At 40.2% G+C, this 136,502-nt stretch overlaps 1 protein-coding gene across 1 annotated transcript; it reads left to right on the top strand.

Moving 5' to 3' along the window:
- The first annotated feature begins 16,855 nt into the window (after positions 1-16,855).
- On the top strand, positions 16,856-114,015 carry PHEX (phosphate regulating endopeptidase X-linked). The gene is made up of 22 exons (XM_068999320.1): positions 16,856-17,334; positions 21,539-21,607; positions 22,762-22,923; positions 39,029-39,115; positions 40,158-40,384; positions 43,536-43,604; positions 44,166-44,282; positions 47,782-47,865; positions 48,176-48,321; positions 55,000-55,093; positions 59,892-60,020; positions 63,557-63,658; positions 79,810-79,887; positions 81,467-81,570; positions 88,937-88,995; positions 100,180-100,234; positions 103,328-103,395; positions 105,185-105,315; positions 108,307-108,372; positions 108,479-108,583; positions 110,354-110,430; positions 113,683-114,015. The coding sequence occupies exons 1-22, from the start codon at positions 17,223-17,225 to the stop codon at positions 113,783-113,785; spliced, it is 2,244 nt and encodes a 747-aa protein (XP_068855421.1). The 5' UTR covers positions 16,856-17,222; the 3' UTR covers positions 113,786-114,015.
- The last annotated feature ends 22,487 nt before the right edge of the window (positions 114,016-136,502 follow it).

Here is a 136,502-nt window from a genome sequence, read left to right as displayed (position 1 = left end):
AAAATCAGTAGAAGCTGGGGTGCATTGGGATTCTGCTCTGGAAGAAGATGCATTTTTCTTTAGCAGTTTCTCATGTTGTCAAAAGTTATATTTTTGTAAGAGTTAGCTATGTGTTGACTAGGGTATTTGTGTTTAAAAATACCACTTGAGGTAGGAAGGATATCATTATGTGCATTTTTTACTTTTCCAAGATAGTGCATTTTTTATTCTATTTCCCTAAACACTCTAATCCTGAACAGTAATGATGTTTCATTCAACACGCAGTATTCACATTTTCTTAGTTTTATTGGAGAGAGTTCATTTGCCCCCCCCCAAGATACTGTTAACAAAAGCAAACCAAACAAAAGCTGTCCTTTATATTCTTAAACCACTCATAAGGAGTAATTTTAGTGCATCCCACATATATAAACTGTTCATGGAATCTGAGTAGCCTGTGTGGAATTCCAGACTGATACTAGAAAACTTGCAAAAATTTGCTGTTTCTTCAGTCCATATTTGGTCTAAAATTGTTAAAATGTTTTCAGTTTGGAGAGCCAACAGAAGCATTTTTCAGTCTTACTATTTTAAATTACCACAGTTAATGTTAATTCTTGAATATACACAGGTCATAGTTCTTCCATGGCCTACAGCTTGTGAACCACTAAATACTTCCAAAGAACAGAGCTTCCCTCTAAATAGAATAGTTTTCTGCATTTCCCTGAGTGTTTTAGCTCTGCTGTAGACATCCCAGAAAAGATGTTGATATTGTAACCTATAATATAGTAGAGACTCTTCATTTATGGTCCAGGACTGCAGTCAGTTTGTCTAGCTGCAGATGAATGCAGATACCCTGTAAACAGGTGTATCCATAACTTTGCAAGCATGAATATTTCCATTGATTCTTAGTGTGATTGCTCATGTAGGTGAAATAAAGCACACAGGGACGCAGAGTTCAGAGCATCTGTGTTCCTGGGTGAGCTTGGCAGATGTAGAAATCAGTCACAACAAGTGGGGGTGGTTTGGTTTTTAGCAAGGAAACTTGTGAACTGGAAGATGATTTAATGTGCTCACTGTACCAGGGCTTGTACTTCCCTTTAGCATTACTGCACAGGGAGCTGCTGGGTGTGCAGGGATGTTCTGTAAAGATTCCCAGAATGACCAGGGGACCTGAATTGCATATTAATAGCTGAGAGGCAGCAGTGCTTGCAAGCTTTTCAACTAATAGGGTATGAAGAGAGTTGGAAGAATTATTTTTTTTCTTTAACTTTTTTTAAATGTACTGTTTTGAAGTGATAGATGCAGTATAAAGCAATTCAGCAAACACTGAACATTATATTTTTTTAAGTTGCTGAATTGATTCTGAGCAAATACATACACAGTCTTTATTTATTTGTTGCTGTAGTGTAGATTTTTTTAAAAGAAAAACAAGTCTCTGTGTTAGAATTTCCAAATGTAAACTGCTGTAGCTGATCAGTTTTCCATGTTTAAGGCCAGTTGGGAAGCAGCTGTAATAGCTGCACCATGTATGCAAACAGTTCCCAAGATAGGATTAACATTAGAAGTTTCTTAATTATTCTTTGCACTAAATGCTGCTTCCACCTAGAAGTTATTGACTGATAGTAGTTTGTGCAAGGAGAAACTGCTGGCGTTGTATCGACTGCATCAGTGCAGTGCACGTGTTAAAATAAAGGTACGCTATCATTACTTGTGTGTTCGAAGTGTTAAATCCATTGTGGATTCAGTGTTCAAATGACAGAATTGATGGGTATGATGCTTACCATTGTGCCTCCTTTTTCTTTGTCACATAAAGGTTCTTCATGGTCTTTTTATTGAGTATCTTTTCTGTCTCAGATTAATTCTGTTACTTTCCATGTAATAAATGCTCAGATAAGATACTGTGTAGTATGGAACAGCACACGGATATTTGTAATGGGGGGACTCACTTGAAGCTTCAGAGGTATTTGCCTAGAAAGAGTTGCTTTTCTGTACAGTGTTTTAGATGTGAATTCTTTGGAGGTCTCTAAGTGGAAATGTGAGTTTTTCTGCTAAAGTGGTAAGTAGGCTTTGGGTGACAGTGTGACTCATTGTGTGGAACAGAGAAAAGACAGGCTTAGGAGAAGTTAGTATGACATTGAGAATGATGGAAACTGGCACAGAAATTTAGGGAACAGGGTGAGGGGCATGAACAGGATGGGTACATCAAAGGAGTTATTAACCTTTCTGAATCACACCCCAGAGTAATGTCATACAATGGAAGAAAAACATGACTTCCAGAAAATATAGAGAGATTTACATGAATTCCACATAACTGGAAGGGAGAAGTATTTAGGTCTGCATTAAGTACAGTGATAGCAGAAGGCTTGATAGTTCAGAAAAAGAAAGGGGAAGCCTTAACTTTGAGGGGAAAAAAGTCTCACATATAGACTGAGGATAGAATAAGGAGTAATTTTGGAGTGCTTACATGCATGACAGGGAAGAAAGGTATCTTCCTTTATTATTTTTGCTGTTTGAGAATTTGAGGTGTTGACAGCTTGCTGGAGGGAACAAGGCAAGGGGATGAGTGAGAGGAAGATTACCCACAGGCATCATCTGCAGTCTCCTATACCTCAATTAAAATAAGAAATTGAGTTATCTGAGAAGGCTGACAAACTTTGCCCACAGAGAGAAGAATAGTTGGTCATTAGAGATGCTGAGGGAGCAAGTGAGAGAAGTAGCAAAGTAAGCAAGTGCTGCAGTGATTAATAATAGCACTGAGCAACTTAGAAGTGCCTTTTTGAAATGTGGAATGCTTTAGGAAGCAAGGAATGAGAAATGTGGCATGGGAACTGGGGGATGTGAAGTTCATACGGTGGTTGTACATTGCAGTGAACTTGAGCTTCAGAGGTAGGAGTGGAGAAGTTAGAGGGAAAAGAAAAATGTGAAATGAACTTCATAATTGAAAGTGTGATGAGAAGTATTCCTGTGCAGTGACAAGAGCAGTAAGGATGTAGGGGCAAGAGGCATTAAGATGGAAAGGAACTGGGGAAATAAGCTGGGAGGAGGAGCCAAGAAACAGGACAGCACAACAGAAGTGGTGTGGGGATTGGGGAACACATCTGGATATGGAAAAGAGTGCCAGTCACACTGCCCAGCCTGTCCTCTGATGCTATTGGACAGAGAAGTTAGAGAAATTGGAAACATTTGGGTTTGTTTTGTTGGGGTTTTTTTTAACTGAGTAATGAATACAAGATGCTTTCTAAGTATTTTAGAAGGAAAAGAGTTTAGCTGCTGGAAATTAAATGAAGACTAAAAGGAAACTTCAGATTAGGGAGTGCTTAAGGGTAGACTGATTACTGAAGCAAATAAATACAAAATTCATGAAGCCCAAAGGAAAGGCAGCTGTGGGATTTAATGGTCATGGATTGTCAGTGAGCATGGAAGGGTGGAAGGCAGAAGGATACCAGGGGTGTCTCTGCTGTCTTCAGCTCATGGAACTGGAAATACTGATCAGAACTGGCAAATGTACATTAATAATGATTAAAAAGCACTGCTACAGCCATCTGACTTCAGCATGCCATGACAACTTTGTGTGTTGCTCAAGAGGATGTTTCATCACTCAATGGAGAATGCACAGCACAGTGTGCCACATTGCCTGGGTAGCCCAAATACCTAAGTATTTATTGGTGTATAATGGAAACATTTCTGTGCAGCTGTTCTTTGTATAGGCACAGAAATGCACCAGTGGACTAAAACAATAGTTTTAGTAGATGGGAATAACAAAGATGAGTGTATACAGCTCTGTGATGCTTTTTGTTGTTTTGGTAGCTGCTAATGTTATTTAACACTTTCCCATTTAACTTCAGTTAATTATGAAACCTGATGGTTTTTATTTTAAAGATTATTTTCTTTTATTTCATGCTTTGTCCTTATTCTGCTCCTAAGGTCCACACTGGGACCTCCTGTGAAGTTACTTCCTAATGGTTAGCATGTCTTGTAACACTTAAGTGTTTTCAATGATATTTTATAACCACTGGTTCATTATTTGGGGTGGAAGGATGACAGGTTTTTTTCAGGAAACAAATTTTTGACAACTCATTGTTTAAAATCCCAATGAAGACTGACAGAATAATTATAGGAATGTTCATTAACGTTTCTTTTTAGAAATTTAGGATTTTTTAGGAATTTAGTTAGGACTTTTTACCTGTGTCTTGAAGTAAAATGTTCCTACTACCATTGTAAAATTCTTACTGTATATATAACAGTTAAATACTAAGGAAAGGGAAGCTATCTGCTGGCATTTTCTGGAGCTGATTTGCAGACAGCCATGTGTCTTAAGTTATAGTCAAGATGCACTTAATACAATCATGAAGATAATCATCCATTAACCTAACACTGCCAACACTAAACCATGTCCCCAAGTACCATATCTACTCCAGGGATGGTGACGTGACTCTTCCCTGGACAGCCTGTTCCAGTGCTTCACAACACTTTCAGTGAGGAAATTTTTTCTTAATAGCCAGTGTAAACTGCCAGTGGTGCTAACTGAGGCCATTTGCTCTTGTCCTGATGTTTGTTACTTGGGAGAAAAGAGTGACCCCCACCTCACTACAACCTCCTTTCCAGTAGTTACAGAGAGCAATAACGTCTCCCAAGTCTCTTCTCAAGGCTAGAGCAACCCTCTTGCCTCAGCTGCTCCTCCTAAAGTTTGTGCTCTAGGGTCCCACAAAGTGAACCCCCAAAGGCCTGTAGAGGCCACTCAGTTACTGTTTCTGACTGTCAGATCTTCACCCACAGCTGGATCCTCACCCACATCTGGATGCAGTTCGATGGCTGCTGGGAGATGGCCTTGTGTGCACAGACTTCTGGTTTTCACTTTTCTTCCTGCACTGCTCCAAAGTAGAAGTATGGCCTGTGTCTCCCAGGCAGCTGGGAAGGTCATTCATGGTGCAGGTAAATGGGTGTCTCTGGGCCTGGCAGTGGTGAAGTGGCAAAATGCTGCATAGTGGAGTTGGGAACACCCTTGTGAGCAGCAAGGTCAGAGGAAAAGGGCAGAAAGCACTGCAGGCGCCAGAGGAGAGATTCCCCTGCTGCCCTGGGTAGGACTCCAATGGAGCAGGGACTGTCCTGCAGCCCTTGGAGGGGACTAGGCCAGAGTAGGGATCCACACTGGTCTTTACAGGACCTGCACTGGGGCATGTGGGTATTTCCTGCAAAAACTGCAGCCCCTCTGGCAGCAGATTTATCCTGGAGGACTGTGGCTCTTGGGAGGGATCCCACTCTGGAACAGGGGAAAAGTGTGTGGAAGATGGAGCAGCAGGGTGGAGTTGGTAGTGACTGAGCACAGTCCCTGGTGCCTTGCACCCCTCAGGGGAGTGGGGTGAGGAAGGGGCAGGAGTGAATTTGAGCCCAAGAAAAAAATCTTGGGGTGTGAGAGATGTTTAATCTTTGTTGTTCACTTCCCTGCATTTTTAACTGGCAACACATTGAACCAATTTGGTAATGGGTAAAATGATGACTGGAATGGAAGCTCAGCTGGAAGGAACATCTAGAGCAAAAAGAAATACCTAGTCCAACTTCCTGACCACTTCAAAGTGACCAAAAGTTAGAGCATGTTGTTAAAGAGCATTGCCCAAATGCCTCTTAAATGCTGACAGGCTTGAGGCATTCATCACCTCTCCAGGAGGCCTGTCAGATGGACATTTTTCTTAGGCCTCCTTTGATAATGCATTTATGCATTCACATCTCCGGGAGCCCTGATGATCTTAGTACAGATGTGGCAGATTGTATTTTCTTTATGCATGTTTTTTTGTTGTCCCAGACACTGGGGTGTGAGCTATGAACTGCTGAATGTACCTCAGAAGCAGAAGGCTGACCAAGCTAGCCCAAAACATTTCAGTGCAAGGGAGGTGGAGCTGGCAGGTATGGGACACAGATACAAAACCACTTACTCATCACATTCGTGGACTTCTGAATCAAAACTGCAAATGCCTAATAGTGCAAAACATCAGATGATGGTGTCATATTCTAACACCCACCTTGATGATCTATACCAATTCTGACAAAAATTAGCTTGCCTTAACAGAAAGGTTGCCTTCCAGTTGGTGTAGAGTTCAGACCATACATGAGCTGTGGAGATGTTGCTTCTGAGTACAATCCAAGGGCATCAGCATGTGGAATGGGAAGTGACTGGGCTTGTCTATCCTGCCCTGTGTGCCCACAGTTAGGCCCTTTCCCTGTGTTGTGTGGTCAGGTTGCTGTGGGTGCTGTTTGCACCTTGGCACAAAGGATAGAACAGGCCAGGAACACTGGATATATTAGGCCAACTCAGATGTGAGGTGTAGTGCTTGCCCAGAGCTTCCTTTTTGGAAGTGCCAGACACAGGAGACAGAGCTGCAGGACAGAGAGAGGGACAAAACAGACTGGTGGCTGTGGGTACACCACTGTCCTCACCACAAGGGAAGTCTGCAGCCCACAGCCTGTCTATGGGGGCCCTGCTGATAGTGGGTGGGTGAGGCAGTAGACACTGCTCACCTGGATTCCTCTGGAGGACCATATGCAAGCTGCAGGAAGAGCTCCCTGGAACACCTTCAACCTTTAAAAAAAAATGTGATACATTAGGTGTGACTGGGAAAACAAACAAGATAAGAGAGAAATTTAGTACTCTTCTAGGTAAGTAGGGCAAGAGACAGCCTCATTAAAACTGAAGGGTCCAAACCATTTTCAAGTTGCTGACTACTTAGCCTGGAGGAATGAAAATATTAACAACTTTTGGAACTTCTGGAACAATGAAAGAGGTTGTTCTCTTGAGCTAAATCTAAAGAGTCAAACTACTGCCAGAACCTTTCTATTGTAGTGAGTGTTTTCAGCCTAGGGGTTGTGCTAGAACTATTTTAAGAGCTTGTTCCCAATACAGACCTAACCCTTGGGTTTGGTGAGACTAGAAGGTGTAGTCCCTCTTGTCCCCTGCCTCTCTAAACTTCTATTTCCAGAAGTGCTGCAAGCACATATGAGGTATATGGAAATTTAATTAGCTGTAACTTCTCAAAGATAAATATTTCAGACTTTCTTGACTGGAGTGTTTTCTAAGGTCTATTTAACCTAGTTCCTTCAACACTACAGCTTATGGGAGGGGGTTGCTGTGAAGTCATTTATTCCAGTAGCTGTGCCATGTGAATGGTCCCAGCTATCTCTATTCTCACTGCTTTGGCCTCACCCTATGTTGTCCCCTCTGCCATGAGAGTTGCAGGGAGCTCTCCCATGGCCGTGTGACAAAACAAGTGGGTTAAAAACAAACAAGGAGAGACATTAAAGGGGAGTGGGAAACTGATGTCACTCAGCTACACTGCTGAAATGAATGGATGAGAAAGCAGTCTGTGTTTAAAATGGGTCTGGCTTGTCATGTGCTGGCAACCTCAGTGATGAGCAGGAATGGGAACTGGTGGTGGGATGGGGGAGCAAGTCATGCCAGGTGTAGGATATGGGAAAAATGTTAATGCAGAGCATCATGGTTTATAGCTGCTTTAGAAATACAGAGGAGAGTTGTTAGGGACATTACCTCTTGGTTTTTTCTTGTCTTTTTCTGATCCTATCTACTGAATCACTTAGGGGTCACTTCCAGCTAGAGAGATTCTATGGTAATATGATTTCAGTCAGCCAGAAGTTTCACATAATTTGAACTTTTGAGAGCATGTGAAAGGTGATCCAGTAACTTTGATCTAGTGGGAATTAAGAGCTTTATCTGTGTCAGTACTCTGCTGTTGGTGTAGATTTGTAGGGGGATGTGTTGTTTTTCAGTTATTTGTTGCCATTCATACCTTCAAAACTTTTAAATAAAATTTCATTTATGTCAGCAGTTTGGCTCTCCCAGTTGATTTTGGTTACATGGGCTGATTTTGTTCTCTTCTGAGGTTAGATTAAAAATACGATAATGCTACTCAAGTTTTAGATACATTTTCTCACAAGGAATTTGTTTTAAAGAATGTGGGGACAGCACCCATTTTGTGCAACAAGGGCTTCCTAGCTCTTGATAATCTTTGAAATGTGAGGCCCTTTATTTAATTTCATTTTTACTACAAGCAAAATGGCAATGTGGTTTTAGATACCTTTGCTGAAGGAGTGCTGTTATATGCTATCACAAAGGTAAGCCCCTGCTCAGTGACTTACAGGGGCAGGGTACCTATGTGGGCCACTGAGGCAGCTGTGTGGGGTCTGTAGCTCAGACCCAGGAAACTGTAACCGGTCTGGAGAGATGGTCCCGCGAGGAACCGTCTTCCTGGGGTCCATGTAGTTTTCCCTTAGCTGCCAGAGTGCCTTTGCAGAGAGGCTAACAGCTCTTTAGTGATTGTCAGCTCGTGATTTCAGCTTTTTGGTCTGCAGGGCAATCTCCAGGCCAGACCAGGAGGAGAGAGACGAGAGGCCCGTGTAGCAGTTCCGCATGAGGCAGCTTTATTAGCCCGCACCCTGCAAAGGGAGGCTAGGGACAAGCTCTCTGGTCTCACAGGGGCAGAGGACTAGATCTTGGAGGTACAGGGGTGGGTGTGAGAGGGTAAAAGCCAATGGGTTACAAAGGATCTGCATAGGGTCTCCAAGAGGATCATGGGTCTGTGTCCTCTCTCGCCATAACTGAAGGTGGCTGCCTTTTCCAGGGGGATTCTGCTGGGAGGTTGTGCAATCTCCTTATCTCAGCAGGCCTCCCTCCAGGGCAGAGGCTGGGCATACCCTACAGGCCATAGTGATTTCCTTCATCCAGTAGACATGCTTTTCTGTACTGAGCATGTATTACTTGGGAGAGCAGAACGACATGGTCCAGGTCTGGATCATGCTTATGACCTGGCTTTCCCAGCACCTGTTTGGCTGTCTGGTGGCAGTGAGTGAATCATTTTTCCAGTGAGCAGCAGAAATTTGGCCATTCTTGAGCATTTAATTGTGAGCAAATGATACTCAGATGTATCTTAACTTCAAACACACTAAAATACATTTTATGTCATGCTGATCAAAATATATTTGAATAGCTTTAAATATTTTATAGTGCATCCAGATTCATGCAACAGTGCATGATTTTCATTCAGTATTTTATTCAACTTAAAATTGTGTTTTATAGTTGCTTTTATGTCCAGATACAGGGACGAAAAATATGTGGTTAAAATAAAAGCAGCAAGCCTTAAACGTTTTTATGAAATGAGGTTGAAAACACTCAATACCTATTCAGTACATGTCTTCCAAAGGCAAAGGGTGCAATGCCCCAAGAAAATGTAGTCATGGCATCACACTATGAAAGCCTGGACAGGAGTGTGAGTTTATCTGGTTGACTCAGAGTGAAATGAGCTGCATTTGCATCATTCCTGGTAACGTTTTCTGGTGCTCTGAAAAGTGTGAGTAGTGACTGCAAAGGGAATGAATTAATTTCAGCAATGGTCAGCACCTTGGTGAAAATCAGGAACATGGCACTGCATTTTTTCAGGCTGCTTTTCCAGGGAAAGTCTTGGAACCAGAGAAAGTTAGGACAGGCCTGCGTAAGAGAAGCAGGTCTTAGCCTTTAGGAAGTGTAACAAAGACCTGTGAGGAAATGGAGGTCTTTCACTTAAATGGAGGTCTTTCACTTGATAACCTGGGCCTTGTGACTACATCCTGGCTGGCTACAGCACAGCCTGGATCCTGATCTCTCTGATGCCCTTGGCACATGGAAATTCTCATCAAGTTCTTACCAGTGTTCTTCTATCGCCGGCTGCCCTGAACATGCTGAGGGCTGTACCCAGATGCAGAGTCAAGTCAGGTTTGGGAAGGCAGTAGGAAATTCTCTCGTGTCATAGTCCAGATGTAGTCTGACTGCTAGTGCTTTCTCTCTAGTTTGGGGAGGTGGTATATGCCTCTTCAGGCTCTTATTTTTTCTCATTAATTGCTGCTTCAAAAGCCATGATACTCCTAGTTTTTTTTAGAAACTTACTGCCAGCCTGCAGACTTTTGCTGAGGTAAAGCAGGTGGTGTGAGTAAGTTTTGGCCAATTTAATTTCTGTTGGTAGGCCAAATTGCAAGGCACTTTTCACATCTATCACTTTTTTTATTAAAAGCACAATCTTCATGAAAGTTCTACGTGATTGTTGTAAAGCTGGATAATGAATGTCCTATTTCAGTCAACCAGTTCAACCAAGGAAGAGGCTGATCATGTTTGCAGTAATTTCAAAGAACTAGCAACAGAAATAGCATTAAATTATTAAAGACCTATGAATTTATCACTGTCTCTTAGTAGACTAAGATTCTGTCATTTTCTTGGGAAGTGCATATTGAAGAAGCTAAAGGAACTTTCTCAGAAGAATGTGATCCTTTCTGCAAGTTATAGAAAAGGATTTAGCTTTGGTCAGCATAATTTTCCTTCCCTGTAAGCAAGCTTGGTCATGACTATTTTTGTCGTTGTTATTAACTTTGCTAACAGTATTGCTAATTTCTTCGCATGGTTATTTAAATATCTAAGAGTAGCTAGTTAGAGTCATACTGAGGCCCTTTCATCAGTTTCCCTAATCGAGCTACTTGTTCTTAGGTTAGTGAAAATTTTTGGGGAGCAATACCACATAATGTTCCAGCTTTGATCTCTAACAAGTAGTTCCGGTATGTTTGACAGTACAGAAATCCTTATTCTGTTCTTTAGCCTTGTGTTAATAGTAAAGAAGACAACAAAGCTTTATTTGAAATAGAGATGTTGGAAACTTCAGGGAAGGGCTGTCAGAGATGTAGCAATTTGACTTGTAAAGATAATTACCTAACTGATTTTTGAGGATTTCTGCAACTTCAGGAAAGCAAATGTTTAGTCTCGATGATCCTGTCCCATGGGGCCTCATGCTGTGGTTTCAACCTGATCTGACTCTGGTCTCCCCTTTCCAGAGAACTTGCTGACTAAATACATTTAAACTCTGCTGAGGTGCTTCTGTTCATCATTATTAGATATGTACATAGTTACAGGAGTTGCACCAAGATGAGGACAAGAACAGAGAGTATCTGAAAATACCTCCACTGAATTAATACACACAAAATCTCACGTTGTTAAGGGGCGTTTTATTTAGGGCATCATATTTGATGTGTGATTTTTCTGGCTTTTAGCTGTGTGCAAAGTCAATTTTAATCTCATTTTGAGATGAGGAAGAAGAAGAACTCAGTGGAATAAAATGTTTTGAAATAAAACTACCTTCAGGAAGACCCTGAGCCAGTTGTAACAGCACCCTGGAAGAGTAGGATTCACTTTTCCAGGTTTGTGGGTGGGGGTTTTTTGTTGTTTTTGTTTTTTTTTTTTTTTTGGGGGGGGTTTTTTGCACAGCTGTTTTCTTCTGAAAACGGGCTATGCAGTTTTGCTTTCCTGTCTCTGTGCCCCTTCTCTCCCACCCAGCCTTGCTAAGTAATGTTAGACCTTGTCAGCCAACTTCAGTCAAATGTGACAGAGGGAATTTGGGTTCAAAGATATTAATTCTGCCAAGTTTTTGCCTAGGTGAAAAGGTCTCTTGTTTCTGCTACAAGCTCTGGTTAGGTGCATTTGTTGTGCAGAGGGATGTGATGCAACAGCCCCTGTGCAAGAAGAGCTTTCATCAGAGCTCATGCCTGATGGGACTGCTGAGCTCTATTGCCTTGGGGTTAAAACACTTGGAGGAGCTTTTGCTCCACTTTTTCTGATTTCCTACAAAAGTTAGAACAAGCGAGTGAGTAGATAGGAGTGACAGAGTGCCTGTTTCCTGTTCAGTGGCACCTCTGTGGAGTGATTGCTCTGCTCCTGGCTGCAGCTGTCTCCGAGCTCTGCTGCTGCCAAAGACAGATTTGTGCTGCTGGAGATCCAAGTGGGAGAGCAGGCAGGAGCCATCGCTTTTGCAGGGGCAGTCGTGCTTCTCCGAGAGACAGGAGGTCACAGTGGAGGATCTCTTTGGCAGAAGCTGAAAGCAGTCACGTGCAGGGCAGTGGCTCTCCTCTTTTAATTTAAAATGCCAGTGAGTGCATGTCTCATTGCACACCTGAAAATTCATCCATAGGACACAAACTCCTTGGTAAGCAGGCTTCTTGCTTCCACTCATATAAATAGACTTTGACAGCTGTGAGTGAACATTTGGACAAAGCAAAATAAGTGGGTAAAGCTCTGGTGGAATTATGCAATATTTTAAGGAAACAACAGACATTTATTTGTGTTCTATCTACCTCCCTGCATCTAGAGCTGTGGCCATTGGAAAACTGACATTTCCCAGCAATGTCTTTTTCAGTGTCTTTACAGCCTATGTACGTAGTTTGATTATATGAAAAAACCAAAAATTTGCTCTGAGTTATGCCAGGGTCTCTTGTATGTTTCTTAATCCCCAACTGAGATGCCTTTCTACAGCCCATGTCAGCATGCACCCTTGTTTAATCTCTACGGTGGGATGACAGATGGAAGGATGCCCATGTGATGGCTCTGTGTAAACACTCTCTGATTGTAGTGCGAATGTGGTCTTTAGGAGAAGTAGTGTTTGCTTTAGCTAGAATTTAATGTGCTTCTTGAAGAAAAATTGCCGGAAGACCTAAAGCAGTTCGTTCTGCTTGAGAACATATGCATTGCTTCATTAAAGTGCTTTTTCAAAAGCAGCAAATAAAAAGCTTGCAAACTTGAGTGGCTTAACTTTAATCATCCCAGATGTTGAGTTTCATAGTCAGTTGCTGTTTGGGGTTAGATATAAACACCTTTTGGTCAGAGAATGCAATGTTTCCTGCAGCAGGGAAAAGTTTTTCTTGGAGTAATGAGAATAGCTAAGTCTACTTGGAATCGAAAAAAAAAAGAAAATTGATTTGGGGTATTAGATGCTGGAGAACAAAGTTTTCTGCTTTTCAGGGTGTTCTCCTCACAGCTGCAGTTATAGTTAGTGGAAAAGCTTGCCACCAGCAGTGTTTGGAGCCCTGCAAATCCTGTTGGCTCAGTATTGACTCCTAATTAATGACCCACTTCTCACAGATGTGCTGAGGCCTTCTGTGATGTGGCTGTACCAGTGGAAAACAATGGAGTAATTTGTTTCCAGCTGTATCTGTCCCATGAATAAAGGACATGAAGTAGTGCCAGAGTGTGGTTTCTGTTTGCTGCAGCACAGAAATTTGGCAGTTTTTGTATCCAAGGGAGTGTAATTTATAAAATTCAGAGATCTGATCAAGCTGTCTTCAAATGCAACATGTTGGGCTTTTCTCAAGCATGCTTTGTGTACGTAAAGCCTGGTTCTGGCTACAACAGCTGCATAGTTTGAAAAAACAGTTCAAGGCCCAGGGTGGAACCCTTGAAATGGAATGGAATACAGCCTTTACTCTGACCCACACTAATTAATCTCTTTCAATGAAGCCAACGTTACACCTCTACTTCTATGAGGAAGCCAGTCAAGCTGTATCTGGTTTCCCTGCTTCCATCAGTGTGATGGTGGCTGTGTTTTCCTTTTACCATGAACTAGAAATGCTCAATAGTACATCACCAAAGCTGTGGTGCTGTGATTGTGGACTGCTTCTGCTAAGCTGTGCATCAGGCACTTCCCAGATAGTGCAAGTCTTTAATGTGCACCATGAGGTCAGTGTGCTCTGAGACAATGTCTGTAACTCGTGTTGGTGTAACCTAGTATGTTTTACATGTGTTATATTGGGTTTTACATCTAGAACTGACCTGGGATTTTTTTCTTTCTGTATAAAAAGTATCAGTGATTGTTTTAATATGTTTTGAAGTTATCTAAATGCCAGAAAGATTAAATATTTTACAGTACTCAGGCTCATTGCAAGCAGGTTCTTTAAGCAAGCTTGGTCAGCTTGGGCTGACTGTGTGCTGACCTCAGGCTGTTTTGTTATTCCACACATTCAGCAACACCTATGCAACTTGTTTTGACTGTTCCAGTGAAAACTGGGCAATATGTGTGATTTTGTTTATCAATTGAGTAATCAAACCTCAAGAAATGGGAACTTCCTGGAGACAAGATGTATGAGGAGATGCTGACATGGTCCTATTGATTTTAGTTAGCTCTGATCAAGTGCTCTTCTCTGACATAATGGGTGGAAGAGAGAATTGTCTCTGCTTGTGGAAGAGCAGAATAAAACGTGTGTGTGTTTGTGGGTGTACATTCACATGCATACACACACACACACTTATATTCACAGACAGACCTTTTCTAGAAGCTGGGACACTTGCTGTGCTTCAGTCCAGAGCATGTTCCAGAAGGTTTGCCAGCTCTGGCATATGACCATGGATGGAATTGTTTGTGCATTGTCCTGGCTTTGTTGTAAGCGCCAGAGTGATCCCATTGTTTGAGTGGGATCTTGGTCAGATGGAATTCTGGGAGAATGAAATGTGGTTTGGAGCATGTAGCATTTAGTTATTGCTTTTTTGCCCCCTATGTCTGTTCAATGTTCCATGAATGTTTAGCAGAGTCTTTGCACAGCCTCACTAAGTGCCTTATTTGGCTGCAATGGCCAGAGGTGCTGTTAGCAGTTCCAGCAGGAAGTGTGGCCATGTATCCTGTACCTGCCAAGGAACTGCTGGACTCAGGATGAGCAAGCAACCAAATCCTAGAATGCTCATCAAAAACATGCATTAAATTCCTCAGGCATCTGTCACAGATCATCATTATCAGGAACTTACTCACGTGTGCTCCATGCACCTTTTCAAACTCTGCCGGAAATGGACCTTTGCCTACAGCTGTTTATGGTTTAGCCTTAATTTCATAGTTCTGTGCATGCCGAAGAAACCAAGATGGGTTATTGACTATAGCCAGGCTCTTCAGTCAAAGGGAAGGACACTTCATACTATGCCACAGTGTAAATAAGCCCACAAACCCAAACATGGAAAAGTAATTCTGTTGCTGACAGCTGATTTGTGATTTTTCTTGCTACAAGGATTATGTGCTGCTTGGAGCTGACTCTCCAGAGGACTCCTGTAGTTGGAGCTTGCTGGATTTGATTGGGGTAGCTCCATGTTCCCATAGTCCTCACCTTCTGGTGTTTGGGAGAAGGGAGTGAATTGTCCAGCCTCTCCCTGCTCCTTCCCTATCTCTCCTTTCCCTCTTCCCCTGATGCAGATTTCCAAAGAGAAATAACTGGTTGCTGCTTTGTCTGTTGAAAGCTGCTCTTGGTTTCTGCCTTGATGTTGTCCTAGAAAGAGATAGATGAAAGCAAAATCCTGCTAGTGAAACACTGATAGAGCATGATGTGCCATAGATACTAGTAGTTCTCAAGGAGACAGAACTTAAAATTTAGAAATTATGGGGCAATTGACTAAGCATATGGTAATTCAGCATTGGTCGAGGGGATATAAAGCTGATAGTATGAATAGGTCTAATAGCTCAGCATTTGTAATGTCAGGGTTCAGTAGGAAAACCATCAGGTAACCAACAGCAAATACTTGTCAAAAGGTCCTGTTAAGGTTTACTCAGCTTTGGGATCATGGACACAGTGGATTAAGTATTGAGATCACACTGTGTCCATGCCTTTTCTGTTCCAGTACCCTGCCCTTTTGGCAGCGCCTTTGAGATCATAGTGATTTCTGATATGAAGACTCAATTGCACCAACATCACATAAATACCTTCTCAAACCTGTGCTGGTAACAGTCTTGGGCTGAGTATTGCTTATAACCAGAGATCTGCTCACACCCATGGAGTCATTCATGCATGAGCAGGAGTTTTTGTACTGGGAGGCATGGGATCCTCCTGGTTCTGTGGGATCATTTCCCTCCCCTGCCTCAGCTGATGGATGTCAAAATCATGGGTTATATGTGGGACAAGTAAGCAGGTGAAAAGGAGCAAATGCTTTTTTCCTGTTCTGCACCAAGCAGAGATGAGAACGTCCTCTTGGAGTTTCCTGGTGAAGAGGGATAGGGATAAGAACTGAGGGCACTTTGTTTGCAAGACCCCAGTGAGGCTGTAGAGGGGGTTGAGGAGTGAGGATTTCAGGACCTTCAAAGTCTTCCATAGATGGGCTTTCCCTTTATGTCCATGTGACATCCAGGATAACTTGGTTGGAGGTGTTCACATGGAAAAAGCATTCAGTCTCCAAACTGATAACTGCCATCACACACGTTTTGTGACATATGTATGTCTTTCTTGTCTCTACTTGTGCAGCTTTTTATGAGTGTGGTTGGGGGCTGAGATAAGTGCCCATAAAAGTAAGTAACTCAGGCACCTAAACTGTTGTTGAGAGCATGAGCATGGTGCTGCCACTCCCTGCATCCTTTTGTTTTGTATGAGAGTCCAACTCTGGAGAAAGCAAGGGCTCCTCAGAGGGTGGAATGTCACACTCAGCTCAGAGAATTCACCCTGAAATGACTAATTTTGTTACTTAACAAATGGGGAAAGTTTGGTACATGGAGAGAGGACTATCAAGTTTACTCCACTGAGAAATTCATCTAAATAAGACTTTTTTTTTAATTCCCCACCATCTTAAAGTGCCAAATAGATACTTTTCCACTAAGCTTATAGGAGTACTTGACTTGGAAGAATAGGATCATCTCTTAAAATGTATTTTGGATCAGCAAGGACTGAAATATCTTGCCTGGAAAAAAGCAGACCTAGCTTTTAGAGCAGGACTATTCTGTAGGTTGTGCTGATTATTGCTTTGTGCTGCTTGACTGTGATTTTTGGCACACAGTGTCACATACCAAATTCTCAAAATAAAATGCTACATGATATTCTAAGAGTTCTTAGGAAGCTTTAAAAAGGGATTTGTCTGCTGAGTGGGTACCTCTTCTGGTGAAGCCAAATGATGCAGCAGCAATGGTTTAAAAGGAGAAAACTTTAGTCAGCAGATAATTAGTCTTTTTAAATAAGTGCAAGGAGAAAAAAAGAAAACCTTCCATCAGACTTGTGTTTGTAGAAGTTGTCAGCAATCCTGCTTTGATTGGAAAGGGTTTGCAGCTCCTTGAATAGTTAAAACATCTGTTCAGCCACATTGTGAAATGCTCGCGTTCAGAACCCCTGATAAGGGGGACTGCTGAGTGATTGGCTCATAGAGGCTCTACAGGCAGCAAGGGCTGCACGAACTGTGGCCACCGCTTGCCTTTCCTCCTCCTGGGCAGAGGAAAACGTAGGAGACAGCTACTATTTTACATGTGATTTTGCTTTGAGAGGGAGAGAGCAGGAAGTGCCTAGGAAATGGTTCATGACAGAAACCTGGAGTTTTAAATAGGAGAGAGGAGGAGGAGGAGGAGAGCTCATGGGCACAGTTTGTGAACAGTTGAAACACTGACACGACAGCAGCAGGGGAAAACCATACTTCTGCGAGAGCAAGCACATCCCAAGCTATCCCGATGGAAGGAGAGACAGTCCCCGAGGCCAGGGGAGCAGCCAGCAAAGCCACTCGGATCGCCCTCGGTGTCTTTGTGAGTGGCACTGTTGTTCTTGGCACCGCGCTTTTCTTGGGTAAGTGAAAGCATTGACACTAACCTGAACACAGCCCTCTCCAGCCTGTCTGCTGGGTGCCGGTGTTTGTGCTTCACGACATCTTTTGGTGAAAACCTCAGTCTCTTTTCTTTCCCCCCATTTTATATTTATCCTGAAAGGGATATGTGTCAGTAAAGGAGTTCTTGTTGCGGGAATGCTAGAGCTGGGAGATGCAGTATGATCTCATGTAACTTTCTGAATGCTGAATTTAAATTTGGATATTCAGTTGAATGTGTTCTGACCAGAACTGGGTTCTTTCACAGGACGGAGAGAAACAGGTGAGATTATGCTGATTCACAGGTTGTGACCGATGTGGAGTAATATTTTCTGTTCCCTGAAAATAAATCTGTGTAGTGCACGCATTTTATGGAATCTTTTGGGTTTTCCTTCATTTGGTTTTCATTTAGGGCTTGACTAAAATTCCTGTAGAAACTTCAATAGTGCATATGTATGCACATTTTTTAGATCTTTTTGTTCTTCTATGATGAATTGCAAAGTTGCCTTTGCAAAAGTCATAAAGAGTGCATTTAGGATGAAATTGAAATATTTTGATCAGGTATATAAGCTGTAACTAGATCCAACAGAGAAGGAATTTTGTTTTTCTTCCCCACACTTGAAATTACCTGTAGATTAGTTTTGTTAGAATATCACTTGAAAGCATATGCCTACACTTCTGAAATGATGTGTAGAAGTAGAAATATGCCCGGAAACTCCAAGTAAAGAGGAAGATGTGTTGTATCCTGTAAGAACTTTGCAGAGTTGGATCCTCTTTTGGAATAATTCAGCCCAACTTTTCATTTCTTTAGACCAACACAGATTTCTCTAGATTGGTGGAAACTTTGCCTCTAAGCATATCTTTGCTTTCCTCCAATCCTTTATGATCTTGTTTGAAAGGTCTGCTTTGTTTATAGTCACAACTAAGAAAACAATGTCAGGTTTTCTATAGAATATTTAAAGCACCAGACTCACTCTTAGTTAGACTTTTTCTGCTCTAGAGCAAATTCTGCAACATTTGTGGGCAAATAACTTCTGTGTTAGTGATCCCATTCAAGTCAACAAAACTTTTTCTAACCATGAGCAAGTTTGAATCTTCAAATTTCTAGATTAAAAAAAAAAGTTTTTCGCTTAAATAATGCAGTATAAACACCGGGGAGTAATAATGGAGAGACCTTATTTCTTTTTGCCTGCGCTAGATTTGTTTATTTGTTTGTTTATTGCTTAGAGCAATAAAAGCAATAGATATTTACCACCACAGCTTCTCAGAGACAGAACTGCTTTATCCATAGGCCAGGTGTGAAAATTCAAGCGAATATATTAATTCTTGCAGATACTTTTCTGTTACAGCTGGTGGTGGCTGGGCATATCCCACACTTTTCCAAGTGTGCCTATGGCACGTTCTGTAGCCAGGGACTCAGTGTCAAAATTTTCATTGGCATAACTGCTAAGAAAATAAAAATGCTGGCCTTGGGTCAACCAAAATGCTTTTAGGATTTGTTTGAAAATTGTCTGAATTTTTCAACGTAAAGAACAAAGGAAAAAAAAGTTAAACTGTTTTGGTTTAACATTTTTTCAACTAGATGTTTCCATGTTTCATTGTGATATTGTTTTGTTTGTAAGTTTGAGCTTAACTACTTTTTAGTTTTATTAAACTGTAGAAATGGACATTATTATTTCTGTCCATGTAAAACATTTCAGGCACCTCAAGATGTTCTTTTTTTATTCAGTTTTCATTTACTCTGCAAAACTTGCTGTTTCTGGTACACCTGAAATCAATTTTCCAGCCTGAGGAGTGAAATGCAGCCTTCTCCTGCTTTCTTCTTCTCGTAGTTCCTACAAAGTCTAATGAGGATGTGGGAGAATCGGGTATTGTTATTTACTGTTCCTTGCTCATGCTGGCTGTGACCACACTGTGACTCCAGTGGGGAGCTACCAGGGCAGTGGCTCGGCCTTGCTGGAGTCCTGCCTGTGATGCTCTGGTCGGAGTGGGGGCTGTGACAGGGCAGGAGCCACCTCCTCCTTGGAGGAAGCAGATTGCTGTCCAGTTTCCTTGGGTGAGAAGTCAGGCAGCTTTGAATCTCAATCTGAGAGCCTCCCCTCCTGATTTGGTAGTCCTTTGGGCTTCTTACATCACAGGAATCTTCACATTACTTGCATCTCTACATTTGTATGCTTTTTCCCTTACAGATTTATTTTTTAAAGACTTAATTGTGGTGTGTATTTGCTTAATAATCTGGAAACAGGCTTATAAAGGAAGAAGTAGGACACTGAGGGTTATAACCATGACTAAGTAATAATGTAATGATTAGTTCTCTTAACAATAAAAAGGCAAGAGAACAAAACTATGCAAAGTTTTTTTTCTGTCAAAATTAGCTGTTACTTAAAAGGGAAATGTTAACTGCCAAAGATTTTTAAAAAAATTTGTTCTAATGATAAAGTTGTAATTTTCCCAGTTGAAATGGTATTTTGCTTTTGTTTATAAGTATCAAATACACAAGGGCTACTTCAGATAAAGAATGAAATTATGTCTGGGTTTTTCCCTCCTGTCTCTGCTTTATTAAGAAAAAAAGTCCAGCAAGCATCCAAGACCTGGATGGATTCTAAAAGGCTAAATTCTAATCAGGGAAAAAGGTGAGCTGGGAGGGGTGCAACACTTAATTAAAAGGAACATTATCCATTATTTGTAGTTCCTATTTGTAGTGGCTCAAAATCATATTCTGGAGATCTCCACTTCTCTACATTATACTGTTCTTCAATATTTCAATTACAATCTTTGTATACTTCAAAATCTTATGTATTTCTTGGCTTATTTACAAAGGTGGTTGAGGTGTTGTGTTTCACTGAGCCAATGCAAGCTTTGGAAAAGCTGTCCAGAAATAGTTTCACATTCCCATTTTCTGAGAACCTTTGATTGAAATCCAGCTACTTCTGTCATTAATTGTCATTAAAACTGTGAGGTTGGAAGAGATGAAACAGCTTTATATTCAATTCTAGTTTAGGACTTCGTATAAAAAAAATTTCCGGGGCTGAAGTGCCATTTTGCATTTTTCTATCACTCTTGAACAATATATAACTATGGCAGAAATTGCTTTATAACTATCAGCACAGTTAAAGCTATGGTACCATAATATATTCCATCACTGGTTTTTTTTGTTCAGTGTTATTTGCTTTTTTAATTTTTGCTATGGACTGTTTTAAGATAATGGATATAATGAGACATTTTTTATGCCTACTGAACACATCTAGTGAGTCCTATTTCACCTACCCCTTGGGATTCTCCCTCCCTAGTCCCAAGTATCAATTATCTGCATATTTGCTGCCTGAGAGCAGTGTCTGAAATTAGCAATTCCTGTGCTTAAATTTCAGTGGCGGTTGTAATACACATTTTTAAAAGCTGAGCAAAATTAACTGACAATTTCATAGTTCTTCTCAGCAAAGTTTTTGGAAGCAAATGCAATTACAATACTTTTGGGAGACAGTTCAGACAGAAACTGGGTTGTGCCTTATAAAGCACAGCTATCCTTGTGCCCATTACAATCTGCTTTATTCCAGGCTGGAATAAGGAGACCCTGGAAGCGTCCTGTTGGTGCTGGGTTCTGCTGGGCAGTGCAGTGCTGCTGCAGAGCAGTGTGAGCCTCACAGCTCAGGGGAGCTGTGGAAACCCTGTAGAGGGTGGTGAGATTGCTCCGTGTTGCATTTCCAACCATGGTCTAGTGTAAGGTCCCTGCCCATGGCAGAGCACTGGAATTACAGGATCTTTAAGGTCCCTTCTGACCCAAGCCATTCTATTCCCCTGTGTTTCCAAGCTCTGGAAGATGTGGAACAATTCAACAGTGCTGAATTGTTTGCATTATGGTGGTGTTCACTGTCAGTGAGTAGGGCTGAAGTGATGCTACTCCAGGCACTGTGCAGAGACAGCCCTTGCTTTGTGCTGCCTGTGAGCAAAGAGGGGGGAAGGAGAAAGCAGGATCAGGAGGGGAAAATTATTTGTACAAGCTGCAGTATTTATTTAATATACATTCTAAATATTTACTTAATGTACATTCTAAGTGCTCTAAATCAATGCAGTCAGAGAGGCACTGGGACCAGAGGCTGCACTGATATTGGAATGATCACAAACACAACATTTGGCTGCAGTTGTCAAAATTCATTGCAAATTATCTCATTATGGTTTTCCATTTTGCAGTTAGCCAAGGTCTTATAAAGTTTCATCCGAAGCAACAGTACTGTTTGACTGCAGAATGCATTGAAGCTGGTAAGCAGCAATTTTATCCTCTCAATCATATCATGATTATAGTATGTTAATGAGATATTTATACCCTTTAATTTTTTCCCATTATACATTTTACTCTGAAAGCTTAATTAATGATGGAGAAAGAACAACAACTCCAAACTTTTTAAAAAGTCACTGTTCAAGTTGCTTCTGTTTTGTTTATTTTGTACAATTAAAATTCATGTTTTAATTTGGTCTAGCTAGTCTAACTAGGTTGATTCAAAGTTTCCCATAGGAGTTTTCTTTTTTTTTTAATAGGAAAAAAAAGTTGAGTGACTGGACCTTCAGGTATATTTTGTTGCTTCCTTTCCAGTAATCAGACAACTAGCAAGTGAATTGTTCAGCACAGATATGCTTTTGTACCAGATCTGGCACAGACTTTATATGGTTTTAAGTTGAAAGAGGGTAGATTCAGACTAGTTACATAGAAGAAAATTTTTATGGTGAGGGTGGTAAAACACTGGCATAGGTCACCCAGAGAAGTTGTGGATGCCCCATTCTGGAGGTGTTCAAGGTCAGGCTGGATGGGACTCTGAGCAACCTGGTCTAGTTGAAGATGTCCCTGATTATTGCAGAACATTGGACTAGGTGACCTCTAAGGAGTCCTTCCAACCCAAACTATTCTATGATTTTATCATTAGGTACTCAAAGCTACTGACTCTTGGGCTTGTCAGGCTGATGTCTTTCTTACTGCCTCTCTTTCACCTGCAATAGTAACTGGTAGGGAAGCAGTCACGAAATGGAGCAGAAAATACTACAGTTATCTTTTCCAATGAATGGTAGATCAGAATTTGATTTGTTTTCTTATGCAGTATTCAGCTAGAGGTAAGCAGTTCATAGTTACTGAAATGTTAATCACAATCTACTTAATTGTATTGCTACTAAATTCCTCAGGCAATTAATTCTATGATGGCAACAATGGAGAGCCTGTCTTCAGGTGTCTCGCTCTAGCAGTTCATGTTCATGTACTGCTAAGTTCAGCCATCATTGCTGTATGGCACTCAAGAAGATTCACTGCAGATATTTTGTCTTTTTTGTTTGTTTCTCATTAATCATCATTTCTGGACTGTAGCCTTGTGTAATTTTCTGTTTAGAAAAAAGTGTTCCACAAAATCTATGTGGTGTCTTTTTTACAGCTGCTGGCATCCTGAGCAAGATAAATCAATCCATAGATCCGTGTGAGAACTTCTATCGATTTGCATGTGATGGCTGGATATATCAAAACCCTATTCCTGAAGATATGTCCAACTATGGTGTTTATCCCTGGCTGCGACACAATGTGGACCTCAAACTAAAGGGTAAATATATCATTTTGAAAAGTATTTGGTTGGCTTGTCACTGTAGCTTGTCAATTGGCTGGGCTTGAAATGACCAGAGGTCTCCACAGTTCTGATCACTGGATAACATCCAACAGCCCGACTTGATGTTCTCTTTTAAAAGTATATTTTTCTTGTTTTTATTGAAAATCACATTGAGAGATACTGAATTTAACATAAAGAGAATTTGGGAGGAAGAATAGAACTGCTGGAAATTCTATCAGTTAGGAATGGAGGGATGATGAAATGATCCTGTTAATAACAAAAAGAAAAAGATGAGGGGATTTAACTCTTTCCCTCTTGCAGATGATGGCTAGACCAGAGTGCAGGAGCAGAGCACACACATGTAAGAATGTCCCAAAATCAGACACTCATCAGTCCAGTGCAGCAGGCTGTCTCTAACAGTCAGCCAACAGCATGAAAGAATGTAATAAAGTCAAACCAGAGTGATATTTTCCAGTACAGTCACCTAGCCCTTGGCAGAGGCAATTCACAAGCTTCCAGAGTTGGAGGTTTGTTTGGGTAGTGGGTTTCCTTCCCACTGCTGTTCAGGCTGCCACTGAAGTACCTGATCTATCATCAGTGAAACAGAAAGTTGCTTAAAAATGTGTTTCTGGAGGAAAAAATAGCCCCAGGGCGGAAATGTGTAGGAAGAGGGGTATTTTAATGTGCATGTGACTTGACTTAGGGCTATACTCTGCAGCGTGGCCACCTCACCAGGAAGCCCTGCAGACCAGCTGGGGAGAAAGGGTGATGATTATTGTTAGGTAGGAAAATCCTGCCAGATTCTTACAGTCTTGGCTAGAAGTGAGTTTATTCAAAAAAAGGGAGACATGCAAGATTTAATATTGGTGGTGGTGTGCTTGAGCTTTGCCCACCTTGAGCACATAATTGGCATAATAATTGACGTAAGAGCCTGGTTTGAGCTCACCACAGAACAGAGGTTAGTTTTAGGATTTAATGCTTAAATATAGCACTTATTTTTCTTCAGATTTTGTGTAGGTACCAAAGCCCTTCTCCACTTACTTTCTTCAGTCTTATTGTATTAAATTTTCACATAATTAGGTACTTTAAAAGCTGCATTTGGGCTCAGAATATGAGTTTTGATTTTCAACATAGGATATGATCTCAAGACGTCTGTTTAAAGTCTGCTGAAGATGCCACAATGAAAGGAAAAAAAAGTATTTCCAGAGCCTGTTTTAAGTTATGCTTTGCATTCTAATTGTTCTGCTGCCAGAATTGGGCTGTATTAGATAACTGCACATCCTGAATGAACCACAGCCACAAAGAGGCTAATCCTAATTGAGTATAGAGTAGCAAGCTGTCACTGCCATCCTTAATTTCCTCTTTTTACAGGTCCTAATCAAGGACATCATGCTAAGCCAGGTTTTTATTTGATTTTCTTTCTGCAGTCCCTTTAGAATTTGCTAATCCATAGCTAGAAAAACACAAGACAAAGAAAGAAACATCCAAGTGAGAAGTATTTGCTTAATGGAAACTCCATATCAAATAAAGGAAATTTATACAAAATTATTTTTAATAGGAGGCCCTTGGCATGGACAGGGACAAAGATGTGAAATGCTGGTTGGTGTACAGAAGTGTTTTTAATATAACATTTGCCATCTCCTCCTTAACTTTTTACTTAATACCTTAACTTTTTACTTAATAAACTTTCCAAAATATATTCTTCGTAATTTAAAAAAGGAAAAAGGAAAGTGTTGGTAGCTGAAATAACAAGCATAACTTCAGCCTCTAGGTATATTTGTGTTTTCTCTTGAGTTATTTCAGTAAATTAGCTTAACACTGAGTTATTAATTTGTGTATGACCACAACTTTGCTAGCAGAAGTTTTAGCAAGAGGAAGAACTCCTGCATAGAGAAACAATTATAGGGCTGAATAGACCTTGGAAGCAAATTTAATCTCTCCTTCCTCAAGAACTCTTGGTAGAACTTTGTACCACATGGTAAATGTCCCTGTTTGACATTTGGTAGATTAAAAAGGCCTCTGTCTTTAGAGACCTGGATATGTTCTGAAATGCTTATCATGTTAAAGAAAACTATTAAAGTGATAAGATGGCTTGGCCAGAAAGACATATTTTTCATATTTGATTTTCTTTGATGGTGTAATATAGATGGAAACGTTTATTCAGGATATATATTAAAAAATTATGTTACTGAAAATAAACTATTTGAACATCTAATCTATCTTCTGGTCCCTGAATGTTCCTGAGCCTGCTCCTGTTTCTGAGAAAGGGATTTTGGGCAAAGACGTATTACACAGGTTGCACAAGTGTATCTTCAATATTCTGGAAGCTTAATTTTTTTGTTCAGCAGCAACTGCTGCAGAAGAAAATCTTCCAGTAGATAATGGGTAATAAGTGTAAGAATTAATTTTGCCTTACCAAAGAGAGGTAGTTGTAGCTGTGTAACGTACTGAGCCCTGCATTAGGTATCAGTGGGTTTGAGAACAAAGCTTTTTTTTTCTGTTTCTTTTGTGTTTGGTATTTTGGCTTGTTTGTGGGTTGTTTGGTGGGGTTTTTTTTGTTTGGTTTGGTTTTTGTTTTTGTGTGTGTGTGTTGTGCGTGTTTTTGGGTTTCATATAATTTTCTTTTTTTGTGTTTGGTTTTTTGTGTGTGTGTGTGTGTCTTTGGGGGTTTTTTGAGGTTACAGACTCACAAGAACAAACGACTTTGCAGGTGTAAGCTTCAAAAAAGCATAGAACATTTTCTGTATTGGTGAAGGTTTTGGTGCATTAATAGGGAATTCCAAAGAGAGGAAATGGTAGTAGGTCAGTGGAAAATAGCTAAGAACTACTGGGTGGTAGATTTTTTTTGTCTGTGTGTCTCTGGTTGATTGAAGGATCAGGATTAGAAACATTAATTTTGGGGTTCTTCTAGATCTGCAAAACATAATGTGATCATTAAAAATACTTTTTATTTTAAGATTTGGGTTTATAATGGGGTAGGAGTATATATATAATGCTCCCATGGGTTTCTCTAGCTGTCTTAAGATGCTAATCATATCATCATTTCCCCTTTAATTTCTTTTCCATATGTTGTTTGAGGGTCACTTGGGTTTATTTTTCTGCACTCAGAGGAATCCACAAACCACATATGTAACTCATTTTGATCTCCTGGCTATACAAAATAAATAAAGTTCTAGCCTAGAAAAAGTAGGGGTAGTTCTTTCCTTGGATGTGACCTGCAGCAGGATTTCAGGCATCATGGAGGAATGTAAAGAAGATAATTGTAGAGAGACAAAAATATCTCAAAAGCAGAGGTTTGTGGTTTGGATTGTGACCTAAATCCAGGTAAGGGACATGTAATATTTAGGTTAAAATTTCTTATAGAACTGCTCCTTATAGAACTGTCTTGAAGAGGACTGAGGTACAACTACTTCCTGTTAACCATTCCTGGCTGGACCAGACTGTCCCTGCCTTGAAGCCAGCCTTTCCTTTTCAGCTACACCACAGGCATGTTAAAAAGTACCTCATGTTGGTTAAGAACAAACACTCCCAGTGCCCAATAGGCCTCTGATGAGGAAGCTCTCGGAGTCCTTCAAAATGGAAAGAATCATTTGGCTGTGGCCTGTGTAGTATGAGTAAAAGCTATTTCAAACTGCAACAGCTTCAGCCTTTTGTCAGGTCAAGACTACAGTGACTCTATGAGTTACTAAATGTTTTTCCACTTACCATAATATTTCCTGCAAAGCTATTTGTGTTCCTGATGAATGTTTCCATTCTGATTTGATGACCTCCATTAAGGTTTTAGGAGCGCTTTTGTCTTACCACTGGAAAGCAAGTGGCTTTTTGTGAACAGTTCAGAGCTGGAAGTCTGAGGCACCTAATTCAGTGCTTATTACCTGTGGTGAATGTTGGTTGTGAACCCAGAAGCTTCTTTTCCTTTCTCTGAAGTACAATGGTGTACAGCTGGCTTATTTTTTTCTTTCTCTGAGTGACCATGCAGGAAGCAATAAATTAAAATAAAAACAACAAAACAAAACTCCACAAACATTCCTAAATCTCAGCACTGCAAAGGAGCCGATTTAAATTATGCGAATCATTTGTGAACATGTCTTCCAGGCCTTTTAAATTTAATTTATGACTGTGGAAACCAGTTTACAAATGAAGTCTCCCTACTGTTCCTGGCCCAGTGAGACACCTACTTCAGGCTGATTTACTGTGCTAAGCTTTGTAGCGTGGCTGTTTTCTGGATGTCACTCAGTTTAAAATGAGGAATTTCCAATGCGGTAAACAGACAGAAATGGAGGCCTTTTAGGAGGATATGGTGTGTGGGTTTCTAAAGAACATGAGACAGACAGCAAACAAAGTATCTTGCAAGCATAGGCAACTTTTCCCAAGACAATCTGCAATGATTTCCTTTGGAAAATAAATTCTTTATAAGTAAAACTAGTAAGTAAAAATATCTCTTTGGAAATTTATACTGTTTGACTATAGGATAGCCTTTCAGACTGATCCCAGGAGTTGGAGCAGTTGTTGTTGCTGTTGAGTGGTTGCTGTCCTGCACAGAAGACCCTGTGCCACAGGGCTATTTTAAGGCACCATTCAACTGGTGCTCCGTTGGGACCACTGGGATAGTTTGGATGTGTTCCATGAAATCTGTAATGCAGCTGCTGACACTCATCCCCAGGTGTCTCTATTAGCTGACCTGTCTCTTGTGATTTGTTTCCCTCAAAGGTATTTGAGCTATTTGAGAGCTGTCCCAAGTAAGAGGGAGAATACCAGCAATAATTAAAATAAAAGAGGATATTTATGTTTTTGCCTCCAATATATTGCTGGATAGCTGTTCTTGAATAACAAGAAAGCAGAAAAAAGCAATAGCGCTTAATGCTGTTTTGCTTGGTCTTCTCTGCAATAAATGGATCTCTTTTCAATTGTAAAGACATTGTTTTTGAGTGGTCCAGATCTTTCCTATAGTGGCTTATTTATCTGAATGTAAGAAAAAACATAAGTGGCACAAGTCAGGTAAATCTCTCTGGGCAAGAATTTAATAGTTTTTTGGTAAAATGAAATATATAAGTCAAAAGTGGAGAAGCCAGGACTTTTTCCAGGCTTTGTGGCTGCTCAGAATGAAAGTTGTGTTTGTAATGAGTGATTTTGGAAAACCATGAGTACTGAGAGGAGATAATTTTGGTTCCTAAATGAGGTTTAAAGGCAGCACAGTAACTGAGCCACAGGATTCCCACAGCATCTCCCTGGTTTGGAGATTAGAATGGCATCCTCCTCTGAGCCCTCAGCTGGAACCAAAGTGGGGCATCCTTCTTGCTTCTGTTCCACATGTGGCACATATTTCCCCTAAATTTACAGTGAATCTGGGGTTTGTATGATCCATACTTGCAGATACTGAACTTAAAAATGTTTGATTGCTGTGTTTGGGTGGGTAGTTTTACAGAATGAGGATTCATACTTTGGAAGGCACAGCAATCCATGATATCTGATTCCTTTTTTTGGAAAAAAAAATATTCCACAAGTACAAGTTAAAAGTATTATTGTATTGAAGTCAATGTAGTGCTGCCATTTAGAGTAGAGTGTAGACCGCCACCTATATTGTAACGATTGGGAAATTTGCAATCTTCTGGTTTAAATGTGGTTTAAACTCTTCTGCCTAACATTAAAATGACATGTGTTATCCCCTACAGCATAATACTGGGAGGCCAGAGGGGCAGGGCAGGGATGAGGGCAATTCTACTCAAAAGAGTAAGATTTATTATTGAAATTAATTTTATCAGCACAGGCTCTCATATCCTCTTAAAATGATTTTTGGTTTGGTCACAGTTTGTGTACAGTTATGTCGACTTTTTGGAGGAACTCACATGATGGGCTTATCTTTTGATATACAAACTCAGAGAATTTACAAAATGCTGAAACTGTAAACAAACAATATTTCTGTTTAGGAAATGTGCTGTGTATTAGGGCACTGGACAGCATTAGGAACCATTTATGTAAGCACAACTTTGTGAATGCTTTTTCCATGAGAAATTCCACATTGCTAGAATGGATATTCAAGGAAAGAATTGAGGAATTTCTTTTCAAGTGGCAAGGGGGAACCCTAGAATGTCAGTATATTAGTTTAGTTTATTTTTCTAAATACAGCAACCTTTAATGAAGTTGGTATTTGGGAATATTTGCTTGATTTACTTGATTTAAACTCCTTGGGAACTAGAACTTATATGAATTGATTAATTACTAGATCTTCATGAATTCCTGTGGAAATACATATTAATTACATCCTCGTGAGTGCAAAATTAATTTATAATGATTTAAACATTCTGTTGGAATATCAGAAGAATTAATAATATGGTGCTGTTATTTTCAAGAGTCACCGTTCCATCCATGGTGACATGAATGCTGCCATCAAGAAATTGGTTGATGGACATTAATTTTATCAAATACAAAACACAGTTTCCTGAATTGATAACTGGTGTCTTGATCATGATTAAATACCTTAAAAAAACCACAGAACCAAATTCTGCCCCACTGAACCAACCAACTACTAATCCATCCTCTCCCCCCAGCTGACAAAATAAAACAAGGGGAGGAGTGAGACACAGTTTTTCAAAACAAGGTAGGCCTAAATTAAGGCATCAGCTCCACAAGGACCATTCTGAGGAATGAACTCATGGAGCTGCAGAATACACTGGTGGTTTTATTAAAAAAAAACCAACAAAACAGACAAAACCAACAAGTTGCTGGTTTGAAAATATGGAAACTATTATATTTCATATCTAAGGCATATCTGAGGCCATGTAAGCCAACACAAGTCCTTCCAAAAGTGACTAATGGCCCTGTCCATTGACATTCTGCGTGGTTGTGCCTTCCAAAGAAGTGGGAACATACAACACAGCAGGTGTAGGGCAATCTGAGAGGAGTCCAGTGCTCTGCATTATGTCATATTCCTGTGTGAACAAGGAGTTTGCCATTATGAAAGCTGCTTGGAGTGATTATTTCAAGCACTTCTGTACTCCAGTAAGATGATTCTGCTGACCTGATTATTGGCGATGGGGAGCTGCAAGAAAAAAGGTAAGAAAGCAGTAGAAGGCTGGTTAAGAAGAGAATGCAAAATACATGAAAGTGGAAATAAAATACGCTTTGAAATAATTTAAAAGGTGCGTTATAAGCACCAGAAAAGTGTATTGGTTTGCTGTTTTATTTTGCTTTAGACACTCAGAGCAAAAAGCTTTAATTAGGCAAGAATAGTTTTAAGCATATAGAAAAATATTTTTTGCAAGCCTTTGATGCTAGTTTGATTTCCCATATATATATATATATATATTTAACAAACAGTAGAGAAATCTGGACTATAATTCATCAGAAACACAAAATAGGTATTTATAAAATACAGTGACATATATTTTGCACTGCATTAGGCGTGGACTGCTTCCCTTCCTGTGCTCTGAAATTGAGAATTGTTTACAGCCACCAAGGGACAAAGAAAATGAAGAAGAGCCTTAATGTCAGTAACAATTTAAAAATTATTTATTTATGGTGGTGAGAAAATGTTTCATTTCTTTTTTTTTTGTTTATTTGTGAGGGAGTAAAAATGTTATCTTTTAGACTGTGTATTTTCTTATTTTGGATGTCTAGAAAAAAAAAATTTATTTAAAAACCAATAATTTGCAGTTCACTTCTAATAGTGTCTGGTAGGGAAGAGGACTCCAGACTGCACATGTCAGATTGTTCATAAGATACCTGAACTAGCAAGAAGCACTGCAGAGAAATTAGCAGAACTGGTAGTTTACAAAAAATAAATAAATTTAGGTTAGCTCATATTTTAGGGAAGCCTCAGAAACCAAATATTGCTATCAATTTCTAATAGAGGAAAGAAGTTGTTTTGTACACTAAAGTTGCATATCAGGAGACATTCTCAGCAGAACTTGTGTTTTAAAGGCATAAAGGAATTTAATGAGGCCTTGAAATAATGAATTTGAGATTGGGTTGCACTGGTTTCAGAAGAGAACTGTAAGCAGGCATCTGCACATCCACTGAGGTTTGTCTCTGTGGTATTTTCCAGGCAGGTGAGATCTTGCTTTGCTCTTCTTCCCAGGCTTCCAGATACAAAACAATTCTGAAATGGAAGCTGGGCAGGTGCATTCATGTGGGAGTTTGACCTGTGCTATTAACCTGCTAAGAGGGATAAAGCTGTACTGAGCTACTATATGTTGTGTCCTACAGCAGATGTCCATGTCTTTTGCAGAAAAGTGCTCTGAGAGAACAGATTTAACTCTAAGAATAATCCTGGCTTCATACTTGTCTTGTTCCCAAGAAATATGTTCAGCGTGAAATGTCAGTCAAGTCTGTCACTTCCTTTTAGAACACACACACACACACACACACACACACACACACATGTATATATAATATATTCTTCACTCTCCTCTCTATACTCCATTCCAGCTATAAGAGTCAGGTTTCCAAACAGATGAGAAGAAAAATAAATGTTTCAGATTTTCTTCTTTGACTATTTTGTGACCTGGAATGTTGCAGTCTAAATAAATTCTTACTTTCATGTATCAAGACAGGAATGTTACCATTGATCGAGTGATCTCAGCAGTCTTGTGTATAATTTTGTAGGCTGTGGCCAGTGTTTTTATTTTGGGGTAGAACACTGTGGCCCTTGTAGGCACAATGAAACTTACCACTGCCAGCTCTCCTTCACTTTGGGCTCTGAAAAAAAGGAATTGGAAAGCAGATACTCTAAATGAATGTCAGCTGGTCCCAAACCATTCTGAAATGATCACTCTTGGAACATGTAAGCTTGCATTAATTAAGACTGTACATTTGTCTAGCTGTGATTTCTGTAACAGCACTGTGGTTCTAAAGTTTTTTTGTGTGCTGTTTGGCACCCTGGCCAAATCTTTGCTCTGTGAACCATACTGACCTTGACTTCTTAAATCCAGTGTGCTGAGAGTTTGAAGAGAGGGCAATGCCTTCATGACATAGTTGAAGTGCTAAGACAAACCCAGTGGCACAAGTGCAGTTGGATACTTGGGTTTTAGAGGTTACTTTTCAGGAACTCTTTTGCCATAGCTCTTAAGTGTGAAGAAAATATGGGAATTAAGGGTTAGAAATTCTTAAGGAGGACTAGATAAATCATAATTATCTTACAGTTCAGGGACATCAGGGAATGACATTCTGCACACATGTGTTGTGTGTTTGGTTTGATTGCTAAACTCCAACCAAGGCTTGAGAAGGTTTTTCTCTACATTTCAGTGGTAATTCTTCACAGAACATCCTTAACCTGTTGCTGGCATCAATGGATCTTCTGCAAATTTCCAAAACATAACTTGGGTTTTGTCCCTTCACAGAGGTAGCACATAATAGTGCTAAGTTAGGAAGGAAACAAAGCTTGTCACTGATAGCTGGAGATGGGAACAGCTCTTTTAATTAATCTTCTCATTAGTTTAGAAACTCAGTCCTTATAGCTGTAGTGCACAGTGAGGGGAGGGTGACAAGCAGAGTCTTTATTGCTCAAGTATTGAAAGAGAAATTCTCTGTCATCAGGTATTTGCAAATAAACCTGCTGAATGTGTAGGCCCTTGGACTGCTTTCTGAGTCTGATCCCCCAAAAAATGCATTACAAGCTGCTTTCAGTTTAGTGCTGAGCATCATGTGGGCAATGCCAAGCAACTCCTACTGTCTCTGAAATTAAAGGGACTGAGGGGCATTCGCTGTCTCCAAAGGATCAAGCTCTTTGAGTGTGCAGATCAAGTTCAACAAGCTTTATACTCATAAAGGAGCATTATTCCAACCAGTAGGACTCTGACATGAATTAGATAAGGAGCAATCTGTGGCTCACTTTCTTTATCTGCAGCAATGGATAATGGCTGTGTCTCCTTGGTCTGTCATGTCTAAGAGTGCTTTGAGATCTGTATTCTAAATGTATAGAGTGCAATTCCAGGAGTAACCATTAGATTATTTCCTATGGCCTTTTTTGTGTCACAGACAATTATATTACCCATTTAATGCAGCTCAGTAGCTTGCACTGGGATAAAACATAATTGACTTTGGGCTAAAGTTTATCTCCCAAAAAAACATGAAGTCTTGAAAATATTAAGGGGCAGAAAAGCCACTATCTCCTCTGGTTGCTGGTTCCAGTGGTTGATCACTGTCACTGCTGAATTTGTCTTCATCATTCAACAGTTGGCTTTCTTTGTGCCTTTTTTCAATAGACTAAAGACCTCTCTGGCACCAAGCATTTTCTCAAGGTGCTTTGATACTGTGATCCCATCACCCTTTCACATCTCTTGTGAGAAAAGTTATGTTCCCTCATTGCATGCTTTTTTGTCCCTGCCTTCTATTTCTCGAGCAACACCCTCCAAAGGAAAAAAACCCAATTATTTTGCTATTTTTCTACCCTCTGTCCAACTGTCCAACATTGTTTTTACAATGAAGAAAGCTGAAGGGCAGGCCATGTTCCAGTCTGTCTCACCAGCCTGTGTACACACTAAGATCATCTCCCCACTTCGATACTTCTCTGGTTTTGCAGTCCAAGACTGCTGTCTGTTCTAGCATTGCCCTGGGAGTTCAGGCTGAATTATTTGTCTGCTTCTAGTTTTTCACTCCTCCACGGTTACAGCTTTCCAGGAAATGGGATGTCTCTTGGGATTCTTGTATAATTTTTGTTTTGTTTACAGTCCAAGCATATTCCCTGGGGGATATTTGCACATGGAGTTGTTTTTCTTCAGGACAGAAAGCATTATAATATATTTGAGATCGTTGTCAGATATCACCATGCAAACACTTGAGCTTGCATTTTCCACATAGAGCAAATGTTTGTAAAAGGATAAGGACAAAAACTAGTGGAAAAAATGCTACCGTCTTTACTAGCACAATATATTCTCCATATATAGGGTTTTAAAGTGCACTCAGGAGTTCAACACAAATATAAATATATATATATATATATAGATATATACACACCTGTCTGATAGGGTACAGTATGCATACAACCTGATCAGGACACCGATAAATCGAATCAATATTTCTAATCTGAATAAATGGTGTGCATGTTTCTTTTCCCTGCAAATCCTGCTTTACAATCCTTTTTCATGCACTCCAAGTCAGAAGAAGGAAAGGTACAGGATTTCTTGGTGCCATAAATAAAATATGGTGGTTGAAAACCAAAGTGAAGCTGTGCAAGACAGTCGGCTGGAAAATCAACAAGGGCTGGAAATGGAAAGTAAGATTAAAGGTAACACTTAGCCACAAGACTATCCTTAGCAGCTTCAGAATAGTATGCAGTTAAATAAACATGCATGCAAAGCTTCCTTTGTAATGTGCCTTGCTCTCACTTTTAACAGCAGATGATTGCTATTTACTTGAGGGTAGTGAACCACAGGAAGCTGGCCTTTTTTAGCCCTCTCGCCCTGAAAAAGAACTATGTGAAGGCAACTCAATATAAACTCTCTTCCTTCCCTTCCCAGCTCCCCACCCCCAGCTGTGGCCTTTTTTCCTTGACTGTATATCTGAGCATCTCCAGTTCAGGCAAGTGAAGATCACTCCCAGCTATGGAGTGGTTTTTTTTGCTGGTGATGCCAAGTCTTCGTGTTTTATATGAGAGTAAGGGCGTGCAATGATGCAAACGTGCCTGACCTGGGGTGACAGAAGTCCAAGAACTTTGACTGCAGTGGGAACCTCTGCACTCTCAGCTCCTTGGTAGAAGAAAGTGAATGATGAAGCCGTTTGCAGCCTCAGGAAGTTGAGGATATCGTGAACACCTTTTGACAGTTTCTGACTGTGCAAGTGGTGGCTGCTTAATGAGATGGGTTATGTTACTACAGCACTGTGGAGTGGAACTGCCAGTGGGTTTTGACACTTGCCATCACTAAGTTTTATGTGAAGGGAAACATAAATCTTGCATCTGGGCATCCTGTGCATATGGCAAAATGAACAATGAGGTGCTGAGGTTAGTGATAGAGGCCAAGATCTTTTTTTAACCCAAAGAGAATGACTTTGGAAATAATTTCAAAGTGAAGAAAGTGAAAAATGTAACTGAAAAAGAGCTATTTTGCTAAAAAAACCATTCAGATGTGTACTTGATATTTGGCTAAGGAAATGGGATCCAAACTGTATATTCAGCTGGCTTAAGCTATGCTGGTTCACTTTGCTTGTCCTGGTGATTTTTGGTTATGATATTCTGCTTTGCAGGCAGGCCAGTGGTATAACTCAGTAGCAGCAATAAATTGTTAAATTTTGGTTAACGTTAATAACAATTCTATGCTTTTTTAGATGGCTGGAAAGCAGCTTAGATTGTGGGGGTTTTTTAACCTTTGCAGCCAGATTGCTATTCTATGTCTAGTGCTGTATCATTTAATTGAGAGCTGAAAAATGAGCTATTAATTTAAGGGTACTTCTTCCAATATTGTTGGAGTGATGTGTATTTCCTAATCTGATCAAAACTATTTATTCCTAAAAATTCTTCTGTAGAGGTAAATATTTGGTGTCCTAAAATGGAAGATTGCTTTACGGAATTAGAACTTTTAATTTGAAACAAGAAAACTGAGTTTAAAAAAAAAAAAAAGGAAGGAAGAAAGAAAGCAAGCTCCAAGAACAGGCTCAGTGTCCTTCTCAGTGCTAAGTGAGCTGTTTTAGTTAAAATGTTGGTAGCCCCAATCTGCCTAACTACGTCAAAGTTCAAGGAGACTGTGCTTAAGGAAAGCCTATTAGACTGAACTTCTCAGTGGATTTGTATGAATACACACAATCCCTTAGTGAGGTGTGAGAGTTGGAGCTTGGAAAGACAAAGTAAGGAACTAAACAGCAAATCTGTGGTATCTTATGAGGCTCAACATTAACTGAACTTTGGTGGTCTTTCTCTTCCTATCCCTTGAAAGACCACATAGATTTTGCTTACATTTTGGTGTCAAAAGAGAAAATATCTGAAGCTATTACAGTTTTTCAAGATGGAAAGACAGTCTTCCCAGACAGCTATAGTTCAGGTGAATTTTTTCAGAGGGGCTGAATTTGCTTTCTGTATGTCACTGGCTGGCATAGCTCTGCTGTAGATGAGAGCCTGAAATCCATGTCATGTGTGAGGAGATTAAGCACTGTTCAGAGAGTGTGGGATGGCCCTGGGGCAAGTTTGTTCAGCTTGCAGAGACTGAGGTGCTGCCCTCCCAAAAGCAGCCCTGTAGAGAGCAGTGTGCATCGACCCACACAAACAGATATGCTCTGTGCAGCCTGGGTTTGTCAGAGCCTGCAGCTGCGGCCAGGCTACTCACAGGACCCAATATTGCTTATTTAAAGAGAGCTTGGTGGGCCTACATTGATTTCAATCACAGTAGTGACTTTCTTTCCATGAATAAGCAACCTCTAGACAGACCAATTGATTACATATATCTTTGATCAGCATGCTGTGCTTCTTGCCTTTTGTTGCTATTCTTGCCTTTTCTTGCTGTTTGTCTTTAAGAATTTAGATACTCAAGGACATGTAAAATCCATATGTATTTGTGAGCTAAATAAGAAGCAAATTTCTAAATCTTGTATTTGGATTTTATACTAGCTAATGTATAAATCATGTGGATGTGAGCAGTGCTCCAGGTTTGAGCTTCTAAATCTTTCTGAAAACTTGAGGTTAAGGCTGAGAAGCCTCCATAGCCTAAAGAGCATCCATGGATTGCATCCCCTATTTCAGTGTCCACAGGATTCAGCCATCTTACTAAGTCTTTCATGTTTGATCACTGGATTTTATGTTATCAGAACCAAGAATTGCCTTCTTAAAAGAATTCTGAGCAAGTTGGCAACATCTACCCCACCTCACTCTCTGCAATAGTGAAGGGAGTGTTACATCTTCATTCTGTCACAAAATGAGATGGTTTGATGGGAAAACACCAGGTCTGATTTTAACATAGTTTGATGCAGGTGTATCTCTAGGGTTGATTTTATTGGCTCTTATCATCTGTTTCTCTCTTGAGCTTTAGCCACTGGATTTTATTAGCTTCAATTTCATGGTTGTACAGCTCACTGGCAAAGACAGAAATTATTGTAATGACTTTAATGGGAGGGTAGGTTTTCATCCTTAGTTTTATGGAGGCATCATTTATAATTTCTTTTAAAATGCCATTTAGAATATGTGAACAGGTCTGATTATGATGCTAAGAATTGTGCACACTGAACATATACGTTGATGGTTGGCATTATATTGTATTTAACAAATTGGGGAAAATTTGAGGATTTGAAATGAAAGCTATCCTCTCCAGAAGTATTTTAAGGGAAAAATCTTATTCATAATTAAATGGGAATGATCTCATTAAATCTCTTAAGGGTGTAAGCAAAAGAATTGGGCAATGGGTGGGGGGTTTTTTTTGTTTATTTTTTTGTTTAAGGAGAAAAGGGATTGGAGGGAGAGAACAAGTGGCATTTGCTTATCACTATGGTACTCCTTGAGTAGTAAACAGTTTGAGGTCTGCATTATGGTCCCGAGTGCTCACATGAGCTCAGGTGGGGAATATCTAAAAGGCTGGTTCCTCAGGGTGCTCTGGAAATTTTGGGAAATAAATGCCTTAAAATTCTGCCTCAAGCAGTGAGCTCCTAATACTGAGAGAAGCTGTGCAAACCCAGGCTGTTCTCAGCTGTAGAACTGAGCAGCCCCATCCAGCTTTTGCCTCCCAGGAGAGGAGGCACTGTGGGGTGGACTCCAGAAAGCTGCTGGATAGAGCAGGGCTGGAGAGTGAGCAGCTGCCACCCGTTTGCAGGAGGGTGCTGCTTTTGGATGGCAGTACCACCACCTCTTCAGCACTCTGCATGTCCCCAGCCAGTCCTGGCAGAGGAATAATGTTGCATTGACCCTGATCCAGCTCTGTGTGGGAACTGTTTGGTCTTGCCATGGCTGGTGTTATGAAGTCTCAGTGGTTCTCTGCAGGCCTCTGGGACTCTTGTGTTCCTCTTTGTTCCCCCTTTTGTGTGGGGAATGCTTATTAGCACACTTGCACTGTGCTGCCTTTGCTCATTTGAAACCCAGAGCACTGGGTGGTACTATGGTACGGAGAAGGGTGTCTTGAATTTTTCAAGGCTTTTTAGCCCTGGCTGAGCACACAACAGGAGGGACTTGATACCAGCAAAGCCACTCTTTCCAGTGGTCCCTTAACAATAAGGTAGTGCTGTGTAGGATCGGCTTGGGTTTTGCAAAACCAAATGAGGTCCACTAGAGCTTGCCAGCCCTGTCCCTGTGCTGTGCTCAAGAGCTATCCTGCTTCTCTTGGCTGTGGAAGTGCTCGTGCTGTGCAGCACCTGAGCTGACACATCTCTCTGAAACTCAGCTGCCTCTGCATTTAACCACAGTACTTTGTATTTGCAGCTGCATCATGCCTGATTTACAGCTTGGATAGAACAGTTCGAGGCAGCTGGGAGGGGACTGCTGAGATTCAGATGCACTTTGCATGCTATTTCCTTTCCATAACATAATGTGAGGAATGCAAGGAATGTAGAGAGATGACAGCTTAGAAAGGTTAATCTGGCTTTCAGGCACCAAGGACGTTTACACTTATAGTGTGAAGTGAGGATGAGTGTGTGTACAGAGTGCAGCTTTACAAACAGTAGTTGGACACTTGGCTTTCTGTGTCGCTAACAAGGCTGAGATACTGTGTGTGTTTGACTGACAATGGGGCAGTTCTCTGCTGCTTTCTTTCAGCAGCACCAGAGCTGGCAAAAGTGAACACCAGTGGTCTTGCTCCTGAGATCCTGTAACCTTCTCCGTTAGGTCCCGTTTTCATAATGTACCAGCACCAGAAGCCGAGCCACTTGAAAAAATTCCTGGCTCCCTGCCCTGTGTGCTGGTTGCCACCCTCACCCCATGACTGCCTGTCCCCTCAGTTTGCTGAGGGTAGCTGGTTGTGAGCACAAGTAATAAGCTGCATCTGTCATATGGCTTTAAGTTAGTTCTCTGAAAAAAATAAAAAATCCTTCTCTGTTGGGGATTGAAAAAGGTGCAGGTATGTCTGTGCTACTGCTTAAGAAAATACACATGGAGCCTCATACTTAATTAAACAAGCGCTATGATTAAACCAAATGCTGAAACATGCAAACAGTGTCTACATTTTCCAAAGTATTGAAAAAAAAATTGTTTTTTCAGCCTTGCTAGAGAAACCCATCAGCAAAAGACGAGACAGTGAAGCTGTACAGAAGGCCAAGATCCTTTACGCATCCTGCATGAATGAGAGTAAGTGGATTGATTTGAGAAGGACATAGATGCATTCCCTGCATTTCTAAAGGCAGGCTTTTTATCTCTGTGCAGAGCTCTGTGAAGCTCTGTGCAGATGCTTGGATTTTGCTGATATGGATTCAACTGAATGCAGAGGGTCTTTTACACATTTCTAAAGCTGGCTATTGAGACTGAGGTACACCCAGGCAAAAGAAATCAGTTTTAGAGAAACCTCTGCTTGTCAGAACTGTGAAGAGATATTTATCTGTGCAAAAGGATGTTAAACTGTGCCCCAGGGTTGTGGGGTTAGTGCCTGGGGTTAATAATTCAGAGGAACCCTCTGATGGAATTCTCATGCTGATACTTTCAAGAGTTGCTCATCACCTTCTACATTTCTCTAAATCTATTTAATCAAAACACTATGCCAGGGCTGGGTATAGTCAGTCCTGGACTCTAGCTTAGGTATCTTCATGTCAAGCATGTTAGCCACATTTGCAGAGTGCTTTTCCTTAGCTTGTAAATGCTGCTGTAAGGCAAAGTACACTAGTTTGGGACACATCACTACCCTTAGGTAGCTGCACAGGTGAAAGAAGTATTGGAAGTCCCCTTGTCCTTCTGACTCTTTCAGGCTTTATTTCCTGCATAGTTTTCTTCCAACATGGCCCAAGTCTGACTGCCAGCAATTGAGACAGCCTGCTCCTCAGCCTTGGTGGCCAGATGCTGCCACTCTAGCTTTGATTATGAAAAATAACCCCCCTCCCCCCAAACAGTGAAGTTTCTATGCTAGTTCCTAATCAAGGAGTGGGTTTTTAAAATTTACTTAATTCCAGCCTTTGCCTTTTTTGAAAGGCACTGACTTGCCTCTCTTATTCTTGATACAGATAAACAGAGTTGGGCTTCTATGCTGCTGTGCTCACAGGCAGAGCAGAGGCTTTGGGTTTCAACTATTGTGATTGCCTTGCCTGGAAATCAATCGATGCCAATAAATCTTTGTCTTATGTAGCTGCTGCTGGGCTTGAATTGTCTGGAATGTAATTGTTGTCACACTTTGACATTTCAGATAAAATAGAAAAAGCTGATGTGAAACCTCTGTTAAGTATACTGAAGCATTCACCTTTCCGCTGGCCTGTGTTGGAATCCAATATTGGACCTGAAGGGCTGTGGTCAGAAAGGAGGTTCAGCTTAGTCCAAGCCTTGGCAACTCTTCGTGGCCAATACAGTAGCTCTGTCTTCATCCGTTTGTATGTGGCTGCTGACGACAAAATCTCCAACCGCTATATCCTGAAGGTACAGTATAGCATAGCTAATAGGTATTTGATGGTCTCTTTCTTTAAAACATGTTTACATGCCAAATGTTTACACTTGATTGTTGCTGTTATTATCTGCTGGCTTACAGTTGTACGTAGGGGCCAATTTATGGGAATGTAGAAGCCACTAGAAACCACATGCTATTGAAAAGTATTTCTGTACAGGTTGTTTTCTTCTTTCAGATGGAAATAAACCCCATAAAAATGGTCCCATTATACCAATAGCCAGGGTCTATGTGCGTGAGAATAAGAGGTCAATATCTAATTCTGTGTGCTGTTTATGACTCACCGGTTGCATGAAGAATGCTTTTTGTCTGTGAGGATGAAAAATGGTCCATCGGTAGCAGATATTTTGAACTTGAGCTCTTTTTCTTGAGATAGAAACACTTAATCTGGTGCTTATACAGCACCTTACCACACAGATTTTTCCCAAGTGCTTTTAAACATGAAATAGAGAATTTACCTTTTTCCTGAAATGCTGTTGCTTTTACACCAAAACATTACCAATTTGTTAACAGCGCATGGCATTACACAACAGTTTAGTAAGAAAAAGACCCAAGGAACGTTGTCTCCCTGTAGTCTGACAAAACTCCAGATGAAATTGTATAACTGTGCAAGACTGACTGCCTGGGACAAATGCACTGTTGTTTAAGAACTTCAGATGAGTAGCCAGAGCAGACCCTCCCTCCACGGCTACAAGGAAATAGTTTATGAACGCAAGAGATAAGGAACAAAGAAGAAAGTTATGCTGGCATTCATCACAGCAAAATAGGGTTTATGATCCTTATTTTGCTAGCATCTTGGCTAGCTGTAGGAATGTAGACAAGAATACATTGTATTTAGGGACTGTGGTGGTACTGGAGTGGATGTCAGTTCTAAGTTGATTCTTCCATATTTCTTTTCAGTGTGGCATTTAACTGGTATAAAGTTGAAGGGTAACTTTTCCCCATCTCTAGGACATTTTCCTGGATGGTCAACAGCAGATCAACAGTTTGCTGTATCAAAGATGTCATTCTGCTAAGATGCTGTTCAGATCCTGTCACATTTTTTTCAGCTGGAGACTCACTTAAAAGAACTGAAGCAGTAGAATCAGAGAGGTGTTTAGTTAGGTATCTCCTGTCACAATATTTCAGTTCAAGCCACCTGCCAGCAAATGGCTGGACAGGGACACCCTCACTGCTGCTCTCTTGGAAATGATTTATGACCAGCATTACCTTCACTTGCTATGCTTAGCAGCACCTAAGAATTAAGTATCTAAATAACTGAAGCACTACATGTTATGAATAACATATTGTTCCGTAGGGTGTTCTGATGTTAATTTGATTAGGACCTTGATCTGCAGAATGCATCAGCCAGTGCCCTACTTTGTCCATGTTTTAACGAATTCCCAGGGGTGTAGATGTACCACAGAGTATTTCAATCTACTTGTGAAAATGGCTTTATTGCAAAATTCTTTTTGTTCAGCATTGCAAAATCACCAGTGGGTCATAAAAGAGGTGGAAACTCCAAATAAAACTTTGTTCAGCATTCAACACTATATTTTTTTCCATGAGTGCTGAAGCAGTTGGTTAACTTTTTTGTTTATTTCTCATATTTCTGCTCTTTTGGTTTAATGTGTTGTCAACTTTAATTCTTAAGACATGGGAATTTAGAGGAACATTTAATGTAACAGTCACAGAATTGAAATTCATCAAATAATCTGAATTCACCTATTGCAAAGACATATGTAGAAAAAGCATAAGAGTACATTCTTTTTGCATCATTGTGCTGAGAAAAGAAAGTGATACTGTTTTTCAAAGAATGAGAGTTGTACTGAGCATCACAATTACTCCTTTTTGAAGATGGTTTGTTTTATTTGTTTGTGGTATATTTTAAAGGTTGTGAACATCAACTAGTAGAGAGAAAGATTTTATTTATTCATTCACTTTAAGTTTTATTCATTTGTTACATTTTTATAAATGTAGAAAATGTGAAATATAAATCACTTAACCTAAAGGATTTAGATCAGAAAGGACTTATGTGAAATTGTATGAATAAATACAGTCTCTCTTCAGTAGATTTATCTTTAGAAACAATTGCAGCATCAAACCAAAAATGTTACAACATCAAAGCAGTTGTTTCTGCTCCAATCAGTGTCTTATTCAGAATTTGGAAGCTGGTTAAATGAAGTTTTCAGCTTTGTCTTCCATACCCTAACCTAACATGATCACATTGAGAAGTTCTGGGAAATCTCAATTCCCAGTAATTATTATAAAATATATGCTGTGTAGTGAGTTCTTCCTGGTTAGGAATTTGAAACAGCATGCAAATATTCCCATGTAGATGTTTCACTCAAAACTCTTGATGCAGATCTCAAATTTTCAGGCCTAATTCCAATATTAGAGTGACTGTAGATTGGCAAATCTGATCCATGTTTAAATGGAAAAGATAAGCAAAGGTCAAAGATCCACCTGGACTACCAGACACCTTTAGCTAAAGTACTGGAGATATAACAATATCCTGTGCAAGCAATCCTGGCTGGTATCCAGTTCAGTTTCAGTTCATCTGCTCAAAAGACTGAATACAGCACACAGTGCTGGTCTAGGGTGGAGCTCAAAAGTGTAACTTCAGTTTCAGTCAAGAAAACCTAACGATGCCTCCCAGACAGAGAGCAGCTCACATGCTCCAGCACCTCAGGGGCATTTGGTGCATCCACTAGGCTGGGGCGGTCCCAAGCTGACTCTTAGGCCTCTGAAATAGGCATAGGATGGATACATGGTCATCAGCACCAAGGGCTTGATCCTGTAGACCCAGTCCTTTTGTGTTTCCTACTTGCTGATGTAGCTGTTTTAACCATATAAATCACACCTGTGATTCTTTTCTTAGGTGGCTTAGATATTGCAGGGGGCATCTGTGGCTCCCCAGATCACAGTAATGTGATTTAGTTACTACCTGTCAGCACAGCATAACATTTTTCTGTTGTTTTGAAATCCTGTGCAACTCAGACTGGTGCCGTGTTTTATGTATCAGGTATTTGCACACATCTACCATAATTGCCAGAAAAACATGAACCCTTCCAAAGTTACTTATCAGTTTACCTTTGAATCTGATGAATTTAGCTGTTAAATGTTACTTCTTGTTTTTTTTAACAGCTTGACCAAGCAAGTCTCTCTCTGGCATCTCGAGAGGATTATCTAGAAAATACCACAGAAGCCAAATCTGTAAGTATCATCAGCTGGAAAATAGAGCGACCATTTTCCCCCTGATCTTTTTTCATTGTTGTTTTGTTTTGTTGAGCTCCAGACTGAGAATGGGTTGTGCTTTGTTTGGATTTGGGTTTTGCAGGGTATCTATTAGAAAACACCACTTCTATCACAAACACTCTTGCAAAGTTCCCTAAATGAAGCTTGCACTTGTATACAAGTACATCTGTCCCATGGTGGTTACTGTATTAGTTGGTCTAAAATTCAGGTGTACATTCATACACATTGTCTAATCCATTTGTAAGAGCTGAAAGTTGTCAGTCTAATCCAGAACAGCCTTTTGCATTTCCTGAGATTTGTGCTCCCTGAACCACAGCAGGTATCTCTGCCTGTCACACACTGTATTTTTACAGTGTTATTTCTCCTTTTTAACTTGCTTGGCACTCTGAGGAAAGTACAACCTTGGTTCCTAAGGTGTGAAGGTATTATACTCCTAGAGCTGGGCATTTCTGGCCTACTGCTACAACTCTGCTCAAGAGCAACTCCTGTTTTCATTTCACTCTTTCTGTTTCTTTACAGTACCGAGATGCCTTTTTGCAGTTCATGGTTGATACAGCAGTGCTTCTGGGTGCAAACGCCTCCCGAGCTGAATCGGATATGAAATCAGTTCTAAGACTGGAAGTTAAAATAGCAGAGGTTGGTAATCTAATATAACCTTTTCTCAAAACAGAAAGCCATTATATCAACAACATTAGCAATAGGGATTTTAAAAGCAGAAGGAGAGGAACAGATCCTGATGAGGAAAGGATGAATAATATTTCTCCCTTAGTTAATTGTTAAACTGTAAATTTTATTCCCAGGGGAAAACCTTAGCCAAATACCCTTGGTGTTTTAAATTTGTCTCGGTTTTGGAGACAAAACTTCAGGAGAAAACACTCCGGAGTGTCTCCTCTGAAGGGAAAAGGGCCTCCCCCTTTCCTCCACCAATAAGCCAAGTGGGTCACAGCAAGTGGAAGTGGAAAAAAAACAAACTGTTTATTAGCACCAAACAAAAACAGGGTAGAACAGGATAAAAAAAAACCCCTCAAAATACAACAAATTCCCGGAGAGGGAACAGACACGCGGGCTTGGACCAGCCAGGGCCACCCCACGGGCCCTCCGGGGCTGCCCCACAGGCTCCCCGGACTGGCGAGGAGGGAAGGGAGGCAGTGAGGCAAGGGGAGGGGAAGGGAAAAAAGAGCAAGACAAACCAACAGAACCTTTTTCCTGCTAGCGGAACACAAAGAACCCCAAAGAGCAGCACAGCGCTCCCTCCCGAGCCCCCCCCCGGGTCCACCTTAAAGGCACAGCGCCCTTGGGCATTGAGCGGATGGTTTCATAACATCACCCCCGGACAAAGTTGTAATGTCAGCCAGGCTCACCAGTGGCAAGCCTGGGGGTGCCAGGGCAATGTTTAAGGGATGGTGTATTAGCGAGGTCCTTTGGTCTCCCATCTCAGTGGAGGTGAGGGATGGAGATCCATATGGCAGCAGAGATACAGGGATTGTTGATATGTTAGAAACTGTGGAAGCACCTGAGAAGGGTCCCATAGGAGTTAGGGCTTCTCCTCCTGAAAAGGTGATGAGGTCAATATCCCAGCTGAAGTGCATCTACACCAATTCACTGGTACCCACTTGGCAGCTGAAAAAATATTAGATAGCTCAAGACCTTACACGTATTTTCCAATCTAAGTGATTCTATAATTTTGAAGCTGTGTGGAATCTGAGCTCCTGCTGCGCACCTGTGTTGAGGATATATTACTCTGTTGTTTAACAGCAGACTGGGCTGATTCTCTGTGGAACGGTCTAAAAGCAATGCAAGACTGAGGTGCGATATTGGAGCTTGGTGGTGAGGGAGTGGTGTTTACAGTAGCACCACCCTTAGCTCCTGAAGTGTTTTCGTGGTGTAGTCTGGGAGAGTGGATGAAAAACTCATGAGTTTTAATTTAGAGGATCAGCTGAATTTAGTAAAGCTAAGCATATTTAAATCTGGTACTTGGTTCTGACATTTACTTGGTGACATTTTTGCTCCCTTGTGTTTAATTTATGCCTTGGGATTATTGCAGATTGAAGGAGTGGTTTTGCTTCTCTGTATCCCTGTTTCAGTATGGCTACTACAGGAATCCCACTCGTGGGGATTCATTTCAACCTCTACTAAAACTAGGGAGAAGGGTTGGCCTCAGTGTTGGGAAACCACCAAAAGTAAGGGTACAGGCTTGATGCTGGTTTGCAGAACTGCCAGCTGTGATGAGTATTCCTTCATATTTGCAAGGAAAGAAGCTATCCCTGTGAAATGCTGGTCTCTGTTAGCAGAGAAGCCTGTTGTATTGCACAGGACAGGCAATGCAGTAGATGACTTTTATCTGGGTTCTGCTGTTGCAGTCTAAAGGATGCTTCTTAATGGCATGTTTGTGCATAAGCGAGGGCCACCCACAACAGAAGCCAATCAATGTTTCCATCTCTGCTGAAAGGGATGAAATTTTGTCAAACATCTAAGCAAAGTCCAATATTAATTTTTAGTTACTTAGCATGGATGGACTAATGCGCAAATACTGCCTTGTGACCTGGTAGGCTTGAAAAACAGTAAATATTTCTTCTGTTTGTCAGTGATGGCATGAGAAGATGCATCCTTAGCTCTAGTAGCTCTAATGCTTTGCCTAACAGGTGTCTTACAGAGCATTAATCCACAAAGTATGTAAGTGAAGCTGCCATGTAAGATGACATATCATGTAACAACTCTCAGGATCTGTAATGCACATCGTTATGCAAAAAACCATGCTTGCTTATGGTTTCTTTTAGTAAGAATAATCCTCCTAATATCTGTTCAGATATTAGGCATGAGTCAATGGACATGCATTGTTGCATAAAAAATAATGAACCTAATGATTATGTATATAAACATTTTACCATGATGGAGGTAGTCCTGTTTGTCACTGGAGGTTTTATTGTATCCTGTGTTCCTCTGCAATTTTTTAAGTAAGTGTATGTAATGGAGAACTTCTGTGCTCAGGAGGAGGCAGCAAGAATACTTTGGCTATAGGAAGGAGTGGCATGCTTTGAGAGAGGTTGTTGTGTACAAGGAAGATTTTTATTAGGTTTGAATCACTGGAGAAAGAAAGTTTTGAGAGAAAGGGAGTAAATGGGTTCAAGAAGAGTTTAAAGATTTGTCAGATAAATGAAATTTGCAGAAAGGGAGAAGAAAGTATTTTTTTTTCCTGTGTGGCTTGAGCAATAGTAAAACCACAGACACTTACTGGAGAATTTTGGTTGGAGAAGTTCCAGCTGTCTGGTTAGTCTGGCATCAATCCCTGTCCTTTAGACTGCATAGCATACAGACAGTGGTACAGGATTACCTAGAGCAGGGCTGGAATTGCCACTGGGAATTCTTGTTTCTCTTGAACACTGAGAAAATTTTGAGCTGTACCTTGTACTTGGTTTGTTTTTCTATATGAACAATAGGGTCATCTTGGAGTCTGGGTGTCCTTCTCACCAGTTATAAAAGGACTTGCTTCATATTTAGGGTTTCTTTTGCTGTATCCTTGGACACTGCAGAGGAACTTGAGATCCAGCTTCTCTGGTCACCCAGATGAAAGGCCTGGTTGTGGAATGCTTTAATTCATGCCTGGCCTATATACTCAGTTTTCATGCTATGGAAATCAGAGTGAAGGGGTGAAATGAGGAGTGTGTATCTGGCTCTTCCCCCAGGTGGAATAAGACCATAGCAAGAACATGTTCAAATCCAAGACATGAGATGCAGTTCCAGTTATGAAGATGCACCTATCTCAGATTTGATGTATTAAACCTGAAGGTGGCTTCTACTTGATAGGAAGGGACGAATAGGTATTAATTGTCAATGTGTACTTTTATCTCTTATGAATTAACGTGTCTTTCCTTAGCATGATCAGAGCTAAATCATCTGATATGTCCAAATAAGACATGCAGCTCATTAAATTTTCCAGTAATGAGTTAAAAAGAACTATCTTGCATTTCTTCCAGTTTAATGCAATCCTCAGAAAGGGAGGTTAATGCCATAAATGCTTGGAAAACAGGTGGTGAGATATTTCTGCACAGGGATTATGAAGGATGGTAATGACGTAAGAGTCCCTGCAAGATAAACCTTGTTTTGATGGTTTTGTGGTTTTTTTTCTCTTCACCAGATCATGATTCCATATGAAAATCGAACAAGTGAGGTGATGTACAATAAAATGAACATATCGGAGCTTAGTGCCATGATTCCACAGGTTGGTTGGAGATAACTGAAAAATTATTCTTTTAATATCTGATCTGTGTAATTAAACCTGTCTTTAGTGTTCAGAGCAGCATGTTAAAGGAGTATCATCAGGAATGTGTGTGCTCATTTACAGTATATGTTCTTTTAAATACAGTTCCAACTTTAATGAGGATTGAAAACATATGTAATGACAAAGTGCAATGATTTCTAAGTTCATAATAAGTAAAGCTTTGAAACCATTAGTTTTAAAGGTACAACTTAGTTCATAAATCATCTCTCTTCATAATCTGCTTTAACCAGCCTTCTCTTTGTCATTGCAGTTTGACTGGCTGGGATACATCAAGAAGGTGATTGACACCAAACTCTATCCTGAGCTTAAAGATATAGGTCCTTCAGAAAATGTGATTGTCCGTGTTCCCCAGTACTTCAAAGATTTATTCAGGATACTAGAAAATGAAAGGAAAAAGTAAGGATCCTATGATGGTTTCACCCACACTTAAAAGTGATGCCATGAAGATTTTTTGCCTTTTCTTTTATACCCCTTTTATACCTTTTTACAGCTTCTGTATTCTTAGTGCTTTTTGCCTACATTCTTGGACTTGTTTGTCAAGCTGGGAGACTAAGCATTTTAGAAGCTTTGTAGGTAGAGGATAGTGTGCCCCAGACCCCAAGGTCCTCTCCAGAACACATTCTGTAACCTAAGATAGAACCATCCAGGGGAAGGTTCCTTGGGGAGGGGGGCTCACTCAAGCCTCTCATTGGGGAATCTTTGATAGATATGCTAATTAATGAGACCTATAATATTATACCAGATCTTTTGGGGGTGTGCATTGCAGTGGGCATTGAGGTGCATTCAACCTGGACGAAGTGCACCTAAGGATCCTTAAAATAAATACCAAGGTAAAATCCCTTTTTCCCTTCTAGAGTGTTTGACTCTTGATTTTAAGACCAGGAAAAGGCATCGTAAGGGTACATCAAATGCTGGGCTTTTTCTATTTTTTTTTTTTTTAATGAGTTTCAGCTATTCTTGGAATCAAGTCTCTGGGCAAACAGTCTGTTTGGTTTTGCCTGAATGAGGATTTAGATATTACCTTGTGCACAGCAGGAGAATTTTCAGTTTCAACACCTGTGTTCTATGGATAACACAGGTTGCAGTAAAGCTGCCCTTTCCAGATGCATTCAGCATCTCTAACTTGTATAGGGTCTTGTATCTTGTGAAATCCTTTACACCTGCAGGACATAGTTGTAAAATGCAGGTAGCTCTGATTAAACATGGTAGATGTGCTTTGCACAGGGAAGCAAGAGAGTTTTGGGCAGTGATGAAAAAGTGACATCCCATTTGAAACATCCTTACTGATGACATCTAAGGGATTTCTGTGATAATTTGTTCTCTGAGGCATGTTGCTGAAATTTAAAATATTGTTAAGCTGTTGTCTCCAAATAGCAATCTTTGCTGATTGTACAGTATGGCCACAACCAAATGTATTTCAGGAAAAAAAAAGTCAAAGATTATTCTTATATTGTCGCTCTGTGTCTCTAGTGATGGAATGCTTACATTAATTCATAGTACCTGTAAAAATAGCACACAAATCAAACAATAAGAAAAAAGAAAATTTACTGATTTGCTTACAGATCATCAAATATCCTTTCCTTGTAAAATTCAGATAAATAGCATTAGTGCCACCAATTTTAATCTACTGAAGAAAGACTTTAAAATTATTTGAGCTGTTCATGCTTAAAGTTAGTTACATCAGTGGGGATAAATGTAGGATTTAGAGGTTGCATATCTAGCAAGATGACAGGGAATTAGTTATTCCCTGCCTACAAATACACTTACATGCAAATATATTATGTAACTATAGAGTAAATACCTGGAGACTTTTTCCATCAGTTTCTTATTCAGGGAAAATCTAAATATTCAAGAGAAGTTAAGCCAGCCTGTGTGTCATGGCAGAAGGAGGCTGGAGTAATGACCAGAAATAATTGCAATGCCTGTCTTTAGCAAAGCTCAAGACCAGGTTTCCGGCCTCACAGGCTGGGGGGAGAGGGTGAGCAAAAGCAGTTCCAGTATATTCACACTGCATATGTTAGAGGTGCTAATGGCTTAGGCATTTTCTGCCTGGTCTTATCCTAAGAAAATTGCATCATAAAATGTTAGAAATGGCAAATAGTGCTAAACTGAACCCAAGCAGGCTTCAAATTCTTGTGTGTAAAATGTATCCAAACAGCCCAGGCATGATAACCAAGATCATGTTTATCTCTTAGGTGATTATGTTCATTATTTAAAATGTCAGAGTCTGCTCCAGAGGTAACCTTGCTATCTGGCCTGAGAAAATTAGGAGATCGTCTTAGTGTGAATTCCTAACAATGAGGTCTTAATATTCCCTTGTAGGGTGAACCCTGAAAACTTAACAAGGATATTTTCTTTTAGATAATCTCATTTGTCATTCTCCATATGATATTTTAAAGGTTTAGTTAATGTAAACAACATGAATTTGATTTGTTACTGTAAATATCTAGACCAATCAAATTCCTAGAAAAGCATTTCAAAATTTTAGATTTGCTTCAGTGTTCATAATGTGAATTGTCTTCTCACCATTTCAAGAGATGGAGTGTCATAAGGAAAAGCAGATACTTTCACCAAGTCCATATTCTTTTCAGTTACAAGGCTATCCCTAAATTATACTTTAATTCCAGTGCCTTGTGTGTCCTCTTCCTCAATGAGTACCCTGCTAGCCTGGGTACTGTTCAAAATGTCACAAAAAGATGGCTCATGCCCCAGTATTTCACCCAGTGATCAGGTAAAGTATTTAATGAAGTTTGTTTGAGGTGGAGAAAAGAATGGAGTGAAAATAAAGTCTGGCTACAGAAGCAGCTCTCTTTGTTGGAGGTGGCAAGTTGTACAGACTCACAATCCTTGTGTTGAAAATTTCTCCCTCAGAGAACCTGCTGAGCAATCTTGAATTGTGAAATCATTTACAGGGCAATATTACTAGAAAAGGGCACATTGACATGTGTAGCGTGAATTTAGCAGAATTTTACTTAACTGCATGTAATCAAGTTACTGTGTGGTGCTTGCAGTAGGTGCAGCAGTGTGGTTCAGAGGTTGGTCTGAAGTCCCCAGGCCAGGGCACTGCTGTGACTCCAACCCAGGAGCTGGGCTCTCCACAGGGAGCTGCCCAAGAAGCTCAGCAACCAGCCTGCAGGATTTTCCATCAGCTCTGGGATGGCTAGCCTAAGTCATGTCAGGTGCTGAAGTAAGTCAAACCTTCATAACAGGTCTTCAGGGATTCCTTCAGCTTTTTGGTGTACCAATCAATTTTTAATGGGGTTTATTGCTATTACAGGAAAAAGAGGTGTATGTATGTAGCTGTGATGTAAACGAGCAATGGCAGAGCTCCAGTACAGCTGTGCCATGTGAGGGGGCAGAGAGAACTGTGCTGGCACCAATTATCATATATTTTTTATATATATCCCTTATATATATATCCCTTCCCTCTTACCTGTGTGCTGGTGCTTTATGTGAGCCATAAATAGGATACCCTAAATTGCATCTTTTCTGGAGATCTTTGCAGCTGTTGAAAGAAGCAGCTTTATCATTCTCATAGATCTCTGAATGGATAGTTAGTTTCATAGAACCATAGAATGGTTTGGATTGGAAGGGATGCTATAGATTATTTAGTTTCAACACCCTTCCCGCAGGCAGGGACACCTTGCACTAGACCAAGTTGCTCAGAGCCCCATTGTGATGATCCATCCTTAAGGGCAAGGCCAGCCTGGCCTTGAGCACTTTTAGGGATGGGGCATCCACAGCTTTTCTGGACAACCTGTTCAGTGCCTCATCTCCCTCACAGTAAAGAATTTTCTCCTAACAGCTGATAAATCTATCCTTTTTCAGTCTAAAGCCAGTCTCCTTGTCCTATCACTATATGTTCTTGTAAAATGTCCCTCTCCAACTTTCTTGTAGGCCCCTTTTCCTTTGTCTTACCTTCCCATATCTGTGCAGTATGGGACTATTAATTGAGAAGAACTGTAATTCATATAGCACATGAAGAATTTTCTTTAGAGATGGATGGAGGCACTAGATCCCTTTTCTGGTCTTACTCTGACTCTGAAAAATTAGAGAAGTTACAATAATTTGTCTTGAACTAGTGCCTCTAGCAATAGAGGCAAAAGTTTTTCTGTACTTTTAATTTGATTCGTGACTCAATTCTGAATACAATTTTCAAACAGATCTAAAATTTGTGAAAGAGATCTTTTGCTTAGAATGTCAATTAATTTGTCCACCTATCTCATATTAAATCTGTCCTCTTTAATTGCTACCATGTCTGTTGATTAAAATATTGCAAGCTCACAGAATTTTACATGAGCAACCTACTTTATTCTCAGACAGGGCAGAAAGTACTTTAGTAAATATTCATAAGCACTGGTATAATTTTAACTGTCCCAGCAAACAAGCTCTCTATCACTTCCTTTGGGAATGTGTGTCACAATAAGGGTCATACTGGTTAAAAGTGAGCCTACACTTTCTGTAACAGGCATTTGGAAGTTAAAATAGAGTGTACTCCTCTGAAAGGTTACAACAACAAATACTCTGGTCTCATCAAAAGAGCAGAGAGGATTTTTAGGTTTTATTTGTGTGCTGGATTTTGCTCCATGTGTAGAGATTAACTTCTCTGAGCCTCAGTGAACTTTTTTGTGAAACTGCAAGGAAAATCATCCCAAGACCTGCACTGTAGTAACTTTATAGGCAAAAAGTGACAGTTTTTAAGCGAAGTGAAGATCACCAAATGATTTGAAGTTTGCATAGTTAGCCCAAAATGTAAAATAATCATCCCCCAAATAGGTAAACGAATTCAGATAAATTTCTATTTTATTTTGTTTCAAAAAACAAACTAAAACACACTGCCCTTCAAACATGCAACAACAAACCCCCTCAACCTCTCCACTTGTTGCCCACCCCCCATTAAAAAACATTCAAGGGGAACCTCCCTTTTGTTTAATGCTGTGTGGATTCTGTTGTGGTTACAATCTGGAATTATTACTGTCTCATCAGACAGCTTGGTTTTAGCGTGTGTCAGCCTTTTCCTTCCCAAATTAAAACAATCCTCAATTAATTATGAGATATTTCCTGCAACTGTCGTCTGCCTTCATTACTTATACCTGACACAAACATTTCTGAATTCTTGTTGATATTATTGTCTTTCAATAAGTCACCTTTTTGAGACACAGCCTTTAGAAATTACAGTCTTTCATTCACTACCAGTTTGAGAGAGTTTCCCCAACTCAAATGTAAGAACAAACATCGCTGTGTGAGAACAAGAAGTACAAATTGTAATGCACAATTGGTGTGAGATGGTGATCTATTTAGCTAAGGCTTTTTACCTAAGGCTTTTGATTGAAATAAAATCTTTAACCTTTTAATCTGTGAGATTTGCATAAATGATGCAGAAGTTGCTACAGCTGGATACTCTTCAGCTCTGCTGAAATATCTGAGGCAGATTGTTGTGAGGTTTCTGGAGTTTGAGTCATTTACCAAAACAATGAGAGTTGAGTGCTTTTAGGGTGCTCCACTGGCCATTGAGTGAGAAAATTCCACATTGTCAAAAACTTATTAAGGGAAAAATCTGAACTTTCTGGCATTTCTTAGGTTGAAATGAATTTTTAATGATCCTAAACATTATCTTAAAATGGTGTGGTTATCTAAGCAGAGCTAACTATTTTGGCTTTTGTAACATGTACTGTCTTATAAATGTACATTATTCATGCTAAAAAAGCTTTTTCAGATATGTTTTATGATTATTGTGGGCATTTAGGTACACTATAGAATATATCTGTGTACTAAAAGAGGGAAATACACCCAGTGTGAGAGATGCAGCAATGCATCTTGAGCTGAAGGCTTTGTGTGGGTGGGCTTGGTTAGAGGCAAAACTGAAGTTATGTCTCAAGCAAATGCTGCTGTCAAGACAGTGTGCCCACGAAGTGTGTTTCCAAGCTGTTATGATTCAGAAGAGGGAACTGTGTCTCTGAGTGAAGCTAATGGAGTGACACCGTAGCAACAGCTGCATTGCCCCACACTTATGGCAATGGGAGATTGCAGAAATGGGATTGTTAGAGATGGGGGAGTTGTTGGATAGTCCATAACAGCATCTTCGGTTGCAAAGAAGCAATTTTCCTAACTATGGAGAAGTCTGTGGCCTGCCAAAAATGTTATCTATATCCCAGTGGGGAGCAAATAACATTTGAATATCCATAGCTTTGAAGCAATGACTATCCTTGAAAAATATGTCATGTATAAAAGAAGATGAGAATAATATGTTTAGGCCATTTTTGGACTTGTTTTGCGACTGCTGGAAGTTGCATTGCATATTTCAGAATGCACCTTTAGCTCATACAGCCACTGTTGAACATGGAGAGAGATCAATCTAGGCTGGATAAATCCTTCAGTCAGGTGCCCAGAGTTTTAGAAAAGGGGCATGGATGTCCTGGGAATTTTAAACAATCTCTTCCCGGATCTCTCAGACTCAATTCTTATAAGATTTTTGTTACTGAGACTTCACTTTTGGTATTTCAATTATCCATCTGACAAAATAGGAACAGTAATACTTTAATAATTTTGTGAGTAGTAGAAGTTTTCAAAGCATATTGATAACTTCTAATGAAATATACAAATATGAGATAATGAGAGTGTATATGGGATGGACTGTTACCTATTCTGTTACCATTTATGTGCCCTACTAATGAGGGGAGATAACATTCACTTTGATCTACAAAAGAAAAACCAGTTAATCTCTGGATAGAGCTTTGATGCAACTATTATTATAACACAGTTCTTGCCACTTCTAAGGAAAATGAAAGCTGCCTTTTGGAAAAAAAACATTACCTAAAAATGACATACTAGATGATGAACCTGTTATAAGTAATCCCTAGAAGATGGTTATCATGGGGCAAATATATATTAAGTGGCTGCAATCATACAGATTCTCCTGTGTGATTGGGATTTATCAATTTGGCCATCACTCATTAATTTTTAAGGTGAAATTTCTGCCATTCAGGTAAAATGTTTGTAGAGATATTTCTGTGAGTGCTTTGTGGTACATCATATGTGTTTACATGTCTGATAAAAATATGCCTGATTTAACAGGACTCTTGCCAACTACCTTGTGTGGAGGATGGTTTATTCAAGGTTATTCAACCTCAGTAGACGTTTTCAGTATCGGTGGCTGGAATTTTCTCGGGTAAGTTATGCTTCCATAGCATTTACAATGGTCGTAGTGTTGACACTATTGGTTTCCTTTATAGTTGCTTATACCTTTGCAAAACACAAAATGTTTTCCATGCTGGATGAATTTTCTAAATAAACTTTTTTCTTATTAAAGACTCCCTCTAAAACAATAGACATACATATTTTTGTATGTGACACTAAGACATTTATATGACACTAAGAAAAAAAAAGTCTTTTAGGTGATGTTAAAGAGGTTTTGAAATCTCCCCTTTAAAAACCTTGGTCTTCTTTTGCAGCAACTTGAAAGTTGGAATGTTTTTGAATTAGGTTATGTGGGCTGTGACCTGCAGGCCAAATCCTTTTGGCCAAAATCTAAACTTTTTGAGAAAACCTACTGCTTGCTCTTGTGTGAATACAGCTCTAGTAAAACAGAAGTCTAGGATTTCACTTTTTAAAAGCTTGCTCAAAGCTCTCCCATGCTCTGATGCCAGCATTACATGAGCTCTAGCACATCAATACACCAGCCATTTCCACAGAGAAGATGATCAGGTACCTTCCAGCTTGGCATTACAGAAGAACCAGGAAACCGCTTCAAGCTGTGAGAGCAGAACTAAATTATCTGCAGAGTACTATGGGCATTTAGATAAAACATACATTTGATTAGGTGAACCCTGAATAGAAAGCCACCTTGGTAATCCTGGAGGCAGTGTGAGGGCTCCTTAAATAAAGGGTTAAACTGAAATTGAATGGTGCTTTGTCTTGTGTCTAAGCCACTTTGGATGGTGAACTTTATTTGCTATTATGAAAACTGGCTGACAGCAGGAGGCTGGCATGGTGCTGGGAGTGATGGGGTGCAGGAGGTGTGTGTGTTCTGTGCTCCCTGGTGAGGCATGCAGGTGACTAATTATAGAACCTATACTGTTTTTCCTTGAGTAATCCTAGCATAGTTCTGAGTTGATCACATACCTAAAAATAAACTCCAGTAGCTTGATGGAAACTACACAGGAAAGGCAGCTTCTTATACTTCTGAGATCATATTCAAAATAGTCTTGTTAAAGATGCTGTTATCTTCATGTAAAATATGAGAAACTGGCTGTAAGAACCACAGTGACAAGTTTGTAGGTATCCCCTTCTGGGACATTCCATGTAGTTAGGTAAAATGATGTTGGCTATCAGCCAGCCTGCAGCATGATACTGAGTTACATTGAGTTATATAATGGCCAGAAAAAATCCTGAAAGGAAATATTAAGCTTTGGATAGTGTGCATTTTAAGATGGTAATGGACTACTGTCACTTCTCTGGGACACAGAAGCTTAGGGAGAAATCTAACTCAAAGTGATTCAGTGCTTATTAATAATCTCATCAAGGCTGTCACAGAATTACAGAATGGGTCTGGTTGGAAGGGACCAAAGTGTGGTTATCTGGTTCAACCTCCCTGCTCAAGCAGGGCCATCCCCAGAGCACATGGCAGCGGATTGCTTCATCCTTGTTTCCCTCCACTGGATCTGCTCCGGGAACTCAGTGTACTTCTTCTCCTGAGGAGCCCAGAACTGAACACAGCACTCCAAACACACCTCATTGGGGCTGAGTAGCAGGGCAGGATCCCCTCCCTGACCTGCTGGCAATGCTGTTCCTAATGCACCCCAGGATTCATTGGTGTTCCTGGCCCCCAGGGCACTGCTGGCTCGTGGACAGCTCGTTGTCCACCAGGAGCCCCAGGTCCCTCTCCTCAGAGCTGCTTTCCAGCAGGTCGGCCCCCAGCCTGTGCTGGTGCCTGGGGTTGTTCTTGCCCAGGTGCAGGACCCTGCATTTGCCCCGGCTGAGTTTCAGAGCGTTCCTCTGCCCATCTCTCCAGCCTGTCAAGGCCCTTCTGAAGGGCTGCACAGCTCTCGGGGGTATCGGCCACTCCTCCCAGCTTTGTGCCATCAGTGAACTTGCTGAGGAGGCCTCTGCCCCTTCCTCCAAGTCATTGATGAATAAGTTAAACGATACTGGCCATGTAAATGGCTGTGAAAGCTTACAGCACAGTAAAAGCAGTGAATCAGCAACTCATTCCTATTATCTGCCCCTGGGACCTGGAGATGGAGAGTTAGTTAAGTGAAGTAAACAGCAGTTGCTAATAGTTAATAGGTAAAGTTAAGTGAAGTAAACAGCTCAGTGGAACAGATTTCACAGGTCAATAGAAAGGACATGAGGAATGGTGTCCAAGGCACTGGACTATTCTGTTGTTGAATAGATTTGTCCAGTCAGAGGATGGAGAACTAGAGGCACTTCAGTATCATAAAAAGGACTCACCAACCCCTTGCCAGATAAGCAAATAAAGCATTGAATTCCTGATAAAGAGATATGACTGTGAGATAAATCAGTGACACTTTAAGGAAAGAATGTATTTTATACAGTCATTGTTTCATTAATTCAGTCAGCCTCAACCATCATAAACACAGTATTTTTTTTACCAGGTTCTCATTTTCTTTTGGTAGCTTTTATACCTTATATGTAGAAATCTTGGCATCAGGGCCGCAAAATCTTTGCACAGAGAAGGAAAAATACATGATGAAGCTGTAAAAAAACTTCAGGTTTAGAAATAGGACAAACCTGCTGACTCTAAAGAAAGTGCTTTGAGTACCACATCAGCAACTATCAGCAGCTCCTCTGCAGTGGCACTTTGAGACCTTGTAAATTTGCAGTGGCACCTGGGGAAGAGGTCGGTTAATTGTGTCGTGAAGTTCTGAATTGACTGGGAGGGCTTGAAACCTGCTATTTATAGTCACTGTTACTACCTGAAGTACTGTGTTTTAGAGTGGTACATTAATATTAGGAGGACCATTTGAGGGAGTTCTTGTTGGCTGTTGTAACATAAATATCAATAAACCAGCTGTGAGATATAATCTATTCCTCTCAGCTCTATTTTTATTGGTCTCACAGCCTGTGCTGCCTTTATATCCTCCTTACAGTCAAGCCTCCCTCAAAATAATGATAATTATTATGTTGTAGTAATAGTATGTCACAGTCTAAAAGCCAGCTCTGTCTCCTGACTATTTCTATGGCTGATGCATACTCAGAGCTTTTGGAAGGAATTTCAAGCTCTGATGACTAATGCCATAACTCCCCTTCTTCCCCCTGCATCAGGAAAAAGATCCATTGCAGATTTACTCTGACCCCAGAGAGAAATTTTCTTCTCTTTTTTTCTTATCTTTTTTTTGAGTGCTGTGTTTTGTATAAAGGTTGAAGAATTTGGAAAAGGAGTTGATTGTCAAATTTGCCTCTGTTTAGAAAAAATATCACCTTATTATGTATTGGTTTGACTAATAGGGTTTTCTTATAGAAGCAGTGTACTCTCTGCCATCGAAAATCTATTACTGCACATACAGTATTAATAAAAAACATTTGGAAATGCAATTCGCTGGTGTATTTAAGTGTGAGTCATTGATTATGCTTAATTACAGACAATATGATAGGGAAAATCAATCTTTGAATGACCAAAATATCTCACCTTCAATAGCTGAGGGTTAAGCTGCTCTGGAATTTTCCTATTGGAAAAAGACAAATCCAAACCCTTCAGTTTTGCTGGATATTTAATCTTGTGCTCAAAGGAAGAGAATAATGGGGAAAAGAAGGGGTTCAGAAACTGCAAAATTGGTGCTTAAGAGGCTTGTATAATCTGTGAGAGGCCAAAATCCCTATCCCACCTGATCTGGTCTGATGCTGACTATCCTCTGCCTTTACACAGCTGACAGGTGTTAACTGTTAGACTGGGATTGTGTTTGTTCTCTGTGGAAAAGCTTAAGAAGTTCCTTAAGTGGCAAGAGAACACTTTGAACCTTGAAAATAAGTTTCTTAGGTCAGCACTGCTTATGGCTCACATGGACCCATCTTGTATCTTGTTGTGTGTAGGGTTTTTTTAGATGAACTACATCTTGATGAGCAATGTAATGTTAGCTGGGTAAGCACCCACAGTAACAGCATTCTTCCTGTGAGAAACAGAAACCAAGAAAGCAAATGCTCTTGAGTTCTGTTTTGCCTTATTCCTTGGTGTGTTGACCATTCTTGACTGTTTCTTTTGAAGCTCATTTATGGTGACATCGTCAGAGCCTTTTTAGTCTTTAGTAAATCTTTAGTAAAATACATCAGTTGTTCTACCAACGTCTTTCTACTGCAACATAGAATGATTTTTTTAATTTTTGGGGGGGTGGGGGGACAAACATATTCAGTGTTCTTGATGATTCAAACCTCTTTTCTCCTGAAAATGCTCTGTTTGGGAAAGGAACTGAAAGCAACTATTTGACACAAACTATGGTAAAAGTAGCTGGACAAGTAAATGACAAGAAGGTGTGGACATATCCCTACCTGTGTAAGATGTCATTAGTTTGTGGCAATGGAGGGCTCTGTGGGAGGTGTTTCATAAGGACTAACCCAATTTTCATGAGGACAATCTCCCTAGGCCTCTCACCCTGTCAGAGGAGAGGCAAATGTTTTCAGGAGCTATCTCACAGCAGGGTTTTTTAGAGGAAATTATCTCTCTACTTAACACAGAAAGAACACCAAGAGTAGTCCAAAGTTAGCACTGACCCTCTAAGCCTAGTCTCTCTAAGTCACTGTTACCATTGTACTGTTCTTAAGTTTAAAATCTTACAGCTATTTTGTGGTGTTCAAAGTACTTGTCATAGCATTGGATGAAAATAGAAATAGCTGTAGAGTATCATTATTGTTTCCTTTGGTGGCTATTTGACAAATATGCTTTGGCCTATACTGAATGTGGGTTCTTCTTCAAGAGTATGATGTTATGGCCTAAGACCTGTCCCTGTCAACAGGTGATCCATGGGACTACAACTTTGCTGCCTCAGTGGGATAAATGTGTGGACCTTGTAGAAAATGCCCTCCCCTACGTTGTGGGTAAGATGTTTGTGAAAGCCCATTTTCAAGAAGACAAGAAAGAGATGGTGAGTCCTCTTTAGTCTCTGTCTGGAAGTTTCCTCCTCACAAATTGCCTCTGATGTTAGAAAATGTTTAGAAAGAGATAAGATTCTTAAAAATGTTTTAATTGAATAAACAAACAAAAAACCCAAACCAAAACAAAAAAGAAAAACAAACACACAAGGAGAAAATTGAATGAATTTAAAGAATTGTTACCTTTCTGCCCATTTGGGCATTGCCCCTTCTTTCTATCTGCAGTCCTTCAGATAAATAAGCGGCCAGTTCAAAACCAAGTTGAATGCTGTTAATTAATATATGAAAATAGTGACAGGCAGGCTGTGCAGGAACAGAGTGAGGGGTATTGATGAGAAATGGTGCAGTATAGCTAGTATAATTCATGATAGTAAAGTTTTTACTGACTAGTCAAAAAATTGGTTGAGATTTCTCTGCTTTAGGACTACTCTTTGAAAGCTGTGACTCCTACACCTGTAATCTAAGCAAGAAACATGTAACTGATGTCTGACCCAAATTAAGGGAAGCTTAGAGCCGCATAGCGAGAGTTTATATCTGTGTTTCAAATCTTTTCTGCTGAACAGTGAAAGGAAATATTTTTCCATACCATTCAGTCCAGAGAGATGTTAATCCTCATTCTAAAATTTCAACAATAGCTATGTTATCACTTCTCTCAAAAACATATACAAATAATTAATTACCCTTCACAATAATTTATGACTTAGTTTCAGTTCATGTTTTTCTTATAAGGTTTTCCAATATCTGCTTTTACAGCCATTGATTTTTCCAACAATAATCAGTTTTAAATTAACTCACTTAGTCATTGAACTTAGCACTCCATGCAGGAAGGGCACAACTGTTTAGGAAATATGAAATAGCACCCTGTGCTGGGAGCAAGAGCTCTGTGAAAGCCCTGCAATGCCCTGGCTCAGTAGCCTGAGTTTCTCTGTTTTATTTTATCTACTTTGACTGCTTTCTCAGGGAAAGATTCCATTTTAGAAAGCACACACTTATTTGGCTTGTCCAAATCTTTGTAGTCTCTTTCCCTCTTAGGTTCTGCATTTCTTTTCTGCCTTCACCTAGAGTTTCCTCTCTGAGATCCAGCATTTCAATCCCCTTCTTCTTGATCCAGTTTGTAATGTGCTATTTGGCCATTTTGTGGCAAAAATATGCCAGGCATATGCAGTGTGTTATCCTGCACAGGATAAGTGGGAAGAGTAGGAGTATAAGAAGTGTACACTTTATGGAGGGGATGGACATATTTTCATATTTGTATATTTGAGGAAAAATTATGAGAAGCAGATAGAGCAGAGAATGGTTTCTATTGAAATGTGACCTAATTAGAATGTTTCTTAGTGTGCACGTTCCTTGTAGACCAAAGCTTTGGAAAATTATCAAGTCTGAATTCACAGTAGCATCCATAGTAAGAAATGCATATAAAATTCATAGTGTAGGTCACAACATTCAGTCTTAAAAAATGAACAGCCCATGGAGATAAAATTACATACAGGTGAAATTCATTGCATTTCATTTAGAAGTGTGCTTTTCAAGTTAATAGTTTGTGGTGTTATCATTTTCATTCCACTGGTTTTCAGTTCTATTTCTCTTTTTTAAACAGTAAGAAAGCATGTGAGTAAAGCACTCTTATTTGTACAGGTTTTTTTTTTTTTCCTTTTTTTTTTTTTAGCTTATGGCATATATCTGTCTATGATAAGCAAATCCTGAGTTACGGATAATATGGATTCTTTCCCCCCCATGTTTTGTGATTGATGTTTCATACCTTAGATACTTCTCTTCTTTTATCAAGAAAGACATTATTTGTGTCTAAATATAGCACTGCTTCTCACTCAGAGTGCCTGCAGTGTTTCTTACAGATACGCCTGAGCAGTTTCAGTAATAACTTTGATAGCAGGAATAGGTTTCTCCCCCTGCCCCCTGCAGCCACAGCTGCTGCATGAAGCCTAAGTATACACCAGGGCCCAGCTGCAGAGCTTGTGTTTGAACTTGTAACCTCCAAATACAGGGAGTTCACCTCATTAGTGCACAAAGTTAATTGAGTCAGTGCTCTGTCATCAATATCTTTAAGTTACCCTATTTCCTGGGATGCAGTTTACTGTGAATGTTCACTCTTTAGTCATATTTAATGCTAGACCTGCTCTAGTTGACCCAGGAGCCTCTAAAAATAAGAAAATGTTTTTTGAAAAGGGTAGGAAAAAATTAATAATCCAGGGAACTTTGCTACGTTTTTTCTGACTGCACCACAAATAAAGGACAATTCCAGATTAAAATACAGATCTGATACATTAATGACAATTTACCTAAAAGTAATGTTAGTTTTGAGAGTTTAGTCCCCACTTTTAATGACATTTCAGATCTACTAAATTTATAGAATAAGATTATATAAATCTCTGCTTCTTGACATTTTCATTATTTTTAAATGTAACATAATTGATAGCACAAAGTTCCAATAAGTCTTCATCTAATGGGTATCTGTCATGTCTTGTGCTGTCTTAACTCTTGTTTGTGCTAAAAGACTCAGGCAATGGCTGGATCCCCCTCATTACCTCACTCTCACAGTATTCCCCATGGCTATCTGTCATGGGGCTCATCTGCTGGTGCAAATAGTGGCAGCTGGTTGCGTACGCCTTTCTGGGCTGCCAGACAGATCCATAGGAATGAGGGCTCTTTAGACTCATATAATCCACATCTTAGCCATTAGATTTCTTATTTTCTGTAATTTCAGGATTTTCTTACTGTGCATACTCACTGAGCAGTCTATTTTTTTTTTTTTTTTTTTTTGCTTGAGATGTGGTCTTGGCTTTGCAGAGGTGTCTGAAGAAGCAGCCAAGCTGAAGTGGTTGTGGGTTTTCCCAGTTTTGCACAGATCCCAGCTGTCACTGGTGGTCCAGGACCACAGAAGCAGTTAAGGCTGCTCAGTGGTGTGAGCCAGGGCCTCCACCCCTGCAGTAAAGGGTAGCAATGCTTCACAAATGCAGCTAAATACAGGCTAAATATTTGGATACTGCTTTGTATTTGGATCATGGTGCTGTCAGCCCAAATTCAGTTCTTTGGCAGTATTAATAAGGCATGTCTCAGTCTCATATAAACCAAACCAGGCCACAGACTGTCTCTCTGCAGAAAAGGCTTTATTTGTGCAAATGCCTTTTGGCTGGCTCCTTCTGCATGGGCCAGTGATCTAGAACTGGAGGGTCAGAAATCTCCCCAAAGGACTGCAAATCTCTCAGTGATTTATGATTTACGATTTCAAGATGGGTATTCTCACAAATATGGCATGAAATGATCAGCAGTGAACAGGGTCTGTGCTACACCAGAAGGGAAAGAAGATGGAAAGAAACTTACCCTCAGAAGAAGTGTCTCAGTATCAGAGAAAGCAGAAATTAGCCTTCAAGAAAGGACAGCTGATACCACCTGATTTGAAATCATTCGTGGTCTAACCAAGTCTATCACTCCTATGTACACCAAATCTTTTCTTACAATGATTCTGCTATGATATATCTTACTGGGGAGGGATTTACTAAATGTTTTGCAGATGGAGGAGTTGATTGAAGGAATTCGCTGGGCTTTTATTGACATGCTAGAAAAGGAAAATGACTGGATGGACTCTGAAACAAAAAGAAAAGCTCATGAGAAGGTAATAAATATAAATGTTGAATGAGTAAAATCCTGTTAAAATAAAATTTGACTTGAGTGGTAACAGTATGTCATGGACTTCACTTGCAGTTCCAGCTACCTACTCATCATTTTGTTAGAGAAGGGACACATGCCACATTTGTTTTTCTGGAAGCCGAGCCATCTGAGCTCCTGCTTCTTTGCAGAAGTTATTTTTATTACCTTGTTCTTCTTCACTTCTCTCCACCTTTCCCTATCTAGCTCTGGCTGATGTAGACTATGAGCTTATTTCATATTTGGCTTTTCTTGACAAAGTTTTCACCTTGACTAGGATCTCAGGGACCCACGAATCTACAGACAGAAAACAGTGTCTAAAACACCTGTGACAGCTCTGGGTGTTTGCTGTGAAGATGGAGGATCCAGCTAGAAGGGAATGTGAGAATAATTCAGGTTTCATAGTTTTTCCAGTGTTGTGGTGGGAGGCCTAACTTGAGAGCTGTCTTTTGAGAGTGTAATGGTGATCCCAGCTGAACATCCATTTCCTGACAGAATAATGCCAGTTATGAAGTGTGATAATCAAAGATGGCATTACTGGTCCTGATTGTTCTTAGATAAAGTCACGATAAAGGGCAAGAGGTAAAGGTGAAGGCAGGAGGATGTACTCAAAGCCTTTCCACTCTATTCCCATTTTTACAGCATGTGGTGAGTGGAAAGGAAGGCTGTCCAGATGCAGAGCTCTGTCCCCAGAGCAGCAATTGGAGGGGGCATATAAAAAGACAAGTGGAGAGTGTTGTGTAGGTCTGTGTGCTTATTTGTTGAGGCAATTGGGTATCAGTGAATCAGTAAGCACCCTCTTTGAATAAACTGACAGGCAAGTGCAGCTGAACTGTTCCTGCTCTCTGTGCTTGAATAAAAATAGCAGTGTTTTGATTTAAAAGCAAATATGGCCTTCAAAGTTTTTTAGTAATTCTAATGAAAAAGCTGTTGAGCTATTTTGTCATTGGAAAGATTTAAATTCCATGTGCAGTCCATTTACATTTTATACAGCAGTGCTCTTCATATATGCAGAAATGAAATAGAGCTGCATAAATGCACCAATAAACTCTATAGCAAGAGAACAGTAGTAAAATGACATTTATTTCCTGCTAACCTGATGGTAAAATGGGCTGCAGTTATTACTTCTTATTGGCTGTTACACTTTTTTTTTTCCTAGAAATACCATTAGAAATATAATTATCTGTAATTTAGATATTTGTTAAAATTGATGCAAAATAAGAGCAGGAAGATTTTCTAATGATTTCCTTAATAAAGATATTTCTATATAACAACCTGCTTAGTGATTTTGTTCAGAATTTGCTACCTGCCTTTCAGCAGGGAAACAATACAAACATTGCCAAAATTCCCTAAAAAAGCTCTCCCTTTCCTGTTTTAAGGAGGGTTTTCATCAGAAGGTAGGCTGTTTCCCTCTGTTGACACATTTTGGAAGCATATGCCACTTTGCTCCCAATTTAGACATGTAATTGAAGGTTCTGAAATTAGTGAGGTGAGTCTGGGCTGAACAATGCATGACAAACTAAATTCCATAAGTACAACAAAAATAATGCTACAAGCCATAGTACTATCAAATGAATAGCCAGTGGTTTAAAATCATTCTCACTGAACTGAAAAACCATTTCATAGTTTGCTGACATAGGAACCAGGTCAAACTTGTAGGAGACAAGTGTTATGTAATGCCTTAGATACTGCAGCAACAATTATGTGATAGGACTTATGACTACAAGTTTAAGTTCAGATTCACAGAAATAGCTACTTGGCTGGAAGGAAAGAGTCTAGAAAGACATTTGGTAGATTTCCAGACATGGAGTGTATGCATATTTACTAAATATTATTTATTGTTAATGATATTCAATTTGTCCTGGAACTCTTGGATGAGCATGTTTTTAGTTCAAGAAACAGATTCATTACATATAGGGTCAGAAAATTCACTGGGGAAATAGAAGGTTTATAATACAACAGAACCTTCAAAATCTGTTACTCTGTTCAATTAAATCTCATGAGCCTAGCACTTTCTGCTGTTACTTTTTCAATACTTAGGCTTTAATAAAGCAGCACAGACAGCATGAATTCTATAAGGGAGATTGAAAACCCCCTAGTATTAGTTTATTATAGAAATTGGTAGAAGTTGCATTCCTTTGTCAATAAATGTCATCCACATGCTGGACTCTTCACCCAGGATGGAAAAACACCAGGAACCAAGTATAAATTGGAAGAGAGAGGGTGCAGGGCAGCTGTGTTCAGCGTTGGTGTGGCCTCACCTGGAGTGCTGTGTGTTGTTCTGGGCCCCTACACTTAAAAAGAATCTGGAGATCCCTTAAGGCATCCAAGGGAGGGCAACAAGACCGGTGAAAGGGCTGGAAGGAGTGTCCTGTGAGGAACAGCTAGGGACTTTGAGGCTGTCTGGAGAAAATGAGGCTGAGGGGCCACCTCTACAGCTTCCTAAAGTGGGGAAGTGGAGAGGGACGTGCTGATCTCATCTCCCTGGATCCAGTGACAGCATATGTGGGAGCAGTTAAAAGCTACTTCATCAGGGGAGGTTGGACTGGACATTAGGAAGCATTTCCTTACTGAGTGGGTGGTCAAACACTGGAACAGGCTTCCTGGAGAGGTGGTCAATGGCCCAAACTTGTGTTTAAGAGGCACTTGGACAATGCCCTTAACAATGTGCTTTAACTTTTGGTCACTCTGAGGTCATCTGGCCATTGGATAAAATACTCCTTGTAGGTCCCTTCCAACCAAAATGTTCTAATTCTATTCTATCAATTAAGTAAAGAAAGGAAGCTATTAGTTAGGTAAAGGATGTTTTGGTCTTCTATGTTTTCATCAGTAACTGCCGCATTGTCCCTTATAGTAGTGCAGATTGGAGCTTCTGCCCTAAGTTCCATGGCAGAACTGTATCCTACATGGAAATGACTGTGATTCAGCTATCTTGCTCTTCCTCTGTTTTTTTAATTGCATCGCATTCTTGAAATGTTCAGATGCTCTGAAAAGAAATTAATTGCAGAAACCTGATGGTGGTTTTGTTTTCTGGGCCTGCTCCATGTGATCCATTTAATTTGCCTTTAGTTTTCCTTTAATTGCAGGCATATTTGGGTCATTAACAAATTTTTTACTCATTTCCTGAAGGAAGAATAGGGTCAGTGTGGGATCTGGGTGTCTGGACAATGAGCATAGAGAGCCTTGTGGTGATTGTATCTTTAGATGACAACATTGTAATGTAAAGAACACGGCAGGTTTGAAAGAGAATTAATGGCAAATCCTCTCTCTGATTCAGGTACTCACTGTTTGGTGTGTTTTCTGTTTCATGTTTTCTGACTGATGCCCACCTTTCTTTTGTGCTTGGCTGAGCCCAAATTTGTATACCTTGCTGTCAGCCTGATGCTTTGCAATCAAAGGAACCATTGACCTCCAAAGGACTTACAAAAGACCCTCTGGTAGAAACTATTCTTGAATTTTGCTTTAGGCAGCTTGTCAGCTTTATCTAATCACTGTGTCTGTGACTCTTTGTGTCTGTCAGAAGGGACACTTCTAATTTGATGTTTAAAGGATCAAATCTACTACTCCATGTGACACAGGGAACAATTGTCTTGCAGCCTTGAAATGAGAATAATCTCTTTAGCCCTTGTATACTTTGGAGTTAAGCTTTGACACTCTTTTTGTAACAAAAGAATATAATGAGATAACATCTAATAATTTACCTCTCTCCTCCCTCCATTTCTTTCTTTCTGGGATCGAAAGATTAATTTAAACCAGACCATCTGAAAGCCAATCTTACCAAAAAAGTTTCTAACAGGGTTAGGTGACTCTGCCTTCACGTGCAGTTCTCACCTGGCTCTCTGGATGGAGCTCACGCAGCTTCCAAAGGAGCTCTGAGTCCGAGAGAAGCGCTCGGCTCTGTGCTGTGAGGTTTTTTTCTCTTGTCCTTGCTCCTCTGCTCTATTCAAGCCCTTCTTTATTGTACCGTATTTGACTATCATCTCAAATTTGCTTCAAGTATGTCTGCTAGCCCCCGAATTTTCAATGGGGTGCTCTGATAAACAAACAAACAAACACCTCAAAAAGGTTTCGGTTCTTGCCCTTTTAGTCTCTTTTTTGTAAGGGTCATTACATTTTGCCCTCATTTACAGAACAGAGAAATTATTCAACTGAGAGCAGCTCCAAGGGTGTGTCTGGCAACATTCTTCAAGTGCGTGTTCTGTGAGTTACCCATGGCCACATCACAACTTCTGAGCAGAACTGCAGGGGTGGGGGGAGAGAAGTGAGAGCCTTTTATTTCCCTTACAGCGAAGGCACAGATTGCAGCCAGCAATGGCAGCCAGACGGTATTGACAGCTGTGTTTTGGCATGGTGGGCCACAGGGGAAGGGGAGAACCCACAACTGAAACTTCACTGACATAACTTGTGTGATGAGGGCTCACTTCTTTAAAATGGTAATTTATTGCTTCTGCTCTTCAAAGGATTATTCAGTGGAATATCATCACTGACATGTTAAATTATTCCCACTCCTGGACAGGAACCATTATTTTATTAATCACTATTTTTCCTTCCTAAAATGCCCTTTGTGCTTGGGTTTAGCTGGAGGTTTGAAAAAAGATGTTTTTCTTAAAGTTTGCAATTCTCTTATAAAATATCCTGTTAGGCTATGGCAAAAGAATAACTTCCTATTTGGAAGTTGGGTTTTTTATTGGGGTTTTTTTGGGTTGTTTTTTTTTTTTGCTTTGCAGTACTATTTTTAAAGCATGGATGATAAGCCAAAAAAGAGCTTGTTTTTCCTCTAGTAAGATTTTTCTGTAACATTATTAACCTCCTTAAGTCATGGAGCACAAATCCCAAGGTCACTGTGCAATCATTTGGCTCCTGAACTTGCCTGCTGCTTTCCTTTATTTCTAAGGAAGTTGTATACGCAACTTTTGTTTTCTCCACATCTCTCTGAGTCTGAAGACTGAGTCAAGAGGAGCACAGGAAAATATCAGGACTGTGCCTAGCTATAGGTGGCTCTCTTGGGCAGTGTTAGGTACCTTTGTTTAGCCTACAGGGCTTATTCTGCTGCTTCAGAGAGCTCCAGCAAACCTCCCTAGGAAACACAGTGTAATTTGGGCCAATAGCCCTTAGGAAATCAAGAGCCATCTGTACAAACCCTGATTTAACAAAGTATAGGTACTTTAAAGGAGGTAGGTGTTCATGGGTTATCTTACTGTAGCCATTCACTTCCCAGCTGGAACTTGCTGGCCCTATCCAGCCCTGCAGTCAATTATCTGAGCCCCTGCCCCCTTTCCCAGTTCTCCATGGTCTCCCTCTCTTCCACATTTGGGGGATTTCACTACAGCCATGACAGCTGCACTGCTCAGAGCAGAGTCCAGTGTCTGCTTCGGACAGTGGCCAAACAGTAGCAGATGTTTAGAGATGAACCTAAGGACAGGGTAAGCATAAAGGGACACATTCCCACTATCCTTTCCTGGCTTCTACAAACTGCAGCTCGCTTGCTTCCTGAGCCAGAAGTGGTGTCTTTGTAGTTAGGCATATTTTCCTGCAGTGAGTTTGTCTAATGACTTTTTGAACCCATGACAATTTTTATCATCCCACAACTTCCCAAGAAATGAGTCCCACTGCCTCACTGTGCTCTGTGGATAAAAAGAATGTATTTTTGCTTGTCTGAAAAATGTCATCTTCTCCTATGTTAGGGTAGTGCAGAAATCAGAGAATCATCATTGCCTGTTCTCTTTTTGTGCTCACTCTTGCTTCTGCAAAGTATTGGCACCACAATACATGCTGGGAGAATGGAGCCTCCTGCTTTTCTTCATATAGCCTGTCCAAAACATGCACTAGATACAGTTCTGAAAAATAACATTTCATTGAGATCTGAGGCAAGCCCAGACAAAAAGGCTGAGCACCACAGCTTCAGGAGCTGAAATTAATCTTGCTTAATGCCAAGCTAGTTTTGCACAAAGATGACAAATCATCCAGTCTTGAAAGTGGTTACTGGGTGCTCTGCAAAAATTAAAAATGCCTTTTGAGTCTTGTGGGGTCTGCAGACCCGTCCTATGAAAACTAATGCAAAAATATGACAGAGGAACCAGCCCTGAGACTCAGTGCCTCTGATTCCAATGGGCTTTTTTCTGGAATGAAAGCCAGCACAAAACTGATAGAACAACACTTGGTAAAAGAGAGGGATGGAGTTTCAAAACTAAAGCTTGTAAGACACCTTTTACAGGTTCCTTTAAGATGACTTTATATCTTTGCTTCAAGGATGTCAGAGAACTTCACAAAGTGTAAGACTGCTTCAGAGCACTCATAGGAACTGCTAGACATACTTCAGAAGAGCTAAGAAAAGCGGGAGAAATTTCCAAAGGCTCTAATTGCAGTTCGACACTTCATTCCTGTTCAAAAGCCTATAGGCTTTTGCTGACTTCCTAATTTACTGGTTTTACCGCAAAGTTTGATTCAGATATTCTTGAAACAACCTTGCCATTTTTAAATTAGAAAGTGTACTTTTGTTGAATGCCAAGTAAACCTTAGCCACACTTCTCCTTTGTGGAAGTGAGCATTCTGAAATTAGGGTAGTGTCTGTCTGGATGCAAGAAATTCAAGGGCCTTGTTGCATTGTAGTAGTTGCATTGCAGGGAGCAATGAGCAAATCTCCTCAGAAGGTTGAAATGTGTTGAAGTTTGGAAAAGGCAGAGTCACATTTTAACTCTTTTCCAACATGTCTGCAATTCCCTTGTGCATTAAATATATCACTAGGGGTTTATCTTCCTGGTTTAACTCATCTCTCACAGAATCACAGGATGGGTCAGGCTGGGAGGGACCACAGGCTGGGTCACCTAGTCCAACCTCCCTGCTCAAGCAGGGTCATCCCAGAGCACATGGCACAAGGTTGTGTCCAGATGGTTCTTGAACATCTCCAGCCAGGGAGACTCCACACCCTCTCTGGGCATCTCTTCCAGTGTTTGGTCACCTCCAGAGTAAAGAAGTTCTTCCTCATGTTCAGGTGGAACTTCCTGTGCGTCAGTTTCTGCCTCTTGTCCTATTGCTTGGCAGCACCAAGAAGAGCCTCCTTCATCCTCTGACACTCTCCCTTCAGATACTTACAGGCATTGATGAGGTTCCCTCTCAGTCATCCCTGCTTGAGGCTGAACAGCCCAATCCTTTTACCATGTGCATGGACATGTGAAAAGAAGGGGACAACTCAGGAGGAAGCTGGAAGGAAAGTAGATGCTGCTCAGAAATTATGTAAGGGATTTGAAGTTTGCACTAACCTAGTTTGGAATTCAGCCAGGATTTTTAGGCTGCCACTCCTGCACCATTCCTGAGAGAGCTGTTTGGAAAATGCCAGTTTTTAGAGTAATATTTTCTCACCTGGAAGAAACAGAGAATGGTACTTTCCTTCTAGAGTAGAAGTGTTCCATGCTTTTCTCTGAATAAAAATAGGTCTTCACTTTCTGTCAGATTAACATCCACTTTTCTTTCTTATTAGTTTTACATCAAATATTTATTTCTCATCACAAACTTTAGTTTTTGAACTCTAAGAATAATCTATCACATCCTGAATTTAATTTAACCTTCACAGGAAGACTGGGCTTTCCTGATGAGTAACCACAGGAGATGTTCTTCTCCATTGGCCAGAGTTGAAACTAATAGCCATGGCATGTTTGCTTATCTCTTATCTCTGGGGTTAGATTGCTGCTGTCAGCTTCTCCCTTGTTATCTGGCTGCTGCTACTGCTCACTCAGTTGTGCAGGCATGTCAGTTCCATTAATAACCTGAGCACCATGCAAACAGATAGTGGAAAACAGGTGAAGGGAGAGGAAATTGTATTTAACCCTGATCTCACAGCTGTCATTTTTCAGACTCTGTCACGAATACATAAGGCCAGAATGGGTGCGTGACATCAAAACACTTGTGACAAATCTCATGCTTGAAGTAGGAGGGAGACAGATGGACAGACACCTGGAGATGCTGAGGGACCAGGGTGCATCTGAAGGTTTTATGGCAGAAACATAACATGAAAGCATTGCTCTGCTAAATGACAGAGCAGTTCTTCCAAAGAGCAAGAGATCCTCCACCACTCCTGGAAGACTTTGACAGTTTCAGCTTTAACTTTCACTATCTTTGTTTTAACAAGTAAACCTGTCTCCTGTAGAGATACAGTTACAAAGACAGTGTGGTCCCCCAGCTCAGCAGTAGCAGATATGGAGGTGCAGGAGAGCCATTCTCTGTGTGAAGGAGTTTACAAGGGCATGCTCGGGTATCTGCTTGGCACTCCCTCGCTCTTCCCAATGAAAGTGCATTTCCTGGCTGTGGTGATCTCTGTGTGCTGTAAATGCCCACTGAGAGGAGAGCTGCCTGCTGGCTGGGAGCAGGTGAGGAGCTTAGCAGGGCAGAGCCCTGGGCTGGGACCCCACCATGGACCCTCAGTCTTGGCACCAAGCTGTCCACAACCAGCAGCGTGAGCCAGCACCACTTCAACTTGCTCAGGTATTGTACCAGTCACTGGGATCTGAAGCAAAGTTGTGAAATTTTAAATGGCTTCAGGTACTGGTATTGCTGGAGGTTATTTGTGAAGGAGCCTTATCACAAGGAGTTTATGAGACTCAGAAATTTGTTCTTTTAGTGGCCTTTTAGAGGCCAGGATGCTGTGACTAAGAATAAAGGCTTCCTCAGCTGCCCTCATTTGTGAGGGAGCTGTGAGGTGTCTTGTGCTCAGTTTTCTGCATATGGGATAAGCTTCATCAATGTGAAAACACCTAAATATAATTTATTTAAAAATAAAAATATGTAAAAATTTGGAATAGAGAGGAATTTCATCTTGAGTAGAGCATTTTCTGAATGTAATTTTTCTATATTCTGCAGCCTATGTTTTTTGTCTATGTATGCATCCACTTTCCCCCATATATTACAAGGCATGGACAACTGATAGTGTCATGCTTACTGGTACAGTGCTGGGCAGGGTCCCTGTTCAAGGAAAAGGAATTTCTCCTCAGAGATAAAACATGCAAGTCATGAGTAGTAACACTGGAGTTTAAGTTCTCAGTCACTATTTCAGTTTGAGTAGTGTTAAAAGGAGTCTCTGCCATGTCTGGTTTCTGTTGCATCAAGACTGTGGCTGAAGCTCACTTGTGAAATGCAAAATGAAAAGGGAATTTTCCACATGCTATTCTTTATTAAAAAAAAAAAATGCTCAGCAACCTTTGCTTAACCTTGAAAATGTTAAATGACTATAAACTGATGCAAGCAGACGCTAAGGTCAGAAGTCCCTTTCTGGAACAGGTTATTCAGAGTTTTGCATAAAACTGGAAAAGAAATGCTGTGGTAAATCATATCCCATACAGTTATGATAGGGAGAGAGCTTCCTCTCCTTTTTCTGATCCCTGAGCCTGCCCCTCTCTCAGTGTCCAGTGCCAGAGATCTCAGCACACAGGGTGTTTTTAGGTCCCTGGGGACTTATATTTTGCTAGCATTGTGGGTTTTCTTAAGCCTGCTGCTTGCCCAGAGCTAAAGCAAAAACAGCAGAAGAGAGTTTTGGAAAGGTGGGTGTGTTTCTAGCAAGAGGTGGCATGAACATGGGAGTATGGGTTAACTGATGAGGTGTTCTGGGGGCGAGCGGTGAAATGGGCCCAGGAAGTAGTTTCTATAAAAAATGGAACATAATAATTTCTGCAGCTCACCAGTGTGACAAAAGACCAGTCAAAGGTGGCTTTTTTTTTTTTTTCTTTTTTGCTATTGCAAATCCTTAGGATCCCGGTGCAAAAGGTTTTTAGTAAAGATATCTAAGGTAATTTCAAAACACAAAGAGAATTTTGAGTTGGGGGAGTATGTTTGGTTGTTTGGTTTTCAGAGATAATTGTATTGGAAAACATGGAGTGTTGCCTGAAAATAAAGGCATTGAGGAGTATGGTCTTTTACAGTGCTAAGTGTGAGTACAAGCTTAGCTTGGCATGAGTCCTATCAAAGGCAGCTTAGCAGCACATACCATGGGGCATATATCTACATCTATATCTGTATCATCTATGTCTAATCCATACCAGCATGATACTAATGATAGTCTGTACCTTCAGAACACAACAATTGCTTCTGGTTTGTTTGAAGTGCAGCTGGAGGAGCTCCCAGCTGTCCACACACCCTGGTGCAGTCATGCCCCAAAGGATGCACAGGTGTGCAGAGGGGAATCCAGTGCAGAAAAACCCACACGGGAGCTGACCTTTCCTTGCTGGTGTGGTGCCATAGCTGAGTCATTTTGCATATCTGGGCATCAACCTTTCTTCTGGTCCATGGGCATCATTCCAGCTCCACTGAGAATCCAAAGACCCTTAAAACTCACCAAGGTGCTTTGGACAGAAATAGTTAGCAGTTAAGCACATCCTGTGCCAGGAACTCAGTTGTGCTGGTCTGCAGTATAAGTGCACTTATATCTTCAAAGACGAAAATATTTTCTGTGTGCCACAAAGGAAGTTATTGCAGATCTGACATTCTGTTCATGAAGGACAGAATATATGTCTCTCATATAATATTCTGTGTATAACATAATGGAATCATGCTAATTGTCACACAGAGGTTGTGAATGGAAAATGAAATTAAAACAAAATGGAAAAAGAATTTTTTTTCTTAACAAAATTAAAACAAAGCTGGCAGCAGAATAAGTTTCTGGTGGAAGGAGAAAATATGAATAGGTCTATTAATTGTAGTGTTGCGTTGAACTGAGGAGCTGTGCTTATGAAAACATCACAGTCAATTAGTATGTTTATATAAGTAAGACTGAAATAAAGATGCTAATTTTGCACAATCTCTGACTTAGTCCAGTTCTATTGCTACAAAAAAAATAATTTAATGTGGTATTAGTTTAAACTGAAAAGTTAATTCCAGTGAAACTTTTGTCACAGTGCTTGAACCAATGACTGAATCTTTGTATTCCAGGGAGCCAGAAGGGATTTAGGAGAGGAAAGAGTGGCACTGATGTACATTGTTGCTTTTTCTGACTCTTTTGTCCATGGTAGTCCTACTAAACTTTTAGATGCTTTAATCTTTGTGGTGAGCAATAATAATATTGTCTTGCTGAATAGTAGATATTAAGACCAAACATGTAATCCCAATGAACGCATTTCTTAGGAACTGCTGTGTCCCTTTTCCTCTCTGTTTCCTAGCATTATAATTATGGTGTCGTATTTTTAAGTGTACTAAGATGTATTTTCTTGTCAGTAAGTTTTCTCTGAGTGAGGCTTTGGTTTCAAAAGATCATTCAGAGCCGGAGATAACTCATATACCACGTAACCCTTCTCCACTTTGCCACATCATATGTCCCCAGCACTTGTCTCATAAAAGTTCCAGAAGTAGTTGTGTCTCTCCATGTAGTGAGTGAGTGATTCAGCTCAGCGATCTGGCAGGAAGTTAGCTGGGGAAAAGCTTGGTTAAATTTCAGCTGTGTTACTGAAGTGTTAAGCAGTCCCACAGAAAGATGTGTCGAGGAGCTGAGGCAGCCTTTGGAGGCTGTGGGTGCAGGCAGCATGAGAAAGAACTATGGACAGAGATGAGAGGAGCAGGGAAGAAGAGCAAGGACTAGGATATTTTTTTCATTTGGCAGTACAAAGGTGTTAAATGGACTCAGCTATTTTTGAAACCCTAATGTGTATTTAACTGAAAGCAATTTTATGTGTACATGGGTGTCATTATTCACATAAGTCACTTGATTATTTCTTTTATTTTTTTTTTAACCTTCGCCTAAAGCTATTACAAAGATGGAATGATAGCTATATTTTCTGTCTTCATTATTTTATCAATTATTTTAGAGCATTCAAAACAATTATTGTAAAAGAGGGGATGGTAATGGTGCAGTGTAGCGTGAAGTGGTGGTATGTGAATTATCATTAAATGAAACACCGGTTCTTGAAAATCTACACAGCTTCTATTATTGTGACCTGCAACAAAAAGAGGGCAGTTAGGCCAAGTTTTAAAAATAAATAATGATAATCTGTATTCTTGAGTATGGATTAGACAGTTCACTGCAGATCAAGTACTGTTAAAAATTGTCATTTCAGGACAAGTGTTCATGTTTGAGTTGCCACTTCACTTTCCATTGTAGATGACAATGTGAAAATCCCTGATATTTCATTTTCCCACAAAGGAAATACTGTGCATCACTAGGGTGAACTCAGTCCATCTCTCACTCAAGTCAGTAGTCACTTCCTACTGACATCTGTAGGACTGGGCTTTAGTCCTGTGATGGAACTTTCCTGTGTTTTGCCAAGATCCATCACTCTATTTTCCTAGTTCTTCCATATGTAAACCCTAGATAGATGCAGTGATATTTATGCAGCAGTTTTACCAGATGGCTCTTGAATCATCTGTTCTCAATGAAAAATGAAAAGACCGGGCACATATATAAAGGCTGAATTAATCTTTGTAATTAAATGGGACATTACTTTGCCATGAATAATTTTAGCTTTCACAATGTATTTCATGCTAATTTTTCAGTGCACTGTAATTGTATTAATTTTTTATATATTTAGAAGCTTAAAAATGATCTTTACAAAGTTATTGAGTCAAGTTAATATACAGAAGATGTCTGTCAGACTCATAAAACTTTGTGGTGAGATACATGTTTTGTTTTCTCTTTACTGTAAGTAAAATATATCAGTACTTAGTGTTGTATAAAATATCCAAGTCATACTTTGAGAGGCAAAAAGGCTCTCAGAATACTCACACGCTTGGTTGTCAAGTGAGAATTTGAATAGGCTGGAAACTGGGATGCTTTGGAGCACTGAAACACGTGTGCATTCCCACGTTGGCAAGTTGATGAGCAGAGAGTGAAAGCTTGTTTATTATTTTGTCTGTGTAGTAAACTGACTTGCAGTGCTCTCACTGTGACAGAAAGACACTGATGGTAAAATCCTGGCTGTGTTGAAGTCACTGGGGAAACTTCGATGCACAAGGAGTGTTGGAAGTAGTAGTCCCACTCTGGATCCTCTGCCTCAGAGCCTGCCCTCTCTGGCTGCTGGGCTAGAAAAGAGTCATCATGACTTACCCTAAAGCACCCTGCAAGAGCCTCTTGCTTATGATGGCAGGAGAGGAGCCCTGGAGTGATGAGTTTCCTTAATTTACCCAACAGCCCAACGCAGGCTGAGTGCTTATTGGTGCCTGGGGGAAGTATCCCATCACCTCTTTTCTTCCTGTACACAGGGTTGTTTAATATGCAAATTAGAGAAAGGAGTTAAATGAGCCTTTGAACCATAAAAACTTGTGGATGGTGTGTTTATGGTGGATTCATGTGCAATTACCACATGGCTGGTTCCTGTACATTTGTCACATTTCATTTGACTCCCCTGTGCATGCCTCCTGGAAGGCTGGTCTCTTATACCTACTTTTAATTTTATCAGGGGGAAAATACTGACATCATTATCAAAGAGCAAGGAAGTTATAGAAGAGTTTTCCACTTCCTTGTGCTGTATAAATAGGGAATCTCCAAACTGCTGTTAAATATTACACAAGTGAACAGAAAAATAGGCGCAGAAACAAGACTTTCAACATGCAAATTTAGAAACCTTCTCTCAATATGATAGTTTCTAACTTGTCAGTTGCGTAAATAAATTGGGCTGTGTGCTGGGCTTAGCTGAACAGGTTTGCACCTGATGGAAAGCCCCTAGGAGGAATCCCAGTCAGATGGATTCCCAAGGACTTCAGAGGGCTTCCTATGTTCTCTCATGAGTTTTGCTTTGGCTATAGGAACCAGTTTCCCTAACCAAGAGCCAAACACCCTTCACTGTCAGCATCAGCTTTGTCTTTTTTGCTCTGATCTCTAAATCGCACATATTGTGGTAAGGCCTTTTAAGTAATAAACACAATAAAATAACATTTCCCCCTTATCTATCTATCTGTCTAGCTCACAAAATACAGACAGCTTTAGACATTGAAAAAACACCGAAGTACTAAAAGCAGCACTGCCTTTTGAGTTTGCTTTCAAAAATCTCGAGACACACTCTGTTATTTACTAGGGGTTTATATAGCCTTTACAAAAAAAACTCCATCATGTCCAGCTACTTAATTCTCATGCTTAGAAATCTCAATCTCAACACATCAATTGTGAAAGTCACAAAGGAAGTGATGAACTTATGCAGAATATTTGAGATTCACCAGACTTGTTTAAGCAGCTGACTTAGCAAAAATTAAAACTGATGGGTTTTGCTCTTTCCTTTTTCAAAGCTAGTTTTAACTAGGATTGAAACATGAGGAATAATTTTCCGATTCCTTGCAAAGTTCAGTCAGTTGGACCTGACAACACCACCAGGAAAAAATTAGACACTCTTGATTACATACAAACTTGCAGATGAATCATGCTCCCTTCCTAGCTTTTTATTATCCCTCCCCAGCACAGCATTTAAAATGTCGTGCAAGACTGCTGAACCTTCTGGAAAAGTGAGGAAACATTCTGTTGTGAGCTAATTTGGCTCATTTCATATTTTCCATTCAGCATTTTTCTTCCATTGCTATTTTTATTACTAGGGCAATTTGCATGACAATGGGATCTTTTTTGCTTAAGAGATCATCTGCTCCTGCTGCTAATTTCCTACCTGAAGACGTTATCTTCTGTTTGTGACATCTCAATTACCTCAACCACAATTAATTGTGATGTCACAAATGGAGGATTATGACTTTGGGTTGGAAATGAGACTGAGAAATTGAAGGAGTTTAAAGAAGAGGCCTTTCTTCTTGAAAAATAAAAGAGGAAACAATGACTTTGGTGAAATGGAGGCAGTCCTCCATTACCTGGTGAAATGGAGGCAGTCCTCCATTACCTTCCTTCTTAAAGTTGTGGAACAGCTAGTTTTAAGTCTTGCTGTATAGGAGGCCCTGCTGTATTGAGATATTGTGAAGTGGGAGAAGGAGAAAGGATATGTGGAGGAAGGGGTATCTTCCCTTGAGCAGTCAGCCCCTGCAGCAAGAAGGAAATAAAAGTCGTTGGACCCCAGAGAGGTCCAGGCTCTGGTCCCAGTGAGGGTTGGTATGGTTGTACTTGGTTTAAAGGCCAATTATTTATTGCTTTTCATATCTTGTAATATTCATTTGAGTTTTGACATCGGAGTTTGATGACCATGGAGGAGCACCTTTTGAGGGGTGGAGGGAATTCCAAAGACTTATGGAGAAATTACATTCAGCATCCTGAAAACATAAAAAGTGAAAGTTTTGTGCTGTCCTAGTCCATCATGGCTGTAATTTATCCTATGGACCTTTCACATTTCACTTGGTATGTCATCTTTTTGTATACTTTTGCTTTCTTCTGGAAACCTGTTTCCACAGAGATTCTGGGTGTCTTAGTGGCCTGCTGGTGTTTTTGTGAGGATTACTAGGGCTGTTTATACATGCACACCATGATTTACAAAGTGGGAATACTCATCTACTTCACACTGGACTGTTCATGCAGGTTGTGCATAAATTCTGGGGCCAAGTCACGACTGAAACAGGATTAATGACAAGTGACGTGTTTTATTTTAACACCCCTACTGACATTAGGAAAAAGGCAAAAACTGAAAGGTAAATGAGAGGAACTGGAGAACTAAACAAAGATGAGCCCTGTGGTTTTTGGAAAAGACAGTGTCCTTCAGAAAAGGAGCCATCCTCAGGTGCAAATAGCAGTGGCCCTCAGTGGAAACACACCAGTCTGCACTTGCTGGGACCAAGGTTGATTCACATCTGTGCATCAAATCTATTTTAGCAGTTGGATGTGTACCAGCTATTTTGCCATAGTGGAACAGGCCCTTTCCTGTCGTCCTTTGGAAAACATTGTACAAACAGGCATTTGACCATCTGATTAACACAAAACCCAGTAGGGAAAATCAGCTGTTAAGATTTTGCACTCAGACACGTTGCTGTAAGTACGCAAAAGCTCTGCGGGCAGCAACAGACCCACTGTGATAATCTGACAACAGAATCTGGACCCTGTGCATTGTGATGCCGAGCTCATTTGTGGCACCAGGTTTACCTTGTAGGCAAGTTGTTTTGAAGTTAAATTAGGATGGCTCCAGGGGACCATAATAATACAAAGTGGGAGCTGAGCAAGAAAGAGAAAAAGCTGTATGCTGAAAGTGGTTTTATCTGTCAAAACTTTTTTTCTCTTTTTCTTTTTCAAAGGCAAAAGCAGTTATGGCGAAAGTTGGTTACCCTCAGTTTATAATGAATGACACATATATTAATGAAGACATCAAAACAGTAAGTGTCAGTCTTGCAGCTTTATTCATTTATTTCAGCCATTCTTTGCTCTGTTTTGCTGCTGTCTAAAATTAAAGCTAGTCTTTTGTTTGGCATGCACCTGGACTTGTGCTTGCCTGGTTATTTTTATTTTATTTTTGAAGTGTGCTAGCTCTAAATTGTGTCTAAGTAGTCAATGTTGTTCTATCTGAGTGAGATCATGAGGCCTGCTGGGAGCAAAATGTGCCTTCATGCAAAGAACCTTCCTGCTATTAAGCATTTTAAAGGTTAAGCATACACTGTAATAATTTTGCATTTAACTATAAAAATGGAACAAACCAAAAGCATTTCTTCTCAAAATAATGGTCTTCAAAAACACTAATGAATTTTACCTCAGAATATCACAATTTAGGATGCCCTATATAAGCTCTCCTCATCTTGCAGGCTATAAATTTAATTTACAGTTGTTGCTTTTAATAATGCCAAGAGGTCCTAACCAATGTATAGGCCTATTGTGCTGCCTTCTGGACAAGGATACTGTGGGAGAACTCCTTCTTTCCCCAGCATCTGTGCAGCCTAACTAAGGCAGGAAGGCAAATGATTAATAATAATATATTTTACCATTTTCCAACTGTGGCACTCATTTGATGAATTGTATTACTGAAAGTCACAGGCAAACTAGAAACCCAAGTTCAATCCTGGACCCATAAAAGACAAGAGTGATCATCATCTTTGCCAGAGCACATCAACAAACACTAAACAGAGGCATCATTTTTTGAGAGAACCAACTCTACCAGCCTTGTCCTTGTCCATGGAAAGTGTAGGGTGAGATGGTGCAGTGAAAACCGTGTAATGAGACAGAGCATATGACCAACTCTCACTCAGTGTATGGAATTATTTGCTCAGAAAAGTGGCAATGTCTGCTGAAAAATACTTGTTAATCATGCTTGCAAAACCATAGTTTACATCTGAAGTGCAACTTCCTCACAAATCCTAGAATTGTTTTAAACTGATGACAGGGCTTATAACCTATTAACATCCCTTTTCCTTGCCTGTTTAGTTGTGTGTGTGTGTGAATGCTATTACATTTGGAAGCTTACGGAAGCATGGAGCCTTATGGCTGTAAATATTTTATGTGGCAGAACCCTCAGAAGGCACAGAATATGAAGTATTGGTTATAAAATGTATAGCAAACTGAAAAAGGGGACTTCGTTACATTGTTGGAAGTGGTTTTAAAATGCACTTTTACAAATGAAAGTAAGCCTACTTCCTCCTGGAAAAGAGGCTCTCTTAATAATAGCCATAGAAATGTGCAGTCTGCAATCCATTGTTGGGTGCTTATGATTCCTTCAGCAGCACTCCACACAGTAAAGGGCTTTCCCAGTGTTCCAGACCCTTGTGCAAATCTGCTCAGCCACTGTTTTTTTAACTAAGCTCATAAAATATTTATTCTTCCTACCAAGTGTGAAAATTTTACTTGCTTTGAAAATCACTAAAACATTAGGTGATTAGCTTGTATAAAATAAAAATTCTGTTTGTTTTATGTCAGCTTTTGTTTCTTTGGACATGCTTTAAAATTGTCTGTGCTTTTTCTATACAGCTGAAGTTTACAGAAAGTGATTATTTTGGCAATGTATTGCAAACTCGCAAATACGCAGCCCAATCTGATTTCTACTGGCTTAGAAAAGAAGTTCCAAAAACTGAGTGAGTAGACAAAATACATGTTTACATAATCTTCTAACAATGTTTTAAATTACACTATTTAATTTATATAATAAATACTGTTATCTATTAAGTTTTAATAGAATTATATAGACAGCAACATGTTATGACACAAAAAGCCTATGGGCAAACTCCCATTATTGAGAAACTCCTGTGGATTTTTTTTTTGGTGAGTTCTAGGTATCCCTGCTCATATGCACGGTATTCACATGCTTGAAGCTTAAACTTAATTTAATGAAAAAAAGGGGTAACTGAATCACAATTAAAAATGGATTGTGCCTCTTGGTCACAGTTAGAGTTTGAAATGGTACAGCAGGGATTTATGAAATAAATTTTGTAGGAATAAAACCATAGTAAGAGATAATGTTATTATTAGTAATACAAATCAGCATTGTTAGTTACCTGCTGTTAATAGCAATGATACAGAATGAAACATAATTTAATCTACATACGTTGTTTTTATTTATTTGTAAACATGAGAGTGCAGATTGTGTCACAAACTGTCATAAAATACATGAGAGAATCATTCTCTTTTCTTACTTGTTGGTAATCAAATCCTTAAAATGCAAATTAAAACCTAAGCAGAACTTAATTAGTCTAATCATGCTACTTAAAAATGACTTCTTCTACACACAGACTTTGAAATCAGTGCTGCTGCTTAGCTCCTGTGGTGGTATTTCCTCAGGACTCCAGAAAGTCCTACTCAAACTGAACCATACTTTGTTCCAGGGGTGGCTCCGTGCTGTCTGTGAGGCAGGGCAAGGATGTCAGCAGGACAAACAAAGGCTGTTCATGGTTAGAGTGTTTAATTTGGCCCCGTGTGTTCAAGGGCTTTTTTATAACTTAGTTTTAATTGTGAATTTTACCTTCTCATCACAGCTTTCTCTGACATTGCACTGGTTAACCCCAGGGGACGATTTTAGGGATTTTCATGGATGTCAGGACTAGACCATGATGGTGTATTTCCTTCAGAGTAACAGTTCCAAGAGAGCAGTGAAACAACACTGGCCTCTCTATAGCAGTGATCAGCAACTTCCTCCTCATGGTCAGCCTTGGGGCAGCACTGATGCAGAACCTGTAGATTCTTGGCACAATGGGAAAACTCCCCTGTAAGGAAATGAATTGGTAGGCAGCCCCTGACTCAAGAACTATCGTCTGAGAGCTGTCACGTGGGTATGCTTAAAAAATGAAAGTGTTATCTGATTGCCCACTACAAGATTGAACACCTTCTCATGCCTGTCTTTACCATCTTATTTCTAGGACTATATAATAGCCAGCCCCTCATCACCTCTGTAGCTCTTTTCTTGTCACCTCTCAGAGCACATTCAGATCTGAGGGATGCCACTTTGATTTCTGGTCCCTTCTCTTTGTTAGCACAGCTATTTGCTCTGCCTTCTGCAGGGCTGGAGGTAAGCTCCATGTGAGCCCTGGCGGAGGAATAATTAGGGTTCCTGCTGGGACATTATTCTGTCTCTGCAACTGTTGAGTGATAGAAAAGGGCTCTGAAAGTGGTGTCACTCTGCCTGCTGAGGGACACCAAGGCACAAAGAGTCATTGCTGCCTCCAGTAATTTTTAAAAAAATTATTAAAGTAAACCAATAACTCCCACTTACCAGTCTGAGGCATGTCAAACCTGGCCTCAAAAATATCAGCCACTTTTTAGCCACTTGCCACTTTTAAATTATCATACACCACTGCTTTCTGATGCTTTTCCTCTTTTTTTTTCCTCTAATTTTTCTGTTTTTGTTTTTTAAACTTTTCCATTTCATAGAACCCCACAGAATTTTTGATGAAGCTTAGTGCTATGTTAATAGCTAATTACCCTTGGGTTTTTGTTTCTATTTCCTTAATTTCTTCTTTTCCGTAGTTTAGTAGCTTTTAGCATAACATTTATATTTAGAGATACATATTATAAGATCATCAAAGTTATGGACCGAAAAAGATAAATAAGAAAATGAGTGTTTAAGAAAATAAAATAAAAGTTACTAAAGTAATATTACAACCAAAAGGTAAAACACCATATTCTTTCAGCAGACAGTCCATGTTTCTCAACAATATTATTTCAAACTGGAATAATTTTCCTCAGCTAAACGTGAAATTAAAATGATGGTTCAATCAAAGTACCAGGGAAAGACCATCAGGGGATGGACAGAGGAGATGGGAGATACAAGACAGAGGAGTTGGGTAAAACAAGGAAGAATGTGGATAACAAAATGGAAAACAATTATTTTGGAAATTCAACAGTTTTTTAATCTAAAAAGACAAGGAAAAAACCTAAAGCAGGAGTAATTATCAAAATTCTTTGTTCTCTGTTCTATTCCCTCTGGCCCTGGCATTTATCTGCCTGACAGGAGAAGGGAGCATGGAGGAACTCAGATGAGACATTGCTCAGGGCATGGGTGGGGGGACATACCCAGCCCTGCTGGTACCAGAAAGCTGTGACAAGGCATCTGTTCTGCCAGTCCTGGGGCCAGGCTCCCCTGAGGGCACCCCGGCTGTGGTCCTCAACACTATTACTTCTTGTCCTCAACACCAGCTTTGGATGCCAGCTGCCATCCTCACAGCTGGCTGGGGAGATGACTGTCACCTTCACAGCTGGCTCTACCAAACAAAGAAGTGCTCAGGTATCAGCAGAGAGACACATGAAAGGGATTTGTGCAGGAGCTGAGGAGCATGGTGCACAAACCAGCACAGGTTACATTGAGAGGGCTCGGTGGAGAAGGAGAGGCTGGAAGGGGCAGTGAGGGAGGATGGGCACCAGGTGTGAAGATAATTATTTTAATCCTGGTGAGATTCAGCTGGAGCAGAGGAAAGTGAAAGTCAGTACAGGGAGAAGTGATGGCCATGTATAAGGGATAAGTAAAGGAGAGTCAGGGTTTTAGTTGCATTTACTTAGCCAACCACGGAGCCATACACATTCCTACATACAAATATACACACGTGTGTGTGTGTATACAAACACATTCCTGCACCTTTTTATCCATGATTGAATCTGTCCTTCTTAACACTGATATCATACTTGCAAATAACAAAGCATCAGAGGACTTCTTGGGCATGCCACTTCATTACTATTTATCTTTCTTCTTTGAAGTCAGCATATAATCTAAGATTTTTAGACCTGGTCAAATCTTTCTCAATTTTTCACTCAACTTTCTGTGCTGGGGATGTAGGCATCTGGTATCCTGATAAGAGGACCCAAAGGAGGTGTGCTATGAGAGGATTCCATGGTCTCCTCCAGGGTCCGTCCCTGCTTTTCTTGACCACACACTAATGTGTGTAAGCCCTGGCCCTTGGTTTGCCCCAAGGGAGGGGCAGCTATGAGAGGTTCTGGGTTGGATACCATTAAGGACAGTGTAAAGCTCCTTCTCCTAAAAGGGAAAAGCAGCCATCAGAAACACTGGGCGGTCTGTTGGAGAGATGCTGCTGGAGAGCTCAGAAATTGTGTGGCTGGGACCTGCCCTAGAGAGGAGAGGCTGGAAAGGAGCCTTCTGGAGCCTTTTCCTGGTCTTTGAACCTCATTTTGATCAGTGATGTGGCACTGAAGGCTGGGCCCAGCCTTACCAACCTAGTTGCTTACCTATTCCTAAGGGAGGCAGATGGCAGCCTGGCCTAGGATAATAATCTTCTGTTTCTACATGGGAAAATGTATAAAAGAGACTAACAATGAGAAGGGGAAATACAATTTTGAAAGTCACCTTGAAGGTTGCCTCCCAGTTAGAAGGTTTCTTAATAGTATTTTCTTTGAAAGACATTTTCCAGCTTCCAGAAACTTAGTACACTTTTCACTTCTGACCAGCTTAAGTCTGTTGTACATTGACAAGTTAATTTTCTTTATTTATATGATTATTTATTTTTTATTTCTTACTTTGGATGTTGAACAGCAAACTGAAAGATTTCTTCTCACTCAAAAAATTGAGAGATCAATTTGCAAATTTAGTTTGTGCTTTACAGAGAATTAAGTAAACTAATAAGCTTTTTCCTGTGTTGTAAATGTTCCCAGCCACCCCTCTTCATGAGTGGCAATGTAGCACACTATACTCTTAACTCAGAAAGAAAATATCACAGAAAAAATTGTAGCCTACAGAAACACAGAGTAAGAGAGTTTCTGCCCCACTTGCTGTCTCAGTGTATGTTTCACATTTTATTTCTACAAGGGAAATCTCAACCTTACAAGTGTCAACTGTGCAGCATTAAGTTCTGACTGCTGCAGTAGTAGATAGGTAATGCTACAGGACATCATTCAAAGCTGTCTCATTTTTCACAAACTTATAGCAAATGAAAACAGTGTCAGCAGTTCTAGAATTTTTATTTATTTACTTTGCAATTAATAAGAGCTTGGAATGTGTTATGCCTTTCTTTTTTTTTCCAATCCTTCTGTTAATAGATAAAATGCACTGAAATTGTAATCAGACCTAGAGCAAATGCTCAGGGAATCTGACTTCAAACAGGAATGGGAGAGTTATTTCTAAATTTTTTTCACCTGAAAATTTAACAGCAACAGCTATTTATTACGCACCTTCATATGGTAATTTGGTGTGTTCTTAGTTAAGGACTGTCCCTGAAGGTTCAGTCATTTCAAGGAGCTCACATGGCAGATGAGAAGTGAAGTTGTTCTGCTAGTCTGGATGGAAGCAGTCTTGGTTATTTCTACTCTTTTCTGGAAAATACTTCCTAAATCTTTTTGAGAGTGCTCAGAGTGGTACAACAAAATGCTGGAATAGAAATCTTCTCCTTGCCAAATGTCAAATATGAAATACTCTTCGAGAACTCTCATTCTTCCTGACTCCTCAGTAGGGCTGCTAAGTGTCCTCTTTGTAACTGCCTAAAAGCATAACGAGTTTCATACAGGGTCGTTTTTGAGGCCTCATTATGAAAAAGCAATTTGGAAAGAACTGAGTTCAGTTTTACAGTGAGAAAATCAAGGCTGTTCTCAGTCTTTGGCTCATGCTAAGGTCAGGAAATGGGATGGGCTCTGCTATTGCAGTGGTAGATCGTGAGAAACGAAGCAGGACGGGGATGCTTGTGATATATCTGTGAGCTACAAGTCTATGAGTTCTTAGGTATGAAAGTATGGCCAGAGGATGGTGGGATGTCCTCCCTCCGTAAATGCGGAACAAACGTCGCCAGCATTCGCTGCTGCTCTTGGGCAGAGTGAAGTGCTCCTGTGGGGACAAGTACCTGCATCACCAGCTCCTCACCCAGTAAAAATGGGTGCAAGCTTGTGCTGTTAAAGAGCTGTCTCTAGGCAGTGAAGAGCTCTTTGCTGCTGCTTGTGGTGATTCCTCTCTGCAGCTAACTGTGGTAAGCCCCCCCAGAGGATGGAGAGAAGAACCACAGCACATTAATCTGATTTGAAGTATCTGTGATACATCTCAGGCCCTTGATCCTCTGGAAATAAAAGGCTAAGAGGAATTTTCAAAAAAGGAAGATTTGCTGTTCCAGAAGCCTTTTTCATGCTTAAAAGTTGCTGTTTGAGAAAGGCTGTTGTAAGCAGAACAAGCCAACAGGGTGAGGTGCAAGTCACAGCACTATGTGTCTTTGTTCAAACTTACAGTAAAATCTAAATTGAAGTGTTGATTGTTTCAAATGAGTCCTTTTCAGATGGGATTTCTCCTTGTCAAAAAAGGGACAGTCCTCCAGATTTACTGCTAAGCCCGGAGAGCAGGTCCCAAGGCACAAATGGCAGGCTTGCAACCTTCAAAACAGTTCAGCTGATTGTGGCTGTGAACATGAAATTGAAATGTAGTTAATTAAGCCCCTAATTTTTTTTTTTTATCCCCTCACCATGCACATTCTTTCTTCAATTTCCCATTATCTCACTACGTTACCTCTAATATTTAACCTCCTTATTATGAAGAAAGCAGAAAACATGCCAGAAAACAAACTCCCCCTGCTCCTCCCCTTCACAGTCCCCTAATAAACAAAACAGGGAGAGTTATCTGTGACAATTAGAGCCTTTAATGTGACAGATGGTTAAAATATGTACATGACATCACTGTTTTAGCCTTCATTTGTTACTTTTTCTGGTGGATGCACTGCAAAATAAGCTGCTCAGCTTGGAGACTAAAACAAGCAGTTAAATTTATTGACAAAAGACAAAATGCTGCCATTTTAAAACTCTCCCCTTTGTTACCTGGTTTATGTGAGGACATTAGTTGTCAGAAAACCGGTCAGGGTGTGCAGATGACTCTTTCATTAATGGGGCTATTTTAAAGCACAAATTGTGTATACATTGTCATTGATATCACATATTTTCCATATTCTGATAGATCTTCCTTTGTTTTGCAGCTTCTGTCTCTCCTCTTTAAAAGAAAATTTCCAAAGCAATTACATTGCATTCATGTGGCTTTTCAAAACTTTTGAGTAATATTTTGCTAAAGACACCAGGATGTTCTTGTTTGGATATTTACTAGAGTTACTTCTAAGTTATTATGAACTAACCACTAATTCTCATCATCTTTATTTCTTTTGCCTCACTGCTCCCTTATAAAATCATAAAGTGAAATCTTGGGCTCACTGAACTCAGGGTTTCATCTAAGGAGATTTGGTTCTTGATGAAGTCAGTTGAGATTTTCCACTCATGTGGTTGAAGCCACTGTCAATACAGATGAGCTTAGGCTAAGGAGATTCATTTGCTATTCATAGAATCATAGAATATGTTGAGTTGGAAGGGACTCAAAAGGATCATCAAAGTCCAACTCCTATTCAAATCTAGGGTTTCCTCCAGTATATATGAGAAATCAAACTATGAGAAGAAATGCCTGGCAAGAGGCCTATTTGTTTAGGATGGTCATGTTCACTGCATAGGGTACAGAACATGAAGCTGTTTATTCTGAATTTACATTCCCAGAAAGTACTTGTTTGTGTTGTTGGCATAATCATAATTGTTCAAGTAGTTGTTCAGCAAAGCCTCTAAAGCCACTTTACTTGTTTCATAATGCTCTCCTTTAATTTCAACAGGGAGTTTCTCCACACGTGTTTGAAAGACACTCAAGAGAGTTTTCCCAGCTGCTGTCAGTCTTGCAGCCTCTGAATTTTGATTCATCAGCTTGGCAGACCTCAGAAGCACAGCAGTCACTTAGAAATTAAACAGATCACGTGATAGGAACACTAGGAATCGTTCCTGTTGGGCATTCATTGACTGTACATAGTTAAACAATAGATTTCAATGTTCTAAGAAAGTGTGGGTAGAATGTACTGAAATGGAGAAATACTTAAACTTTAATGTATCTTAAGTCCTTAATGTTTTTACTTCCTTCACCTCAGTTCAATTTTTATCTTTGCTCCTTTGATTCATAAAGGTGAATGCCAGTGTACTGACAGACAATTAATTTTGTTCTTACTACAGGTGGTTTACAAGCCCGACTACTGTAAATGCTTTCTATAGTGCATCTACCAACCAGATCAGTGAGTATCTGCCTTCTGAATCTCCTTATAAAGTGCCTGTTTGGGAATGTATGTGTCAAGCTTCATATAACAGCTGTACCTATTGTGTTGTTTGTGACTGAAAATTAAAAGCTCAGACCTGGTAATTCAGCTGTGAGACTTAAGTGAGAGGATCAATCTGGAAAACCCAGAGCTCCCACAAGTTGGAACTACAGTTGCTCGATGAGTTACCCTGCGTCAGATGAGCTGCAGTGGCCATGTGTGTGTTTGTACTCTGTCCATTGCAAATGATAGCTTAAATCACTTTTATTAAAGCCTAATGTTTCTATCTTCTGTTTTCCGTAGCAAAAACATGTGTACACACATCTCCATAAATATACAGTGATAGCAGTTCTGTCCTCTAGTATTGACAGATATGTAGCAATAAATGTGACTAGAGACGACTGTGATACAGACCAGAAAACATAGGAATGTTTGTCCAGTGGGTTTGTTCAATACCTTCAAGGACAAGGAGTGATATCTGTAGCTGACTTAAAATTCTTACCTGTATAGTTTGATGAAATTATTTTGTATATGCAATACTACCTGTCTTCTACTAATTTTAGTTACTGGTTGTTTTTAGATAGCTCATATTCTGGTGTGGAAACAAATTAGGTAAAAGAGATGAGTTTTTCAAAGATGTGTTATGAGTTTGGATGTTCATTCCTGTTTGTTTTAATGGGGCTTTGAACTGAAATTTTCTATCAGGCTTTAAAATTCAATACCAGTCTTTCTGTGTACAAGAGTGTTACCTTTACCCTGGCACTTCTCTTTGCTCTTATAAGCTTTGCATGTTAAATCAGCCTTCTTCTTCTATGCCATTGGCGTCTGGAAGATGGCTGCCACCACCTCTGTGGTCTCAGTCCCCAGAGACAGGACCTCAAAAATTGCTTAGCGATTCCCCCTTTTATTCCTGCATCTCTTTTGGTCACAGAGAGAAAGGCACAAAGTTAATGTATCACACTGAAGAAGGTACAGCAGAGGACTGGCAATCTGAGTCTGCTGGTACTTGCTTCTACCAATTTCTGTAAGCAACTTTGCCTTCAAACCACTCAAAATCTTTCATGTCTAAGTGATCTCATTTGTAAAGCGTGTATAATAATTACACAGTTCTTTTGATTAAAATCAGTGCTATATTTAGATAGCTCTTCCTTAGTTAGAGGGGCTGCCATCATTAGGCAGTCACATTTCTGTTGATCATCTGAGGTAGCACTTGGCTGAGGCGGTCACAGTTCTGAGGTACCTGCAAAGCATTACAGCTGTTCTTCCTCCACCATCACTGCTGCTGGAGAGGTTTTTTGTGAGTGGAGAGGAAGCCTGCTCAGAGCAAAATGAAGCCATTGCTGTTATACTGCTTTAATATTGGGTTCTCTCAAGTTTCAGCAGTGCTCAGCTGTCCCAGCCACTCCACCGTGGCACATTAGAGAAAACTGTGTCGAGAGGCTGGAGCCACTGAAAATTTCACACTCATGTCTGAAAGAGTCAGGAGTCAGAGAGCTATCAAACATAACCCATCAGTTATGGGTGTAGAGGCAATTGTGTTTTTTATCAAAACAGCTGACCTTCTCGTTCTGCTGGCAAGTGACCTTGAAGTGTGGACGGTGCTATTCACTCTGTTCTTTCAGGACTCTTTCAAAGAGGAAAAAGTTTTAGGCGGCTCTTTCTGAACAAAGCCCTCTCCTACCAGAGAGGTACAAATGTAATCATGCCCTGAAAATGATGTGTAACAGGAGTGAAGATTCAGAGTAAGGCACAGTACTGTCTTCCACTGCTGGCTGGTGTGTTTTAATGGGGCAAGAGGCCCTGTGAGATGTGGGAAGAACATTCTCAAGTCAGAAGTTGCTGATAAACATTTGACACATCACTACTGATTTCCCATTAATGCTGGTGGGGAAGAACTTCTACCTTGCTGCTTTGCAGGTGTGTTTTCAGTAGTAATCCATACAAAGTTTTGAGGGAATGCTCACATACCACAAGAACTGTGGCATTTTTAAAGGCCTAGTTAAACCACAGAAAAAAAGTTCTTCAAACTAGAGTCATTTGAGAAAAAGAATTAAGCTTGAACTCCAGCAAGTTAAATGTAAAACTGTGATACAGCAAGCCCAGAAAGATTTTGAGGACCAAATTTCTAGCAGCACAAGAACTAATAATAAAAACTTTTTTTTAAGTACACTGAAAGAGAAGAGTCTCTAAGGCATAAAAATAAGATAATTCTTTGCATGGGAAGAGTTTGGGAAGTTCTAATCCTGGAGCTTTTTCTTGTGAGAGGTTGGTCCCAGAAATTGTTTAAAATTTAGTGTCAGTAAACTGTGTCAATAAGACTGTAGAAGAAATTCATACAATGAACTGTGACAAATGTAAGGACCATATGATATTCTCCCAGGTATTTCAAAGGAACTTCGACAAAAAATTTCCAAACAACCAGCTTTGATGTATAGCCAATGACTTATAGTGGCCTCAGCACAGGAAGAGTTAGGTGTGGCAAGTCTCAAATCCTATTTTTCAAAAGATAGTTCAGAGGGATCTGCATAAAAAATCACTTTAGCCTCTATATGAAGGAATGAGGTTGTGACCACATGATTGAATAGAGAGAATGAATAAGCGTATGATATAATGGTGAAGAGTGAACATGAGAATGTGAGATGTTTTTTGCTTTTTCTTTTAGAAAAAAAACATACTTTCTGAATCTGTTAGAGGTTTTTTAAAATTTAGAAAGCAAGTAAGTATGCTTGATACACTGTTTTTTTCCATCACACACTTTGGATGTTCTTTCCCAATACTAATAACTAAAAGTTGTTGTGGGACAAGAAAGAAGGCCCTTTCATAAATTAATGATTGATTAGAGATAAGAAAAGGAGGTGGGAACCGATTACATGTTGGCAAATAGTTGGAGGGGTGTGTTGTGAGGATCTGTGCTACTTACTGCATTAGTGGATGATCAGAAAAGAGGGTGTTCTGTTCTGTACAAAAGAGTAGAGGTATATGAACTCAGTTCAGGAGGACAGTTCCCTCTGCTGCTGGCTTGTGGAAGGTAGGAATATGTGCTAGCAGAATAATTACCTTACAGGTAGTTGCCTGACACTCTTTCCCTTCACATCTACTACTGATCACTGCTCTAAATAGTGAATGGACCAGATCTTCACCTGCTTGAGTGCCCCTGCTCTTCAGTGAGCAAACTGGACTTTAGTGTCTTCAAGGACCATCTATTTTTGCTCTTTGTAAGTGACTTTACTAAGAAGAATTTGAGAAATAAGAATTTTAAAATGCATAATAGAATTTGATTATGGAAATTAGTTTCTATATGAACTGGAAAATCCCTGGTTCCAAAATTTGATTCTAAAAATTAGGACCGTTAGTTTGGAAATAGAAATGTACTGTGTGATGATATCAGCAAATCCACAGCAACTCCAAACTTGATTAGTCACCAAAGGCTTCTTGAAAAACTTTAGAGAAAAAGAAAATCAGTGCCTTGACCCATGAATTTTGAAAAAGAGCAATCGTCAGGTACCTGCAGAAGTGGAGGGGAATGTGGAGGTCCTGATCGCTTCTGAGCTTTAGGCAGCTGGTTTTGCTTTCTGTTTTCAAAACACAGGAGGTCTTTGACACTCCTGTTGGAAGGATCACAAATTGTTCTGTCTCTGTAATCTGTATCACTGACATAAACATTAGAATATCCATGCAAGTCCATGTGATCTTCATATACAGGCTTTTAGTGTTTTTAACTTGGCTACTCAGTTACTTGGAAGAAAAGGTCTTGTTTCATGAAAAGTGAAAATTAATAGAGAATAGAAACTAGATGATTTTAAAAATCATTGGATTCGGGAGAATATAGCAAATCTTGCATATGCAGTAGTTCTACCAAATTTTGCTGTACTTTAGTGCAAACACCCTTGTCTTTGCTGTTGCTTAATTTCATTTTCATTAACGAACTATTGATAGATTGAATGACCAACAATTCTGTTAATATCTACAAAGGAGAAATAAGTAGCTGTATCAAAGTGAGATGTGCCACAAAGAGCAGAGTTAAAAAATGTGGTACATATAGTTTATCTTATTATTACGCAAATTTACTCCTGATGTTCTCTTTATGTGAGTTCTATTTATTTATTTCCTCTTTTTCGATAATTCAAAGTGTCTTAGATGAACCACTATGCATGTTTATAATGGTTGTTAATAATTTTTTAATCCTAGTTTGGATAATTTTTCAATTTTCTGTGCATTTGCTCGTCAATTTCCCCTTTAATTATAGGTACTTAACGAGGACAACAGGTATGTGTCATTGCCTTTAGAGTCTCAAAATGTATCTAAGTACACTTCATATCATCTAAGCAGCATGAATACTATCTTTTTAATTATCATAATTGGAACACCAAAACCACATTCCTAAAGGATTAGTTTATTTTAATGCACTCTAGAGCTGTCAACAAATATGTGCTGAAAATAGACACAAGTGATGATCAAAGTGTGCTAACGCACTTCTGTTCAAGAAAAGGTTTTTATTTCATTATAGCACAAAAATATTGGCCCTTGAATATGTTAAAGATAAAAGGGAACTGTTCGTCAGACATTCGGTGTGTTTAGTTGTTTTTTCAAAATGTAAATATGTATGCCTCTAGAATATATAAAAATAGTCACATTTGTGGGCTGTGAACAGTAATGAAAGGGAGATTTACAGTGAACTGAGGCAAATAAAAGCAACATACTCATGAAGTGTAAGCTTGAATAGATGTACTGGGTAATTAATGTTGATATTATCTCTCTTAGTTTATATCCATGCTCCTTCTAAGTCATTTGTGCTGTTCCTGCAGTTCTCCAATGAAAGTCAAGAGGCCTCTTTAGAGAGCGGCCTCAGTACATGTTACAGGAAGGAGATATAATCTACAACAGAATTTAAAAATTGCATTTGAATTAGTATCCATAAAGAAAAGCAGAGATGAGAGCTCATATTAGCCAATAAGTATCATCTTTACAGGAAGCATCACCCAGATATTGATGCTGGCAGCTCATTTATGCTGTGAGTTGCAAGGGAGAGCTCTTATCTTGCCAGGAGCCAGGGAAGTGCTGGCAAACAGCACCCAGTGCCGTGGCCAGGGCAGGACAAGGGGAATGTCCATAGGGGCATTTTCTCTTCCCTTAAGAACTGGACTAATTGGAAGTTTATTGATGAAGTAGTTTCAAGTGTGCCATTAGTTTCCAGGAGGTTAATGAACGCAGCGGATTTGGACTGAACACTTTCTGAGCCCTGTTATTAAGTAAGCTTTAAGTGTCTTAAGTGAGCTCTCATTTTATTTAACTATGGTCACAAGTGAGATGATACATGATCCTTACCTCCATTCTTTATCTTTTCTTTCTAAAATTCTTATTATGAATGTATAAAATAGAAGAATTTTTCCTTTATTTCTTCTCCCCCTACCCCCCATTCCCTCACCCTGGGAAATCCACTGAGGCTTTTCCTTATAAAATAAAGATCAAAGTTTCTTGTAAAACAGATGTTTTCACATTTTCTACTCCCTTAGCAGACAGTATTCCTTGGCACCTCACAAACCACGTCATGTTTCTCCTCATGTTGCCCCACTGTGGTTGGGAAATTCTCTCTTTTTCATGAGTAGCAAAGAGTCTCTTGTCAGGTGAAGCAGAAACTGAGCCAAGAATTGAAGCAGAGGCTGCAGAGTCCTCTGCTTTAAGACCATTACTTCCCTGTATCTCTTTAATGAATTTATTCACTGAGCTCTTCATAAAATTAAGCTTTGTTTTCATGCATTGCATGGAACAGTTACTGTGCCTTACACAATTGATATCTTCTGTCCTCACACAATTTTTGTTTTCTCTGCTCTTTGTCCACAGGATAAAACTTGAAATAAGGTGTATGATTCAGGTCCCTGTAATGACAGAGAGTTTGGTCTCTGTCACCTACATATGGATGCTCAAAGCTGTCTGGGGTGCTCTACAGTGTCTGAAAGGTTTCCTCATGTGTTTTATCTGAGATAAAACTTGCAGAAGCCCCTTGCCATCAAGGCTGGCAGCTAGACCCCAAAGAGGACATGCAAGCCATCACTGGCATGAGATTCAGTTGTCCACATAGAAGTCTGTGAAACCATTTTAAACAAAATGCCCTTTGGGCTGTTTTTAGACAACTAGCCAACACCCCAGCTGTCTTCACATTTAATTCCTTGTGTGAATTCAATATTCTTTGATTACTGACCAGCAGTTAGTCTTCTGCTTATGTCTTATCCCTTTAAAACTCTACATCTGAATTCATTCAGTGACAGTTGAAAAGACAAGTTACAGCTTTTGAACACATCTGAGAATTGCCAGTACACCAATTGGCAGAGCACCCTGTATATCACACAGTTTAGCACAGCTGTCTCCCATATCTGTTAGTTACATATGGGATTCACTAGCCTGTCAGAAGTTGCTTTAAACAAACCAACCTCATTATTGGAAGTTGTAAATGCACTAACTTGGAATAAGGCTTTGCCTCAGTTAAAATCATCATGCAATATAACCAAATAATGTAATTGAACTATAAAGTTTGAATTTATATTTAGATTTGAACTGCAAATTTCCTCATGATTTGGTGAGTCTTCTCATGTGTGTTTTGGTTTACTTTATCCATTATTGCCCTGCATTGTTTCAGGGAATTATCAGATCAAATGTGGTTACTTGTGTCTTCTTGGTAAACTAACAATATTATACTGAATGTAAGGATATTCATCTGCAAAGTGTAGGTAATAGCTGGTAAGTGGATTTATTAATGGCAGTAAAGCCCCTGCAAAATTGGAGGGGAAAAAAACCTTCAAATTTTAAATACATTCTAACAAGCTTTACAGCACCTTGCTGTAGAGAGATGCTGAAAATGATATCATGGATAAAATGAAGATAGAAACCTTCAATTACATTAAAAGGCAGAGTGTATCTATCTATCTATCTATCTATCTATCTATCTATCTATCTATCTATCTACCGTGCAGGCAGGATTCTGCCAGAGCTTCAAGATCAGCATAAATTCAGAGTGAAATGTTTGAAGTAAGCCAGATGTACTCCCCTGCTTGAAGTGCCCCTGCATTCCAGAGCAGTAAGGTGACTAAGAGGAAAGTTGAACAGTCACGGTCCAAGGGTCCAGATGCAGAGGTTCGGACAGCCAAAGCCTCCCTGGACATGAATCTGGCAAGGGATGTGAAAAAATGTTTCTGCAAGTGTAGCTGCAGCAGCAGAAAGTTGAGGGAAAATGTAGTGCTGAATGAGGGCAGGGGACCTGGTAACAAAGGAGATTTACCCTCTGTGGAGGAGGAATAGGTTAGGGAATGTTCAAACAGACTGGGCAAACACAAGCCCGTGGGCTCTGACAGGGTGCACCTACAAGCTCACAACGTCATTGTGATGCCACTTTTGGTAATCTTTGAAAGGTATAGTGACTGGGGGAGGTTCCTGAGGACTGGAAGAAAGCAAATGTCACTCCTATCTTCAAGAAGGTAAATCTAGGGAATTTCAAGCTAGCCAGGCTCACAACAGTCCCTGTGTACATGATAAAGTAAATCCTGGAAACAGTTTCCCTTGCCAGCTTTCTACAATGAGATTATTAGCTCGGTGGATGAGGAGAGAGATGTGAATGTGATTTTTTCTTTAGAAAGAATTTCAGCACTTTCTCCCCTAACATGCTCAAATACAAACTGCTGAAGAATTGGCTACTCAAGTGGATACTCAGGTGCACTGAAAACTCCTTGGACCACTGGGCTTAAAGGGCTGTGATCAGAACAACTGGTCTGTAGCATGTTGGGATCAGTGGCACAAAGTCCACCTTGAGGATGATCTAGCCTGGCTGTCCCACCTTGCCATCAGTAAGATGCATGGATGTAGGGTACCAGTGCTGTTCTGTGACAGCCTGAACTCATCTGTCCACAGACCAGTGCTCTTGTGGCATGTCACACCACTGCCCATCTCAGAATGCAGCCCAGTGGCATTGCTCCAAATTTAGGTAGGTTGTAAAACGGCAGTCAAAGCAGATTCTGCAAGTCCAGGTCTTGGTGATGGCAGATGGATTTTTGTGGGGTCTGTAATAAGATAACACAGTTTTCTTTCTGTGTGCTGTTGGTGAGTAATGACCATAGACTCTGGGCCTGCATTAGCAATATAGTGTATAAAGAGAGAGACTCTCAGCCTGTGTCTCTCTTCTGGGGCTGTGTAGAGGGAGAAAGCTTTAAAAGATGCACAATGCAGGCTAAATTTGTGGTCAAGTGTTAGCTCAAAATACATTCCCAGTGCCTGTACCTCTTCCTTAAGGTGTGAAATTCCCTGAAGTCTGCCTGTCTTACTCCTTCAGATCTGTCCTTTGCCTGCTTGAACTCCAGTAGCATATAAATAATCCCATTAGTATTTATTGCATCTGCAGCCTACTATGAGCTCTCTGAGTTTTGTCATTAATTCTTTTAGGTGCAATATGTCAAGCAAAAAAAAGAAATAGATTTCACAAGGGAATTGCCTAAATCGAGGGATTCAAATCAGCACAAAATAAGAAACTGTCTGGTGATCAATCTCATGTTACAATTTCAAGGACATTCTAGTCTAAGACACTGTTATCCTTGCTCCCCCAAGGATGATGTAGTTATTGCTTGCCTGAAGGAGACATTGCATAAAAAGTCTTGCCAACACTGACTTTGTTCCTTGTAGTGTTGCAAGAGGGGACAAGCACCCTCAGTCCCTCAGTGCCACTGACCTCTGGAGAATGGGATCCATTTGCTCTACTGTCTGACCAAGAATCCCTTTCAAAATTATATTTTTTTTCTTACCGAAAACCAACCAAAAACAAAAACAACAAAACCACAAACACATGCACCCCCCAAACAAAACAAAACAAACCCCTGGTGATGACGTATTTCAGTTTCCTGAGGTTTTCTGAAATGTGTTTTATATTCTGCTGGCCTCTTTCTCTGCTTTGGCCTGAAAATACTTCCTGAGCTTCCATTAGTGCAAACTACAGAGGTGTTTTCACACATCCAGAAGCAGAAACCACTCCTTCAACCAGCACTTTGCTCAGTGATGTCTAACCTAAAATGGATCCTGACTTTCAGTAAATAGTTACCAACCTGTTGCATGGACTCAGGATTGGAGCTTCTTACCCTTCATTCATTGACTTGTTCAGTGAAAACTATCTCATGGTTTAACTCACAGCTGACTGTGTTTCAGCAGTGTTCTACAAAGACACATTTAGTGTAGCTGGATAAGCCTGAGTGAAGAGTTGCACCTAATTTGCTGTAAATAATGTATATTACCTCTACTGCAGACAAGTGCAAATTCACTACACAAGTCTATACCTGGACATAAAAATTGCAGCTCCTTAAAAAGATTTTGGTAGCCTCTTGGTGCAGTGACAGGCATACAGGATTGTGTGATCATTAGACATGATTTCATTCATAACACCTTCAGTATGGGCTCATTTGTTCATTTTGGCCACAGTTCCTCTCACCTGTTGTTGTGGGGATAGGATCATTTAGAGTTAGAACCTAAGCATTCTAAAACTTTTTCTGAGGTTCAGTGTTTGGAGAGAACCAGTTCAGATAAGATTTTCAGCTCTAAAACAGAGCTTTTAACTTAAGGCCTAACAAGGAATTTTCATTAGGTTGTATGAGTGTACCATTGCTGCTTAAAATGTTTAAAAACATGCATCATAAATAATCTTCTCTGTGCACTGGGAGGCAAGGAGAGTTAGATCAGGAAAACTTTGTCCTTGACATTGGTAAAATTTTGGTCTGTAGTGCTGGAAAAGAAAATGATACCATGCTTGAAACAATAAAACAACATCTGGAGAAGTAAGAATAAAACTCCAAACAACATTCAGAAAATAAGTTTGAAGCCCACATTTTTTGTAAGCTAATTGCAGATAGGGAATGATGGCAGCCATGGAGAAGCAACATCAAAAAGCAGCTGGGCAGGCCAAGAGGACATGCCTTGTGCCATATCACTTGGCATGAATTACACTCAGCATACTGGTTTTGGGGTTTTGGTTTTTTCTTTTTTTTTCTTTTTTTTTTTTTTCATTTCAAAGTAAGTTTTTTAAAGACTTTGTAAGAAAAAAACAATGATCTTGCCTGACAGCTTATCTCAGATATAAAGAAATCTATGTCCAATCTATCCACAAAAAAACTGAATAGGGTTAGAATCAAATGAATTTGTTTTTGTATTGATCTGAGTATTCAGGTGATTTCTTGAAGAGAGACCCATAGGGTGAAGCAGCAGCTCCTGGGAAGACAAGTGAGTCACCTGAGGAAACTGGTTGTTCCTCAACAAGGTGATGACCATGTGGGTTAAGCTTCAAAGCAGGTGTATGCCTGTGCTTTATAGATGGGAGTTTGTGACACAAGACAGTAAATTGCACATCTGGGCCTGGAAGGATGGCACTTTTCACCATCATATAAGAACTTTGACCATGGGTGCATGTTCTATTTAGTAGTTCTTTGGGCTGTTACATTTCTACCATGTGCAGCTCCACTGTCTTCAGTATCCTGGCACTGAAATGTCACCCTGGAATTAAAAGTAGACATGTGACTTTGAGGAACAATTTTGATTCCTATGTGAGACATCACTAGATCATCACTCGCCAGAGTGTTTCCATTGATGTTTTTTTGGCAACTGGTTAGTCTACCAGAAACAGCCAGGTAATATCTGTAGCTAGACTGACCCTACAGCCTTAATAATCCACAGTTTTCCTTTACAGAAGTGCCTAAGCATGCTCATTTACCTTTGTTTTTCATAGACTAAATAGAATTAGGCTTACATTTTATCACTTTCATGGTTCTTGCTGCACTGAAGCCTCACTAAGCTAACACTATTTTAATTCTTATTGCACTTTACCTATGTATTGTCTGTTGATCTGTCGGCACATCTGAGGGTAATCCAGCATTCTTCATAGGAAACAGGAGGTGTGTTTTTCACAGGAACACGTGTGCTTACTCAGACGAGCGTGTGGCAGCATCTCTACTGCCTCTCCAAGATCCTTTATATTGCATTCTGAAACTACCACCCCGGGGAAAGCTCCCCTCGCAAAACCTTCTGAAACCAAACAAATGAGGTCATAAAATCTAAACCCTTGGGCATTGTGACAGCTATTCAGCTGTATTGAATTGGCCTCACTTTTTTTTTTTTTTTTTTTTTTTTTTTTTTCAATTGCAGGATTCCCAGCAGGAGAACTTCAAAAGCCTTTCTTTTGGGGAACAGGTTATCCTAGGTAAGTATTGCAACAGGGAACTTCAGCCACCTAGAAATGAGAAAAAACAGGGGAAGTTATTGCAAACACATATAGGTGAAGAAGAGGGCATGGTGGAGAAGGCTGCAGTGCTGAAGGCAACCAAAAGGTAGTGAGTGCATGGGAAAACCGTGTTGTCCTTCTGCAAGGCAAACTTGGCCCTTGGGTTGTGTGTTCTCTCCTGCTGTATCCTGGTTTTTCCACTGGAAGAACTGACTTTGAGAAGTGCTGCTTTGTGAGATACTTTTTCTTACCCTTGGGAGCCGTATGTGTTGCTGTTGTCTTCAACTGATGACTGATTTCTCGCAGGAATTGCTAATTAAGTGCACCCAAGTGGAAGTGTTTCAGTGCTACAGCATGCAGATGCAGCAGCGTGCACATGGCAGGTATTAAAAGGAATTGTAAATCAGGTAACTAACACTTCCTGAACAGAAGTGAATACCCCAAGAAGCCAATTATTATCAGTTTATTGTTCACTTTCTGCTAATATCTAAGATTAGCAGTGGCCCCTTGTCTGTGCCTGTTGAGGTGCATGAGAATATCTTCATGTGCATAAGTGATTGCCTGAGGTTGCCTGAGCATGTGCCAATGTAGCTGAGGAAGGGTAATTATAGGTCACATACATTTAATTTTGAAAAATCACTGCTTTTGTGCAGTTCAATAGCTTTCTATTTTAGGGCAGGATAAGACCATGAAAAGTTTCTGATGGCAGTTTCTGAAAGTTATTTTGCAGTTATATAAAGCCAGTTACTGGTGAAACATATCCTTAATAAATATTTGTTAAACTTTCTGAACATTTTGTGTTTGCCATCATCCAATCTGGATTGTGTCCTTGTAAACAGGAAATTTTGCAATATATGTAGAACGACATGTTCAATTTAGGAACAAATTAATTTGCATTCAAAGAGAATTCTTGTGGGCCAGGTGACTTTGTAAGTGGCAATTGGGGATAGAAGAAAGTCCTTTCTTGTTAAGGTGAACTTTTTTCCTGTTACAGTTATTGCAGACCTGTTTCCAGCTTTGCCTTCTGAAGAGATTTCTCTGTATTCTGACCTTCTGCCATAGTGATAAAATTGTGGTTCTTTCAAAGTATTATACTTTGCTCATTTCTCTCTTCTTTAAAGGTTACCTTAGCTTAAATTGGTTTTGCTTGAGTACGTATCAAAATGAAATTTGGTAAACAAATGTGGCTGGTTTATATCAGACAACCAATTGCTTTTGTCCTTGAAATATTCTGGATGTTTTCTGTCTGCTTAGAAGAAACAGTACATGGCAGTGGAACAGACAAACAAACCATCAAAAAGTCACCAGTGCTTGCTGAAAAACTGATTTAGCAAATATTTAACATTTAGTGGCGTTTTAGTGACCAGTTCCAGCGCAACCACCAAAAACCAGTTATGTCTATTTGCATAAAGGGAAGCTTAGTTATCACTTTTACATCTCAGTACATCAAATAACATTCAAATGCCATCATTCACAGTTATGAGCCTCCAGTGCCTAATATATTGAAATAGAGATTTCAAACTACCTGACCTCATAGCTTCCTTACAGTTCTCTGAGCCTCCCCCGTCCCAGAAAGTTCCCCTTTAATATGGTATCTGCTGGGCTGCACCTAATCCCTTCCATCTATGTCCTACTGTGCCCAGAAGTGAAAAGCACGAACAGAGCTGGGAAAATTTATGGCAATAAGTGCTGTTGAGCTGGACAAAATGCTGAAGGGGGTTCACAGATTCAAAGCCAAAATTTGCTGCAAACTTCACCCAATCTTTTGGAGCTAAGGAAAGCTGTAGGAGTGCCAGAACACCAACCTCTTCTTTGTCCTGTCACTCATGGTGATGAAGAACCTTAGAGGAAAAATAAGATGTATTTAGTAATAGCGCTTGGTTCTTCTCGATCTCTTTACCTGTTTTGTGCCATTGTTTTTTCACTTCTCCAGCTGCAAAAGAACCTGCATAACCCCTTTACTTCAGATGTGGAAAACAAGTCTTACATAGTGCATTTATTAGGGGTAATTATCACTGTGTGCTACACAAGATTACAAATCTTTCACACAAAAGGATGATATTTCCATTGCTGAAATGTATAATTTTAACCTGCATTTCTTAGAGAAGGTTTGTAACAGTACTTGGGCTAAAAAACAGTAGGGAAGATTTTAACACATGCAAAGTACCTTTCAGGAAACAAAAAAACAAAGGGAAGGATTTTCGTAGGAGCAGAGGGAATTAAATGATATAATACTTTTTGGGCGTGACTGAGATGAGCAATTAGTGCACTATGGATCATTAGGTCCAATAATAACATGTTATTTCAAAACCCTCTGCCTTTCTTCTATTTCAATACAATGTGTTAGAAATACTATAAGCTGCTTTGAAGTGTAGCATCTCAATAATGAAATAAGTAAAATCACAAAAATCAACTCAACAAATGAAAGATGCTTTGGGTAGATCACCTACCCCCATGATATCCACTGCCTTTGGTGTAAAAAAGCCCTTAGCCTTTCCCTCTTTCATCTCTATTTCTCCCAAAAGCATGTTTATTGGGATATAATAAGGAAGATATAATTAATTATCAATCAGGAATACAAAATATTTCTTTTTACTCTGTTTCTCGGGTGCCTTAGATCCGACTGTGTATCATTTCCTATTCCAGGGCAGGTGCAAGGGAATTATGTGACCTTTCTTTTTAAAACTGAATGGAGATCTGTTAATGCTTTACAAAATAGAGTCTTTGTTTCAGAGTAGTTATAGCTGTAACTGTGTCCTGTTCCCTGTCAGAATATACAGAATGCAGTCAGCTAAGGGAGACATTTGGAGCTCATATGATGCTGATAAGGAATTTGGTTGGAAGAGTGAACCATCCCAATGCTTTCAAAGTTTTAGATTAAATGTTGCTTTTAAAAGAGTTAAGAGCTTCAACATCTTTAAGTCCAAATTGTATAGGTGTGATTTTTAGACTCATATTCCCCTGCCTCCTCACCCCCTTTTTAAATCAATAATGATATTTCCTGAGGTCTTTTGTCCATTAATGTTCATGACTGTGAACACTTCCTGAGGAAACTGCTTCTTTGTGTTACAGGTCATTAAGTTATGGTGCCATAGGAGTGATTGTCGGCCATGAGTTTACTCATGGATTTGATAGCAATGGTGAGTAATTGACTGCATGTTGATAACTTTTTTATTTACAGAGTTGACAGATTAGAAAGCTGACTTGTACATGCTGTAGCGTTTTTATTGTTTTGGGTGTTTTAATGGTGCTGAATTGAGTGAAAAAATTATCAACTTGTATTTATTAAATTTATTTACATGGAATCTTGCTTGTCTGAATTGGATTTTATTTGGTAAGAAATGCCACAAGCTTGATTCCTTCTGTTTGTCTTGAATGAAAACTAAATCATCAACAGATTCTGAAAGTCCTAATGGGGGGAGCGGGAAGGGCAAAAGGATAATTCCTGATTGATAAAAATTACTTCCAAGAAAGCTTTTCCTTTCAGGTATCTTTTTCAAAAGATAATTACAAAAGTTTTAAAATACAATACTGGAACAATAGTGATGCGGAAAAGGTGTTGTAAAATGTTAAAATTAAATTCAAAAAAGAGAGAGAGGGGAAAAAGAAGAATGGTCAGAAAATATCAATCCAATTGTCCTGACAAGCTGGGTAGAGTGAGGCATTGCCACTATCTAGGTTTGGCTGTCTCAGTAAGGTGCTTTTAAAAATTGGGCTCCTGAGAGAAAGTGAGGGGAGGGGGAGAGGAGGGAGGTGCAGGGAGAAAGAAACCTGAACCTCCTCCTCCTAGGAGCAATTTTGAGTTTGCTTATGTTATATAGTATTCAAAAAGCAAAGCAAAGCAAAAAAAAAAGAAAAGAAAAGGAAAAGGAAAGAAAATAAAAGAAAAAGCCTTGTGTCCTGGTATCCTTTTTGGCACTGCTCTACAATATTTTGTGTCAACAATCACTCCAGAATGGAGACATTTTATTTCATAAACTCCCACCTTGTGTAGGTGAGTACCTAATCTCCCTCTTGTCTCCTGCCAGTCAGAAAGGAACCTAAGGTTTGATTCCCTAAGCAGACCCCTACTTCTTGCCAGGCTCTTACCTTCCAAATATAGAAATAAATACATCTCTAGGAATTTGTCATCTTGAACAAGATAATACACAGAGGAAAAAAAGAAGAAATAAAAGCATGAAATAAAACATCTTCAGTACTTGGTATTATGTCTGTGTTGCTCCTTACCTCTCTCTCCTGCAGTTGCAAAGAAGAATCAAATCACAGAGCAAGGCTGCATCCACATGGGCAGCTAAACATGCTCTCAGTAAAGTCCAAACATGTCTTTTGTCTGACTGGCTGGAGTCATGATGGAGACTAAATACTCGCCTACAAATGGCAGGGAGCAGGGACCTGAGGGTGAAACTTCCATGAGCCACTGCTGTAACCATCAGCCTGGGCAATGGGATGTATATATCCTCCCTGTTTCCATGGATAGGTTTTAAATGTTCTGGTCTTGCTCCAAAATCAAACACGGAAACTTCAGAAGTTTGCATGAAATGGATTGGGTTCCTGATCAAGTGAAGAATTAATAATAAATTAGTTATCATCACATTTTCAGAATCAAAGACATATGGTCTGAGGATGAAAAGTACAATTACACTTGCAAGAAAGCTAAATGTGTCTTATACTATGTAATTATAAAATGTACTGTTGAACTCGTTAGTCACTACTATCTTCTTCTGCAAATGGAAATTCTGACAATAAATAGAATGACAGCTTTTCACTGCTGATTTCACTGAGTTCAAGATTTTGATCACTGATCCTACTCATTTTGTAAAGACACTTACATGAGAACATTTACCTCTCATTTCTGTGCAGGTGATAAATTCCTAAATTGTAACAGTTTTCTCCTGCAAAAACATTTGTTTTCTTTCTTTCCTTTTTGAGGTCGGAAATATGACAAAAATGGAAATTTAGACCCTTGGTGGACAACTGACTCTGAAGAAAAATTTAAGGAGAAAACAAAATGCATGATTAATCAGTACAACAATTACTACTGGAAGCAAGCTGGCTTACATGTATGTAAACCACCAGTGACTGAAAACAGTGGTACATGAGGAGTTTGTGTTGTTGTGCCCCCTTTTTTTTTTAAAGTTCTCTTTTTATAAATCCCAATGTATTGGAATATTAGACTACCAACTTCATTTCTCACAACAAATGATTTTTTGAGGTGAATAATTGTGTTAAAAATTGTCTGTCAGGTTTGATTAGTCCAGTCAAATACCACTACTCACACTCTGGTGATGGGGTTAAACCATTTCAATCCCTCACATCCTTTTGGAATCAGAGGAAGAGGATGAAACCACTCAGTAGGGCTGGTCTAATTATTGTGAGCACATTAAATGTCTTCTCAAGATGAGGTTTGTAATGAAAACTGAGCAATCACTCTTTTAGAAAGAATATAATAGCATGTTTTATAGATTCCTTTAACAATTCTGCCTGTTATTTATTGCAGCTATAAAATGGATGCATAAGCCCTACTTTATTTCATATTCAACTCTTGCTATTTCTTCCATGTGTGCACACAGACCCCATTTGTATGTTTAATCAAGGGAATATGATAGCAGTAGCTCCTAGAAAAGGATTGAGAAAGAAAGTGCAAGGGAATGGTTTCTGTTTCATTGTCTGTCAGAGGTATGGGCTTCCCTGAAAATGTGTACATGTATTTGTGTGTCCAAAATGAGGATAAACAGGATAAATCACAGACCTTCAGAAATGAATAGCTGAAATTCCAGTAATGTCTGGGACACAACTGTAATCTTAGTTTTCAGGATAAAACACATATTCCAGTCCCCACTCAATTCTATCACCTCTACCTACATTTTAGAAATACTATTACATCTTTACCTTTTCAGAATAGCAAGGCCACATGAAATGCTCATCAACAATTCTAGCACTTTTCCCAGGCTTGTTTGTGCTGGTCTCGGAGATAACAAAGCCGTATTGTGGTCCAGTCTGAAGTCCAGCAACTCAGACTTTAAGTACTTCATAATAAGCTAAGTTACAAATCAAAATTCTCAGGCTCATTCCTGAATATCTGTAGGACAAAAACTGTCATTACAAAAATGCCACTCAAAGATCAAGAAAAGCTTCCCCAAGGATGGGGCTGAGCCTTTCCCATGTCTCTGCCGTTGGCTTGGCCATCCCCTTTACCTTTTCCACTGTCTCTTGAGATGAGGTAGGTCTGAATTTCCTCTCCAGTGTAGATACTGCCTTTGAAGTCCATGGATGGGCTTACTGGAAAGATCCTATCACCCACAGCCTTGTCATCCCATTCCTTCTATTTCCACAGGATAACCGAAAGCACTTTTTAGATGATAGAAGAATTTTCCAATTTTCTGCCATATTTTATAGCTTTTGCATGAAGAGCTATGCAAGCAAAGACCTTTCTTTTATTGTCATTTTGTTCTGTCATTTACATCAATATTCTGCAGGTTTTTTACCCTTGTATGAATATTTTTCATGGATCAAGAAACCTATTTATTCTTCTTCCTTTTCATCTGGTATGCAATAAAAATGTCTCCAGAACAGAAGCCTAATGAAAGAAAAAGTGGATATAGAAATAGCTTCAGAGTGCAATAATCACATAAAGTCATCTTATTGAATAAAGGGCTTATTGTGGTCCCTTAGCCCTGCCACAAACTGTCTGTGCAGAGTAGTCTCAAATACCTGATCCAGAGCTGCCTGAGATCAGCAGAAAGACTTCTTCCACTTTTCAGATGACCTGTGGCCCTGTGCCACTGTTAGGTTACTCTCATCTTATGCTCTAAGTCAGTCTCCGTCACAAACCCACTGTGAAGAAAATGTGTGAGTAGGAAGGCCAGGGAAAAGGCAGCTGGTATGTGTGCCTGTTCCCTGCTGTCCCAGCACCTTTTGTCCTAAAAGCTTCTCTCACACCTCCATCTCCAGCCTCCTGAGGGCAGGGGAGAGCTAGCAGGAAAGGGTTGCACTTTCCTCCGTGGCTCCCATTTTTCCTGTAACACTGTACCCAAGGCATCACGTAAGATGTCCCGAGTCCAATCTGGGTGCTCATCTGCACTGAGTGTGGGGCTGAGCACAAGTACCTGGCGATTCCCTTGGTCTTTTTACCTCTTCTTCTCCATTTTCCCATCTTTTGCCATCCTGAAACTGAGTCTTGATGCCAACCCCACCCTCCTGATCCCTGTGGCACGGGAGAGCTGATGTCTGCAGGCAGCATTGACCTTCAGAGCCCTGCTCAAAACTGTGCTCAATTATCTTGCCTATTTGAGGCACAGGAGAGAGTAAAACTGCTTAATTACAATTACAGTTGGTAACACAAAGACCTTAGTAAGCTGGGTGAGTAGAGATAATGCTACTTCAGCAGAAATTAGGATTTCTTTGTAATGATATTGCACTTGGTAATGCCAGGCGACCAGTTTCCTCACAAAGTTTATATAGAGCTGTTTCCCACAACATGTTCTGGTTGCTATTGCTCCTGATCTTGGAATCAATACCCAGGAGAAGCAAAGCAACAGGAATCTCCTTTGCAGATATTTTTAGAGCATTGAATGTACTATCAATTTTGATTCTGTCTCTGACAGTTATTTTTAATTACACTTATTTATGTTATGACTTAGAAGTTATTTTAGCATCCCAGTAGTATATTGAGAGTTATGTAGAGAAATAAATATAACCTTTTAGATAAAAGTTTAAGAAAGAGGCTACTGGATCTCACATGTCACCAGATATAAACAGTCCTTAGGGGAAAATTACTGACACTCAGCTCAAAGATCAGGGACTGGATTCTTAAGTGCATTCTATCTACCATACTTTGTGTTACAGAGATCTAGGGCCAGAGCCAGGATAACTCATCATAGAAAATTTTTACTGGCAGTTTTCACATTGAAACCCAGTTTTCTTAACCAAAGATGGATGAAATTGACAGAGGTCGTTCTTGCCTTGTTTTACTTTTTCTCCTCTTTTTGAAGTTGATCGAGTAGGAAGTTCAGAAATGGGTCAAATGACTGATGTTCTTTCATTCTGCCAAGGTGAAAGGGAAGAGGACTTTGGCAGAAAACATTGCAGACAATGGAGGTCTGCGAGAAGCTTTCAGGGTAAGTAGATGAAAAATATCTGAAACATCATATTATTAAAAAAAGAGAAAAAAGTTGTGGTAATCTTCATGTTGCTGAAAGGCACTTAGTATCTCTTTCTTATCAGGCATACAGGAAATGGATTACAGAAAAGAGGGGAGGAGAAGAAGAGCCTTTACTGCCAGGCCTTGAGTTCACACACAACCAGCTTTTCTTTCTGAGTTATGCCCATGTGAGTAGTGCAAATGTGTTTCAAATCCCCATGTGTTAACCTGAACAATGTGCAGTGCACAGATGAGCCTGCCTGGTTTCAACAATCTGCATCACCCAAACACAGACTTTTGAGAGTATAAGCAGGGACTTCTCCCACAATAATTATTTCTTTTTCTTTCCCTCTTTGTCCTCAACTACCCATGGTACCAGTACTGCTGAAATTATTCTTGGTTTTGCACAGTGTTGTCACAGAAACTTTCTTTCTTTCTACTTCCCTCCACTAAAAGGGTCTTCCTGCATTTATTGACTCCTCAGCCTCCTTCAATTTTAACTTCCCAGATTCCTGGTGCTTGCAATACACAGCAGTTTATGACTGCTTCCACCACAAACTCCTGTTAAAAAAGTCCCACCACCATTTGTTACTGTGTACATTGTTCAAGGAAACTAAGCAGCAGTGAAGAAAGTCTTAGTTTATTTTTTCCCATCTGTCACTAAATATGCTGTAACAAAACTTTGATAAGGGATGTGAGTTTTTTAGAAAAACATAGAGCAAGGGAGAGGATCAGAAATTATTCATTTGGGTAACCAAATTGGGACAAACTCCCTACATGAGAAGGAAAGTCAGGCTACAAAACTTTGCCACCAGTTGAAGGAATGAATCATGCCAAACTGAAAAAACAAGACCCAATGCAACCAGTCCTGGCTGAAAATAATTTCTCTGCTGAGAGTCAGTGTAGCAGTCTATGGGCCTACGGCTGTTTCAGTTTGACAATACTGGGCAAAGAAAATATTCCACTTTGGTCGTTTACGCTGAATTAAGTTTCGCCTCATGGCACTTTTTCTCCAAATAAATTTTGAATCTATAGGGAATATCTGGGGGGCTTATAGAACCACTGCAGGAATCATATGTCCAGTGGTCCCTCACAGGGAAGGCACATGCACAGTGAGAGCACTGTATGCAAGGTACCCTCAAGCTCAGCCCCTATCCACAGAGCTCAAGACACTCAACAGCCTTATTTAAACTGTCAGAGCTGTGTTTAGCCAGAAAAAATTGCACTGAAGTCCACTGAAATCCTTTGGGCAATCTGGCTTAAAGGATTTTGTTGACAGGAACATTTAATGTAGAGACTTAGGTAAGGTAGAGGCAGTTTAAAGGAGATTTTTCATGCAATGGATACAGCGTAAGAGGGATTATTCAGTTGTGCAAATATTCTATCTGCCCTGTTTTGTGGTCAGTTATGATTTGGTTAAGTATCTTATCAGGAACAGGGAACTGGGGACCACTGATGGAAATGTGGAAAATGTGTAATTTCAAAAGAAACTGACATTCCAACACGGAATAGATATGCCAGCTAATATAGCTGCAATTCTAGAGATGATAAGCATTATTATGTGTACCTTTTATACACATTACATAGCTTTGAGACCAAGAAGTATGTTTGGTAATTATTAAGGTGTGAGATGATGCAGCACAAGCTGAAAGACAAGCTACCATTATAGAGAACTTCAAAAGAACTAGTAAAGTGGCTGTGGTTAGATGATGGGAAAGTGTGTGTAGAGAAAAACAGTGGGCGGGCACTGGATCCATCAGGGGGTTTGAAAACCAAGAGAACATACCAACAGAAAACTGCATATTGGCAAAGGTGAAACAAAGTAGTAATTTATGGTGTTTTTCCGTGTTATGCATTCTATAAGTAATAGGCATCTTAAGAACAGTGACTTTACATTTTGCTTTGCATACAAAGTCATCCCAGATAATGTGCCTGTTTCTGTTTTTTTATTTTATTAGGTAAGATGTAACTCCTTTAGACCGGAATCGGCGAGGGAGCAAATATATACTGGAGCTCACAGCCCTCCTCAGTTCAGGTAGTGCAAATAAAGTATTTCCTCAGTGTACATACAGAATCAATCACTGCAGAACAGAAGTGCAGAAATTTAGCATTTTAAAAGGGGGTTAAGAGCAAACACAAAATTGGACTGTGCTCTTGGTTTAGATGGAAATTGAATTGGTTTTATTAGCTTCTTTCACTATTACAAATGCTCTTCTGTAAAATTGAGGAGCTTGCATCTACCTTCAAAAGCCTTTGAACCAGAACACACTGTGATCCCTGTGATGTCCTGTCATCATGGCCTGAGTACCTAAAATGCCTCATCTATCACTTTCTTTCCCAAAGCAATTCTAGTTTAGCAAACAGTGAATATAAGGAGGGTCCTTGGTTTAATCTGTCTGAGTTCATTAAAAGCTTATAAGTCTCTACCTTGAATTATATTGATAATGCAAGGCAAAACATGCCCTGTAAGTTCAGTTCAAGACCAAACTCTCCTGCTGGCATTCAAGTGACGCTTTTCTTGAAGGAGCTGTGACAGTCCAGCCATAACAGAGAGAGTCTGTCCTTGCCAAAAGGCTTTCCCCAGGCTTCCCTCACCACAGACACTCATGAACTCCCTGCCACGGGAAGGGGGGAACTACATAAGAATTAGGAAGCCAGAGTTTATTTCTCTGCTTCTTCACAGAGTTTTTGTGACCAATAACAAGTTGGTTTTGTTGGGATTCCTGTTGGTTGCATCTACTTAACTAAGAACTGCGTGTTTGCCCTGGGTGAAGTACTACATTGCCTCTTTATATGGACAAAGGAAGTTAACTCCACAAGCTGATTCATACAATACAGTGGATTATTTGCCTTCTAGAGAATCCTACCAGTTTCTGTTGACTAAAAGAGTGTTGTACCAGCTAGTGAGGATAAAAGTAGTGCAGTATGCAAATCTGTGTGCCTTTTAACATTGAAAATACAATGTCAAAATACAATGACAATGAGGACAGGAGTATCAGGCTGACCTTCAGCCTACAGAGATACTAATTTCATAATTCCTACTCTTGTTAAGATTTTGGCAAAAAGAACCATTTGCTGTCTTTTAAAGTCCTCAGGTTTATTTACCTATAGGTATATTTATATTCTGAATCATTACATAGCTACATTCCCATGAGATGGTGCAAATCTCAAAATATACAGGGAACTCTAGGGATAGAGTATTTATTAGGAAAACTCCTGAAGGCATCAAGCTATGAAAGAAAATTTCAGAGACGTTTCGATTAATTTGAGATCTAGAAAATAAAGACAAATCTTTTTCTTACTTTTTGAGTGAGATACTGAGAACTGGCTTCTGTTTTGAAACTGAAGAAAAGAACTGGTGCTTGTCTTCTCTTGCAAATCATATCAGCTGGGCTAACAAATTATATTATCTATTTCTCCCAACTGGATTTCATTTATGTCCCAAGACCATTATGAGCATAACTGCAATACAGCTAGCTCCCACGCTGACAGCTCTTTCTGTCCAAAAACTCAAGCAGCCCTTTTAAAAGTAATTATAAAAGGTAACAATAACAACTATAGAAATGAGCAACACATCTTGAACACAGGTGTGTGCATCTGAATGTTTCACACCAGGTTCTCTTCACAGTCAAAAAGGAAATGGCATTTTAGAAGTAAATATATATAAAAATAATCTTTCAGCAGGTAATAAATTTAAATTACTTAGACTCTGCAAGTATATCTTTCTATTGATTACCAAGGGAGGCCAGGGTGACCTGCTCAGGGAAAGGTGTCTCTACTGTAATTCAGTGGGATGAAATCCAGACAGCCCGCTCTGATTTTAGTTAATGTGTGGCAATATCAAACCATGGGTAGAAAAGTGGCATGCATGCATACATAAAGATCTTTTCATTGGATAAATTCTGGGTTTATTTCTTTTTAATTGGCAGATTTTCAGTATTAGCATGTGTCTTTGCTATTTTTGAATGCCAATTTCAGATTGAAATCCCTGGCATGGCAGGCAGAGCTCCCACCAACATCAGCAGCAGTTCTGCATGACCGACTCTCGCTGTTCCAGTCCCTGAATATGTATCTGCAGTTTTTTTACAGTAAAGCTGTATTTCTTATTTGCAGCCTAACCTCATTTGGTAATCCTCCCTACAAAACTGACCTTTAGACATTTTTGTGCCAGATGACTGCAAATTTTCTTACTCACAGAAAGTCTAATCAATGTAATAAGATTGTTTTCTACCATGCTGAGCTACACTGAGAAGCTGATTGTCTGCAATATAGAAAAATGCCTCCTCACAGCATAGCAAAGGAAAGGTATACAATTAATATCACAGTAGATACTTTTCTGCTCTTAACTCAGGAAACTCTTTAACACCATTGCAAGTTTCGGGTTAGCAAATTACAAGATGATTAAAAGCATGGGGAAAAGCAGCAAACAACACAATCACAATCTAGCAGAGGTAAAATAATAGTTTCTGACTGCATCACATAATGCAGACATGAAAGCAGGAGCCAAGGACGACTGCATGCAAAGAGCAAGCTCTTCCCCTATGCCTGAAGGGGCCAGTCTGGGATGGAGACACATAGACCAGCTTGGGTCAGGCAGGGATGTGCTGCTCTTTCAGTATCCCACCACCTGTGGTAGAAGCAAGAGGGCTTGGGAGCTGGTCAGGGCACAAGGCTCAGAAAATATATTTCCAAAATATCAGATGAGTTGAGGTGCTCACAGGTGCAAGGCTGAGCTGCCCAACAAGAGTCTCTAATTGCCCCCTGAGGCTGCAAAGTCCCAGGGAGTCAGTGGGTGGGTGTGGGTGGGTGTGGGTGTGAGTGGACAGAGCGTGCTGTTATGAGAATTTAGAGCCACATGAAACCACTGCCAGCACAACCCCACTGCCAGCACAACCCCGGTGTGTGCTTACTTCCCCTGCCTGCTGCCCTGCAGCTGTCTGGCAGGGCTGGAAGAAGGATTCCACTGTGCACAGCTCCTGCTTATCTGCCACCTCTGCTGCCAAGGGTCACATTACAAAATTGTTCTAAAGGGCACAATATCACAAAATGCATTTGTTTTTCATCGCATTTCTAACAAAGCAAGATGCTTCTCAAAGCATGAAACAAAATAAGATTTTCTTCATATTAACTGGGAGCCCTTCTGTAGCTTTCGGTTTTGTGAAAAAATTACATGAAAGCCTGAAAATTCAGCCTGAAGTGAAAACACTGAAACACTTGCAGACCTGTAGTGTTTGACAGAAGGCAACCTGCATGTCCATCACTTTTCTCATCACTTTTCTCTTTGCAGAGTAATCGGAGCCATGAGCAACTTTGAAGAGTTCCGTAAAGCTTTCCATTGCCCGGCGAACACGACGATGAACCGCGGGGCAGAGTCCTGCCGGCTGTGGTAGCTGGCCCTGGCAGCTCTTCCCTTGGGAGGAGTCTGCAATGTGAACTGCTCAAGCCCATTGCCACAGTTTCAGAGTAACAGTCTGGAATCTGGAGAGGTGTTACTTCAAATGCATCTTTCTGATCTGTATGGATCTAATCACTCCCTATTTAGAGACTAGAAACATTCCAAACAGAAGAGCTTTTCTTTAAGGATAATAATAAAAAGTAACTCCTTTTAACCATAAAACTACTCCGGCTCATCTGCAGTTGCATTGCTGTTGATGGATAACTGCCATTATCAATTCTAATTCCTGATTTATAGTTGAGCTAGAGGTAAATGCTAAAATCCAGTTTTAATCTATTGCTCTGCAGGGGTTCTATGCAGAATGTTCCCACACAAAATTTATTCTTTCTGGATGAAGAAATTCATGAGCCCTGCTATAAAGCCAGCTCTGATCTGCTGTGTGATACTGCATTTTCATAACTTAAGCTGTCACAGCCCAGCATGCCATAAATGATGTGGCATGATGTAAAGACACAAGACTTTATATAAATTCAGTTTAATATGTCAGATTAGTGCCTCTGGTTTTGGAACCGTTTCAAGCTGAGAAAGTACCTCATGGTATCCATTTGTAGGACTAAAACATAAAGGATACTTGTCAGATTGTGGCCTCTTCTAATTTTAGAACATCTTATGATAAAAATCAATGTATGGTGAAAATCAGAGGCTCTCAGAGGGGATTCCCAGCACCACTATTCTCATAAATATTGCAGCATTTATTCCAGTTTACACTGTAGGCAGTTTTTTCCCAGGGGATGGTTTTTACCTTGGGCTGAAGATAGCTTCCTCTGCATTTATTTTTTTAAGCCAGAAATACTATACCAGTTTTAAATGACGGATTTTATAGTGTCTGGGTCTTACAGGGTATTGCAAGTAGTGTGCATGTTTGCCCTCATGTTCTGAATGGGGCAGAATGACTTGTGATTTTAAGGAAAGAGTATGTGACAGAAAAACAGAGTACCAGCATCATTTGACTTGTCTGGATAAAAAGAGCAATTTAGGAGTAGAGGACTTAAAAACACACTAAAAATACAGACCAGTTGAGTTTTCAATTTGATTTTTAAGAATATTAATGAAAAGATTTTATTTCAGCAGAAAGATTTTAACACATAACTATTACTGGGAGAGGTCAGATGGGGAGGTGGGGGAGGAGGCACACACAGCTCTTTTTTTCATAACAGAAAGGTACCTATATAAGTGGTATATATTTATACCTTGTGCATTACTTCATTTTTACACGGTGTAATTATTTCAAAAGGAGTTTCTTTAGACTGATTTAGTTCCTTCAAATCTATATTGGTCTCTGTGTGTATATACTTATATATATATATATATATATATATATATATACAAAATATAATTTTTTTATATGCTTAAATTTTATCAGTATAGAAATGTTAGTAAGACAAACTTTTTTACAATGATTGGTCACATACTGTTGGATAAGGACTTGGTTGGACAGTCACATCCAGAAGGTTGTGGTCAACAGATCAGAGTCCCAATGGACATCAGTGACAAGTGGTGCCCCTCAGGGGTCCTTACTGCCACCAGTGTCATTTAATATCTTCATTAATGACATAGATTAAGGGAGCAAGTGCACCCTCAGCAAGTTTGCAGATAACACCAAGCTGAGTGGTGTGGTTGCCATACCTGTAGGATGGGATGGCATCCAAAGGGACCTGGACAAGCTTAAGAAGTGGCCCATGGGAATCTCATGAGGTTAACAAGACCAAGTGCAAGCAGCTGCACCCAGGTATGGGCAGCTCCTGGTATCAATAAAAGCTGGGGATGAACAGATCAAGAATAGCCCTGACCAGAAGGACTTGGGGGTGCTGGTGGGTGAGAGGCTGGACGTGACCCAGCAACAGGCATCTGCAGCCCAGAAAACCAACAGTGTCCTGGGCTGCATCCAGAGCAGTGTGGGCAGCAGGTCAAGGGAAGGGGGAGGAGGCCACCAAGATGATGAGAGGGATTGACCACCCCTCCTATGAGGAAAGGTTGAGAGACTTGGGATTGGTCAGCCTGGAGAATAGAAGGCTTCGGTGTGACCTAATTTCAGCCTTCAGTACATGAAGGGAGTCTACAAGAAAGATGGAGAGGGACTTTTTAAAAGGACATGTAGGGACAGGAGAAGGGGGAATGGCCTTAAATTGAAAGTAGTTTTGGATTAGACAGCAGGAGGAAGTTTACTTTGAGGGTGCTGAGGCACTGGAAGAGGTTGCCCAGGGAAGTTGTGGATGCCTCATCCCTGGAAGTGTTCAGGGCCATGTTGGATGCGGCTCTGAGCAACCTGGTAGAAGTGCAAGGAGGTGTCCCTGCCCATGGCAGGGGATTGGAATTAGATGAACTTTAAGGCCCCTTACAACCTGAATCATTCTATGATTGTCCAACAATCATAGTGGAGGAAGGTTTACTGAAGCTAAGTAACTGAAGCAAATTGGGTTATTTTCCTATGTGTCTTTAGAAAGAAGGGGGACATAATAGAAGCATAATTTATGGGAAAGACAGGCTCTCAAACTACCTTCCAGAGTGAAGGAAGCAGACATTCCTGTCCTCAAGGCTCTGTTGCCACTTTTCAGAAACAAAATATTGTGATTTGGGACCAGAACATTCTTTTATCAATTTTTTCCTTGAAAAAGTCAAAGTCTTCTTAAGAAGAAAGCATTTTTCCTTCCTTCATGCCAGCTCACTTCCTGAGCTCCATGGTTTGAAGTTTATCATTTGAATTGCCACTACTAAATTTTTTTCCTGGAGGTATTTTTCACATAATTGTGATGGCAGGATTTTCATAGAGCTTTTCCTCAAACAAGCAGGTATGGGTCTTCAGCAAAGGGATACTGTTTGCCTGCTAATGAGAAAGTTCCTTAATTGAGTACTGTACTGAGCTCATTTCTGTGTTCATATGAGCACTGACATGACTTGATGTTGGCTGCTTTGCTTCAACTGCACAAAGTTCAGGGTTGACATCCTGGTCCCATTAAAGATAGTACCAATATGGTTGTCCTCACAAAAGTCAGGACATCAATTCAAGCCCTTATCTGAATTTTATAAATTACTGGACTATTACTGGGCAAAGATGGTTTCACAACAGTCAACTTTGGGTTTTCTAATTTTATCTCTCAAATCAGAAATGCATTTGCAAGAATTCCTCTCTTGTGGTTATTTTCCAGTGGGACAGATTCTGTCATTCTGTGATTTATGAAGTTGTTTCTCTGTACTGGATGGCAATTTTTTCTAAAATGTCTGATGTTTCTTGCCTTAAATGTCACTCTTACTGCTCCTTGCTAGGCTCACATCTTTCATGTTTAATACTGGGGATTTTTGAACTGTGGTGTGCATATTCCCAATGGCACAGGAAACACTCCAAACTCTTTCATCCTCGCTAGGCCATCTCCTGCAGCAGGCAGGGGGCAGGTTCTGGGCTGGGGGGATAGTAGGGAGATGGGTGTTTTGGGATCAATGCACTAGGAGAGAGGCAGAGAGGGTATGACCAGATTTTGTACCCTGATTTTGGCAGTTGAGAGGGCAGCCACACGCTGCCAGGAAAGCCAGAAGTCCTTACTGCTGACTGGTACATTCATCAGTAGTATCCCAGTTCAGGAAATCCTTGCTGTTGACTCAGGTTCTCAGTGTCTGAGGTTTAGGTCTTGCCCGTGTCCACACAAGGACCCTGGCCTGCCTCACCTGCTGCTTTTTACCACAAACCAGAGTTGATAATGCAATTTACAGTTCACTTTGGATAAGCTACTTAGGTACCATATGGAAAGCAAAGCAGAAGGTAATTAAACAACTTCTTAAAACTTTTATCATCAAAGACAGCCAAGACATCAGTGATGGTTTGTGAGGTCTCTTCCCATTGCCTTGGTTTTATCAGACCACCTGGCTGTGTTTTGGTTTTGTATTGTGCCTCCTGGGTCTATGCCAGCAGTGCCTTCCTGCATTGCTCTCAGGTTCACTTATTTTGTCTATGCAAACAAATCCTTCACCACATATACCCTTTTCCCAGAGCTTTAAAATTATTTTACTTAATTGTCAGTAATGCTGTGAAATGTTTCATCCTTTTGGCTCAGTAATCTACTTCTTTTTCAGTGACCAGGAGGGGAAGGGTCACCTACGACTTAAACATTTTTACCTTTGTAAATCTGAAGAGGTATTTTTCTACTGTGTAGACATAAAGAAACAGCCTCTACTCCTGTCCCATGCCTCCTTCTTCAGGTCCTAGAAATATGGAAACCTATTCTAGTCTAGTCTCATCTAGTCTAGTCTTCCTTTTTTTTTTGATTAAGCCTGAAATGCTAAAACGCCAGCTTATATACTGACTATTTCTGCTGATCATATTGTGGAAGACTTAGCTCTCTGAAAAGGCAGCTGTGCTATTCACCTGTGTAAACTGCTTAGGTACATAAGTGATGTCCAAGCTGGGTCTGGACACTGAAGGACCAAAAAACTGAGCTGCATTGTAAAACTCTGCCTCATACCCTGTGCAGGGGGACTTCACTATTCTTTAGGTAGGAACGCTATCATGTCACTAATTGGTTGAATTATTTATCAAATAATCAGGTGAGTTTGCATATAACTTTTCATTGAGTATTATTGAATTACAGGCTTGGAAGTATATCTCATAACAATGTTTTATATATATGTATCTGTCAGTGAAATGTTAAAAGCCTGACAACTCAAGAGGCAGAACTATAGTGATTTAAGAGGTCTTTTGTGTTTAAGTCTTTTTAATCTGATTTTTATTTACTGGTCAGTCTATTGTACATTTGAATTTTTCTACTTGCATAGTACATTGATTGACTGTTAAAGACAATTGTGTTAGCCAATAAAGCCAAAGTGATAAAGAATTTTCCTATGCTTGCAGTATGGCAAAATTTGCTTGGCTTGGCACTGTCCAGCTCTAGAGTATTGCTTCTATAATATATAGGCTTAATAAGATGTAATAAAGAGCACAATGATGTGGCCCCAGGTTCTCAAGACTACTTTTACTGCTTGGCAGGCTAGGGAGGACCTCTTCTCTCAGAGAGTTGTGTAGGCATCATCAGCCAGAGTTTAGGCTCCACTTGCCCTCATTACCGTGCTGGAGGCAATTAAAATGAAATCTGATGACCTACTGGGGATGAGGGCTGGATGCTGTAAAAACTGCAGAAGGGCAGGCAGCCAGAGCTGTCCCAATCAAAAGCCACTGGAGCACAAAAAAGAGTGAGAAAAGATCCACCTGTCTGTCAGTCTCCCTCTTCTCCTCTTCCCCAAGTCCATGCCTGTCTCAGCCCACTCTTTGCTTTTCAATTGCTTTTAAGCATTTTCCAGAAGAGTTTTTCATAGAATAGTCCTTGTGCCATGCTTGAGTTTGAACTTCAGCTCAGCACACAGTGTACTTCATGAGCTTGATCAAGCACCTATTCCAGGGCTGTTTGGGCACAGGGACTGTGCCGGGGCCTTGTACATCACCACCGGGCTTTTCTGGGCTAGGTGCTCCATTCCATGGGCTCAGCCCTGACCAAGTTTCCTGACACTGCTTGGGTGGCCACAAGCAGTGGCACTGGCCCACTTCAAGGCAGCACCAAGCCTGTGAGCATGGAGCAATTTCCCCTGGTGGGGACAATGGGTGATATTGGTCTTGGTGCATATTTTGGATGATGCTCTGTGGTGACACAGCCCCTTGCAGGCCATAGCTCTGTGCAGGCCACTCTCCACACAGCTCTCGGGTTTGGGGTGGTAGGGTGTCTTCAAAAACCTGCCTCAGTTCTGTCTCCTACTTTACAGTGCAGCCTTACAACATTTCTTAGGGCAAAAGCAAAGGTTTCTGTGCAGGAAGATGGATTAACAAAGCAAAGGTTGGGGTCAGAGCATGAAACCAGCCTCAGCACAAGGGAAATGTTTTGCTTAATTCTCATGGGCTTATCAGCACCTTGGAAAGATGTTTCAACAATGTCTATAGAGCGCCCTGAGGAATTCAGGGTTTAACTGCTGCAGTGAGAGCCTGCTTCACTAATCAGACAATTTAATCCCATTTAAAGTGTAATATATATTAATAAAAAAGAAAAGAAATTAAAGATACCCGAGGGATTCTTCCGCACAGCATTATATTTTATTAAATATAACATCAAAGTTGGAAGTTACTGAGAATCAAGATAATGTGTTACACTAAATTGTGATCAAAGAAAGAGTTATAATGATATAATTTTAATAATCCATAAGCACCAAAGCTGAAACACATTTATGTAGGAGGTTAGACACATACACAGATGCATTAACTGTGGTTGTGAACTGAGATGCACATTATAATACATGTCTCCAAACACTTTGTCACATCCATATTTACTGTCCAAACTGGTAAACAAAGCTTGGGGAAAGGCTTCAAAGGGGATTTTAAACTTTTTCTACCACAAAGTGTATTTAACATAAAGGTGCTGCTGCAAGCAATGACCAGTTAGGTTGTTTTATATGGACGATACATAGTCCTCTGCTGAAATGTGAGTAGCAGACATTTAAGTATAGAAATATGAAAAATTATGATGTCGCAACCTCTTTGACACTAAGAGAATATTTGGGTAAAATCAGGAAAAAAAATTACATTCTCAAATACAACAATTAGGGAAACACAAATATATGAATTTATGCCATGATATGCAATAAGAAATAAAAAACTATTGTAGGATATGAAGTTGCCACTCTGGGTCAGGGGAATGCTTTACAACTTGACAGATTATTTCTTCTGGGAGAAAAACCTGAGTGCACGAGACCTGTCTGCCTTTGTAACTTCCTGGGGCACGGGTGTGTTACAGCCCAGTCCTTTGAGGGGGTCACAGAGCCATGTCTTCTCAGAGTTCCCCCCAATCAACCCTGGGGCTTAAGGGGCTATTTGCTTTCTCTTGGGTGTCTAGAGCACCCAAAAAGGCTGTGTTTGCAATTGTGCCACTGAGTTCTACTTTTATACATCTTTTTTTTCTTTTCACCAAAGCACACATACCATATGAATCAGCCACTCTCCATATCATGGCATTTTAAATGAATAAAGTGGTGCTTTTATAGGTCTGTGCTGGGAAACAATGCAGTGCTGCTGCATCTCAAAAACATCTGTGTGTTTTGTGGAATAGGGCTGCTCTTCATCACACAACACGTGTGCTTTCATGTCATTCTGCTAGAACTGGCCTTCAGTGGTTTGCACTGAAGAGAAGAGAGCAAAATACAGAGTGACATCTGAATAGGATGACAAAGGGAAATTAGAAACTCCTTAGAGTTGTAAATCCGTAATAGATTTTACAAAACATTAGTACAAGTACTGCTATAAATGAATTTTTATAAATGGGCACAATGCAGGAAGTCTGTAAGTCTGTGCTATGTGAGTGTATATAAAAATGTCAGAAATAGGAATTATTTTTTAAAAAAATTGAGTCTCAGGGTAAAAACTCTGACCTCAGTGAGTTCATTGAGTGATTAATGTCTGTGGGGCCAGCATTTTACTCCATCTGGATAACAGCACATAAAGTTTGCTGATTTAAAACTATTTGGGACACAGTTTCTTCTAGAAGAAAGAAATTTCTAGCCTCTGGTATTTTCAGAATCTGCCCTGTCCTCAGTCATTTGCATAAGACTGACTCTGTTTGCTCTTGTTTATCAGATACTCCATTTTCATATTTTTAAACATTTCAAGAGTGATTTTATCACTGTTTCAGAATTGCAAAGTAGCTTTTTCGACTTGCCCTTTCCAGATATGGTTCTATTAATCATTAAAATAAATTTGATATGTTCTATCGAACTAAGTGTAGCCGTATTTATGACACTGAGGTCATAAATATTTTTGTCTCTGTAAATGTTTTTTGTCTCTCCTAAATGTCTTCATGATAAGGCAGAAAAGTTTTGTGTTACTGGAGTGCCAGGAGAAGCTGTTGGTGCCCATGGCAAGGTCAACGCTGTTGGGCTGCAGGGTGCCTGGGGAGGATATGGGTGGTTCACCACTTGCACATAAAGCTACTCAGCAAGAAGAAAGTCTGTGCTTAGCTGTGTACCTTCCATTAAATTAAATTTTGCCTAGCAAAACAAAGAAATCTATTGTACTGACCAAGAAATTAAAGTACATTTCTTGGACAAGTCAAAAAGGTGGGAAGACTCAAGCCACCATGCTGACTGAGGCCAGTAATAAAAGCACTTGCATCTTGCTTGTGCGAACTCCAGCAGTGTTACAGCCCTGCAGAACTGCCTCTGCCTGCAGCTGTGTCTTTGCCTCTGTTTTGGGATGACTCAAATTGCTCACTGGGCTGAGCAAGGAACAAAACTTACCACTATGGGGAGTGCAGCACACAAGGGCGGCTTGGCAGGAAACAGGGCACCCCTATGCTTCCCAGAGAGGAATCATAGAATCCCTTAGGCTGCAAAAGATGGTTAAGCTATACTGCCAAGTCCACCACTAAACCACGTTGCTAAATGCTACATCCACAGGTCTTTTAAATACCTCCAGTGATGGTGACTCAACCACTTCCCTGGTTCCACCACCAGTTCCCACTTTAGCAGTGGGTACAATGCACCTCTTCACAGTGTCAGGTATGGCTCTGCTCAGTTAAACATCCTGCCTCCTTAGGGAAGCCTGCCTGTGGAAAACCTAATGCAATGGGGAGCAGGAAGGCACTTGGCCTGGAGAGGTCTGTATAAGCACTGGGCACACTGTGGTTTGCACAAGCACTGAGACAGTGGCAGGAGGACTGGTGTGCCACCTCCCCAGCTGCCAGGGCTCATGCATTCATGCAGGGCTCCTGCCAGGGTTCTTGCACTCCCCCCCCTCCCGTGCACGGGTGCAGATGCCCATGTGCACTGTGTCTAGACATGTGCATGTGTGTGCTGTGCTCTGCACATCAGCTTCTCCTTATTCCTGCTCCCTCCTACAGCCTGGCAAATCACCACCAAGCAGGAGTGGGAAGCAAGCAGGGTGCTCCCGTCCCGAGCCACCCCAGATGAGCTAATTCCCTGGAAAGTATAGCTTGCAGCAGCAGCACGTGGAAGCACTACCTCATCCCAGCCTTAGACAGCAGAAAGGTGTCAGGTCATTTTAGAGACAAGATAGGAACATTCCTCCTCCTAACCTGGGTAGAAGTAAAATATCATGGTCTGACTTCAGCTTAATAATTATTTCAGCTCTTCAGAGTATGATAGAAGGGCAAAATATGGAACCTTCCTTTAGTGAACAATTTCATTCTTTCAGCTGGGTTTTCTATTGTTCTGCCTCAGTTCAGTGACAGCCAGCAGCTCAAACCTGCTTGCACATTAATCCTTGCACGAACAACATGTGTTGAGGCAATCACTGTGGCTGTATTCAGCATGCTTATTCAGCTTAGTTTTAATAAATCCAGTAACAGACTTTCAGAGGCAATGAAGGAAAAAAGAATAATTTGGAAACAAAGCTGTTGAAAGGAATACAATGCACATGAAGTAGAGAAGAATGGGATTTTGGAAGTCTGTGCAGCTGTTTTATTTCTTTAGAGGATTTTAATCAACCTGATTACACAGGGAAGCAAAGGAATTTTAAAAACAGTATGGTGATAATTGGTAGAGAAAACAAAGGGGTGTTTTCCCTTTCTCACATCCCTCACTTTTGTTTTCTCCCTTTCATGTGATTTTACAAGTAAAAGTATCCTATTAGCTCATTTTAATTAAAAACTATCCATGCTAGGGTTTTGCTAGAGAAGCAATTTCAGTCTTTGTCCACTATATCATTTAATCAAAGATACCTTAAACGCTTTCAAGATTGCCGTGGCTGCACCAATCTAACTGCCATCAGTATAATGGCTTTCCCAGGGGATTGGAGAAAATCCTATAATTGGACATGAGCCCATCCTTTCAAGTGGGATTAGCTGCTCTGCTGCAGTCTTCCCCTAAATTTCAGGGTCTGCCGTTCTTCTCTTGTTCCTTCTGTACTTACTGCTGCAAAGCAACCCTCCAGTGCCATCTTTAGAGCTGAGCGACACAGGCACAGCCAAGGAAAGGAGTGTGGAGCTGCACTCCTGCAAAAGGCCACCTTTCTGCATCAGTGGGAGCAATTGGTGTCTGGTTAAAAGTGGGGGTGACCCTACACCATTCCTTACAAAAGAGAAGTGTATGTGTGTAGTGGGAATTTGGGACTTGTCACTCCTAAAGGCTTTTGGATGGATTTTTCCAGCAGCCTCTTCCTACCTACACCCTCTCCCCAGTGGTGTGCATATCAGGGCCCTTAAGCAAAGCACCAGCAGCATTTTCCCTGCCCCAGCAGCCATATTCTGCATATCCCACCTGGAAGCCTGAGGCTTGGCTGCTCTCTTATCCTGCAACCCTGCTGTGTGCTGACCCTGCAGCACAGCCGACTCACACAGCCCTTCCTGCAAGCCCCCTGCAAGCAGGGCCTTTCACCACGGTGCAGACACAGAGTGGCTTCCCCATGGTGCACCAGAAGATCAAAGGGCCCTCAGGCACACCCCTGTGAGCAAAGATCACAGAAATCTTGAAAAATGTGGGACTTCACGTGCTGCCTTGCTCTCTGCCTGCTTTTATACATGAAAGAGTATTTGCTCCCTTCTATCCAGAACCCAGAGCTGTCCCTATACACACCATTTTTGCTCTGTTACATGTTAGATGGAGAAATTTAGGTCAAAATTTAGCTTTGTCTTCTCTGTCAATAATAATGGTTCCCTAACTAGTTTTTTCAACTGTCCTCCAGTGTCAAAACTTTTCAGAGCCTAACTTTTAGCGGACTGGTGTTTGCAAATTATTCAAGTGTTTACATTGCCAAAAGCAAAGGAAGTCCAAAAGAAGAATGCTTAACTTGGGTGGGGGAAGAACTACATCAGCACCAAGACCACAGGCACACTGTTCCCCTCCTCCCAACCCGTACCACGTCCGGGTCACCAGCAGCAGATGTGGCAGCACCAAAGCACCTAAGTGCTGACCAGCTTCCAGAGCTGGAGTGCCCAAGGGACCACGGGATGCTTTAGCTGGAGAGAGATGATTTCACACATGAAGATATGGGCTTCCATAATGGCTGATGTGAGTTTGATGCCTGTTGTGGAAAACTTTTGTCTTAAGGCATTTCCAGATCAGTTTGTTTGGCTTGTGTTATATTAGGTGACAGCTCAGGAAACAAAGACGGATCAGGTGGAATTGAAGGTGACAGGTCCTTCTCTTGGGGTGATTGAGTGAAATGTCCTTGGTGTCAAGAGGACAGTGGGGGAGGCTCCAAAAGAACAAACAGAAACACTGAATGTCTCCTCCTCAAAGTTAAATTTCCCAGAGTTTCAAGAGGGCACATGAAGACTGCCTAAGACTGGCTTGGTTCTGCTGGTGCAGAGGGTGGATATCACCAACAAATACAAGTTAGAAGGAACATTTACTTCCAAAAAGAGCTGGCTTTGGTATGTGTGACTTTAGAAAAAATTTCCAGACAATTCTCGCAGGAATTAACTAACCACAATTACGTAGTGCAGGAACTGGAAGAGCCCTGCCCTCTGCGTCCAGACAACATGTAAGAGGTAGGATTCAAGTGTGATAAAACAGAGAAGTGAAACTGTGATAGAGCTCTTGAATGTTTAAATGCAAGAGGGCATCAGCCAAAATACCACATGAAGTGAGAAACAGAAAGGTGATTCTCAAGCTGATGTGGGAAGAGGCTTCAGGAGCTGGAAAAACATGCATGATGCAGGAAATCAAGATTGTAATTGTCATATCATCCCAGAGGAGCATTTCACAGGGGCAATGTACAGCAGTGCAAGAGGGGATGTATAAATGGACAGCTACAAAGCAATGGACTATTTGCCATTTTAAGCTGTAACACAGCTGAAGACCTGCTGCCTCAGATCCCTGCCATGGAAAGAGAAATGTGCCTGAAGGCAGGGACTAAAGGAGGAGCCAGGCTGGCTCTGGGCATTAATATAACAAGCAGCAGATGTGTGATTAGGTATGTGCTTTGTTTTGTGGAAAATGAAGCGAAACTGGAACACTTTCCGTATGCATCACTGCAAAAAGTTCAAAAGAAAAAGAGATAAAACATTTGCCATCAAAGGCAAGAGGAGATAATTTTGGCAAGACAGCTGATATGAACTCTACTCTTAGCTCTATAGTGACAACCTCAGTCTGGAAAGTTACTTGAAAAAAAGGCAAGCATCCAGTCCTCCTTCGATAGTCACTGTTTTCTCTTTCTGCTATTTTCATACCTGATATACTTAATGAGAAAATGTCACAAATTTCTTGTAGCAAAGACAGTGAACGTGTTGAACTCTCAATGAGCTATAGCACAGTTCACATGAAATATGAAAATTAATACCTAGCAGCAAACTAAAATCTTTAGAGAAAAGATTGAGAACACATTTCATCTTCTTCTAGGGTTTTAATATTTGCATGTTGGAAATATTGTAGTCTTTCATTGTGAAGACTAAGAGGACACCCCTACTGTTTTCCAAAATTTTGTTCACACCAAGATTCTCCGAGGAAGTCCTGAGAGAGCAAGGATTTGAAGGACACAGTGCTTTGTCCCTTGAATATGTGCTCAACCATGGATAGGTTTTCTTTGGAGCTGTCTTACATCTTTCCAAACAATGATGTTTCATACTTGACAGAAATGGTAGCACTCCCAGTCATCCACATTTAATTCTGGGCAGCCTAATTAATAAAGTGCTTATCTTAATGCCTCATGGGAAAAAAACCCAAAACTTTTCCTAGTGAAAATAGATATAATGTGCTGACAGAATGTTAAAATATAATTGGTAATTAGTGTGCACTGGGAGTTAAAAATATAGAGCAAGAGTCAGAGTTTGGGAAAGGTTTTGAGATGCACAGTAACAAAAGAGAACAATGATTTTTCTTTCTCAGATGTCTCTTATAAGATGAATTTTCCATGAGCTGTTTTCTTTGAGGATTTGAAATCTTCCATGGAGGGTTGGCATCTGGAAATTGTCCCTTTCCATCTGGTTGCTGCTTCCAAGTCTTGAAAGATTTAGATGCATTTGGCTAGTTCCCTTGTGGAAATGGTTCCCGTGAGTTCTTCCTCAGAGTTTTTCTTACTACCAATGGGATGCATTTATCTAATTTACTGCAATATAAGAAAACAGAGAGATACCAGAAGAGCAGCTGGAGTTTAAATTAGCAAGGGATGTCAAGGACAACAAGAAGGGCTCCTATAAAGAATTGAAAAAGGAAAACTAAACAAATTGTGAGCTTGCTACTAAGTCCACCTAGAGACGGAGGGACAAAGGACATGGAAAAAGTGGAGGCAGTCAGTGCCTTCTTGCCTTTTTTGCTGTGCAAGACTGCCTTCAGACTCTCCTGCTCTTGAGGCTGGTTGCAGTCTCCTTTGCAGCAATACCCAGAGGAGAGGAAGACAGAGTAAGGGAGCACTCAAGCAAGCTGGGCATACCCAAGCCAGATGGTCCAGATGGGAAGTCTCTAGGAGCACCAGAGGAGTGGGCCAACATCACCATGTGGCTGCTCTATAGCAGCTTTGCAAGGGCATGACAAAGTTTATGGAGTGAGTCCTCTTGGAGGTCCTGTGCTGGTGCTTGAATGTCAAAGGGTGATTGGAAACAGCCTGCACAGAGTTACCAGCAGCATATTGTGCCTGATGAAACTGATTGCCTTCTGTGATGAGCCAGATGACTCACAGTGAGGACCATGGTGGAGCCTGTGTATTTTGACTTCAGCAAAGCCTTCGGTGTGGTTTCCCATGGTATCTTGATAGCCATATTGGTGAGATATGTTTGGCTGGTGAATGGATAATTGCCTGGACTATGTGTCTTAAAGGATTTTAATCAGCAGTACAATGTGCATCTCGTTGATTGTCGCTGTGATAGTCTTCAGGGACTGATATTTGGGACAGGACCATTTTATGTCTTTAAATTACCTGGATGATAGGACAGTGTGCACTACTCAGAAAATTCACACCTGATGCCAAGTTGTGTAGAGGGAGATATTTCTAGACTGGAGCAATGCATTGATTGACCCTCTTGAAGTTCAGCAAAGGGAAGTGCAAAATCCTGCACCTGGGAAGGGAGAATCTCTGCAACCATCTGGGTCAGGGACTAAGTGGTTAGCAGGCAACCTTGCAAAAAGGGAGCTATCAGTTCGGTGCTACAAGCTGAATTTCAATGAGCAGTTTATCCCTGTGGCAAAGGCAGCTAATCACATCCTGCACAGTTTTAGCAAAACCATACCCAGGGGTCCTAGGAAATGACTATTCCCATGTATTTGGCATTTGTGACGCTGCATTGAAAGTTCTGCATCCAGTGTTGGGCTCCCCACTGCAAGAAAGATATGGACCTCCTGGAGCAAGTCCAGCTCCAATCCCCAAGATGTTCATGGGGCTGCAGCACATGACATAAACAGAAGACCATGGGAATTGTTTTTTTCAGTAGAAGACAAGGCAAAGGGGAGAGTTTATTAGTGTCCACAACTATTTAATGGGAGGGTGTAGAGAAGACAGACCCAAATTCTTCTCATAGGAGTGCAGTGATAAGAGGCAACAGATAGAAACAGGGATAAGGAAAATTGTAAAAAAAAGTATGTAAAAAATCTTCAGTGTGAGGAAGGTCAATGACACAAATGCCTAACGAGATTGTGGAGTCTCTATCCTAGGAAACACTCAAACTCAACTGGAGACAACCTAGGCAACTTGCTCTAGATGGTCCTGCTTTGTGTGGGAAGTGGACTGGAGACTTCCAGAATTCTCTTCCAACCTGAAATACTCTGAGATTCTCTGGCAGTGTTAATCCTGTAATAGGAACACTGTATGAAACTAGAAGATGGTGGATTAGAGACCGACATAAAAGCAACTGTTTTGGTTAGCCATCTAGGTATGGGGATGTTGAGAACATTTGAGATGCAAAGGTAGACACAAGACCACTTTGGGATTTGTTTGACATGGTGAGCCAGTCATGCAAGAGGTGGGGGAAGGAGCTCATGGAGGGACCAAACATAATGACTGTGAAGCTATTAAGAGCCTTATGGAAAATCCTGACTCGTTGCATGGTAAATGCTGTTCACATAAAACTACAAGTGAGAAATGTGAGCAGCTTTTGTGAGAGAGATCAGCATTTCATGGTTGATAACTGTTTCTAGAGTGAGCTAGACTAACGTGCCACATCCAATGCTCCAGAGCCCTGAAAGGAGTTCAGCTTGAAACCTAAACAATCCCTTTGAGAAAGGGCAGGTGGTTCTTTCAGCTGTTCTCCTGTACAAATAGTAATTCCTGAAAAAACACAAAGTGAACAACCTTAAAAGATGGCTTATTTAGTGAAGTAAATCTTCAGAGTTTTCACTTGAAGAGCAATGATTTTTAAACTGACTTTGAACAAATAGTTTGTGAGACTGTTTATTGTGAACTGACTGTAGTCAGTGGCTTGCTCACTGTAGCTCTAGCCCAGATGTTTGCCTTGTATGTCCAGTATGACACCCAGCCTGTTCTCAGTGGCCTAAATGTATGGTGCTGATCCTCTTCTTTGGCGAGAGGCTCTAATTAGTACTGCATTTCTCAAAAAAAAAGCATTTTCTTTAATTGCAGAAGAAAATTAATTAATTCTGGGAATTAATTTTCATGATAACAAGTAATATTTCAACACATTATTATTTAGTATCTAGAAAATGGCTGGCAGCATCATGTCACAGGCTAGTTTTTCCTAGTTGTGACTTGCAAAATTCTTTTTTGAGAGGCTGCTAATGCACTCTGGCCAGTATCACATACCTAATAATTGCAAAGGACATACCTACTTGACTTCAGGATTTTCTTTAGTAAAATTGCTATTCTCAGAATTCTGAAAGGGCTGTGTCAAATGGAATCCTAGAATGCTTCTCCATAAACCCATTTTTATCAGCAAGCTCACAATACTGTTTGTGTCTCTGCTGACATATATTGATTCTAACTTTCCACGACAGAGATAATGGCTTTGCTAATGGCACAGTAAGTATCACAATTTACATCAGCTATAAATCATCAAGTATCTCTAGAGCATATAATCTACCACGAATGAGCTGAGTCATAAATTGTGTCCCTGTTACATTTGTGTCAGTCCAGCAAACCTGTATCACTTATCTCACCCCAGCCTACACATTTCAAAGTGCTACAGGGGAGGAAGAAAAAAAATAAAAATACGACAGATAACTCTAGAAATTGATTTTCAGACATGTAACAACACATCTAAGAAAGGTCAGCAAGTAAACTCCTTCTTGGGGTTGTTGGCAAAATAAAGCAAAATTGACACAAACTAAAAAAAAAAGGATGACAGCAAATTCATCTATCTGCCCCCTGGCTTTCAAGTGCACCTGTGGCCTCATCATTAGGAGGAAAGACATGGAACCCAGAGAGCACCACACACTTGGACAATGCATTAAAGTGGACTTTTTGTCCTTCATCACGAGCAGGTGGTTTTGCCTTCAGAAGTGGTGTGGCACTTTCCCAGCCTGCTGTGGAGTAGTTCTTCATGGGCAGCCAAGGAGTTAATTTAAATTATTTTCTGTCTGCTCCCTGCCAGGAAGATGAGCCTTCCTGGCCAGGGCAGAGGGTAGAGTGACCTGCTGCTGCAGGGGACACAAATGCAGCCTCAATTTTACATAACTGCTTAAAAAATTTAAGCTGTCATGCTTCAAGATGCAAGGACTTGACTGAATGGAGGGAGCAACCCTTGGCCAGTTTTCCACTAATCTCTGTCCTGACTGCTGTGCATTTTATCCATGTCTGACATTGACAAATGCAGTGGTTGTAAAAGCCTTCAGTAAAAGGAAAAGATTGAGGTAGGCAAGCAAATTAACACAAAGTTTAGCCTCAAGCTGTTCTCTGCTACATGTTTTCCTGGCATTCTTTCTGCTGGGGCAGTGCTGCTTTGGGACTCAGGACTGTCTCTGTGATGTGCTCTGCCATGTGGGCTTTTAAATTAGCTGGTATCTGGTCAGACTCTGGTTTTCTCTCCCATGAGCACCAGCACTTTTGAGCAGTGCACTTGTCAGGGTTTCTCTTCAGACTTTCAAAAGTTGTGCCTAAATTTGTCTTAGTACATAGACTATATAATGTCAAAGAAGTCACATTGGGCTCTTGGATAGTTTAGTTTAGCTTTAGGGGGAAAACAGATCACTCTGCTGGATGGTTTATCAGGTTTGAAAAAATGAATTGCTCTCTTTTTGTGGGTTTATACAGGGCCCTGGTGGAATTAGCTATGCAAGCCTAGTTTTGCTGATCATGGAATCATAGATTAGTTTGGGTTGGAAGGGACCTTAAAGATCACCTAGTTTTACACCTCCTGACCAGGGATGCCACCCACTAGTTCAGGCTACCCAGAGCCCTCTCCAGCCCGGCCTCAATCAGAAACAGAAGCAGAACCAAGCCTGACTGCATGAGATGCAAAAATAGTTGACGTGAAGTGACTTGACATGACTTGATGAAGTGAGTTACAGAACAGGCAAGTGCAGTACTGCCTTTCAGCATAGCTTGAATGGCAAGCTGGTTCCATGCAGAGTATTTTTAAATGTTGTGATATTTGTCTTAGGCCAGGAAAACCCAACAGATCACCCCACCCATGCTGCAGAAAGGTTTTCAGCTAACTGTGGAGGATGCTCATTCCAGTTAGCAGGCTATACAATACATACAGCTAACACTAACCTTGACAGGAACCTGAGATATTATTTTGCAGAATGGGTGTTCACGAATAACAGTTCTATCTCTTGATCTTTGCAAGCATCTCATTTTATTTAGAAGTATTTCTAATGGAAATTGGCGCTGTTAGCATAGACTGTGCCTATGAAAAATCTGTAAACAACAACACTGACATAAATTAAATTGTTGAATAGTGAAACAATTGGCTTATTTTGTGCAGTGACCTATGCTGAGACCCAGAAAAGCCATGAGAACCCCAGGTTACCCTGACTTCTTCAAAGTCATCATAAGATCCTTCACTATTCTGAGCAGACATGCACAAGCCAGCACATGGAATTTTCTTATTTTATGCAATGCAGACAGTTAAGCAAAAATAAAATTCTGAAGACAACACTAATCACAAAATCTATAAATTCCCTTCACGTTGGACCTGTGTAGTCATTTCTTTGGTGTTGAAGATATTTCATAGGAGTTTTGTTTGGTTTTTTAAACTTAAACTGTGCCCATATAAAGCTGCTGTCAAGCACAGATTCCTGGAAACAACAATTACTAGCTAGAATGCCTTCACATTCACAACTATGTCATGTCAGGGGTTTCTGCCCTGCTGTGTATGTTCCATTTTAAAGTAATAACTCATTTTCTTTGTAAGTGAATAATATATGATATTTAATATTTGAATAGCCCCTCACACTGTAAAAGAAAGTACATTTTGAAGTGTTTTACTCTTAAATAATACTATAATTAGTATGTGTTTCATTACAATGTGTCTCAAGAACCTTCCTATTCCTAAGGAGCATTCAATCAAATTCAGTTATTCTGGGGCTGGAACATGAGAACTACTGTGATAGGTTTATGATGCAGTGTGCTTGCTGTGGAATGGGAGCATCCTAGCTCCACAGAGAGCCATAGATAATTAAGTAGAACTGCTCTCTTCACAAAATGTTTTACATCTATGAAACAATGTACAGAATTTTCTCATTTCTTATAGGAGCACTCAAAAAGAACTAAAGCTCTTTTATTTTCTTTTTCTCCACCAAGATTGTTTTAGGTAGAGGCTATATTTCAACAAAAAATTTTCATTAAAAAAATAAAAAAGTTTTTGTTATAGTTGCCACCTCTTTTTGTTTCATCTTCAAAGTCAAATATTTTGCTTTGGGCCTTTACCCAAAGACTGCTATGAGAAATAATAGATGCTATACTGTTTGTAAAATGTTATTTTTATGTTCTTTCTATTTCAGCAAATCCTGCCCTTTTCTACTATTAAGAAAACTCCATGATTGGTATCTAAAAATATTTTTCAGCACAAGAAAAATGATCTTCACTTTCCTTTACTCATTTGTTCTTGACTAAAGTTTATGGGTACATTTCAGCTGAAAAGGAATTAATATCATCATTGGGACTCCCCTGTTATCAGTGCAAAGAGCTGTGGGTGGGAGGAGGGAAGATGAGAAAGGCATGATTGCCCCTCTATAAATAGAGTATTCTCTGCACATCACGGGTTCTGCACAGATGTCTGTCAATGACAGAGATGCTACTTCAGAAATTACTTAAACAGCTGCATTCCAGGCAGAGAGAAGACAATTAACAAATGGATTTGGGTTACAGAAACAGTTTGGTGATAGATGTTTGGATACAATCTTACTTTTTATTTATGGAATAAATGCTCTTAATCTGATTTCCTTCTATTATTTGCCAGAAGAGCATAAGTAATTATTTTCTAGGTGAATAGATCACAATCTAAGAGTCAATAATTTATTATTTTACTAGCACAAAGTAGATGCCTTTGAAGTGCTATTTGACTAACCACAGACTTTGTCCCTGGGCAAAGGACATGCACAATGTTTGATGAGGGAGTATATAAAATCTGAAACAGAGGGGCTACTTTCCAAGAAGAGGACAGACTTCTCAGGGAGAGCTTTTCTAGGAGTGTGTTGGTCCATCCCTGACAAATGTCCCTTATGGGGATGTATACTCAACTTTTTAAGTTTCCAAACCCAAAGTAAATTCCCTTCTGGAAATTCACTGGTAAACGAACAAGTCCTAGATTGTTATATAAACACTTTTGCCTAGAAAATAATTTTTTACATAATAATAAGCTACTGGATAACCTGGGGGAACATGAGACAATATCCAGGATTATGCAGTCAGATTAGGTAACATATTTGTGCCTCCTTGTCTTAAAACCTATGCATCCTTAATGATTCCCTAGATAACTTTCAGATTTTGATAATGAGTGCCACTATACACTGTTTAAATCAAATTGCTTAGAAGTACCATGGATAAGGGTTTACCTTGCTTGGTAGATCCCTCTCATTTCACTGACGGAAACAAACCTGGAGGACTCCTAAAGGGACTAGGATTGCACTACTTATTTTTGCAACTATTTCAAAAATATTTTAAATATTTTCCCTTTTTCCCCTGCTTTGCTAAATAATCTGTGTGGCTGTTCCAGACCAGCTGGCATTAGCAGGGGGCTGAGGAGCAGGAGACAAGGCAAGGGGAACTGGAAAGGCATTTCAGGGAGTGTGGGGAGTGAGGCAAGTGCAGTGGGAAGGAACCGGCTGCTGTGATTTAAAGCATGTGGTACATGTTAGCATGGAGCAAAATACATGCAGGGAGCTAATGGAGCTGGTGTAGTCTCTCAGAGGAGATAATTTAAGTATGCTGGATATCTTAACTACCTTTTTTAAAGCCTGGAATAATTTGGTTCTAATTTCTGAGCAGGGCCTTGTAGCCCACACAGCAGTAAGTCTTGATAATTATTAATTATATGTTTTTCCTCTGTTCTCTGTGACCTTGTTTGTAAAAGCTGTGAGGTAACGCTAGAATATTAAGAGGTTTATGGGCTCTGGCATGCCACCTAGCTGGAAAAGAAGAAAATATTTAAAGAACAAATGGCTAACAGAAAGTATAACCTTGAACTTTCACCTTCAGAAGGCACTGAAATGCAGAGTGCACTCATCCAGTGCACATGACCACTAAGGGAGTGAGTGATTTCCTGGTTTAGCTACAATTAAAATTCACACACACTCCCTTCTTTCAGTCTAGTCTAAAATGGCATCAGGCAGCAAAGGCATATGGCAAACTAGCCATGGAGGAACTTCTAGCTTGAAAACCTGCCTTAGCTTTATCCCAGCAGAGACCCAGATACTGCAGCTTTGGCTTAAACACTGCGGTGTATCACAAAAGGAAAGACTCAAGTACCATGGGGAACACAAATTAAATCTGAAGAGGAGAAACTTTGGTATGAAGTTTTTGTTTCTACTTCATTACCTTCTAAGAAGCTGCACTACACTCCTACTACAAGATCACTGTGTTCCTCTCCAAATGTGCATGTTAGTCTAAAAATCCAGCCTCCTGTAAATGTGAACACTTATGTTGTTTTTTATGTTGTACCTTGTGCCGGTTTGGGCAAATTTGGAAATATATCCTCTGAGAGAAGGCAGGTTACAACTATCCCTCCCCCACCAGGTTCAGGAAAAAAAAGAAATTTTCCTTGAAGGAGAGTGAAAGAGATAAAAACAATTTATTTAAGAAACACACAGAAAAAGGATAATAATGCTAAATAATAAAACCTCTGCTGTGGAGAGAAACCTTCAGAAAATTTCAGTCCTTCTGTAGATGTAGCCTCTTTCCCCCCTCCTTGGAGCTGGGTTGTGATGGGCCCACCTCCAGGGCCAAGGCCTCAGTGGAAAGTCCTCCCAATGTGTTCTGATGTTGAAACAGTCCAACAGAGAAAAAGGGAAAAAAAATGAAGTCCCAGGAAAACAAAAGTTCAACTCTCTGTCTCCCTCCAGAGAAAAAAGGCCGAAAGCTGGCTGGAAAGCAAGCAGGGTGCTTCCTCCGCTCTCCACCACAGAAAGCAGAACACATAGGAGTCTGTGTATCTCTGTCCCTCAAAACAAACTGTAAACTGCTTTCAAAGTTTTGCTGGGCTTTTTTTCTTTCCCCCCTCTCAGGCTCTGTTTAAAGGCACAGAAAAGGCAAAAAATTAATTTCTGGGCATAGAACAGCGATATGGGATACAACATCATAAAGTCTCCCCCAAGACAACCTACTTAAAGAAATGCTGCCCTTTGATCTTTCTCCAGTTGCCTGACTCCCCCCAAAATATTTTTTCCCTAATAGAAATAATGAAGCAACCTGACTTGCAATAGGAGAACAAAGTTCTGGAAACCATGAAAGCAGCCTGTTTGCCACAGTTACAAAGAAAAAGTATAACTGGACCTGGATTTCAAGACACTGAGGAGATACATATTGCTTTTGACTCCTCTGAAAAATCAATTGGCCTTCAGTCCTTGACACACTCAAAGAAAACATTTCCTTATTAGCTTTGTCTTGGTTTTCTTCCACAGGTTTGGAACATAATGTCATTCTCTGCATGGTAGCTTGTGCAGTAAGTGAATTGCAGTGTTGGGAAGAGGCCCTGAGAAGTTCAGACACTACAAAACCAGTGTCCACCCACGCTTTTAACATTACCGTACAACACAAGCACAGAATATCTCAAATTAAGTTAGAAATCTCAAACCTTTTATCTCCTGCCCTTTTGACTAACAATGTAATGTGTTTCTCAGCTCTTTAAACTGCAGAAAGTGGTCTCACTAGAGTAGCAAACTTCTGGGGTAAAAATTTATGCACAATGACTAGTAACAGAGGAAAAAGAAAGGCAGTTTTGTGAAAGCACAGATGTCTGCTGCAAAAGGTAGATTGGCTAGGCAAGTTAGGGCACTAATAGGTCACCCTTTCTTGCCTGAATAATATTTTAAACACATCACTGTTTGCAGTGTGATGAGTGCTGCAAAGAGGTCACAGCTGGCTCTCAGAGCTGCTTGGAAAATGAAAGAAATTATTAATCTTGCCTTGTCTTTGTCCTCTCCACATTTTCTTCATCTCTCATTTGTGTCTTTTTGGTGAATCCATAGAGGTATTCTCTCAGAGATAAAGAACTGCCTTTTTGCCTGTCTGGGCTCTCTAGTGATTATGGAAGCAAGGTATTACAAGACAGAAGTGGCTCAGCTCCTCCTGCTGAGGACTAGAAGCAAAACTGGTTATCTGACATTCAGATTAAGTGCTGCCAAAA

The sequence above is a fragment of the Aphelocoma coerulescens genome, chromosome 1 (assembly GCF_041296385.1).
Source record: "Aphelocoma coerulescens isolate FSJ_1873_10779 chromosome 1, UR_Acoe_1.0, whole genome shotgun sequence".
Classification (NCBI taxonomy): domain Eukaryota; kingdom Metazoa; phylum Chordata; class Aves; order Passeriformes; family Corvidae; genus Aphelocoma; species Aphelocoma coerulescens.
The sequence above is the reverse complement of the archived record's forward strand: the minus strand, read 5'-3'. Positions and strand labels throughout refer to the sequence as shown.

Bases quoted from the DNA above. Each gene is read 5' to 3' on its own strand.
- PHEX (XM_068999320.1), top strand. From the start codon at position 17,223: ATGGAAGGAGAGACAGTCCCCGAGGCCAGGGGAGCAGCCAGCAAAGCC. The intron at 44,283-47,781 runs GTTGGTAATCTA...TCTCTTCACCAG, and splicing joins TGGAAGTTAAAATAGCAGAG to ATCATGATTCCATATGAAAA. The intron at 60,021-63,556 runs GTGAGTCCTCTT...AATGTTTTGCAG, and splicing joins AAGAAGACAAGAAAGAGATG to ATGGAGGAGTTGATTGAAGG.